Source organism: Python bivittatus, unplaced genomic scaffold (genome assembly GCF_059951505.1).
Source record: "Python bivittatus isolate LINGU-HERP-01145 unplaced genomic scaffold, Pbiv_v1 ctg000700_np1212, whole genome shotgun sequence".
Lineage (NCBI taxonomy): Eukaryota > Metazoa > Chordata > Lepidosauria > Squamata > Pythonidae > Python > Python bivittatus.
In genome coordinates, this window is record NW_028277098.1 from 61,081,183 (window position 1) to 61,192,950 (window position 111,768).

At 39.4% G+C, this 111,768-nt stretch overlaps 1 protein-coding gene across 3 annotated transcripts; it reads right to left on the minus strand.

The window, feature by feature from the left end:
- Positions 1–754: 754 nt before the first annotated feature.
- Positions 755–110,892, minus strand: PIK3C2B (phosphatidylinositol-4-phosphate 3-kinase catalytic subunit type 2 beta). Of its 3 annotated transcripts, none has more exons than XM_007429729.3 (33): positions 110,605–110,892; positions 82,549–83,558; positions 78,503–78,603; positions 76,924–77,078; positions 74,733–74,853; positions 62,991–63,102; positions 60,520–60,599; positions 60,104–60,167; positions 53,320–53,466; positions 51,977–52,010; positions 50,182–50,377; positions 47,385–47,507; positions 41,684–41,851; positions 40,048–40,159; positions 32,007–32,149; positions 27,078–27,266; positions 26,092–26,185; positions 24,683–24,777; positions 21,938–22,118; positions 20,671–20,778; positions 20,104–20,196; positions 18,758–18,887; positions 17,116–17,252; positions 16,318–16,487; positions 11,863–12,019; positions 10,805–10,914; positions 10,427–10,628; positions 10,140–10,264; positions 8,986–9,103; positions 8,264–8,345; positions 5,858–5,964; positions 5,611–5,739; positions 755–2,746 (listed from the first exon to the last, which is right to left on the minus strand). In XM_007429729.3, the coding sequence occupies exons 2-33, from the start codon at positions 83,470–83,472 to the stop codon at positions 2,558–2,560; spliced, it is 4,896 nt and encodes a 1,631-aa protein (XP_007429791.1). In that variant the 5' UTR covers positions 83,473–83,558; positions 110,605–110,892; the 3' UTR covers positions 755–2,557. The 3 variants fall into 3 exon arrangements, with proteins under 3 accessions (XP_007429791.1, XP_025023389.1, XP_025023390.1); XM_025167621.2 differs by having other exon boundaries at positions 8,240–8,345; XM_025167622.2 differs by lacking the exons at positions 82,549–83,558; positions 110,605–110,892 and adding an exon at positions 81,182–81,348 and having other exon boundaries at positions 8,240–8,345.
- Between the last annotated feature and the right edge of the window lie 876 nt (positions 110,893–111,768).

The window sequence follows — 111,768 nt, forward strand, 5'->3', positions numbered from 1 at the left end:
GATATTGAACATGGCATTCATCATAACATGAGGGAGAGTTTGAATGTGAGGTGCTATTAACATCCCTTGAGCATCTCTGTAGAAAAAGCAATATAGGAGGATATGATTCAACTGTTCCATTAATACAGCTTGACAGGGGCAGGTCCTTATATTACATAAGCCTTCTAGGACAGCTAAGGGTAGAATATCAAAATGCAGTGATGTAAAGACATAGCTCTTTCCAAGTGTTGAAATTATGGAAAAATTGAAGTGAAATGACCAAGAAACTCTGTCATTTCTCTAGCCTTCAGTAACCCAAGAATCAAAACCAGAATCACAAAGACTGAAGATACCTGCTCTGAATATTGTTCCCTTTTATATTTATATAAAAAGTGTTTTTTTTTCAAGGAAAATTATAAATTTCTATTTTCATGAAGAAATATTCCAAGAATTTAGCTTCTGTTTTATACAAGAGAATAGTATGAATGAGGAGTGAGATTGATTAGAATGGTTCTTCATGGAATTTTAAAGTATTACAATTTTGTCTAAATATACCAAAACTATCAGGGAAACAATAGCTGGAGTGAGCTAACCATTTTCTGTCCTTACTTTTTTAACAAGTCAGAATGTGCTACAATTCATCCTTTTTTTGTTACTGAGCATTTGAGGAAGTCTTTTAGGAAGATATTTTATTTGCGTTGATGACATGTTTCTTTGAAAAAGCAAATTTATTTTCAACCCTTTAGCTACCAAAATGGATATACCGCAGCCTCTATTGCATTCCATTTCCTTTTATTTATTTCCAATGTCACCATTTTACAATGTAGAAAGACACAGGTATTCATAAGATGCCACCTTTATTTCATTTCCTATAAGATGGAAGATATAACCAAAGGCCATGCCCCAAATTCACTCATGTAATTGTCTCTTTACAATCCAGTTACATCATTACACAAATTAAAAAGAAGCCTTCTTCAGAAAAGCTTCAGCTCAAAAGTGAAAAAAAAAACTATTCTTCCCACACGTCTGCTTTTTTCCTCCAAATGGAACTCAGCACGAATAACTACATTTTTTTTAAAAAAAAACCTTTTGCGTTCACATTTTCATATCCTGAGAAACATACCAGTTTTTGTGAGTTCCCACTGTAAACAAACAACTCAGCAAGGGCTAGAAGATGGTAGGCATTGAGGCAAGGTATCTGCTTGTGGTGTGGAAAAACTCTCTTTTAAAAATATTAATAATAAAAATAAAAAAACAGCAGTGATCTATTCTTAAGAGAAAAAGTTTTCATAACTGATAATTCCCCCCCCCCACACACATAATTTTCAATGAAGTTTTACTTCTCAGAGAAAGGGCAACAAGGCAATTTCCACTGCCAACAGCTTTAAAGGAGTTGTTGCAGTAATGTCATAGACACAAATGCTTTCAGAAGTTTCAGCCACTTTGCCTCCCACTTGCCATCTTGGAAGAAAAGCTTGTCATGCATAAAGGCTTTAAAGACTCATTAATATGTTCTTTATTTCAGTTAAGTAGCTTGGAAATAAATGACTGCACTTTATCAATTGATGGGTAAAGGGATCTTTGCCTAATCCAAAGAATTAGTTCTTTGACACTGGTAATTATGAAAGAGGAAATCAATAACTCCCTTGCTTGTGTCAATGAAAAACTCTGCTTCTAAGATTTAGCACAAATTATCCCATCCAATCTCTTCAGACTGGCTAGAACACCATACATGTAAGAGACAATTTAGAAAAGCTAAAAATGAAAAAATAAGACATTGCTTTTATACATGTGTTAAGATCAAGGCCTTTGTTTCTGCATGGTGGCAATCAAGAACAATACAGTTGCCTTCTGCCTTCCCCAAATGAGTCCAGATGTTTGTCCAGGAGAGCATGCTTTTTAGATTACATCTCATAAGAAATCAAGAATGTAAGTTCTACACTTGTGCAAGTATTATTGCTCTCCTTTGGAAGCAATGTCTCCAAGATGGCTTATGTTGGAGCACACTAGCTCCTGTCCCAGAGATAAGGGTTTAAATCTTTCATTCACACTCAATCCACATATCTCCCAACCCATCACACATACTTATGCAAATGTTCTGTTAAAATAAAAAATACCCTTAAGAAAGTCCAATAAGAACTTAATTTATAACATTCATCACTCTGCAAAGTTTCTTCTCCATCTAGATTTCATCCTACATTCCATCTGGACTCAAATTGTTAAAAATAAAAAATAAAAAAATCTTAGAGGGGAGGGGGAAGCCTTTAATATTTAAACCCTCCCCCTCAGTTAAGTCATTGCTCCCTTGACACAAGGTAAATGTATTCAAAGATAAAAGTCTACAGCAGCCATTTCAAGTCATAGGATTTCCTATCATGACTTAACCCCAACATGTTCACTCTCCACAGGAAATTAACTCTTCATTTGCACAGAAACAATATGTCCATCTTCTTATTTGCAGAAAATTAAATCCTTTGAGATATTATACCAGGATACAACTCCTGGAACATGCACTAGTTCCCAGGGACTTCCATGGGCCAAAGTGGTTCCAAAGACGCTATGGCTGCCTTCCTGCTTCTCACATGATCCCATGGCTCCTAGAGCCCAATTGAAACCAACCCATCTTCTCCTGTGTCAGATCTAAATCCCGTAGTCTGATTATAACCTCGCCAAGGAGGATGTTCTCCCAAAAGCCCTCTTCACTTAGGACACTCAGATGCAGCTCCCGCTGGTGTAGATCTCCTTTAGGAATGCCATCATAGACAAGCTGGAAGATACCAAAAGTTGTAGAATATTAGCCTTCTCACATCTAGCTTTGTCCCAGAACACAGGTAGTCCTCGTTTAGCAACTGCCTTGTTTAACAACTGTTCGCAGTTACGAAGGTGATGAAAAAGTAACTTTACGACCAATCGTAAAGTTGTTAAGCAAATCACAGTCTTCATTAAGCATGACATCATGTGACTGTGACTTGCGACTTCCTGCTGGCTTTCCCATTGACTTTGCTTGCTGGAAGTCAGCTGTGAAGGTCGTAAATGGCGATTACATGACCGTGGGACGTTGTGACCATTGTAAATGCACGCAGGTTACCAAGTACCCAAATTGTAGGTACTTGCAAAGCAAAGGAAAGCTGAAGTAAGATCATAAGCACAGTCGCAGTTTCACTTGGTGACCAGTTTGCTTAATGATGGAGTTGCTGGTCCCAATTGTGGTCACTAAATGAGGAGTACCTGTAATATGAAAAGGTGCAGCAGTCTCATCTCTTCAAAGAGGATATCATTCTGTGAAGTCTTTACTTATGCATAAGTACAGGTAGTCCTTGCTTACTGACTGCTCGTTCAGGTACCATTCAAAGTTACAATGGTGCTGAAAAAGGAGTTTTACGACTGGTCCTTGACACTGTGGCTGTTGTGGCGTCCCTCCAGTTATGTGATCACAATTCAGGTACTTGGCAACCAGCATGCATTTACAATGGTCGCAGCATTTCGTGGTCAAGTGATTTCCATTTACAACCTTCATAGCCAGCTTCCGACAAGAAAAGTCAATGGGGAAGCCAGCAGGAAATCACAAGTCGCAGTCATGTGACATGCTTAATGACTGCTGCAATTTTCTTAACAACTGCAAATGGAACTCACAAACTGATGCTTTATTTTATGACTGTATCACTTAGTGATGGAGTTGTCGGTCCCAATTGCAGTCGGTAAGTGAGGACTACCTGCATATACATATGTAACACAGATATACTTTGATTAGAACAGAGCAAAATAGGTAACATCTATTAGAAAGAACTAAGCATATGACACAAAGAACAGAATATAATTTTTTAAATAACTGCAACTAATTTAGCTATGATAGAAGTCCTAACACAATTTTAAACACATAGTATTTAAGAGGTTATAATTTAACAAATTCTCTATGCTACAACTCCAAAGAAAACATAATATTTCAAGAAAGCTGATAAAAATCATATATGACCTTAAGAAAAAGAGTATTAATTCAAAGTATTATGAATTTTAGTGTTTAATGTTTTCATCACAGTTTTTAAAAACGTGTGTTTTTTGCATCAAAATATGATATAGCTACTAATGAACATGCCAAAGTTTTTCTTTTGCAGTTATCCTCCTTTTTTCCTGAGTCTATTTTGTGCCTTTAATAGAAGCCTAGCATGAATTAAGCAAGTGACATGTTCCTCAACACTCTTTATTTATGTGATAAAGAAGAGCTTAACTTTTTTAAGAAGTCTGGTTGCTATTTGGAACATACAATACTATAAAGCAGGCTACTAACCAAATTAATCAGGTCTCACGCTTCACAAACAATAGGCAAAAATACTAAAAGCAGCTGTTGTCATCAGCATCTCCTTTGGTATCTGCAAGCCTCCCTATACCAAAACCCGTCTATTTTTTAATTGAAAGCTGGCCAAATTCTAACTTCCAGCATTATATTAATTTCTACAAATGAGTTTGAAATATATGACAGAAATGAAAATTGTGGAAAATTATAGTCCAGCATTTCTTTGAAAGAATTCAGATCTGCCTCTCCCACACAACACAGATTAGGATTGCTGAAAATGTCTTGAGAAACCAGAGGGAGCAGTTTGCCCAATGGTAAATGCATTTTTTGAGAATGACCACAAACATCACAATAGTCACATCTGAATGGGCAAACTTCTTAGCATTTTGTAAGTATGGAAGGCCTTATTCTAGAATACTGGAAGAACTTTTATGAGATAGAAGTGTGTTTTCTTGGTCACTTTCCTTTGGCCACTTCCTACTGGAGATATCACTACATCTGCTGAAAAAAATATGGTTGCTTTAGCTCAATATATAAACAATCACAATGCCAGAAGAACACAATATCCTACTTCATATTAAATCAGATTGGTCCAACTGGCTCAGCACCATCTCTTAGATTGCCTGTTGGGTTTCAGATAGATCTTTCCTGTGTTATCCAGGGATGCCAGAACCTTGGATTTTTTTAATGAAAGGCATGCATTTTATCACTGAGTTACTCCCCTAATTTATTGCTTCACTCATCCACTTTATAATCCTTCAGCTACACGCAAATCCACTTTATAATCCTTCACTTACATGCAAATAGAATAAGATAATTTGAATTGGCTGCAAATTCATGGACAAGACAATATTTTGGTGCCTGCAGAATCCTATACAGATCTGGCTACTGCTGACAGATAGGCCGCCTTCTGCATTGCAACTGCATCTCAGTTTTGCAAATATTAGGAGAAACAAATAAAGCTATCAGATTGTATTTCTCTGTAAGAAACTTCATGCTATGTTAATTAGAAGCTTTGTAGGCTGCAGATGTGTAAGGGAGCTGCACTGAAGTATGAGCTTATTTAATGCAATTATTGCCAGGATTTATCGTCTATATTCTAGCCTAAGCAAACTGACAGTTTCAGCAAACATTTTGGAATTGAATCCATTCACTAAATGTTAAATCTATAGAATCAGGCAAGCAGTGAGCTCTAAAAGTAAATTTATCTCTTTTCAGATTCTACAATGCTTTCAGAATTTGCCAGCTCACCACTTTATCTTCTCCAATTCTGCCTGTGCTTGGGATTTCTGAATCTATGCCATGCCTACTCCATTAAAACAAGGTGAACAAGCATATACCATTTCATTGTAAGTTGGATTGCAAGTTTTTCGAGCAACTTTGGTTTTCCTCTTGGTGGTTTTCTGAGGATCGGGCAGAAGATAAGTCTTAACATAAGGATCAGGATCACTGCCATCCTGAATAGGCTGCTAAAAGAGAGAAATTAAGTCAATTAGATTGATCCGTTCTTTGGGCTGTACAAGTGTGCAGAGTTCCCAAAAAAATGGTTAGCAGGCACCATTAGAGTCGCTACTGTTTAGCACCTACCAGGCCACGGATGTGCATCACCATGATAAAGAGCTTGTTATTCTTATAGGAGATTGACAATTTCACCTCTCCACCCACTTTTTCAATAGGTTGGGACCGTACAGCATCTAGGAAGAAATAACATTCAACAGAATTATATTTCTCTTACTGGCAGAGAAAAGAGCAGCTACAAAGAACAGACGTTTTTGTACTTTTTCTGAAAATAATGCTTTGTCATACTTTAGAAAATACCCTTTTTAAAAATCTAAAATATAAAGAACAATATTAGTACAAAATCAATGCAACATAATATCCTCCTATATGTTTTGCCCCATTTTAACTGATACATTTCTCATTTGAATTACTTGAGTAAATTTAAGGAATTTTATGATCTGTCCCATAACAGTTTGTTAGAGCTCTAAAGGGTTCTCTGTAGGATTGAACACCATAAGATCTGGGGTTATGCGTACAGACAGTCCCCTACTTGCAAACTTTCATGTTCAAACTTGTCCATATAAACAAGATGGACCCGGAAGTCAGAACTGGAAGTTGGGAGAAGGTGGGAAAGGGTTAGTTTGCAGTGCACCACAAACTAACCTTTTCCTGCCTTCTCCCGCACTCCATTTGCATTTGAGGTTTGCATTGGAGTTGGAGTTCCCAGAAAGGGTTAGTTTACACGGCACACTCCGTTGCCGGGTGAGGCAGGAGAGGGGGCGGTGGCAGAGGACAGGGGAGACGGGGTGGAAGTCTCCTGCCTCACCTGGCAATGGAGTGTGCCGTGCCCCACTGGCTTGTCCTTCGCCCAAGGAGCCACCGCCGCCTCTCCTGCCTTGCCTGGCAATGGAGCGCACCGCACCCCACTGGCTCGTCCTTTGCTCCCCTCTCCTCCGCTACCACCCCTTCTCCTGGCTCACCTGGTGACACACTGGCAGCAGAAGATAGGGCTCCTCTGCCCACACTGCTGCCCTGCCTCCTCTTTTTTTTTTTAACTTTTTACTCAGTTGGACTTATGAACAAAACGGAAACAGCCTCTTGAAACATAACCTGTTTGTAAGTAGGGGACTGTCTGTATCTGATGAGTTCCAAACACATGAAATTGATTGTGTACTGCCTTTTGGTGGTCAGTAAGTAAAAACACTTCACAGAATATATAGGTGGTCATCGCTTAATGACCATTCATTCAGCAACTGTTCGAACTTACGACAGGGCTGAGCAAGTGGTACTTATGACCAGTGCTCGTCCTTACATTGGTCACAGCATCCATCCCTGCAGTCACATGATCATGATCCAGGCACTCGGCGCCTGGCTCACAATTACGAAGTCATAGCATCCTGTGGTCACATGATTGCCATTTGCAACTTTCTTTGCTGGCTTCCTACAAGCAAAGTCAGTGAGGAAGCTGGCAGGAGATTGCAAATGGCGACTCCATAATGTCACGCTTAACAACAGTGTGGGATTCACTTAACGACAGCAACAGGAAGTGCTGGAATTTCCATTGCAAAGCTGTGCAGTCACATGACGTTACACTTTACGACTGCGTCACTTAGCGATGGAAATTCTGGAACCAATTACTGTTGTTAAGTGAGGACTACCTCACACTGTATTAAAATAGAGAAAGTTCTCCACCCCCACCCAGAGTGGTGATGAAAGTAAAACCTCATAAAATGAGGGCATAACATTACATCTATACCTCTTTGTCTAGCGCTTATAAAAGGAAGCTAGAATGTATATACCATTCTAAATATAGACTCTATATATCAGGACTCAATATATCCCTTCCTGCAATATTGCTGAGCACCAGGACTAGGATAGCTCTCAAAGATAATGACCTGTATATAGTCACCTATATATACAGTCATGTGAAGAAGAAAGTACACCCTCTTTGAGTTCTATGGTTTTACGTATCAGGACATAATAAAAATCATCTGGTCCTTAGCAGTTCTCAAAAGTAGGTAAATACAACCTCAGATGAACAACACATGACATATTACACCATGTCATCATTTACGACTGTATGTGCAAGAGTCCTACGTACAATGAACTGTATATAGTGTAAGGGTCCATGAATTCAATTCCCAGTAGATGGTTTAAACCCCATATTAAGATCTGTGGCTACGTACATGTGATTAGTTCCAAATAGAATAAAACTGCTTGTGTACTGCCTGTTGTTGGTCATTATAAGTATAGCTCAGGTCAGATCCTGAAAAATATGCAACCACCCCTGAATAAGTTCATCTTAGGAAGAAATAGTAAATTCTGTCAAATGACTAATACTCTTTTCTTCCTCAAATGGAGCGTATGATGGACTCTCAAGGTAGGCTGGATGAAAGTGTTCTTATTTTATGTATTCTACTCAGGACTGGGTATCAGTCAAAATGGAATATTGAAGTGGATAACTCTTACCACTTGCATAATACAGATATTTACTTGTAGGCTTTGGAGCTGGATTGGTGCCTGCAGCAATTTCATCCCTTGGAAGAGGGTGGAAAAACGTGTATACCAGGTCACACTGCAAGAAAATCTCAACATTAGAGAGAACACTCTTATTCTGCAAATGGCATGTCAATTATTTCTGTTCCACACTCCAACACTGCCAAGAGTTAGGATTCAGCTGATACTATATTACATGTGGAGAGTTCATAGCCTGCCTACGACCATTAGCTGTTCTCATGGCACCTGAGGTTCTTGACATTTTTCCCATCACCCATCTTATCAACCTGGCTGTGAGGAATAGATCATCGATTCACTACTGCTAACAGTCTTGATATGGACCACAAAGATCAACAGTCTTGATATGGACCACATGAATGAGGTAAGAGATTTCAGTCTTGTCTTTCTCTTCTGCAGTGCAAATAATCTAGTTTGCCTAACCAACTACCTAGCAGAACACAGAATATCAAGCATCAGGGCAATCTTGATGCCCTCCTAGTGCCCAACACTCTTCAGTACTAGTAATCTAAAGTAATTCCAGGAGTTACATCTTGGCAATAAAGAGAAAAGCTATTTAAATTTTCAGAGGAATAATCAGGCAAAGCTGTTTATACAAGAATCCTGGGGACAAACTGAAGAATAACTTAGGTGAAACTGTTATATATTGAAGCCTTTGTCTACAAAGTCTTGCTAGTATGATTTCCTTCCACCCACATTACCTCAGCAACCTCAGGAGCTGCATGAATTAGATGCCAGATGTAGCCATTCAATTCCTCTTTCCTCCTCTCAGCTGTTGCCTCTCCTCGTGACCGTCCAATTATAAACCTGCTAGGGAAGCTGAAAAATTGGAAAGGGGTGGTGGGGAGGAGAGACCTTTAAGCAGTGATCCCAACCTTCAAGAAAACCTCTGAAGCAGAATTCTCAGATATCCTTGCTTCTTAAAGGCCCTGTACATGGAAGGGAATTGCTTCCTTTTAATAATGTGAGAGCGCCAAATTCTGATTTCTCTCTATACATTCAGCCAGCAGGAGTAAAAAAGGTTCAGAAAATGGTGCTTCCACTCAAAAAAGGGATATGGAGGGAAGGGTACTAAATTAGGATTGCTTGCAACATCACCATTTATTAATAAGAAGGAACTGCCCCGGCAAACAGTACACCAATATGCAAGAATCAAACACTTCTTGGCCTGACAAAAAGGCAGGGCAGTTAATGCATGCCTGCAGTTCAGATGCAGCCACCCAGCCACATTTTATATAACCCCAGAACTTGATGGCATTGCTTAAATTATTTTTGACACAGGCTTAAAATAGGTACATATATATAGTAAGACGCATAAACACATCTACTTTATCAATTTCCTGAAACCGAAAAAATCATTCCAGCTCTTCCCAGACCATGACTCCTGTGGATCCCAGAAGATGGGATAATAATAATGATAATTATAATAATAATGATAATATGCACTCCTTGAAAAAGACTGACTGCCCCATCATGAATGTACAGATGAAGATCCAGATTACCCTCTTTATTACTTCATTCCCAGATTTTGATTCCCACCAAAATATGGTAGTTCAGAATTTATCATACAGATTACTCAAACAGGTAAACCAAACCACATGATGGAGGAAACAAAAGTGTACTTGTTCTTTTGTGCTTCATCATCCATTTCATCATTTCATCATTGTTCATCAAAAGTTCTCAAATATAAACAAAATTTGTCTCTCAAGTTTTCCTATTAAAAATGGAATTTCATTTAGGAAAGCAAAAATAGAATTATATGCAGGTACATATTCAGTTTCCCTGGTTGATTCCAGGAGTGTGCTGAGTACAGCATCAAGGAAAAATGAAGATTGTAAGCGAAATGAGGAGTAACCTTGGGAGGTGTGAAGAGGGGAAGATGAGGCGCAGCTTGTTGTGCAGCTCCTGAAACTCTTCAAATGTGCGCTGAATGAATGCAACCTCAGAAGGGTGCTCTCGTTTCACCTTCAAAATGTATATCTGTAAGGCAAGGATGGTTCATATGGTTCGACTGCAGATTCCAACACACTTCTGGATGTGATATAAACTGTCCCTTGCTTTAACCCTTACTTCTAGAACAGTTGCCCTAGCATTGTCTCCACTGTAGTACCCCCTATCAAAATGACCATAAAAAGGACTCACATATCCCTTGCTGGGATTGAAGACCTTTTCATGTCGGCAGAGAAAAATGTCAAGGATACGGCTAGATGTCTTGATTGTGTGCACACGAGGGGCAAATGAGAGTGTTGGCCGGGAGTCTGAGGTTGTGAATTTCATCTGGGCCAGGTTGTGAATGAAGAAGTTGAGCTTCGTGGCTACACTGCCCAGGCTGGACTCTATCAATCTGCATCAAAGGAAGAAACATCTAAGTTGTATAGTGACATGAAGTTGACTGTGCTACCCCATGATTTTGATAAAGATCCCAGAACATTGTTGGTGAAAGAGATTTTGGGGCACAGATGTTTGGGGTCTTCCCTTTTGGCTTTCTAACTATTAGAGTTAAGACTAATATCCTCTCACCTGGTAAAATAGGTAGTAGCATCTGCCTCAGAGTCTTGTGGTCTAAGTGCATCATAGACGTATTTTAGATCTTCAAGGTCAGAGAGTTCAGGAATCCCACAGGAGAGCATCTGCGTGCCAAGAGGTCAAAAATTAGCATTAGAAAATGAAGAGGTGCACATATTGAATATATGAGCTATGGGCAATCCCAGTCTTATAAATAGAACACTCATTCTGATTTCCTGATATCTCTAGCTTTATCATCATCATCATCCTTTGTAGTCTCAAGAATGAAAAGGGATCTTTGGGCAGGGCAATAATTGGAGATGAGATTATGCACTTTCTGTCTTGAACTTTGCTCAACAGCTTGAATGGAGTGTACATGTGCATTATTTTAACTTTTTAAAAAGTACACCAGAATCCAAAAAGTGATTTATTTTGTTTATAGTATCAGCTGAAACCGCAAGGCAGAGATTCATGGTGTAGAATTCTTGAATACTTCAGAGACTCCCATGTTTTATTTGTTATAAGGTGCAGTGCATGAAATGCAGATTGTGCACAATCAGTTGCCATATTTTAATCCAGAGGCTAGTGATGGTCTTTTTCAAAGCTCTTTGGCACTAACAGTATAAAATACTGTACATCCTATTGGCTATAGCAATCAGTCAAAATTATTCTCTTCTTGTCTGTAAAGAGATGGTTTCCTTACAAAGTTAAATGCTTAGCTTATATCTCTTCCTGAGAGGAATGTATTAAGTGTATTAAATGTGATCTTGGAAAGTCACAGTGGTTGTAGATGTTCTTCAGGTTCCCTTTCCTGGTTTAACTAAGAAACTGGTTACATATGGAGTACTTTCTTATAGAAGGATTACAGGTTTCAAAGTTAAGATTACAGTTCTTTCACCAAATCTAATTAATTAATTAAACAAGTCAAGTCTGATTCTCACCATTTTCTCCAAAGCTCACCCTGAATGATCAACTAGAAATGAAGGGTTTAGTAAGAATTCCGATGTGCTGACTGGACAGATGCAATGTTACTGAAGAGCATGAGCAACAGGGAGGGGGATATGTTCTCTCACCAGTCCCAAAAGATTGAGGAAGAGATGAGTATGCTTGCGGATCAGGTTGTAAGCTTGGCAGCAGAGATCCACAAAATCATGGAAGCGACTGGAGGGTTTATCACCACCGTTGATAACATAAGCCATGTCTGATGTGAAGACAAATGGAGCCCGGTCCCTATAGAGAAGGTACATCTATATATCGCAAGATGGCTAATTGTAGTTACTTCAAGAATTACTACTATTTCATTCCTAACGGCACCCATTCTTCATAAATTATATTAATAAAATAACTCATCTCTCTTTCTATACTTAAAGAAGATTTTTATTACCTTTTGAAATATTATTTATATATACATTCATACATTTGATTTTTATTCTCCTCTAGAAAACAGAATACTAGAGTTCAATTTATCTTTTTTTCTATTGTTATGTAAAACCAACTTAAATGTTAATAATGAAACTGCATAACACGACATGAATAGTATTTACTTGTTTTGTTTCTCTATCCATAAAGTACACCCCCAATATGGTTGTGTGTTAGATTCTAGCCAACCAATGAATAAAATGACATTTCAAAGGACCAAGGACAACTTTTCCAAGCAGATGTGTTTTAAGGTTGTTCAAACGTCCTCTTGGCCTCCCCATCTGAATAACAGATTGTTGGATTTTAGCAAAGTAACAGCAGATTTAGCAAAGTAATATTTTTGTTAGGTATGTCTGGCAAATCCTTTTGACAGTTAAGGACCAGAATTTTCTAGAAGTATCCTTTGTTCATGTTAGAGAAAAAGGCATTAATGAAATGGACACTGAACTCTATTAGCGTGTATTTGCAGCTCCTCTAATATGACCTTCTATTCTATGCTTTGCTTTGTTAAGAATTGTTTTCATATACAAGGATATGACAGTATTCTCCCTCTCTTTCAGTACAATATAGTACCTGTCCTTAATTTTTTTCTTTCTCACCTACAGCAAAAAAGAAAAAAGAAAAGGGAACTAAGGCAATATTAGAATCAAAGCTATTTTTGCCCAGATTGAAACAACTTCCTTTTTGGTGGAAAATGGAATGCAGATTTTTTCTGTTGCGTTTTATTGTATTGTGATAACATTTGGTTATGCAAGTCTAGAAGGAGGTGGAAGAGCTTTGGCCTGGTGGATATTATCACATGATGCTTATATCTCAAAAACAAAGAGAAGTATCAAGAAATGTTCACGCTTAATAGGTAGACAGCCTGCAGTTGAAAGGAATGGGCCCATTCCATCTTGCTGAAGGCACCAGAGAAGGCTTTGCATTATTAAAACTCAGGTAAAACACTCCGAAGTCATTAACATGAGCTTTTGCAAGCATTCTCATTCCTGGTGAATTCTCTTAATGCTTCCTATCCTCTGGTTAACGCTAGTAAAACTGCAGGTCTTGCCTAAGGGCAATAGCCATGGAAGTATGAAGTAGTTACAAAAGAAGATCCATGTAGATTGAATCTTTCTTTTTAAACCAAAAGAGGTCTTAAATATGTTTAGTAAGTTCTAGTGTTCATGATTTCAACAGAATTGGCACTATAGTAGGTTCCTGTTTGCAATCAATCACTCTTACACACACACAAGTTCTGTTCAACATAAAGATAGAATGCACACATGTTCACATGCCTAGGTGGGAAAAGCAGGGCTTTGGAAGGGCAGAGGAATCAATTCACCCCAGCACTATTTTGTTAGTATCCATGTAAAACAGACCATATTTTCCATTAAATACAGGTAGTCTTCACTTACCACCCACAATTGGGACCAGCAACTCCGCTAGTAAGTGGCCTGGTCATTAAATGAAATGTCATGTGACTGTGCTGACTTATGACGTCAGTTCCACCTATGGTTGTTATGTGAATCACTGTGGTTGTTAAGTGAGACATCACATGACCACAACTTGTGACTTCCTGCTGGCTTCCCCATTGACTTTGCTTGTTTGGAAGCCAGCTGTGAAGGTCGCAAATGGCGATCACGTGACCGTGGAACGCTGTGACCATTGTAAATATGCGCCATTTGCCAAGCACCCAAATTGCAATCAAGTGACTGTGGGGATGCTGCGACAGCTGCAACTTCAAAGACTGGTCATAAACCTCCTTTTCAGTGCTGTCATAATTTCGAACAGTCGCTGTATGAGTGGTCAGTAAGCAAGGACTACCTGTACTACTGCTGGAAGACATATTGTGGTCTAAATTCAATAAGGGCTTCATGCGAAGAGTTTCCCCTCTTAAAATCACCACTTACATATCAGTTCCACAAAACTATTTCATAAATAGGCAATGAAATAGTCTGGGAATTCTTAATTTGAATTTAATAAGCTGAAATCTTGATGGTGCTATAGTATTTTTCTCCAGAATTTGCACTGAATTTATACTTCAATAATTCCTGCTTCACCTAGTTTTATGATAGTTCAATAGAATATTGTTTTTTTCCCCAACTGTTTTGCTCCTGTTGGGAATTTTCTATTTGCTGGATATTTAGGTTGTATTGTAAAATATATTAAAATGCAGAAAGGAAAAGCAACCAATTATTTCATTGTGCACTTAATTAAAACATAAAATACTGTATTATTTCCTGTGTACCACCAATTCTGCTAAGCTGATTCTAGAATATCAACTAAGGGTGCCAGTGAAAATATTTAGTTTTGTTATTTAGTTTTAATTTCTATAGGAACATTAGCATAATCTTACATTGGGTTTATATTAGTTTTATTTTGTGTAAATTATTTTCATATTAATTTTAGCTTCACTTCTGTTGCGATTTAATGGAGAGACAGCCAAGTGCCAACTATTGTCGTCTTCCATCCAAGTTACATGATATTTCAGGTGTTGCACTACAAATGAATCCCACTTTACAGGAAATGTTTAAAAAGACATGCATGCTAGAAGCTCTTGGCTGATTTAAATGGGAGCTGCATTTCTATGTCAAGCAGCATTTTTCCCCAATGTAACTATGGTGATTTCCATGTTAATGTCATGGTGATCTTAGGCTGTCTGCTGCCATCCCAAGGAATCAGATATGTCAAATTGGTCATTTGTTTGTGAGAACCTCCTTACAGTTTTTGAACTTTTCCTTAATTATTGGTTCCAGATCAGAGAGACTACATAACTCATGAATTCCATAACACTCTCAGTATACCCTTACTTTATTGTATAGAATGTATAAAATAAATATATGCTTAGACTATAAAGAACAGAAATTTCTAGGAATGTATTCATGTGCAGTGTTCTTGCCAGTTCCAGGAATCCATCCAGTTGCAAAGCATTTCTTCTGTGAGAAACTAATGTGCCCACTTTTGTTCCTCATTTTTTGTCAGCTTCACAATGAAGCTGAAGTGGACATTCAGCTTCACATGTAGTTGGCTGTGCACTTTCCATCTTTTATCTTTATCTATTATCTTTAATTGATTTTATTGTAATTTTTTTGTTTGATTGTTGTGAGCCCCCCAGAGTTGTTGAGGGTTGGGTGGCATTTTTTTTTTTTTTAATCTGCACTCAGTCGTTACCGACTCTGCAGTGACTGCTTGGACGAGTCCTTGCAGTTTTCAAGGCAATTGTTTCAGAAGTGGTTTGCCAGAGCCTCCTTCCTAGGGCAGAGCCCAGCTGGCGAGCGCAGGAGGCGGGGTTTCTGTTGCTTCGCGCCCTTTTTGGGTGAGCGCAGTTTTTCGCGCTTACCGGCAACTGCTCCCGACTCCTTTTTGCAAGGCGCCGCCAGCATTTTTCCTCCCACCGGAGTGAGAGTCCCCATTTATCTACTCACGTGAGTTTTCGAACTGTTGGGTTGACAGGAACTGGGGAGGAAACAGGAGCTCACCCTGCTAACGCGAAGGCTGGACTCGAACCGCTGAAGCGTCGACCATTTCTGGCCAGCAACTTTCAGCGTCGTTAAGCCGCTGCGCCACCGCGTCCCCCTTTGGGTGGCATACAAGTATACAATAATAATACATTATTATTATTATTACAATAATACAATAATATACATTATTGTAATGTAAATAATAATAATAATATAATTTTTAGAACTACCTGTTGTAAGCCACTTAGAGTCACTATGTGAGATGGGCAGCTATATACAGTAAATCAAATAAATAAATAAATAAATAAGCAAGCAAGCAAGCAAGTCATACAATGCCTTTGACCGCTGATCCAGCCAAGATGTCTTCTGGGCATGCATATGCATTCTCAGAAAATTTTATGAGGATTTCAAAGCAGTCATGCAGAGTGATGGCTGGTGTGGGTCTTCCGGGCTGTGTGGCCGTGTTCTTGAAGTTTTGTTTCCTAACGTTTCGCCAGCACCTGTGAACCGGCATCTTCAGAGTGCTGGCGAAACGTTAGGAAACAAAACTTCAAGAACACGGCCACACAGCCTGGAAGACCCACACCAGCCATCGTATGCCAGCCGTGAAAGCCTTCGACAAGTCATGCAGTCTTTGAGCAGCTGTTTCAAAAGAAGATCCCTCACCTTTTGATGTTGCCAAACATCTGAGCATGACCCAGAAACCTTCCAAAGTCAATATGGAACATGTGTCCAGTTGTTTTGAGCATGATGTTGTCATTGTGCCGGTCACAGATTCCCAGAACATAAGTGGCTACACAGCAGCCAGCACAGGAGTAAATGAAGTTCTCCACTGCCTGAAAGATGAAGATGTATGTTAGAAGAGCTATGAAAAGAATCAGTGGGAAAGCTAGGTAAGGCATTATGTGGAGAAAGTTTTGAAAGATTTCTAAAATGTGTGAGGAACAATGTGGGGAGGTGGCTTACTGGGCATGCGTGTGTGAAGCAGACAAAAACACATGATATGCCACTTTCTGGAATAAGTTGAGGCCACTTAGCTGTACCTGACATTCTCATTTACAAATCTTTCTGCAAGTAAACTTAACTGATGAATACATATATAAAGATCATGTCTGTGGCTAAGCATTACATCCAGACATTTTAAAATATAATTTGTAAAGGAGAAAAATTATTCTTAATATTGCTTCTCATTTTCAGAGTCTTAAAATACCATTATAATGCCAAATAAAATAAAACCAGCTTCTCCTTGATCCAATACTGTACTAAGGAAACAAACAATTTGGATCCGCAAGTAAAGCCAAATGCACATAAGCAAATCCAAATTACAGTGCCTCTGCTCTGCTTTTGTAATTACTACAATTATGAAACGCAGACAGAACATATTGATGCAATTCCTGCACAGGGTTCTGTGGTTTTGTCTCTCAGGCAAAGGATTTTATTGTTTCTCTTGTCACTTTTCTTTACCTTTTCATATTCATCCTCCTTGGGGTTGTGCTTCTGTAGCCAGTCTGCAAGGGGACGATCCTTGAAGGAACCTGTCACACCATGCTCCACTTGAATTTTTCGCAGAGTTTCTGCATTAGGGATCATTTCTACCATCCCTGTAATGCACAATTGATGGCAATAAGGTTGGTTATAGGAGAGGAAAGATATTATTATTGCCATTCAGTCATCTGGGCTGTACAGCCCAACAGTATCTAGGCTGATATTTTTATGAAATGGAAGGAATGCACAACCGTCTTAGTCCTCAGCCACACGGTTTCCCCTACTGGGGGATAGACTCCCATATAAACACATCTTCCAGGCAGTCTTTAATAGATAATTCAGAGGAAGGGAGCCCCCAAGATCAACCAGGTAGCAGGAAATTGTAATTGAAGCAATTACACTTCACTGGAAGGAGGGCAACAGTTCTCCCCTCTCTCAGCTCTTCTGTCCAAGACGGTTAGGTCCCCACTTCCATTAGCACCGGGAAACCAGCATCTTGAAACAGACTGCAGGAAGGAAAGGGGAAGCAACAAAACTTTCCCTCATAGCTGTGCTATAATGGGAACAGATAACTGCTTTCACATAACTGCTCATCAACCAAAAGAACATGTAGGTAAGCAGTTGTATTTGATTTCTATCCCACCTTTCCTTTAAGAGTTCAAGACAATATATACAGAGCTCCCTTCTCCCATTTGTCCCCACAACAATAACCCTATGAAGTAGGTTGGGCTGAGGAACAGCGACTGGCCCAGAGTCACCTAGTGAGCTTCTGCTGGCTGCACAGGAGGCCATCAAAGGCAGCACATGGCCTAGAGGTTATCAAGCACTGAAGTACTACCTCCTCCTTACATATGAAGCAGAGCCCCAGTTTAGAAGCTGAGAAAAATAACAACACTTTTTGGCTTAGAAAGCAGCTGTTGATTCAGATCCATGGTCCAGCTGAATTACTTAATCATCATAATCCCTCATGCTGCTAAACTGTAGACACACTTGTGCAGGTATCCATAGAAGAACATTGTTGCAGATAAAGAATGTTTCTGCCACAAACACAAGCAGGTGCTCAGCATCATTTACTTAAATAATTTTTTACCGGAGCTGTTGAAATAAACCCTTGTATAGTCTACAGGGGATAAAACAACTAAGAAAAAAACTACCATATTTAGACACATTTCACTCCAATTAACAGATACTGTGTACAAATTATTAGTTCTCTAGGCAGATGATAAATATATTCAAAATATTAAACATTTCTAAAAACATTTTAAAACTTGAAACAAATAAAACAGTGAAAAGAAAAAATAGGAAATAGATAAGGAAATAAGATAAACCCCTTTTTATATATATGGCAGGCAAAGTTTGATTTTGGGTACAAAACAATAGAAAGGCCTTAGGAAGGAAGGATGGACATATTGGAGAACTGATAATCCACTCACAGACTAATTCAGCAAGGCAGTTTCTGTATTCTCAATCTTTGCCCAAAGAGATAATAAATCTCTGTTCTGATTTTGAAGTCACTATTCCATATGGTCCCCCAAGAATCCTATCAGCCTGAAAATAAAGGAGCTGAGGAAGAGAAAGTTAAAGAAAACTGAAAAAGTTTCATACTTGGATCCAGGCTTACCCCGACCACGGCCTGTGGAAAAGCAACGGAATATGACCATGCGCATGTTCAAACCTTCTTGCACCCAAATCTTGTTCATTATGCGAATCATCTGCAGGGTTAGCATGTCTTGGCGAAGATCATCTCCACACTGTGGGGGGAAAAGCACGATGTAAGGCAGGCTATTTCCAGGGCTTTAATAACTGACCATTGGGAGAAAGTTACTAGAGATCCTTCCTCATTTAAAAACATGGAATGCAACCTAAATCACCTACTCACTTTTAAAAAAGGTATCAGCCCCAACTTACTGCAGAATCGCTATCACGTCTCTAAGAGCTGCTCTACGACTAGGGGAGGGAGAAGGTTGAAAAGAGCACCCCATGAACAAGATTTCGAAATGAGTTTTCCCGAATGACAAAAATGAAGGGGAGGGAGAATATACTGCTGGAGCCCATTGTATGAGAATTGTCTGTCTGGTCACTTAGACCATATTGTATTCTGAGTTTATGGGAATAGCTTGAAGACAAGAGGAGACATTCAATGTCAGACAAGTGATATATTTACTCTTGCTTTTTGGGCGTCCAATAGAAAGTCCCAAACAAACTCTAGATCTCTTTATTAGTATGCCATGTGGCATGCATGTGGAATCTGGTATTAGATTTGGCCTGCAGGGCTTGCCAATTTGCAGCCAATTCTCCCCAGTCACCTCACCTTTTCCAAGCAAGCTGCCCATGGAATACTCTGCTTTTCCTTAGGTGGTCCAATGTCCCTTTCTTGATGTACAACCCAGAAGAACAATGATTTCAATTTCCATGATGATTAACCATCCCTATAAAGATAGCCTATCCTCCTGCAATTAGGCTTCCATACAGTGCTCCTTTGACTTCGGTTAGAAGCTTTCTTCCAAATTTACTGTACTTGATGAATGATAGAGGCAAGGATAAGAGAAATTCTGGATATATGCATGATTATAAATGCGTGCACAACATTATAAATGTTGTGAATATACCAACATGTTTGGGTAGCCTTGTTCACTTTCTGCTTTGGCTCCAACCATCACAGGAATGTAGCCCTACAAAGTTAGCAATAGGGAATGTGATCCTTGGGCTAAAAACATTGCTGATCCATGCCATATGGATTCTAGCTTAACAGCAAAGTCTAGATCTAGTTTTTACTATAACAGTTGGAATTAGAGAACAACTTAATTCCCCATCATATCTGCTATTCAGTCTCCAGTACCAACCATAATCAAGTACTGAAGCACCCCGTAGTAGAGACAAAATCTTCCCTGCCTTCCAATCAGAGTGAGGATTATACCCTTACAATGATCTTCCTTAAAAACTAAACTTATCCAGCCTAGTGCTTACCTTAAAAATAACACGGATATTTTCCCCAAGAGGGTCAACATTCTGGAAGGAAAGTTTCAGAGGGACAGCATTGGAATTGAAATAGGAACAATCCTGCAAGCAAGGAGAAATGGGGACCAAAAGTGGGAGACGATCAGAGTAACTAGTGTTACAATCAAGCATCCTAGCAATGATAGATCAATAATCGCTAGCATTGGCAGAATTATTATGCAATGCAGATTTAGGATCAGGTCAAAGGTATCATGTTATTCCCCATGGATTATTACTATGGTCAAAATAAAACAAAGCCGCCAGAAAAATAAGGTAAGTTAAGTAATGGAAGCCAATTATTTTCATATTAAAGAGATAAGATGTTGTATAGCAAATTATTATGTAGTCTGTTATGTGACAGAAAGGAAGCAGCTATATCTAAAGACTGGTTATAGAAATGGTACTCCTGAGCTTGGGTAGTTTCGGCACTTGAAGCATAGAGAGCCCCAGTGAGTAACTCCTAAGCTATTGAAAGAAAAACAAATCCCATTTTCCACAGCGTACAAATAAAAGCATTTCAACCAGCCAACAACATACTCTGGGCACAATTCCCTTCACCAGCAGGCTGGGGCTAAGCGGTAGCCGACAGGAGCCATTGACATTGAAGAACTGCTTGACGTCCTCCAGTCCCTCACGAAGAATGGCCTAAAGGAAAAACAAAACAAAACAGAACACAGTAAGCTCTTACCTACAGCTTATTCCAAGTCCCTTTCCAGAATCTTTTCAACACAGGTCATTTTTCACCACTAAAAAGCATTTCTCCATAAGTTGTCTGCTCTTGTCATTAGGTTTAGGGACTATTGTTAGTAAGATGATGTGAAACTTGGCTGAAACAAGCCGTAACATCATGAAAAGTTCTAAATAATTATTTAATGGATGTATAGAAAACTTTGAAAAAAAAATCTTAAAATAGTTTACAAGTAGTCCTTGTTATTTGTGGCCTCATTAGTTGTACTTTCATGTATCTACAAATGGAAACTACAGACCAGACCTCGTTACTCTTGATGAGTAGTTTCATGTATACACAGCTCTGAGGGTTTTTTTGTATATTTTACACATGCCCAAAATGATGAACTGGCTCTTGTACATGTGAAAAGTAAGGGTTTTTTTTCACAGTCTTGTTATCCACAGTTGTTCAGCTGGAATGGAACCTCTGTGAATAATGAGGCCCATTTGTATATCCGTTTTAAATATATATTTTTAAATTTAAATTTCTATTTAAATAATATGATATAACAACTAAGATAATAGCAAAAGTTAAAATTTTAGTTTAAAGCACTAAAAGTATCCCAAAATAGTAGCAAATTAAAATTTGTATTTAAGTATTCAACTAAGTTTGGTAGATCTGCCCAACACTTTCTGCTTCCAGGAGGTAAGCTTCTAAAATACTTGCATTTCTTTGGAATGTAGTTAAGACAGTGGAAAGAAATTAGGATTGATGTTTTCATGTGGCAGTTAACTAAGACAAAGGCACACTATGCTAGATACTGTACCTACAGACATACAGTAGGTAAAGACATTAAGATGTATCTTAGAACATGGAAGAAACATTATATAGAATATAAATCTTGATCAGCCACTACTCTTACATCATTTACTGCATACTGACTTATGGAAGAAGTTGAAATATTTAACCTATCATAACTTCTTATGAGAAAAGATATATTCTTTAGATAATGATTTCCTTTTTCTTCCATCATCATTTATACTATCTGATAAAGAAGTAGTCGTTCACCATTGCACATTAAGCCTATCATTCTTATTCCCCTCTGCTCTTTCATCCAGTCACCATAAACCCATATACCTGTCGTGATGATGGAGCAGCCTCACGGACCTGCTGAGCTAGCTTAGCCAAGGTGTTAACAAGCCAGCACTGGCGGTCAAACTCCTCTCGCAGGCCCTTTCCACAACAACATAACAGAGCTGCCAGCAGATACTGATAACGAATGCTGAACTGAGAATCCTTCAAACCATCTTTCAGAAGCCTAGGAATACAGAGACTTTGTTACTGGAAATAGCAATGTTTGTGTGGAAAGGACCCATACCTCAAATTATCTACATTAGTAGAAGTGATTAAGCAAAAACTCTCCCACTCTTCTCCTGTGCAGACTAAGTAAACAAGTGAGTAAGCCCTTTCAATGGCTTATTCATAAATATTTTTTTATTTGGTACAAGAAAAATATATAGGGGAAATAAAGGGCTTTCCAAATGTTTGCTTAATAGAACATAAAAATGGGTAATGAGGAAGATTCAAAAAACCATTCAGAGCTTTAAGTATCTTGTGTTCTGGAACTGCTTAGGTATTTTTTCAAATGGTTCTCAAGATGCCAAGGAAGGGAGAAGGAAGATTTTTAGCGATCTGTCAGATTCCATAAAGGCAGAATTCAAGGTGAACAAGAATTCCAATAGAAGAGAATATTTGTAGCTCAGGGTTGAACTGTGGAATTCTTGGTGCTCTCTGAGCTTGTTTTTTTGTTTTTAAGTATATAATTTTTATTAAGGATTTTGATTACAATAGTAAAAACTAATACAAACTATACTTAAAAAAGAATAGTAGGAAAGAATACAAAATGCAAGAAAAATGAAAAATAAAGAAATGATAAAGAAAAGAACAGAAATATATAAAGAAGTGAGTTCCAACCTTCATTACAACATAGTATAGACAAATTTAGTAACTCTTCACCCACTATAAGGTTAAAAAAAAATCCCTTTATCCCCTATCCCATCCCTTATCTATAAGCAAATCCATAAAACATTAACTTTTCAATCCTGGTATCGGCAAAAAGTCCATAAAGAGTTGCCAGAACTTTGCAAATAAATGTCTTATTTTAACCTTGATCAGATAAACCAACGTTATATTACTTCCTTTTACTTCTAACAGTCTTAATATTTAGTTCATTTAAATATTGTAAGATTTGATTTCTCTTCAATTCTTCTCTATCCCATTGCACAGACTTCTTCAAGGGTTTAACAAGCCTCTTTTGTAGCTCCACTAAGAAAACATTTTCCAGGTAATTCTCTTGGTTTGTCATTTGTATTTCCCTTTTAATTTTTAAAACTTCAGCCAGTTTCTTTTGTATATCCAATAATGCATCCTTTTCCAAATCATTCTCTTGGCCTGTCATTTGTAGTTCCACTTTTGGTGCTTTCTCTGTCTTGTTAGATAAAATTTGCTCCACATCTGTCATTCCCTCATTGACATCTTTTGGACATAATCTATCCATAGAAGCAGACATCATTACTGACACTATTGATATTGTAGCTACTAATTTCTGGCTCCATTCTGCAAAGATCTCCTTTAATATTTCCAATGTTATGACATTTTGTGTAATTTTGTAAGTCCCAGTTAACCGACACTAAAAGTCGGCTTGTATTTTTTTCCTTCTACTTAGAATCTTTAGTCCCTTCTAGTGTCCAGTTTCTAAAATCATAAAGTCTGTTATGAACCAAGATAGCCAAAATAACTCTGGTTCCCATGAGAAGCTATTCATTTTTTATCGTTAATTCCAAAATCTTATAGTAAAAGTCAGTATTCCATATTTAACTGGACCCTTAATCTGTTTGTAAATTTCTTAGAGCAATAACTTATTTAGCTTTTTGTTGTTTATTTCAAATTCTTTAAGTTCTTAAGGTTGTGATTAATTTTTCTTTTGTTCAGAGTTGAAGTTAAACCCATTTGGTGACTTTTCAAACTTGTCATTCTGAACGTCTCTAATAGCTTTAAAATGGTTAATAGGAAATTTCCAGAAGTGATTAGAAAGTTAGGCTTGCAAACTTAGTGTCCTTTAAAAGGCTCCACCGTGGTTGCGAGCAAGATGGCTATTCCCATTGTCTCCTGGCACTCAAACCCAAGGAAGGCCACTGTCCTGCAGTCTCCTTGTGACAAGCAGCCATCTGGAGCACACATCCCATCCTCTCCTTATTTGGAGAGGTTCTGAAGAACCAGTCTACTCACCAGTAGACTTTGCTATGGTTGTCGGCTCTGCTTTTGTGAAGACATCTTCAGTTTGTTGTGCCTCCCGCAGAGGTCCTAGAGATCTCTGAGCTTGGATGTTTGCTTGCAGATGCAGATGCTTTATTAGCCAAACAGGTAACATCATCAGTGCTAGTGAGTGTGGGGTTTGCTGCCTGTTTACATGCAATAGCTTGCCCTGCTAGTTTTGGTAATTTAGGGGTGTAGAAACTACCAAAACTAGCAGGGAAAGCTACTGCATACCCCACACTCACTCGCACTGATGATGTTACCTAGTTGGGTAATAAAATGTCTGCAAGCAAACAACCAAGCTCAGAGACTATCAAAAACTCCATGGAACAGGAATTATAGGAAATACCCCTATGTATTATCTATATAGGGAAAAATCAAAGAACTGCTTTAATCCCAAACCTGATTATTAGTGGGCTTTATAAATTATGGGATAAAAAAGTAGTCTGGAACATCTTCTGGCCTCTGCTAGCAAAGCTGAAACTAGATTCTCCTCCTTTCCTACTGGCAGTTACACTCTTACATCTCATTCTTTCTGTATACCGACACTGTGCCCACCAATGTTACCAGAAAAAATAGTGGGTGATCCTCAGATCACAGATGGCTCGCTTCATAAGAAACCGCACCAAGGGACTGTCCAAGTAGCATTCATATTTGAGAGCCTAGAAGAAGAAAACAACTTGTTTTCCCAGCAGAAAGAATGAGACATGGAGAAACTGCCTTTTCTTTAAAAAAAAAAAAATGATCAGAAAATGCAAGCTATAAAACCTGCAGTGAACTACAGAAGCAGGAAAATAGAAAAATGTGAGATACACTCACAACATAAATATATATTTCTCAAGGAAAGATGTGGCAGTAGTGTACAATGCAAGAAAATACAAGTCCCCAATAAACTGCTTGGAAAGTCCCCAAAGAGACATTCATAAACATCCGTTAATGGAACGCTATTACTACTGTACCCTTTACGCTTAAAAAAAAAGAGGGCACTGATGGCAACCAGAGCTGTTACAGCATAGTAAAGAAGTAAAAATAATACAAACAAAAAAATAGCCCTTGCCATTTTAACAAGTGTAGCAAGAATAAATCCAATCTGGATTACAGTTGTGAGAATATGATACATCAATTTGTGCAGAAGACATAACGTTAAAAAAGAACAATTCCTGATTTGTGTAAACTGTTATTATTTAACACAGCTACCCTAGATTGATGAGGGACATCTTCTCTGTAGAAAGAAGCTTCATTTTATTTTAATTTTTAAAATCTGTTTTGGCCTCAGGGGCTGAGAAGGAATGCTCTCATGCTCTTACCAGCTGGGCAGGACTGAACATTTTTTATCTATCTCTGGGAGCCTTGGAGGAGTTCAGAGTAGAAATCAATATGTTTTTATCTTGCAGAGGCATAATACCTCCCCACTCATCTTATTTTGGCCCAAAGAAGAAAAAAAAAAGTGAGATTAAATTTGCTATTTTACTGCTGAACTTTGCCAGAAAGTCAAGGGATGGTCTGGGGCTGCAAAATGAGGGCTACTTGTGACCTACAGGTTCCCTACCCTGTCCTAGCACATGGAAAAAGGAAACTGAAAACTATTAACTGTGAAAGCAAAAACCAAAAACAAATGTATTCTGAATTCAATGTAGAATAGAAAAATATGATGTGAAGGATGTGACCTACTGATAATAATGTCTGTCCTTTATTCAGAGTTGTTTGGTCAAAATAACCTTGTTATAACTAGTTTCTCAGCACAGCAACCATCCTGAAAATTGTGGAAGCTATAGCATTTCTAATTATTTGGAGAAATTCAACCCTAGGAGAACAATTTATCAATTGCCCCCATCACAAAGACTAACATAGCAATTTCCTTGCTGGACATAACCCTGTATTGGGTTACAAGCCATTCACAGGTGTGTTCCCAAATTGACAGCAATAATTTCCCAGCTAAGGCCATGGCACTTCTTTCAATCAGCACACTGACTCACCTGTACCAGCTGGGGCAGATAATCTAATAGCTCAGCATCTGATATGGAATCAATCCACTGTACAGCTGTCCGTCTCACTTCCTGATCTGGGAACCTGCAGCCATGTCAGTAAGAGAGTTTATAACAAATGTCCACTAGACAGAATGTCCAAGGTCCAAACTGAGAATAATTTTTTAACAATCTCTGTAGTCCATTTAACCCCCAACTGATACCATGGATATCTCTTACAGCACTCTGTGCCATCATGGCAACTATTTCATGAAGACCCTCCCCTCATAAAAGTCACTGCAGCCACAACATGCTTTCACAATCTCACACAGCAAGAAGATGGGATTCCTCTGCTATACCCTATAGTACAGGATTTAAAAATAGTAACATATAAACAAGACAAAAAGCAGCTGTCCAAAAATATAATACAGAATTCTCACAAACCAACCATCTACACAAGGAGTCCATCACATATTTTAGCCCAAAGCCTGGGTGATAAGCCAACTTTTAAGGGCTTGTTTAAATAAGGTCAAGGTGCAAGCCGTATCACCATCTGGTGGGGGGGATCATTCAAGACGGCAAACACTACAAAGAGTGTAGTGCACCTTCCTGGGTCCTATCAGATGACACTGTTTAATTGATGGGATCTGGAGCATGCCAATTCCGTCGGATCACATGTTGGGCAGAAACGACAGGAGACAGGCAGTCCCACGGATAACCAGAACCTATACATTTATTTAGCATCCATTCCGTTGAGTTTGGAACATTTTACTGTAGACGAATTAACACAGGATTGAGCCCAAGGAGAAAGACAAATTAATCCAACTACCAGCATTGAGGAGAAGGAGGGAGGGGGGTGGAAAATCAAGGGTGGAAGATCTCATTGGCCAAAATGTAAAGCAGAACAAGGATCACCCTATTTGTTCACTGTGCACTTTGGACCTTTCCAATACTTGCTCTCCTACACATATCCAGAGGTTTCCAGAAAAATTACTTACGCTGCATGTAAGAGCCCAAGGGCATCTTGATGATTCATGTATGTCCATTGTTTCAGCAGGGCATAGATGTCAGGCAAGCAGGCCCACTCCCAGCTTGGGGCGCTAGCAAGCAGCAGAGGCAGCGATCCTGGCTCAGAGTGGCAGTAATAACGCTTCTCCCATAGTCTCTTTTTGTCTGCATCAGTTAGCCTGGAACAAGAGAAAGACACAAAGGATAAAAAGAATCTCCATGTAATAATACTTATGTAAATTTTCCACAATTATGCAATTAGAAACAGAATGATAGACAAAGTGAATATTTGGTCTGCTTTTAGATTTTGTGTGCCTCTGTTTACTTAAAAGCACACAGACTCACCTGTCAAGATGAGACTGCTGGCTCCTATAACTCCAAGAATTGTTTTTGTATTGCTTTGCTATCCTCATTTCATTCCCTTTTCCATCATGTCTACTAGATTATGAATCTCTGAATAGGGATTGGCTTCTTTTTTAGTCTCTGTATCATACTGAGAAAATGTGACATGCATTTTAAGTGATCTTACTACTATATGCTATTAATATATGCAAGACTGTTATAAAACCAGCCTATGGCATTTGATCATACACTTTTTATTTGCAGGAAAAGATCCTGAAACTGGGTTGCATAGGATCACAAAGATGTTGCTATGTGTAACCACCAGAGAGCAGCAAATTCATGGGAAAATATCCTATTCTGTTTTAATTAGCAGCCAAATCATTTTCTCTCCATGAAAAAATATGGGATCAGATGGCTAAAGAGGGACCCTGAAGCAATTCCATCCCCTATCTAATGGGATCAAAAAGGGCAGTTTTCCCAAAGGGCTACAGAAGAAAAAGAAGCTGCAGCCAATTATGACATGTAGAAGCTGTTTCCTAGTAGAAGTAATGGAGTCATTCCATGCAGTGAACAATCTCTGGTCTTGCATATAACTCTGGGTTTTCCTTTCCATGATTCATACTGACAGTTCAACATGCATCTGAATGGAGTAAAAGAGGTTAAACATCCTGTATGAGGCTCAGGATTGCCCAGAAATTGCAGCAGCTTGTGACTTAGAAGATCTGATCACCCTCATTTTAGGTGATTGGCAATGGCTTGTACTTAGTGATGTGGAAAATATGCTTTGCAGATACTCATAGATATTGTTTATATGGTCCAAAACAAACCCTACTGAAAGCAGGATTTGCGGGCTGATGCATTTTATGTATTTTGTAATTAAAATAATGTTTTTTATTTCTGCATCTATACATATCAACTAGTATGTGCACATTTTATTGAAATCAGTGTCCTCCTTTGGGGAAAGGATTGAAGCTTAAATGGCCACTCTGCAGACAGCTTGACCAGTGGCTGTTCAGCAGGGAGGAAAAGGTCATCTTTCTCAACACATTCCAAACTGAAACTCATGGAAACAGCTTCCTGGGGTGGAGAGAGGGAATCAAACTTTCTGTGTTGTACTGCAGGGAAACTGGAGGGAGCTCAAGGTTATGATAGGCTGTGGTTAGGATCCAGGGCCATCTACTTCAACCCAGTTGCATTGTTACTTGAAAAAGAGGGGAAGCGGATTGTAGAGGCTTTGGCAAAGCTAGATAGGAGGGGCAATCACATATAATAATGCTAGCTCTGTTCCCACAAGTGTTCTTTAGCGGTGTCCAGGAAATTAATTCACTGGGGCCAGAACAAAGATGAAGGAGAATGAAATTGTTGCCCACCCATGAGAACCTCCCACCCTAGCAATGACCCAGAGCAGACAGGAAAGCATGTGCTACTGCCTTTTGTACAATATCAGGAAAGGCTTGCCTGCCCATTTTACAGCACTGAGCAATTGCTTCCCCCAAAAACCTTCACTTCAGCCAAACAGATGCCAAGGGTATGGAGAAAAGAGGCAATATAGAGACATTGGAAGCATAGCGGCAAAAATTTATGGGGATAGCCAAAAAAATAATGGAGATAATCATACCCACCCATGGGTAGATAATCATACCTACCCATGGGTATATAATCATATCCATAAATACTACCTTTCCAAAAGCCATTGCAGTTAACAGCTTAAAGAAATAGGGGCTGTAGTTGCTTCCAATCTACACCTTATCTCTGTAATTGTCTCCTCTGTTCACTCAGTTTTTATAGTGCAGACAAACAATACTCCTGTCTACTGAATTTCCACTGTTCCAAGTCTTGTTCCCCCTTCCTCCCCTGACCTGGTTTATGGTAATGGTGATGGTAGAGGAAGTAATAAAAATGTAATTGCAGCACCAGCCTGTCTAACACTAAGAGGCACAGAACTATTAACACTCTGAAGGGTTTGTTGCCTTTAATTACAAAACTCCCTTGTTGCAGGTTCACCCCATTTTAGGAGACAAGTTCCACAGAAGAAGAATAGTGTGTGTGGTAGCAAAAATAATAAAATTTAAAGGAATAATGGAATTTTAAGAAGACAGGTCCTCTAAACATAGTATTAAAACACTACTATATAATAATCCAAACCAATAGAGTACACCACAAGCACAGAACAAAAATTAGAAATGTGTGCAGAAAATATAATTCAAGCATATGATTACAAACTGGCCCAAGGTGGAAAAGTTCTGATATGTTGGAACTGCAATTCCCAGAATTCCCACCCAGCATGGTCAATAGCTGAAAATGCTGGTTGGAAATTCTGGGAGTTGCAATCCCAACACATTTGGAGAGCACTGGATTGAAGAAGGCAAGTTTAGAAGACTGGAGCTATTTTACAGATAGAGAACACCAGTGACATTTGGTTTTCTACACTGCTTTTTTACTATAGCACCAGTAAACAGTTAGCTATGAGCAACACAAAATAACAAACACTATGTAGACAGAATCTACCTTTATAATTAATTAGCAGGACAATGATTTAATGGAAGGTGAAACCAAAGCACAGGTTCATATGTAGGTTTTTCATCTCTTTAACCCTGTTACACTTTTATGCTTTTGAACTCCTACTGTTGACTTTTAGCATAGATGCTTCTCAGGATAGGAACTTCTCTTTTTACCTTATATTACTCTGTAAATCACTGCCTCAATATATACATATATCATAATCTTCCTCCTTCCATGAATGAAAGGGGACAACTGATGGCCCAAGTCTGGATTTCCAGTTAATGGGTGTTTCTTTCCCAAAGTATGCAGCCTGAAAAAAAAATGAATGGGATTAACTCCCTTGCTGCCTGATCCAATTTAATGCACAACATGCTCCTGGGCGAAGTAAAAATGGTAGTCCCATGTGCAGTTCCTATCACCTGATCTTCCCTATCTATAGGGGAAAAAAATGCTGTAAAACTAAGAATGGGTGATCAATTCCCGTAAGAACAAAATAGGCAGGTAGAAGAAATAATTCCTTGGACAAACATTTTGTGGAAAGGAAGCATCCCTAGTCAGTGAGAGAATGGACCCATTCAACTCATTTTCTGCATGCTTCTGAATGCTGGTGTTGCAGATAAACGTCCTTGTTGGCCATGCTTGCTGATACTTGTAGATCAAAATGTATGGAGGTCAGCAGATTGGGAAGGGTGAAACATACAACATTGTGCCCCACTGTTCCCCTAATGTCTGGGGATAACTGGCAGGAGAAATATAGACCATCTGAATGTAATCTAACTCTCCTTGTTTAGCAATTCTATGCAGAAAAAGGAAAAGTGTCAGCAGCAAGATGGACATGTTGCCTTAAGGAGAAGTATGCAACTTCATCTGAGCTATGTTCCAGGAACTGTTTTTTGGGGGAAGGTTTATTGGGGTTTAAGGGGTAAAATGGGGAGCTTAAGACTTTAGCCACAAAAGGAGGAAAGCCATGTTAGTCTATTGAAAGCAAAAAATCTGAATGAGTCTGGTAGTACCTTTTCTGAATACTGTAACTCATTTTATTAAAAGGCATTGGATGCTGCTTTATGCATCTGATGAAGTGAGCTGCAGCTCACAAAAGGTTACACTTTTTAATAAAATTTAGTCAGAAAAGTGTTACCAGACTTTTTTTGAAAAGGAATCTCAGTGAGCCATATCCAGCCTTCCAGACACATGTTTTGCAAACCTGGCTCCAGGGACAGACATATTCAACCAAATGCAACGTCAAGGGATTTCTTTTGGCTAACGTATAGAATGTTCATGAAAAAAAACCTAACCTAGTATGAAAGTATCATTCACATGAAACTATTCATGAAAAATCTGTGGACACTCCTAAGATTTTTAATAAATGAAATAGTTCTTTCATAATGATACAATGGCAAAATGTCACCAATCAGAAGTCTCAGGCAGAATGTTCTTTCCCAGTCTTTCTACCTATGTGAGTAATGATACAAGGAACAGAATCTGGGAACTTATGCATGCAAAGCAGGTGATTAATCACTGAGCTTTGAGAAGACTGTCAACTGTCAAGCAAAAAAGAAAGATTCTCTGAGTACTACTTCTACCCCAAAGGCCCCATCTATAACAAGTACAACATTTGCAAGTGTTCCAGCTGAAGATATAAGGTTCTTCCCTGAAGGAGGAAAATATAGGGCTGCCTCTATCACTAGAACTGCTCTCATGGAAATGTCCCAGGTGGAGTGCCTGCGAAATTGATTCATTCTTGTTTGTCCTACAACTTTCCCAATAGCCAAGATTGGTGTTCCACTTGATACCACTTCCAGGTTTTCCACTCAGCATCCTGTTTTCCTATTGGCAAAAACAAAGGGCACCTGAAGCTACTTCTTGCAGAGCAAGATGGATAGCACTTGCTTCCCACTTCCTTCTGAACAGAGAATGGGTGCTATAAGGAGGTAGGACTTCTGCTGGAGAGGCAGTTTTCCACCCCAAGCTCCCCCCTCCCCCCAACATCATCTGGCTTGCTCAGAAACGTGGACATTTCAGACTTTCCTTCACCAAGGTGGTCATGGATCAGTATGAACCCGTCATCCTCTCACCAATAAAGTGATTCCTTCTGCATAACCTCCTTTAGTTTCCGTTGGTCTCCCTCAAAGAGACTGTTGAAGTTGTACTTGGGACTGAATTCTGCTGCTGGTGGACTTGTAAATTTAATTTCAAATGATGAACTGGGAAAGTCAATCTGCAAGAGAAAGGGAGAGAAGAATAGTCTAAACACAGACTTGACCAGCATCTCAACATGGTACTTTGATATTGGAAATGTATGCACTTGATTTATAAGGCCACCTAATTGCAAGCAATGTTCCCCAGATCACTTCATGAAGCTAGCCTGAAAGCATCTTAGCTTTTCTCAGTTGTATTAGAACATTATATTATTCAACTGACTGAGTGCCAGTTCAGACAGCACATAGATTGTGACATGTCTCACAGAAATGGGAAAAATCAGAAGCTTAAATTATTCATCTTGCTTAATTTACCCCTACATCTATGTAGTGGGAAAATCCACTGAATTTCAAAGAACTTTTTAGAATCAGATTTCTTATAATTGAAGCAATATGTTATTGTCTTTCCATTCCCCCTGGCCTCTTCCTTACCATAACGTGCAAGTCTGGTCATTAATTCTCCACATCAGAGGGTACAATATGCAGGCCAGTATATTGACTTGAGTTACACAATGCATTGTACTTCTGGGCCTAACCTGCCTTTTAGCTGGTCTCTGGCAAAAATGATCAACAAGTACATGGCCCCTCCCACTAATAGGGGTCAAGATATAGCAGTATGTATTGTCACTTAATCCAATTTAGACCAGACCATTACAACTTTTATGCTTTTCCTTTACTCACATCTTATTGATTTTAAAGCAAACTTTTCTTCATAGCAAGAAAGACAAAGGCAAAAGTGATTTGAGTTGGTCAACTTTATAGGAGTGATGTAAAGTCAAGCTATCCCAGTTCCCAGTTTTTGAGAGCTGCTTGATGACTAGGGATACCAAAGAGTAAACCAGAAAGAGAAATCAAAGAAGGGTTTAAGGCCAAACCTCATACCTTTTTAGCCTGACCACACCAATGTTACTTAGGAAACAGCAAGCACTGAATCATCTGACTGCAACCACACACCATGCATTCAAATTGTGATTCACCATATTAGCACAAAAGTAGATGAGTACTGATTTGCCAAGTTTAATCTGGACTCTGGATTTGGCACAACCACTGATCTAGCAACACACATCACACCATATGCAAAAGGAATGTATTATTCAGCACTGAGTATGCCAACAGATCTGCCTCCATACTAAATGCTGATCTAGCTGACCACAAATGCACGGTTGCTCCTTGTGCCCCATCTTCCTGCAGATATGAGGCATAAAAAACTTCAAGACAGACATATCACTCCAGGATTTCTTCTAGACAAATAGTGGAAATATCAGATAGTCTGCTAGACAGGCAAGCAGACTAAATAAATAATTTAGGGTTTAAATATATAGCTTTATTAAGTGGGCCCCAGAGTGGGCAAGTTGATATAGAGGAGGCTAGGAGAATGACTAACCTTTGAATCAGAATCCCTATTTTGAGTCTCTATGACTTCACTAGAAGGTCAAAAGCAAACTTTAACCTTAGTCCTCCCCTTTTCTCCTGCAACTTAACAGGAGAAATTAGTTAATGCTAATTTATAATGTTGAAGAATTACAACCAGATAATAAATATGAAATTCTTTGAATATTTATGCAATCACACACACACCCCACTTCAATCTAACTGGGTTCTAGCAATACATAACACCACATTTAACAGTTGCAGTAACTAGAATCTCACATTCTGTCTTTGGCTCAAGCTATTCGATCTCCAAAGACCTCCCAGAAAAACTACCATTTTATCGGCGTATAACATGCACAGGTGTATAACACGCACCTTAATTTTAAGAAGGAAGTTTGAGTAAAAAAACCTTAAATTTAAAATAAATGACTTGGAAGCAAAATAAAGGGAGCTCTGAATTTTTTTTTATTAATATTTATACCACTTATAAGATAACTACATAATATGAAAGAAAAAGCACCTCTTTTGTATGTTGTAGGCTGGCTATGTGTAGCGTGTATGTACCATTAGTGTTTGTTAGCTGTGGGTAGTGTGTGGTAATGGTAATCTGTTTATTATCATACTGGTACTTATTCCTTCCCTTTCTGCTTACCTGTCTGCAGCAGGCAGGCGGGTAAGATCTCTGGTGGACCAGTAGGGGTTAAAAATCCTGGTGGTCTGAGTGGATTGGGGGGTACACTAATTTATTATTAGGGTATGCCTCCTCTGTTTGCAGTCTTTAGCAACATCACCTGTGTGGTCCCACACTCAGTGTGTCAGAGCAAAGCATTTCTTTTTTGGCAGCCGCCGCAACTCAGCGCTGCCACTCCAGATGGCCACAGAAGGAGGTGCGGTGCCTGCTGAGCGCTGCACAATGCCCCCCTAGCCACCCGCCGAGAGTGGCCCCTGACCCCTCTCGGATCGCCCCGGGACCAGCGAGCGTGAAAGATGCAGCCTCTCCTCCGGCTCCCTGCAGCCTCGCCCGCTCCTCCCTCCTTCCTGTCGGGAGAAACTTTGGCACAGAGGGGCAGCCCCCTCCCCCAAGGGCTGCACCGTGCCGTTGGGAGCATGGGAGAATCCGGAGACGTGAGTTCTCCAGCACTCAGTGTCAGAGCAAAGTGCAAAGAGCAGATCTGCAGCGGCTCCTCGGTTTGCTAAAAGCGGAGGGGGGGGGGCAGGGAGCTGTGCGCCAACCATTCCCCGGGCCTCTGACTTTGCAAACCAGCCGCTGTCCAGAGCATGCTGCACCTGGAGGATGAAAAGTTAAGCGCTGGTGTGTGTGTATGCACCCGCACGCATTTGTGTGGTTTTTATTCCTGTTCCCACCCCACCCCCCAGCGAGGGGATCGGCCCCTGAAGGCTGCACTGCACCGTTGGGAGCACGGGAGAGTATGGGGACCTGAGTTCTCCAGCAACCTCGCTGGGGCAGTGCAGTGCGCAACGTTCACCTCTCAGGACTGTGTGGTCCCTCAGCCCAGGCAAAGTCGGAGGCTTGGTGTGGAGCGAGGCACCCCACTCAGCCCAGGAGCTTTCCTGTTCTAAGCCCGCACTGCTCTCTTAAAATCCACAAGTCTCTCAAAATCACTGAGCGGCAGGGGAGGAATACCGCACAAACATGCAAGTGCGCGCACACACACACACCGGCGCTTAACTCTTCCTCCTCCAGGTGCAGCGCGTTCAGGACAGTGGCTGCTTTGCAAAATCAGAGGCCCGGGGAATGGGTGGGGTGCGGCTCCCTCCCCCCCAGTTTTAGCAAACCGAGGAGCTGCTGCGGATCTGCTCTTTGCGCTTTGCTCTGACATTGAGTGCTGGAGAACTCGTGTCTCCGGACTCTCCCGTGCTCCCAACAGCACGGTGCAGCCTTTGGAGGAGCACCGATCCCCTCGCCAGGGCAGATCTGCACCTCCCTCTGTGGCCATCTGGAGCGGCAACGCTGGGTTGCAGCAGCTGCCAAAAAAGAAATGCTCTCCCAGCTGCCGGTGCTTTGCTCTCCCAGCCCTGCCGCTTGAGGTGAGAAGCCGCAGGGCATATCAGTGTATAACGCACAGCTAGGATTTCAGCCCCAAATTTTAGGGAAAAAAGTGCGTGTTATTCACTGATAAATACAGTATCTTGACAAGTCTCCAGAAGGCCAGTAGAATAGGAGCCACACTCACCTTGTGGGATAGACTCTTCCAGAGGATGAGAATGCCCCCACTGAGAATGCTTACTTCTGTGTCCCAACCCATCATGCTTCCTGTTGGGTTGGCACAGGTACCTGCTGTTTTTTCTGGATTGGATAAACTGAATTTACCTGGGATTGATGATCTCCGAAATGCCCAGGCCCTAGGACACATATAGAAAACACACTTGGAAACTACCTGGTAACTAATCCAGCTCCTGTAGTAATGGCTTTATGTAGCGATATTGAGACTAACCAGTAAGCACATGGGTAACTTCATGTTGCAGCAACTAAAGTTTCTGGGTGATCTTCAAGAAGATCCCCATGTACAGCAAATTACAGTAATCCAAGCAAGAGGTGACAAGGATATGAGTGAACATTCTCAGTTTGTCCTGTTCTAGAAAAGGCTACAACTGGCATACCAAAGTTAGTCAAAAGCCTTCCAGGCTACTGCCTCCATCTGCTCCTCTAGCAGGAGCTTTGAGACCAAGAGGGCCTCTAGATTATGAGCTTGTTCTTTTAAGAGCCAAAGCTGGTATTATCCTAGAGTCAATAGGTTTCCCAATTAACAGCTCCTTTCTTGTTTGGGTTGAGATTTAACACTTTTTTCCCCCTCTTCCAGTACTGGAGCCTCCAAGTACTGGCTCAAGACATCTAGTACATTTCCCATTAAGCCCGAGGTGGAGCTATATAACTAGATATCATATTCTCTCTCTCTCACACACACACTCTTCTAACCTGCCATAATCAACTGACTCTCTGTGGCTTATATAGAATGCAAAATATTGATGATCTTTCACCCCAAATTGACATATTACCTTCCAGTGGCTTCATGTAGATGTTAAAACAACATGAGGAAGACTGAGCCTGGGGCACCCCATCCCGGAGCATCTGAGAGCTCAATGTCTCCCATCCTTATTGGACCTGCCCACTCTGGAAAAAGAACCACCACATTATATACCCTCCACTTCCAACCCTCACAAGTGTCCCAAAAGGATACTGTGATCCACAATATTGAAAGAGGGTGTGAACATAATCTTGCCCTAAGTCATCAATGAGGTTGCTGCCCCATGTCCCATGTCCATGCCTGAATTCTAACTGCCATGGGTCCAGATATCTGCTTCTTCCAAAATCCTTTGTAGTAGTTGCACCACCATTTTCTTCACAATCTTCTCCCCAAAAGGTGGTGGTGATGGATATAGGACTATAATTATCCATTGACCCTGGATTCAAGACAAGCCCTCTTTCAAGACCACTGGGACTTCCCCCTCCTGCGAGGAGGCATCAGCTACAGCTAGGATCTAACTCCTTTCCCCCTCCTTGGCTATTCTAACCAGCCAGGAGGAACAAGTGGTAAGTCCACATCTAGTGGAGTTCACATTAGGGAGAGTCCTATCCACTTCTTCAAAATGCACAGGCTCATAAACCTCCCAAATATCATTGCAAAGCATTACCCTTGCTACCTCATTTGATCCTGTACATCTAGCTTCCAGCTGAGAATAAATATGAGTGATTTTATCTATGAAACAACTGGCCAGATGGTCATGATTTACATTCAATAGATTTTCTGGCCTGTACTTGCCTAATAGGGTTCAGGTTACTCTAAAAAGTGTAGTTGACTGGCATTTTGCAGTTGCAATCAAGGTGAAGTAATTGCCACAGAGTAGGCTCAAATTTGAACTTGCATCCTTGTTCTGTCATATTTGCTCCTTGTCTTCTGTCAGTCTCACTCTAGGTAGCTCTTCGCTCACTTCATCTCTGGAGCTGCTTAGAAAATCAAACTGAAGTTAAATGCCAGTGTTTTAGGATTCCCTCCATCTGCTATTGACCTCAAAATTCTTGTGGAATCTGAGCCTTTTTGCTGTTTTATAGATTAGATTGAGTTTTTCAAGAGGAAAGATGGAAGATGACGTCAAGCTTCTTGTGGGTTAGAAAGTCTCAATCAAATCCAATTCTGGATCAAGATATGATGTCCACACAAATGCAGTCCCTTTGTCAACATATCATTAGTTGCAGCTTAGATTAAAAAATACATTAATTCATGAAGAACCCAATGGATTTGTAAGTAACTGTGGAAAAGTAAAATTAACTGCTTGGTTGCAGGCCAAATAAATCAATACTGAATAAGCAGGTCAGAGAGCTGTAGCAGCAGGGAAGGGAAATAAATAGAGCAAGGCAGGGCTAGGTCAGAGGCTCAGTAATGATTCTCATTTTTACTCCAAGTCGGTGGTGTGTACATGATATGACCCAAGGGAGAAGATTTCTAAAACCAGCCCAGCTGGATTCCCTGTCTGCCAAGTCTTCTTCACTTTAACAGCATCCACCTTGCCTTCCATTCCTTTTGTCCACACCCTAAGCAACAGACTTTGCCACCTCATTTCCTAGCCAAAATGCTATTCACAAATACAGTGGAAAGAATACAGGGGAGAAGAGAGTAGACAAGAAGTTATCCACTGGAGCTGAAAAGGAGGAAGAGACAACAAAGCAATCCAAGAGAAAAAATAGTTGCTGTTTGGTGTGCATGTATGTTGGGACTACATAAGGGATTGCAAGTCACAAGGATTTGGACTTTATTATATGTATTAACACAAGAATCGGAATGATTTAGGGAATCAAGATCCAGAGAAACAGCATTGCCACTCCCCTCATAAAGGAAAAAAAAGTCTATGAAAGAGCAGATAATTATATCAAGCTTCTTATACCCCAGTGTTGTTTTTTTCTCCATGTATTTACAAGAAGGAGTCCTGCATAGCCTTAAAGTGTAACCAAATAATAATGAACTTAGCTTTCTGGAACAAAAGTCCATCAAGAGACAATAGGGTCACTGTGTTCCTAACTGGCAGAGGCCAGCAATTTATCTGAAGCTTATCAGAGTGAAGTCTGCTATTTGAAGGTTCATCTGTTGAAGCTTTGAAATGGCCTACCAAGTTTTAGCTTTAAGGCAGAGCTGGCATCAAGGACTTTAATCATAGACTTTCCAACTATTGTAAGATGCACTTTTTTTGTACTGACGATATAATAATGATTTCTAAATGGCTATCTATGAACACAAATTAATCAAAGAATCATAGAGTTGGAGTGACTGTTGAAGGTCATCTGGTCTAACCCTTGCTCAGGGCAGGATCCCCCAGAGCAGGGTTTTTCAAACTGTTTTGTGAGGACTTCATAAGGAGAAGGAGAAAAAAGTTCACTCAAACACACCCAATTTACTAGAGCTTTGCCTCTTGATCAGAAGATTTTTAAAAAAACTAATAGATTCCGCAGGCTGATCAACTTGAAAACCCCTGCCCTAATGCAACTCTGATAGATGACCATCCTGCTCTTCCTGATGGAGAGGACTCACCACTTCATTTGGCAGCCTGTTCTACTGTTAACCCATTTGTTGTGGTCCTTCCCTCTGGGGCAATATAGAGTAAGTCCACTCCCTCTTCTATGTGACAGCCCCTCAGATATTTAAATTTAAGATATGCAGATCTTTGAAATTAACACATGCAAATCTGCCTGTCCTTTTGGGAAGTAATGCATTCTTTCTTTGTTGGGGTGGGGGGAATTTGGGTAAAACACTGTTAAAGCTATTGTTTCCTCAGAACAAATTCTTGCAACATTTTATTTTTCATTTAAAAACAGCCTCCTTCCCCTGATTCTTTGCCCCATAAAGAAGTGTCTGCTTCCCTCATTCAAAAAGTAAATCCTGAAACCCAGAGAACTAATGAGATGCTATCCCTACATCCTACATCATGGATAGGGAATATATGGGCCTCCAGATGCCACCATAGAATTCCCACCAGTCCCATCCATCATAGACAATGTTGAAGGACGCTAATTGTTGTGGTAGTGGTGATTCTTTGTTAGATTTACATCCTGACTTTTCTCAAGAGTTTAAGGCAGCTTCTATGGGAATCTCCCTTCATTTCTCCCTGCTGCTACTCCCTGTGATGTGGGCTGGCCCAAAGACACCCAGTGAGCTTCCATGGCTGAGGGTTGACTAGAATTTAGGGATTCCCAGTCCTAGTCTGACATCTTAATTGCTACATTGTACTATTGTATAAACAACATATGGAGGACAATAGGTTCTTCATGCTGCTACTTGTGGGCTGCAACTAACATTAATCATAGATATTCTCTTTGGAAAGACCCACGACATATTCCACACTTGACATCAAACTCAGTACAACATTTCCACAAGTCAGCTATTGTATGCCTCTGGAGAGTGGAGCTCTAAATTAAGCCCAGTAGGGGTTCCTATACTTGGGTGCTTTCAGCAGCTGACTGTGAACATAGTCTCATTATAGCTTCCTCTTGTCTGAAATTAGGTCATAGAAAACATAGCTTTAGCAGGAAACTCACCTGTAGAATAACACTATCAGGCTGATTAAAGTTGGGAGCACTTGATCTGGCACTAGAAGGGCCTTGAGTCGCTGGCCATAAACCTAGGAGTTTCCGTCCACAGGTTAGGACCCTGTGGAGAAAAGAAAAAAAACAAGCAAAGTCACTGATAGCAGATTCAGATCCTTTTATTAAGAACAATATTATCCAGGAAGCAATTCCAGCAGAATCTACCAAAACAAACAGTGCATAGGACTCGGACTGTCTTCTGATACTAGCAATATTTATGTCACTGTTTGCAAGGAGTTTCAAAATGCTCATTAAAGGACTACAGGAACAGACCTTTTATTCAAGCTTGTTGAGGATAATTATTATTTGCAGGTGTAGATAATCAATATTTATTTATTTGTTAGGGTCATGGAACTGGAACCCAAATTAAAGTATCCCCAGAAAATCGTGGTCCAGCCTTTCTTGGAACATATTCAGCAAAGAGAAGCTCTCCAACTCCTTGATAATTGGCTCCACTGTTGAACTGCTTTTACTGCTAGAAAGATTTTCCTGACATTTAACAAGATTCTGCAGTCCTGTAAATTGATAAGTATTTTTCTCCTGATTTTGTATTATAACAGGACAAAATCTAAAAGATAATGGCCTCATAATAACCTTGAATTATTTTTGCAACTAAAATCATACAGGGGAAAGTCGGCGCCTGTATTATCTCTCTGGTAATCACACAATCATGTGAGCTATCCTGGCCAGCTTTCTCTGGGCCACTGTCTCTTCCCTGATCCAGATCGGGGGTAGGGAACTAGATGCCTATAGGAACTAATGTGCCCCCAAACATTTCTCTAGAACCCACCAGGCTTCCTGCCACACCTGATTTTGTAAAACATTTTTTAAAAGAAAAATTAACTAGGAAGATGCCATATTTATTTGCAGGAATGCCTCTTGAAGATTATGCTGGGATGATAGAGCATATGGTAGGAGGGGTTAGTCCACTGAACTGTTGTTTTGTGAGTGGCCATCCCAACCATTACAGCCATTTTGTGAATAGGCAAGTCTCTCTTGGCAGTCTTTTCATGGATACATACCTCACATGCTCTCCAACTCCTTATGGTTCCCCATACTCGTGGCCTAGATGTTCAGCAACAAAAGGCTAACAACTTATAGGAACCACTGCGTCATTTACTATCTGAAAGCTTGATTCCATTCACGAAGGATTCAACTGAAATTAAGGTATTAAACCAGTATAACAAGCCTAGGGGAATTGTGTTATCAATAATTACTGGCATAATAATTTGCTTAAGATCTGCCTGAAGATACCAAACTTATGCTTTCATTTCATGGTCCTTCTGACCTTGCAATTTACTTCCCCTTCATACCAATGATCTAGTGAATATATACTGTATGTTTATCTGTATATGCACTTATCTGCCATTCTAAGTGAATGTTTCAGGCAGCTGATGAGTTGGAATCTAATTGATGAGAGTTTTTCAGAGTTTTGCAACCAGATTCCCTTTCTGGGCTTGCTATAATGGAGTAATACAGCTAACCCTCTGGAACTCATCTCAAACAGATGTTTTGAAAAGCTGCACTGTTTATCCCCAGTGGAGTTCCTTATTCCTCCCAGAGAAGTAATAGGAGCAGGCACACGTACTGCCGAAAGTTGAAGAGAGGGGTAGTGACCCAGCCCAATGCTTCTGGGATGCGGCGCTGCTTGTTTGTCTCTGAAGAGCTCCCAGGAGGTGGGACAGGAGTGGCGTAAAGCGTGGCTGTCAGAAGAGTCTCTCGTGGCAGATGATTCATTTGAACTGGGAAGCATATCCTGGAAGAGATTACAATAAATTAGCACAAATTATTACTTCATGCTATTTGTCTTCAAAAAGCAACGCTCTATTGAATTTCTACTATAGAACTTTCATCAATAATTATCTCACTAGCTGCTGACAACAATTCCAGGACTGCAAAACCTATGGCCCTCCATATGCCTCACATTTGGCCATCCTGGCAGGGGTTGCTACAGTTCAGCAACATCTAGATCAGTGATTTTCCAACTTTAAGATACACTGGCTGGGGAATTTGAAGTCCACACATCTTAAAGTTGCCAAGGTTGAGAAACACTGATCTAGAGAACCACGGATTCCATACCCTTGCATATGCTGTGATTTCCATTTTACTGTACTGATATTTAGCTGACATTAAAAGAGAGAGTATGAAAAGCCTCTTGCATGGCAATCAGGGTTGAATCAAAGTATTCAGAACCTTAATCCAACACTTTTATCCATAATTCATCTCTGCTGGGTTTATGTTCCCCTTTGTCCCTTTGTCCATTCCTTTCTGCATTCAATGGCCACTGGAAAAAAATAGGGAGGCACAGACAAAATATATGGCAAATTCATTACTCAGACCTGGATCCTTATAAACATGAGAGAATATGAATAAATGCCATTTTATCTCTCTTGTCTAGGCAAGGTCTAGGCTATTTCCTTAGCTCAATGGCTATAGGAAAGCCAAGCCTCACTTGAACTTGCTAACCTTTACTGTTATTCCCTGGGTTTAAAAGTGTAAGTAGCACCTCAAATAACTGAAATATAATACATCAATTAGTACTGGAGATGAGACAATCATGTAGTGGTGTCAGAACATTAGTATACTAAGTGGCTGGATTTCAGTGCAAGATACTGTATGTCTGGCAAATTAGAATTTGATGGAATATGTTGTGTTCCAATTTTATGATCTCTCTTGAGACTCTGAAGATTATTGTTTGGTGAAGACCTTGAAAATGTTCAGTGTTTCCTAGATAAAGAAAATAGTAAAACCTGTTTCAGTCTGCCATGTGTACAGTATGTATGTTAGCCAGCAGGTCCCCTACACCAAAGAAATGGCAATTTCAAGCAACTGCTAAGGCGATGTTGTCTGTTTTGGTTTCCTTTTAGCTAGCCTTTTAAAATAAGTACTTGTACTTTTCCTCTTAGTTTCTCACAGTATCCCCCAGTTTACCATTGTCCTAGAACATATTCCTCACTGGGTATGCTGGCTAGAGAAATCTGGGAGTCAAGAGTTTCTACATCTTGGGGGCACTCAGGCTGGGGACGGCTGCTCTGGGGCATTGCAATGTATTAAATGGCAGGCTGGATTGGATAAGCAGGTATCACAAAAGACAGGCACTGATGTGTGTGCAGTAACCAGTGGCTCAAATGAAGAGCATTCTCAAACCAGCTTTCTCAAAACTTAAGTCTGTAAGCGCTGACCTACAGACTTAACTTGTGACAAGTAAATTCTTCTGCTAACTATGATTTTTGTGTTAATATATTTAATCTCTTTATCAAAGAATGTAGAAATAAAAAAATAGGACAGCAGTCTGAGACATGCCCACCTAGCCTCCAAAATCGTATTGATTCTTTGCTAAAACAAGAATATTTCTGGAGAAGCTTCAGCCTATAGCTGCTGCCAAAGAAGAAATAGGTCATGCTGAAAGACTATCACTGCTGCAACATCAGTATCTCATCTGAGCTCCTACTGCACAGCGATGGAAGGGGCGGGGGGGAAAGCATGGTAAGACAACATGAATCCTTGGCTGAAGTCACTCTGTTCTGGCAGAAGGAGAAAGTTAATTCTTCATATGGAAAAAGGCAAACAAGAAAAGGAGATTACCAGTGTTTAGGACTTTTCTTCTTGAGGCTCAGAAACAAAAGGCTAAATTACTAGGAAAGAAAAAGATTTGTGCTCCTCCAGAGGCAATAATAAACAGTTCAATGTTTACATGAGAATGGATGAGCTTCTGAATTAGCAGATTTCTAATATGCATACTAGAATTTATCATTGTAGGACACTGTCTATAGAGTCTTATATAAAGAACTTAATAGCTGCCTAGCCACTGAAATAAACATGACAATTATCCTCACACTTCACTAAATACTTGGTTATTCAATATACAGTTTAGCAGGATTAAAGTGCAGAAAGCTTCACTTTGTCTTTTCTCAGTGCTGCTATAGTTTTACATGAACTGAATGTACTGAAGGAAATAATTTGATCACAACCAGCTCCATAGCTGAGCCAGGAGTTAACCTAAGGTCGTGCATGTTAAGCATTCAACATTATAGCTAATGAACAACTGTGGTATTCCATTTTAAAACAAAAAAATATAGGACTGACAGTCTATAAGACGTCAAGCAGAGAATCACCTTCCCAAAACATTTTAAGTGGTGAAAAAAGATGCAGAAAACACCATCTTTTTTTCCTAAAAGTCCCCCCTTCAATACTGACAAGTGGATATTTAATGCTGAGAAAATGACATGTAGCATATGCTTAGAAATACTTCTATTAATACTACCTAGATATCAGGGTTGAGCTCTGCCATATAAAGTAGGCTTTGGAACTAAACTCCACTGAGGCCAAATTCAGATGGGAGGGAATCTCCACTACAAAAAAACCCACATAACTCCCTTCCATGCCAAATTTCCATCTGGAGGTTTCCGGGCTGGATTAGAGAAGGGGAGGGCTCACTAACCTTCTTCAAAACTTTCCATTCCTCCATTCTATACAGCTACTTTAATAAGAAGTTTTCCAACTGAACCCTAGGCTGATCCTGTAGCATTAGCAGGGCTGGAAGGTATGCCTGCTCAGAGAAGCTTCATATCGACACAGAGACAGTCCAAAGGTGCTGTAGAAAACCTTTCATGTCTGTAAACCCTTCTGGCAGCTAGCTAAGGGAGTGCAGAAATAACTACATGGTGGGCGCCTCATTCCAGCTGTTTCGCTCTGGAGCTTAATCCATTTTAGTTGCTTGAATAAAGCACTCCTACCAAGAGAAGTTTAGGCCACACTTTCCATGTTGGTCTCCAGTGTGCCTTCTGGCTTTCTTCTGTGGAAGAGACAACTTCTAAAATTATCTCTTTCGCACTGCCTCTTCTGATGGCCTAGTAAAAATACTAAGTGTTATCTGGAGCTCAGCAGCGGACAGCAGACTTCTTGCTGCCTGAGCTATTTTTGGATCAAGTTCTCTTCTCCCCCACCTTGACAGCTACAAAGTGCACTGTATATCCACAGGCAGCAAGTGTGGGGTTAAGAGAAGAGACCTTCCCTCTCCACTCCTTTGCAATCCAATACCCCTCGGAAGTTATTTTGTCAGATTCTCAAATGTAGACATCTGCCCTTGGGGAGAACTGTCCAAGCATGCAGGGTTTATTTTGTAGAATGACAAAAGCAGTTAGAGACAAATTATACTTTGCATAGCAGACCAGTTTGTCACTTTTGCACCATCTGTTGGGTAAGCCTACCCACCCCCTTTCAACAAAAAAACAAAAACAAAAACAAAAACAAAAAAATACCCAACCCCTGAAGATCAGATTGAAGTTTGCAAACACACCATGGACATGTGCCAAAAAGCCATAGAAAGCCATGCCTGCTGCCTATCTCTTTGTGTTTACTGTCATGCATTCCTCCTCTTCAGATATTGCAAGCTAGTTTCCAACAGATACATGGTGGGAAAGCCACACATTGATTACCCATGTAAAATGTAAGAGACTAACTATAGTACAAAACCCATGGAATAACAACATCATTTACTAGTAATATATGCTACATGCTTTGTATGCTTTTTCAACTTTTATTGATAGGTGATTTAGGTTATTTTATAATTTAGATTATTTTATAATACATTTTATAATACATGGAAGAGCAACCTGCAGTTTGAAGGCCACATGTGGCCCTCTGATTTTGTAACTTTTAGAACAATTTTAGATTATAGCATACGAATATTAGAAATAAAGTCCCACTGTAGAGTCCTTCTTCCCTGGACTTTGTGCCCTCAAAAAGCAAATCTGGAGCACTGTGGAGGTCCTGATGTAGACCAGAAAAATAACAGAAAAGAGATAACCACCATCCCCCCTCCTTCTATATTGTTTCTCTGCTCCTTATTATGCAAAGCAGAATTTCCACTAAAAAAAACAATAGGCAATAACTATCAGTACATGAATTTGGGTTCAATGGATAGTCAGGCACTCTTGTACAGTATCTTATGAAGGCAGGTTGGTTTTGCTACTAAATGACACAATTCTCCTACCCCAAAGTATCAGAAGAACAGATTACAATAGTATGTACAAAAGCACGTGATATTTGTGTCTGCAGAAGGAAGTCACAGCCAAACAGCCAAAAACATATACACATGGCAAAATATATATCTGTATGATTGTCACACATAGGATGTACAGGTGATGCAATACTATTTCTACATGTAAATGATGATACATATATGAAATTTATGAAATATTGTCAGCAGGTGGAAATATATTCCTATGAGAGCTTTCCTCAATGTAGGGTCCTCTAGATGTGTTGGGACAATTAGTCTAGAATCCCTAGTCAGCCTTACTGATGTCCATACTATCCAGGATTTCTAAAAATTATCATTCCAATTAGAGTTGTGCAAAATATTTCAAGGCTGAACTGTCTTGACTTCAGAACAATCAGCTTCATCCAGTGTACTGGACACTGTACAACTTCAATATATACTATTCTGATCTATTATTCTGGGGTTGGACCAGCCCATTCTAAAATCAGATTATTGCCAGGACCCTGAGAACACCACGTGTCCTGATGAAAGAACAAAGGGTTCTGAGGTCAAACTGTTTCTGGATATAGGCTAGAAACAGCACCGGCTCTGGTAGATTACCTTTGTCAGGTCTGGAATATACAACTCTTGGCCCTGTTGGACTTCTCAGCAGGATTTGATACCACCAATCATGCTATTCTTCTGGGAGATTGAGGGTGGGTGACACAGTTTTGCAGGGGTTTAGTTCCTTCATTGCCAGCATGAAACCAGTTTGGTATAGTGGTTAAAGCGCCAGGCTAGAAAACATGAAACTATGAGTTCTATTCCTGCCTGAGCATGAAGCCAGCTGAGTGGCTTTGGGCCAGTCACTCTCTCAGCCCCAGGAAGAAGACAATGGCAAACCACTTTTGAAAATGCTGCCAAGAAAACTGCATGGATTTGTCCAGGCAGTCACCAGGAGTCAAGAATGACTTGAAGGCACACTTGCTGCGTGCACACACACACACACTCAAACATACACACAATTACCAGTATGCTTATGATACTCAGTTATAACCGACTACCCCAGGCTGGTTCAGGGATGTTGTAGGGTTCCTGATACAATGTCTGGAGATTTTAAACACGGGTTGAGCCTTCTTGGGAGATGGTGGGGACTAATACATTTACCATGTGCTCTACCACTGAGCAATAGCCATCTCACAGAAAAGTTGTTTTTTTTTTTAATCCATCTCTCTCACCAGATTAAGAATGTACAAGATCCCTCCCTTTCTTCTAGTCTCAAAGGGAGATTAAAGAGATGATGCCTTACTGTTGGTCCCAGATGATAAGATGAAAGAGGTACTTGTATACGTGAGCTTTTCGGGTTTGCAGAGGGGTGCAAAGCTCCTTTCCCCCATGGCTGAGTGAGCAGGAGAGGTAGAAATCTTCATAGCTGCAAAAAGATGGAAGGCAATAAAGGCCAGATGAGGAAATTCTCATTATCTCATAATGCAAAAGGAAAAAAGGAAAACGGAGGCTGCCTTCAGTAATCCGTAACTGCAATGCAGAACAAACAAGAGGACCACATGAAAAGAAATACCTTGATCTGATTTATTTCTTGTTCAGCAGATGATTCACAGGTGAGAATCTGTTTTATTCCCAAGCCTGGAAAAGCCCTACCCCATTTTCTACCCCCAAAGGGACAATTAATAAAGGAAAATTCCAGATGGTTCATGTCCGGTTTATAACATGCCCAAAGATTATCCATGCAACAAGAGGAATCTCCAATTAGTAGATGCCTGTCAGGTATAATCTCCCTTCCTCACCTGAGTTTCATTAAAGGCCAAGAAACGTTCAGAAGCCTTGAAAGACCTTTTATCTGAACTTGGTTTGAGGTGGGCAGGAGAGTAAGACAGTGTGTTGCCAGGTTAGCATTAGTTCTGCTTTCTGTCTTTCAACAGAATTTCACTACATTTTCTTTTATTTTCAAAAGCTATTATTAGCCACTTTCGCATGTTTGAGATTAAAAGAGCAGTTAATAGAAATACTACACCTACATTTATATTATCACAGGATCTTCCCTGCTTCCTCCATGCCAAAATAATATTGGCCTTGTTTTGTATGGTATGTGACATGCCCATGGAAACACTGGAGGGCAAGGGATAAAATCTTAAAGCTTTTTAGCTCATTGTTTAAAAAACATGCTAGCTTTGTTTGTTGCTTTGTGTGTGTGTGTGTGTGTGTGTGTGTGTATGACTAATATGCTTAAGGAAATGGATTGGATAATAATAATATCCTCTTCCATATCTATGATTTTTAAAGGCAAATTTCCACAGATTCTCAAATTTATCATCTTTGCTGTTATCCAAAGACTCCTGAGACTTTCTCCCTGACACCAAATAAAGGCACAACTTTGGGCATAGAGGTTAAACCCAGCACATTAAATCCAGGTCACAGCCAGGATTGGAATGTCTGAGCCAGACCAGTTTTTAACCTGAGCTGAGCTGAAAGATTTTTTATCTGAGACACTCAAACACTTTTCAGCTCAGACAGTTGAACAAAGGAGGAAGAGGAGGAGGATGGCTAGAAAGGGGCAGTTCTCCCACAGATTTTCACCCCCACCAACAGACCAAACACGGGGTGTTTCCTGAGGTTATCAACTTTTCAGAAATGCCTTTCCTACTTCCTTCTCAGCCAGCTGGAGAAACATACGCCTCTTAGAATGCCATCATAGGGTGCTCTGTCAGAAGGGCCAGCCATGTGACAGGTGCCAAGTGATGGTGCTAGGAGGGCTTAATGGGTAACAAAGGTCAGGACAGGCTTGGATTTCCCAGGCTACTGCCTTTGTTCAGAGTCACTCATTCAGTGGAATACATTAAGGATGGAACAAAAGCAAGAGGTCCCCAGAGGGGTGGCAGCTAACTTCTGCAACCACCCCTCACGTGTTCCTGCTGCTGGGGAGGTGGATTACTCCCAGTCACTGATTCTCTGTCTTTATTGGAATGCAAACACACGAGCAAAGACTGTTTACAAAGAAGTATTCCTGCTCCCCACCCCCCACTTCTTATTGTCTCTAAATCCATTAGGTGAGTCCCCTCCACTAGCAGTCATTGGCTGAAGGGGCAAAAGCCTAGGCTGAGAAGCAACCATCTGTCACTGTCTACAAAGCCAAGCCCAGGACACAGGGTGCCTAGCCAATGACTCTACTGTTGGAGCATCCCAGGGAGTTTCCAGAAACAGCCTTGCAGGAGGACAAGGTATCTAGTATGTAGACCTTAGTTGCTCATCCCTTCAAGGGGAAATTTTTCCAAGTAGTTCAAAATAGATCATCCTTAAAAGTACTTTTAGAAGCTTGTTGTGGGGGAGGGAGAAGAATATGTAATACTAAATATATGCAATTCCCCCACTATTGGGTCTGTAAGGAAAAACACACACATATCTTATGGACGCTGTCTCTGATTTTTGTCCCCCAGTGGCAAATATGAACATCAATGATCTTCTTAAAAAACGGTATTCTACAGTCCTGGTTATTTATTTGATTTATATCTCATACAATACTCAAGGCAGCTTAGAACAATTAAAAATACAAACTATAAAACATAAAAACAAGACAATACAATTCACTTAAAATCAGTACACTATCATTAAAATCAATTTAGTTAACAATTAAAAGCTTGGTAGAAGAGACATGTTTCTGCCATTCTCTTGAATATCAGGAAAGGGGACCAAAGACATCTCCTTGGGTATAGCCTGCAAGCCACAAGAGAAGCCCTTGTGCCAGAAAGGACCTCTCTTGTTGATATAATTAACTGACCAGCTTCAAAGTAGGACTGAGGCCTCCCCATATCCGTCCAGCAACCGTAGACTTGTACATTATTATCCTACTATTCTATTCCACCTCCTTGCCAGACACAGAAGTCCCTTTTCCAGTCCTATCTCCATAATATCCATGTGAGGAAGATGGAGCTAAAAGGGACTGAGTGGCCCAAAGTCACCTAGTGAGCTTCCTCATTTGAAGGTGGACTTAAAACGTGATGTCTCCAGTCCTAGTCCCAAGATCTAGCATAAAATGCTCTTGTCCTTTGCCAAATATTGCAAAGTTATTACAAAAAAATGTTCTTGCTTACCTTGCAGCCCAGGTAATGGGTATGCGATGAGTAGCATAGACTGTGAAGGAGAGAGGACAGGTGAGCATTCGGGCTGCTTGGGAGAATGAATGCTTTCTGTTCCCATGTACCACTGTCTGGAAGTCTGCATTGAAGGTACTGCAGTAGAGTTCCACCAGATCCAAGATAGAGGCTGTCAAAGCTTCCACAATTTTCTCTGTTGGAGAGAGGAATCTACTTAGATATTCCTAGAATTCAGAATGAATTCTGGAATTCATTTCTAAATGCTTGGCAAGAATATGTCCCCATGGAGCTTATATAAATGGCATTCTTTGGCCACAGAGATGTTGCTCTATAGTGGTGCTCATGCATTATGGAATTTCCCAGTTCCAAATTCCCAGCTTCTGCTTCCTGTTCACTGGGAATCCTGCTCTGATCTCCTTTCAGACTTTCTAAATGAAAGTTTAAGGCTTTTTAAAGGACATATTTTAAATGAAAATGCTGTATTTTCCATATAAATGGCTAGAGACCCACTTTAAAAAGCCTTGCTTAGTTTCCATAATTTATGTATGTTACAAAGATCAGCTTTTCTTGCAATAGAATTTAATTTAATACAAAACAGTAGTAATGGGCTATATTTTATAAAGTATTTGAAAGGTAAGATGGTATCTAGACTAAAAAATGAATCTCATACAACATAAGTATGTCCATATATGTACAGAAATAATATAAAAGTCAAGATAATTAGAAAGCAATTACTGCAGTGGTTTGGTTCATCATGTTGTAAACAGAAGATAGTTTGCAAATTTTGCAAAAAAAAAAAATTGAAAAATTGAAAATCTGAAACATTTGGAAATCACAAATATAATCTAGACTTGCTTACTTGCATTGCTTCACATAACATGGTTTGTTTGTTTTTGGTTTAGTATGCAAACTCAGCCCAAGTGTGGGCAAAGCATGATTAAAGAAACCATGTCTTAACAGAGTGTGTGAACTCAATCTAAGAGTAATATATTCTTCTCCAAAGTTACTCATTTTGACTCCTGTTTGAGCTTTTCCCAACTCATGCCTTCCAGATGTATTGAACTACAACATCCTAATAATTTCCAGCCAGTAGGATTTTTCTGCCTAGGGAGTAGGAAATTGTAATCCAATACCTCTGGAAGGCAAAGAATGGGGAAGGCTGCTCTCTTTTCTACCAATATTGTCTGACTAATGCCAGTATTATCATTTGACATCTATATAAAAATCAGCTTTGCTAGGCCACAAAAAAACAAAGCAAGGGCAATGCCAAATTCTTCAGAACTGAACTGGACACAACTGTTATCTTCCTTGGAATGTTCCTTTTCTCCAAAGCTGTGATGTGCCCACCGTACAAAACATGCAGGTATCCATATGGCTTGCCCGATGGGTGAAAACTGAGTCTACTTCAATTGTGTAAATGGGTAGGGGAAGTTTTAATCAATATCACAATATCATTGCTTTTGATTTTTTTAAAAAAACTTCTTATAGGAGTTCCTATTCAAAGAACTTGGATATTATAACTAGCAAACATAAACTCACAAAGTTGAAATTAGTATTTTTTGAAAATCTTCCACTAATGTCCTTTCTTACCAAGATAAATCAGCTGTCTAAAGAGCTTGCTCAAAGGAATTTTCCATTCTATGTACTCATTCTAAAAGAAGAACTCAAAGGACTCAGAGGATTAATATACTCTGTGATTGTTGTTGCTATCATTATTGCTGCCGTTGTTGTTATAGGAAACAACAGAATATTAAAGCCTTCAGAATTCACTAATCAGAGAGGAAATGTTTACCTCTGTTTTCTCTCATGGCCAAAACATTTGGATCCTGTTCAGGAAAGAAAAACAAAATTGAAAATAGTTAATGTCAGTGAGTCAACCATCTTATATATGGTACATAGACATGTTTCAGTTCCCACAACCCACCCAAGTGAGAGATGAGGAATCCTGAGTTTATTCACCATATCCTCATAAGGAATGGATAGCTTCACCCATCCTAGATAAAAGCTATCCTACTGTTTTGCTCCACTATTAGCTACCAACTGATCCTTTTATTCTCAGTGCCAACATTCTCCAACCTAAGGTCCTCCACATGTATGGACCAACTCCCAGAATTCTTAGCAACAGCTAAGTTGACTGGGGAATTTGCATACTGAGGTCTACATATCTGGGGGAAGGTTGCAGAAGGTTGCTCAAATTATTTATCTACAAAGTTGGGCTTGATTCTTCACTCTATCCATATATACAACTGAGGCAGGGTAGCAGCTTGATCCTGTGAATGTTAACTCAGAAGTCAGTTCTGATGTCTTAAGTAAGCACATTTCCAGACACCAATTTTTTTTGGGGGGGGGAACCTCCTGAGCAGCAGGTATTTCCTTTGATCACATCATTGGCCATAAGCTCAGGAAGGCTCAAATTGAAAATGCTACTTTTTAAATAGGTCCTCTCCCAGTACCATCTCAACATGAGAATCTGCCTCAAGTTCCATTCCATCTGCTAATGCTAATGGCTTAAATTATAGTCTTTTTGCCCACACACTATATGTGTCATGCAGATCAAGATGGTGAGGAATGAGGGAATATTCCATTTTTTGTCTTATTCAGCCCATAGTTACCAATCACTTTATCCTAAACTATTTCATTAGCTGGCCTGGGTTCATCCACTGCACTAAGTCATAATGTGATTTATTTGTTTTGGGCTTAGCACTATGCTTGAACCACCCATTATGACTTAGTATTATGTAAAACCAGGCCATTCAGATGTAGAATATGAAAGAGTCCCAAGTGGATTGAGGTTCAGTAACTCAAGCTCCAATTTTTTACACATATTAGTCAGAGTCTTAGTTGCCTGGAGGGGCACAGAAGTCTAAGTAAGTAAATAAGTAAATAAACTCACCTTCTCTGAAAAAGGTAGAAAGAACAATGGCTCTTTTGCAGGGAGCAAAGAATTTCATGAAAGTAAGGGGATAGAATTCAACATAGCATTACTGTAGTCAAAAGGAAAAACAAGTGGCTGTGACCATCTCTTGTCCTTTCTTCACATACTTACCTAATTCCACTATCATTATTTTCATCTCTTTAGTTCTGATGCTCAGATTCAATCTCACTGTTTCTGAATTTCAGAGTCTTAGTTCTTACCTTCTGGATTTTGGGCTGCATGCGAGATGGACAAGGTGGTAGCTGATTCAGGGCTGTAGTGATTTCTTGGGATTCCACAGCAGCCAAAGCATTGCAAATGGCCATGACAGACTGGACTACCCGCTCTGCTTTCAGCTGGAAGTCTCCCTGGACAAATAATTGAAGATGGACTCACATCTCAAGTGCAAATCAAAAATAAGCTATAATGATGTTAGCCATATCTTTGCATTAACACATGGCTTGGGAGCCTGACAATCATCAGGATCTAGCAAACATGGATGTGGGATTCAACTATTTCCTCTCCTTTGGCATCAGTGGGAGATTTCTTCCCAATAGCAAGAACAATTTCAGAGCAGTATTTTTTTTCCATAGAATTGCAGCCTGAGAAGACAGCTTCCCTATCAACTACAGTTCTGTTAACTTCCCAAGTTAAATATCATTTCTTTCCATGTAACCAAAATGCTCTTTGCATTTTAAATCAGTTTTGTCCATTAGACAGAAAATCACATCTAATCACTGAGTTTATACATTACACTAGTCACTCAATTCTGTGCTTTGCTTTAACTGTAGTTTACTAAGCAAGCTATCATAGCATGGCTGACATAAACTGGGGTTCACAAACTAGTAACTAAGTTAATATATCACAATTAGCCAACATCCTGTCCTAACTGCATTATAACTTAGCATAATGAACAAACCAAATCACAGTTTTGCATGTTGTTGAAAGGCACTTGGCATGTAAGCATTTTTAAATGGATATAAATAAATACATATTAATGCCATCATACACTCAGAGATTAAACTCATATTCTGCATTTCACAGGGCATAGAGTTAACATCCCTTATTGCTATCTCAAAACTGTTTCAGTCTGAGAAGTATAGCATTAGGTTAGCACAACATGGGGAGGGTTGTTTTTTAACACTTTAATCGTACTGCCAGCAGTCATAACAATGCTAGCTTAATGAGGGTGTTCCTTCAAAATATAGTTTACTGTACTCTGAGTCCTGGGGGGTGGATTGAGGAGAGAAAAAGAATACAGGTAGTCCTCAACTTACGACCATTCGTTTAGCGACTGTTCAAGTTATGACGATGCTGAAAAAAGTGACTTCACGTGATCAAAATCTGGGCATTTGGCAACCAGCATGTATTTATGATGGTTGCAGCATCCCAGGATCACGTGATCACCATTTGTGACCTTCCCAGCTGGCTTCTGACAAACAAAGTTAATGGGGTACTGCGTGATTCACTTAATGACCACAGCAAAAAAGGTTGTAAAATCAGATGTGGTCACATGACATCTCACTTAAGGCTGCACCGCTTAACAACGAATTTTCTGGTCCCTATTGGGATCGTAAGTCAAGGCCTACCTGTAAATCTTTTTCACCTCCTTTTCAAAATCTTTCTCCTGGAAAAGGGTTAGTGGCATGGAGCTACTCTGAAATGAAACTGCAACTAGTTTTAGGTACAGTATTTTCAGGTCCTTCTGTTCTCTTCTGCATTCTTTTCTCTTTATTGTATTAACTTAAGGTACAGAGAAATCCTATGTGCCATTTGGGCAACTTCAAAGGTGAGCAGCAACAATGTCATTACATACCTATTTCTAAGTCTCTTATTACTTGCATTATTCTTACTATAGGCAACAGTTAGATTTAGATTTTAGATTTTTTTTTATCTCCCCTTTATTATTTTTATAAATAACTCAAGGCGGCAAACATACCTAATATCCCTTCCTCCTCCTATTTTCCCCACAACAACAACCCTGTGAGGTGAGTTGGGCTGAGAGAGAGTGACTGGCCCAAAGTCACCCAGCCAGCTTTCATGCCTGAGGCAAGACTAGAACTCATAGTCTCCTGGTTTCTAGCCTGGTGCCTTAACCACTAGATCAAACTAGCTCACTAGACCAAACTGGCTCTCTTTAACAATTACTGTTAAAAAGATTGTTGAAACTTCATCATAAACTTCTTAAACCTGTTTTATGAAATCAAAAGCTGAGTGATTATTCTGTAGGTAAAATTCTGTGGCAGGATTAAGTTGCCCTGATGACCTCAAGGAAAAAGGTATTTTTCTGTGCACCAAATCAATCAGGCTGCTAAGGTCCCATAGACATCAAGAAGCTTCACACCTGATTAAAACACCTGGATGCAAGCCCTGCTATATTCTTTTGTAAATGTGTGCCTTCAAGTCACTCTCGACTCCTGGTGACTACCTGGACTAGTCCCTGCAGTTTCCTTGGCAAGATTTCAGAAGTGGTTTGCCATTGCCTCCTTCCTAGGGCTGAGACAAAGTGACTGGCCCAAAGTCACCCAGCTGGTTTTGTGCCTAAGGAAGGACTAGAACTCAGGGTCTCCTGGTTTCTAGCCTGGTGCCTAACCAGTACACCAAACTGCCTCTCCTTCTACCTTATAGCTGGACATATATAAAAAACAGAAGTGTTAAGCAATGGAGGAGGAGGAGATTATGGGCATTCCTGGAGTTGTTCTTGTATAGCATGGATTAGAGATACAGTGTGTATCAAGGAACAGGCAAAGGAGGACTCTGCAGTCAAAGGAGGACCCAGCAAGAGCAAGCAGGACCCAAAGAAGAGAACTCCTCAGCAGACTGGCTGGTGCATGGGTAGCACTTTTGGAGGCCAGACCAAACATCAGCAAGGATGGCTTGACAGAGGTGTCAAAATCAAAGTAGCTCAGGGAACTCTTATTCTTCCCTCTTCCTGTTCCCAGAAATGAAAGTACTGAGAGAATCTGCATGAGTCAAGGAGGGCAGGAGGGAGTGAAACAGATAAGACTCTAAAAAGCTGTTTGGAATTTTCTTTGTAGTACTGTCTATGTATAGTTAGTTAAGTCAAGGCCACTGTATCTATTAGAAATATGTATAAATTATCTACCTAAAAGCTTCACAACAATAAACACTGTAATCTAAAGAAGAACTTTCCGTCCCTTTTTCTCACCCTCTAAAAATTCTATTGGGCTTTTGTAAGTTTTAGTACAGAAAATATCAAGAGAAGTATATCAATTTCAACAAATCAAAGACAGCAACTCAATTAAATTTGAGTTGGTCTTTCTTTCTCTTCTCTCCCTCCTGCCCTCCTTGACTCATGCTGATTCTCTCAGTACTTTCATGTGACCAAAAACTAAGCAGCAAGATATGGAGAAATTATTATCACTGTTTCCCTCTTAAATTCAAATATGACTTCAGATATGCTTTTATGTCAAAGCACATTAAATTCCTTCATGTAGAATTTGGAAGCCATGTGATACTACCAACTTCTTCCACCAATATAATTCCACAGTGATTGCTCCAGAAAGCATAGATAGAATTGCCACTAAGGGGCACTGTTGTTCATTGCACCTATTGTCTGCAAAATGCAGATAATTTATTGGATAAGAATCCTGAGAAGAGTCTGTAGTATACAGTTTGTAGGGATCAAAGGTGCAGAAGATGTGGAAGAAAGGTCTACAATTCTCCTCCTTCCCTGGACAGCACTTGAAGAAACAGGTTTCCATAAAGCAAAACAGGAGGAAAGAAGGGAATAGATGTGTATTGAACAGGAAAAATAAGATGTAGAATTTAGAAATTCTGCTCTCTGGAAACTAGAGACTCTTTCACGGACAATTTCTGCAATTTCAATAAGCACATTCATCTATAAAAGCATTATGTTTCCTTTTTACGGAGGATCTAACAGCTCAAACTTTTACAAAATCAAATATGAGATTTTTAGGATTCTATATGTGTTTTGAAATTATGCCCCAGACAACTAGATATTTGTTATGGATAATCTCTAAAACAGAGTAAGAAATAGTTCTTATTCCTTACGTTTCTCTCATCCTCATATATACAAGTTACATGAAAGCTGCATAATACTTGTTCCAAGTAGCTTACCAATTATTTCTTTCTTTTCCACATTAGGACAGCTTGAAGCATACACAGAAGTACATTTCAGCTTTACCTCATTTTGTACTGTATTTCTTTCCCCTTGGATAACATTATTTTTCTTCCTTCTCCGTGCGTACATTTCTTTATAAATCCGCCAGCTCATTATTCTATTTTGTGCAGATTCTGACCCTTAAAATTTTGAGCACAGTGATTGATTCAGTCACCTTTAAGGTGCTACAAATTCTGCCAGTCCAAGCTTATGAAGTAAGTCCCATTAAACTGAGTGGGACTTATTCTACAGGACTGGGCTCTTAAACGATGGATTCTAAAATAGGGAGAGTCAAAGGAAATGCCAGCTGCACTTACAAAAAAACAACAACTGAAGGTTTCAGTAAGCCTCTTCCTCAGAAGGACCTGCCACTCTAAACTCATTTTCTTTGTTCTGTCTCAAGTTCCTTTTTCCACTTTTTTGTATCACGACTATTAGGCTGTGTCCCTACAGACACAGAATATCTTAACTTTCAGTAACTGTATAGCAATAAGAAAATACAAGGTAAAGATAAGGAGAATGTTTCTCTACAGTGCAGGCCATGTAGCTCACCTGCAAGAACTCCAATTTATGGCATTGTAAAGATCTCTTGCTTACCTATCCCTTGCTTCAGTGACTCATATGATCTAGAACAAACATTCTAATCTCTGCATCAAGGGTTGAATAACATAGATTATTCTAAATGGAAAGAAAAAGCCATGTGAAGGCCAAAGTTTCACAAAGAACTGACACTGGCAGCAAAAAAAAAAAAAAATGCATTTATGCATACATATACAACTATCTCTAAAAGGAAGGAAAACTAAAACAAAGAGGAAACTTCGACCTTATGTTGCTCTGTTGACAATGTACAGGATAGAACCTGAGAATCACTTCTCTACACCCAACTTTTTTTTTTTTTCCTGCTTTGACTGATAGTTCACATCGCTATGTAGCTCAGCCTCTTGGCTGCCATCCCAAGTACACTTGTGTCTGGCAGCCCTGGCTTTATGTTGGGAAAACTGACTCTCATAAAGCAGTCAAGATGGAATGAGGAAGATGTGAAGTGAGCAAGAACTATGTTAACCGCCTATGTTTAGAGGCAGACCTAGCCCCATTAAAGAAACACTAAAAAAAAAACCCTTTCTAATCAGTTTCAGAAAGGAAATAAAACAAGCTGTGAGCAATGAGATGTTGAGGGAACGGGCTGGAGGAAACCACAATGGGGAAAATATGTTTACCACTTATTTTCTCCATATTATCGCAAAATATATTTGTGTATTGTCATAATATTGTTTTCAGTATCTTCAAATGAGCAAGCAAAGCACACAGAAACATCTCAAGTATTATACTGCCTTACCACAGAGATGCACAACCCACAGCTAGCATGTACCTGCCCCCCTCACCCCAAAAGGCCTAGATGGAGCTTGTGGGCTCTCCAAATTTGCCACCAATTTAGCAGTAAACCTATGAATCACAGGGGTGAGAAGCAGTCTTTTTATGCTGAAGTGTCTTGCACAGTAATATCAAGCACCATCTTACATCACTTGGTTCCTCAGGCAACTATGTGAAACTGAGGGGGTCTGTCATCATCCTGCACACTGCTCTAGAATGCTGCCACTTTACCTCCCAGTGCTTCCCACATCCATCCTGCCCACCATTACTAAAAAGCAGCTGTGACAGCCTAGTCCCAGCTGCTTTATTCTCATTTTTCATGTCTGATTTTAATTTTTACTGGCACTACCCCAAAGAATGATGCATCTCCTCTGCGAACCCATTCTAGATGCTTCTTCAAGTGTCACCCTTTGGGCTGCCTCATTGTCCATGCATTCTAGACCTATCTACTTTGGGGCAGGCGGCCTGCAGTATATTCCAGAAGACTGAATGTAGCATTCAGTCCTCCAAAAGTTGCATACCCTCATCATATAACCCTCATCATATAATACCAGGAGTTTTACTGTACATCAAAATGGGTGCGAGCAAAGCAGCTGTGGCCTGTGATTATTTCAGCTATGAATTTTATGAATTTTAATGATGTTTTTATATGCTTTTATATTGTTTTTCTTTGCTTTTTAAGTTGTTGTATTGTTCTTTTTTGTTCTTTTTATATTTGTTTTAATTGTTTGTAAGCTGCCCAGAGACATATATATGAGATGGGCGGCTATACAAATTTGAATAGTAAATTAATAAATAAAGCCCAGAAACTTCTTATTCCACTGCCGTTCAAGCAAACCGTGGCAGGAAGCAGAATTTGTGGCTCACGAATATGAAGGCAATAACACAAATTCTGAAAACTGTAAGGCTTGCAGTGAGGTGGGTGGGTGGAATTAGAGCTGAGAGTGGGTTAGAAGAAGGGGTGTAGAGTTGCTAGGCTACCCACTGCAACATTTTGGATGAGTGATTTCATATCCTAGAGATGACTAAGGTATAATACTTACATTTCTAGTAACATTCACTCACATAAATAATACAGCAAAGTACTACATTCCAAATATATGAAAAAGCATCCTCCAGGCAAGACTAGTACCAAATCTGGCAGAGACCCCAGAACCGCCCACCTCAGGTGGGCTCCTTAATGGTGGCAGCGGCAATGAAACTTTACAAAGCTACTCATTTGTGGCAGCCTCTCCACTCCATGCTGTTTACCATAAGGATGATAAATACAGCAGTAGTAGCAGCACCAAACCCAGCCCAACCAGTTGGTCTGAGTAGCTGGTGCTGCTGTTGGGATTCACCACTTTGATTTCAGCACAGGGCCTCTGGGGTCTTGCTGTGGTACTGCTACTGACATGTCCAGCCATGAGAAGGTCCAACGTGATTGTCATCTCCTGAAACTGGGCTTGCCATCAAGATATTGCCCCCTAATCCCAAGACTGCCCTCTTACCTCACTTGCTAGGAATGCATCAACCTCATTGTGGAAGGTATCAAAAAGAAGGGTCAGGGCCTGCCTATAGGAAGAAGCAACAATAAACAGTTCAATATAGAAAACGGAAAAAAATGTTTGTTTCATATGGAAGAATAGATTTATGTCAAGTCAAAGCCTAGATGCACACTTCTAGCTCAGAACTGTTTGTCCTGATTGGCAATTCTTCGGATTTTCAGTCACGAGTTTTTCCCAGCCATATTTGGAGCTGCCAAGGGTTGAACCTGGAATATTTTGCATGCCAACCGTATATCCTACCAGTGAGTAGCAGATCTGTGTCTTTTTGTCATTTAGATTTAGCCTGTATTATCCATAGAAGCTCTACACATGTACAGCTTCCCTGCCAATTACACTGCAATTTCATTCATATGTTTTACCTGGTGATGGTCTGCTTGATTGGCCTCTCCTGGAGATGAACATAGTGGTTGAGTGTAGAAGGACTTTGGTCATCATTCACCTGGATTAAGAAAGGCAGTTACTTAACAATACTCAACATGTCTCTGTCAGACTTGCTAAGGCTGCCTGCTGCAAAGCTGCCTGATAATGAACCAAGTTGTAAATCTCTGCCTTGGGCCAACCAGGTGATGCCATCAAGGTTCTTACCCAGTACCTGAAGGCTGTTGGAGTTTGGATTGAGGCTTCCGTTTAATGTTGGCAAGACAACTGGCTGTGGGTTTTAAAGCCCCCCCCCCAAGGATCCAGAGATTTTCTATCTGCATAGGGGGACACTTCCTTAGTCAGCGTGCAACTTAGGAGTCCTCCTAGACTCATGACTCCTGCTTGAAGAGCCAATGGCAGCCATGTCTAGGAGGACCTTTGTACAGGTTCATCTTATGTACCAACTGCACCCATTCCTGGATCAGGAGGCCTTGCTCACAGTGACTCACACTTAGTCACCTCCCATTTGGATTACTGTAATGTGCTCTACACAGAGTTGCCCTTGAAGAGCATTCAGAAGCTGCAGCTGTTTCAGAATGCAGTGACATGGACATTTTTGGTATTCCTATTTAAGCCTATATAGCACCACTGCTCTGCGAGCTGCACTAGTTCCCAGTGGACTTCCGGGAGGTGCTGGTCATTACCTATAAAGCCTACATGGCATAGGGCCAGGCTATTTGCAGGACAACCTGACTCCCATACTCTCTGCTCACTCCACCAGATCTAGAAGGGAGGGCATGCTTCAGATCCTTTCCACTAAATAATGTCATCTTATTGGACTCCAGGGTCAAGCTTTCTCTGTGGCAGCACCTGCCCAATAAAACAACATGCCTCTGGAGATCCAGATGGGCCCAGCCCTGTTAGCTTTTTGTAAGCTATTAAAGACCTGACTGTTCCCCCAGGTACTTGGGCCAGATGGTTAGGCAAGCTCTGCTGGTTATGAGTTGGGTTGTATTAGTAACCTTGGAAATTATGGTTGCTGCTAAATTGTTGTTTTTAACTCTCATATGCCACCCAGAGCCCTTTTTTGTAAGATGACTGGCCATATAAATCGGATGAATGAATGAACGAATAAATAAATAAATAATCCTTTTAACTACAAATGATATTTAGATGCCTAAATCAGTTTTACAACAGACAGGGCACCGAACCTCTCTCTGACAAAACAATTACTTATTTATTCATTTGCAGGAATAATCTTGTTCCTAGAAAACATAGTTTCTAAATCTGATCTAGATTTCTGAGGCAAGCAGAATAGACCTGCAGGATTTCCCTCTGGAAAAAGGTATCTTAAGATGCTAAGCAGATGATTTTCTGGTCTGTTATACAGAAATATAACAGGATTCAGCTCTGAGCATTGGTGCATAGATCCACTCTTTTATGCATCACTACTGGCTTGCCATCCTTATTCTGTTTATTAAAGCTGTTGCCTTCAAATTACACCACCAGTAATTTCTCTTAAATTGGTGAGTTGCAATTTGTCCTACACAAAATATCATTGTAGCTGTTGCAATGCAACAGATACTTTAATTGCAGCAGTTTTAACCAGGCTACTAGCTTTAACAAATATTCTCCCTAAATTACCCTCCCTCTGCATAAACAGACACCCAGGCATGATTGCGGTTCTCACTTCCCATGTATCAGCACATCTGATCTAAGTCATATTTGGGATCAGAGATGGACTCTACACTGCAGGTGGCATCTGAACAGGAGGCAGATGCTGTACTTTGGAGTCACTACGATGATTAAAACAATGATTGTGATTTGTCTCTGAGGACTTCAGTGGCCATATCAGTGATATCACCAGTGGGGGCCGGGCTGAACTTTGGGGTTTATTTGGGGACGTGTTGGGGAGATATTTTTGCTCAAATATACATCAAGCCTCACAGACAATTAGCACAGCTCTTTTAGGGTATATTTTATTAAAACAGAGGGATTATATTTTGGGTACTGAATGTCAGCAGTGTAATCTCAGATGCCTCCAGGGACCACAAAAATGGGTCTAAGACTGTAGAGGGAATGTTGCTCCCCTCTTGCATTAGACACATGCTGACTCTTGCTGTTCCTCATTAAGAATGAATAAGGCTACACTCCTGAATCAAAGGTTTACAGCTAGACAAGCAACGGGGGCAAATGCTGCTCCACTGTTAAGAATTAAAAACATTAAAACAAATGTTAATATTAAAAAAATGATATGAAGAGTTTAAGTTAAGATCTTGTCCTATCCCCCAACATATAAGAACTGTTTTTCTACTGTCCATACGCTTATATCTTAATTCTTAGTTCCTCTATTCCTTAGAGAAAGTACAGCATGTGTTTCATCTGAATTAGAATGGGCAGAGAAAAAATATGGCTAAAAAGCAACAATTTTGTCTAAGCCTGTTTTCATGTTTACTATCCAGGCATTTACCGTCCTAGCCAGGTCATTGCGAACAGCCTTCCTCTTCATCAGCTGCAACCGGATATCTATGTCAAACTTCCTGCAGTGTTGAATATATTCATGACTTCCTAGTGGATGTTTGCTGGAATGATACAAACAAATACAGAAAATGTAACTGAAGTTTTTTTTTTTCTTTCCTGTATATTACTGAAACTATTCCAGTAGCAAAGACTTCTAAAATCCCTGTTAAATGGATAGATAGTGGCCTACACTTAGGCATCGGGTACAAACCATGATATCATTGTGCAAATGACATGAATTATGTAATTTATGACAGCAGTGGGGCACAAGTGACACAAATTACATAATTCATGTTGTTTCTGCAATGATGTCATGATGCATCTTGCCTCATCTCCCCACCCCCTGGATACCCATGATTCTATGTATAGTGCAAAACAAGGATACTCCGCCTCTGCAACTGCTTGGCTTGGAAACAATGAGCGAATCAGGCAATTAGTTATACAGTATGCCTCGGTTCTCCTCCTCAAGAGAGCTATTTGCAAATTCAGTCATTGTTTTTATGTATGTGTAATATACACACATATTTATGGTTTTCCATTGCCCAGTGGAAAACAAATGTTAAAGCTTGCGACTCTTAAGAATTAAAGGTAGACTCATTTAATTTTTGTGGTATCTGATTTAAAATAAAGAAAAAATAATAACCTGACTGACAGAAAAAGGAACACAAAACCAAAGATGACTATACCACAATTTCCCTGAAGCTCACATCTACCAAAACAATTTGAGATTCAGATACTCCTCCTAAAATCAAATTTTATGAAGTCCTGGAAACAAAATTTGGGCTGCTGCTTGCAATCATAATGAAGCCATACCAATAGAGGACTCCATGTAATGTTCAAGGTCAGACCAAGTCATTTTGCTGTCTAAGAGAAAGGACAAGAACAGGAAGAAGATAACTTTTATGTGCAGAAGACAACAGAATTTGCAAGTAATAAAGCAGTTCCTCTACTCGGCATATCAAAGACAGCAGGTTAATTTAGAGTGCCCAGGACAGACTATGTGGCCTGTGCAGTCTCCCGTCCAATAAACGGAACGATTGGAGGGGGTGGTCACCTCATAGTAGTCGCAACAGGAAGTCTGGTCCTTTTACCTGCTAGCCTAAAAGGAAAAGTTAGTACTTATCTCTCTCCACCCCACATCCTGGCCTGCCCTAAACAGCACAGCTGTCATTACAAAAAAGCGATTCTCAAGGGCTGGAGAGAAAGAAAGAGAGGGTGTGCTGCTTTTAAAGGGAAGAAAGAAAAGCAGAGTAAAACAAAACCTCAAAGGCTGAGAAAAGAAAATTTTTAAAAAGTCAGAAGTGCTACCAGAATAGTCTTTTCTTTTAAGGAAGTGCTACAAACTCTTACAGACTTGCAAGAAATATTCATTTGACATGTAGGCAATTTGCAACACTTAATTCAGATACCACACTAATTATTTTAAAAGGTGAATTTTAATTTTAATGGTATTATGTGCTCCTATGTTTTTGGATACAATGAATTAGGACTCAACCAAATATTAAGTGTATAATTCTGGGCTGGCCATTTATCATCCAATGGGTGGGCAGGGAGGCACCAGGGCTTCTGGTGCTGCTCTCCTTGGCTTGCTACTCTGCCCCACAATCATTTTGCATCCTACAGAAGCAAGGAGACAGTCTGTTGTAAGAGGTGAGCATCCACAGATGTTCTCCCCAGATGTTTCTTGATCATTTTGGGAAGTGAGAAAGAATTGCTACAGCTTGCTGACGGCTAAAAGACAATAGTGTTTCAGCATATACTGTTCATGCAGAAGATGATGGGTTTACTTCCTGGGTTATTTATTTATTTATCCAATTTCAAGGCCGCCCAACTCCCTGACAACTGTGGGTGGCTTACAAATAATTTTTAAAAAATACACACAAAAAGAACACAACTGACTGGAAGAACAAAACTGCACCTACAGACCAACCATAACAAAAAGGGCTCTGCAGTTACCCTGCCCCAAAGGCCAGGGTGGAAGCATCAACTATAACAGGTGATGGGAAAGACTCCCTGCTAGAGATTCAAGATAACTGTTGCTAGTCAGAACAGGCCAAATGACAAGATGGCCAAGGAACCATATCTGCTATTAGGCAGATTTCTACATTCCAGATTCTCTCCCAATTATCCAAAAAATTAGCAGCAAATCCATTTCAAATCTAGTTTTAGCCTCATGAATTCGCTTTTCAGCAATAATGGGGAAATGATGGGGTCTAGCATATGATAGGAAGCATTAGTGTATATTACAGAGTCTTTTCCTTACATGTACTACAGTCCATTCTGTCTGAAGACGCCCTTGCCTTTATTACAAAAATGGGAACATGTAAGACAAAAATGAACACTTACAAGCCAACTGTATTATTATTAGCTTTCCTCTATACGGACACAATGTTAACAAGAAAGAGAAAGATGCAAGATGTTGACATTTGAAACACCACACTTTATGTATTGTAGGGAAGAAGCTTAGCTAAGGACAGCATCAAAGAAATACTGTGATAAATCTAGGCTTCCAACTGAATCAAGATCAGGAAGAAGCATTTGTCTTATTTCCAGGAAGAGCAAGATGTGCAGATTGACTAGCGTTTCTGAGAAACCTCACTCTTTCTACATGTCAGGCTATGTAGAATGCTTACTGGGTAGTTCTTATGGGAAAAAAAAATCACGTTAGATTTAACCAGCATTACAAGGTTGTGAACTATGACAGTTACATAGATTTATGGAAATGGGCATGATGTCTGAGTTATGATGTCTTTCATTTCTATCCCCTTCTTGATATTAACAAAGTATTTGCTTAAAAGCTGGTGAAGAAAGTTGTCAGTTTCCCAGTGTTCTCCTCAATGTTTCAAAAAACATTTTATAAAACTAAAACTCAAAAACATTTTGCTACTTAAGAAAATGAACAGATTGTCATTTGCTTAGATTATATCTTCAGAACAATATCCTACCTCCTCACTTTACCTTCCAATATTGCCATAATGGATTTTGTAAAATGATGGTAACATTTTGAACATGCACAAGAGCACATACTTAAATACATAAAAATAACAAGAATTCTTCCCTTTTGTCTGTGTTTGTCATCGACATACTCAAAAGCAGTGTATGCCACAGCATTTCTGCTTTGAGAATAAAAGCAATTTATTGCTAATTGCTGAGTCAGCAAGAGAAGCTACAAAATTGTTGCAAAGCATTAAGCCAAAACTGCAGCAAAGTTACCCTGGGGATAGCTGTCTGAAAGGAGAGATCAGCAGTTCAGAATATTAGTCTGTAGACAAAGCCTTGAATCCCTCCATATACCTGGCATGTATTACTGAGATCTGGTTTGGCCCAGGAGGTAGGGGGGTGCCCCTTTCCAGGGCTGGGATGGGGATAGGAGGGTTGCTTTTGCTTTTGGGGAGACTGAGGGTTGTTGAGGGTGCTGCCCCACAAATAGCCAGGTGTGAGACCCTACTTGTGAGGCTGGGCCTTCGGGATCAGTTGGAATTGCTGTTACTGTACCAGCCTTGCTGCTGCATAGCAGTTCTCCTGTCCATGCTGCTTGATGCAGTGAGCTCCCAGGCTTACTGTTCTGGGGGACTTCAACCTGCCTTCCCTGAAGGCAGACTCAGAGGCAGCCCAGGAGTTTATGGCCATCACAGCAGCCATGGACCTGACCCAGCTTATTATGGCCCAACCAATGATGTGTGTGCGTGTGTGTGACATGTTAGATCTGTCTCAAAGCGGATGCAATGTGATCTAGTATTGGGGATATTACTATCTGGCCATGACAAGGGATATTATGTACAGGGCAGAGGAATGGCCCCGAGGGACAGGAGGAAGAGCTGCTACCAAGGCAAAGGTCAGATAAAAGGAGCCTGAGTGCAAGGCAAGAATGTAATGTGAGTAAAGAATGTAATGTCTCAGGCAAGCCCCTCCCTAGTTCACACAAAGATAAAAGAAGGGAAAAGGAAAGCACATTCGGACTTGCAAAATTCTATTATAGCTTTACAATCAAAACAGTACTGACCTACCTGGTGTTGGTTTCCTAGTCTGATCTACCTTGAAGGGCTGACATATTACTATTTCTTGTCATGGCCAAGACACTCCCTGTTGACCCTGGAATTTAATCAACCTGCCCCAGGAGCCTAATGGATCCAGCTGGGTTTCAGAGGGAGCTTGGGGTTGTTCTCGAGGCTTTAATACATGGTTTGGCTGAGGCATTGGTCACTGGTCGCAATGAGGCAGCAGTGGCCTTAGATCGGATCATGCCTGAGTGGCCTCTCCTTGCATGCAGACCCTGATGTACCCCCTGGTTTACAGAGGACCCCTGAGAATGACACATCAAAAGAGACACCTGTAGGAAAACTAGAAGTGAATCCAACTAAGCACAAAACCTTTATTAAGGCCTACCTAATGGCAAAACATGCTTATTTCTCAGCTCTTATTGTGTCTTATGAGGGTTGCCTGGCAGCCAAATTTAGGGCAACACAATCTCTACTGGGTGAGGAGGGGCTGGGGGAGTACTTGCAGAATTGCTGTGAAGACTATTCTCAAAACCTGGTGGATAAAATCACTTGGATTCACTCCAAGCTGGATTCCAGCTGGGTAAGACCTATGGAGTTAACTAAGCCTCAGCCTTGTGATGTTATCTGGGATGAACTTGAGCGTATTAATCCTGAGGAAATGGATAGTAGCTGGGAGTCTTGGGCCAATGGATCTGAGAACAGGAGAACTTTTAGTCTTGAGTCTGAGTGGAGCTACACTACCCTGTTTAGACTCAGTGTGCAATTTGGGGGTCCTCCTGGACTCACAGATCTTGCTGGTAGAGCAAGTAGCAGCTGTGGCCAGGAAGGTCTTTGCACAACTTTGTCTTGTGCACCAATTGCACCCATTCCTAGACTGGGCGGTGGCGGGGAACTTCAAATGGTCCAGATTGTAGCAGCAGAGGTAGTCACGTGTGTTCCTCATTATGCCCATGTGGCACCTCTTCTTCACAAACTGAACTGGCTTGCAATAGACTTCTCGGTACAATTCAAGGTGCTAGTTATCACCAATAAAGCATATACAGCACAGGACCAGGATATTTGTAGGACTGCTCATCTCACTCACTCCAGTAAGATGGCACATTCCAGGTTCCTCACTACCACCTAATAGGACCTCAGAGGCATGCCTTCTGGGTGGGGGCCCCTAACTTTCGGAACAATCTGCCCACTGAGATATGGCTGGGCCCAAACCTGCAGGCCTTTAGAAAAGCACTTAAGGCTTTTTCTCCAGGTCTTTGGGTCCAGATGAGCGGAGTCCCAATTGGCTGGGTTGTAGTATATTTTAGTCACCACCTCATTGTTTTTTCAGTTGGTTTTTAATGTGTTCCATTTTGTTGCTGAACTTTTGTACATTGCCCAGAGTCACTTTGTTTGAGTTGGCGGCCACATAAATGTTGTAAATAAAATGAATATTTTATATGCAACCACTGGGCAAGTTGCAGAGCTTCTCTGAATCAAATGCACCAGTATTTAGATTGTCATGTGCCAGAACAACAAAATAATCAGACCATCTATTTGTACTGAAACTTGATAGCTGTAGAAAGCCTATGCTGTTCTTCTTTGTGCTATAGCTTGCCTTTGATCTCAGTGTTGCCATCAACACCATACATTAAAAAAAATCTAACTACTATACAGGCTAAAATGCAAGACGGGCAGTAGCACAGAACCATTTAGAGTAGAGATGGGTAGCTTTTCGCTAGCCAGGCGCCAGTCTTTTAAAATTATTACTTTATTGCTATTGTCAGCATCTGAGAGGGACTGTTCAAAGCAGATGTAATTTTGGGTCCTTCTCTCCCTCCTATTTTTGGGTGGCATTTGTACATTTCAAGCCACCTCCCTTTCTTGTTATGTTAAATTTACTTGACGTTTAGCATAACATTTTACCATTGTTTTATATTATTTCCTGCCAAAAATCAGCAGGAAGTTGTGCCTCTGATAGTTTCCAATGAATTTGCAGCAGCAGGATCTACCAGGATGCAGGAACTATAGTTCAGGGGTCACATGACAGTGAAGACTTCTTTCCTTCACTCTTTCCTATATATTTCTGTGCCAATGACAGAGATGCTATGTGGGATTACCCTGGTTAAAGAAAATGAGTTAAAATGTACTTCTCCAATGAATGCAAATGATCACCATAATACTTGCTCATCCTGCCCTGCGGCAAGAAGAAAAAAAGAAAAGAAGTGTCATTCTCCTTGATCATTTTGATATCTCAAAAGCTTTTGATACTACCAACCATGATATTTTACTGGATCAGCTTATGGGGTTGGGAATTGGAGGTGCTATCTTGCAGAGGGCAGGTTCAGACAGTAGTAATGAGTGAGGAGAAGTTGGCTCAGTGGTCCCTGCTTTGCAGAATTCACAGGAATCCATCCTCTCCCCACTACTGTTTAACACCTATACCAATCTGCTGGGTGAAGTTATCCAGCAATTTGGGATGTATTATCGTCAATATGCTAATCATAAATAACTTTATATTGCCCCATGGACTATAGGGGAAAGGCTGTTGAAGTCTTTTCTTGGCCCTTGGAGGCTCTCAGGATCTGGATAGGACAGACTTGGCTGAAGCTGAATCCCCAAACAAGATAAGAGGCACTGTTTCTCCACTGAGGTCCTCCATCAACACCAGTGTTAACTCAGAGCAGGCAGGAACTACCCTTGGTAGAGCCGATTCATGACTTCAGGGTCTTTCATGGCTCTAGTGCAGCAGGTGGAAACTGTGGCTTTCAGCTGGTGCATCAGTTGCAGCCTTACAAGGTGCCAGAGAATCTTCTAACAATACTCATGCCCTTATTACCATCCAGTTAGACTAATGCAGTGCATTTTGGGGACAACTTTAAAATCCATCTGGGAGCTGTAGTTTGTATGGAATGCAGTGGCCTGTGTGTTAACTGGAACCAGCCTCTGGAAGTCCCTTTGCTAGAGGCTGTGAACTGGCTACCAGTTAGCTTCTAGGTGTAATTTAATGTGCTGGTTTTGACTTATAAGCCCCTTTATGGCTTGGGCCCTGGGTACCCACATGACCACCTGGTCCAACCAGAGTCAACCCAAGCTCTCAGGGAGAAATTGCTCCTAATGTCCCACTTTTAGGAGGTAAAGGGAGTTGGGCCAGGAACCACTCCTTCTTGGTAGCAGTGCTGGTTCTATGGAACAGCCTCCCTGTGGAAATCAAGATGGCTCCCTCCCTGACTGCACTGAGAAAGATGCTGAAAACAGAACTGTTCTGGAGAGCATTCTAATTAGACTGGACCATTTCAGTGGTATTTTTTGAACTGTTTTATTATTAAGTTGCTATGTTCTTTTGATTTTATGCTGATTTTATTCCTACTGTGGATGTTTTAAATGTTTTTTTTCCATAGTCTGTTAACCCCCAAGAGTCATTTGACTGTGGCAAGATAGAAATGTAATACATAAATAAATAATGGGCTGCCCCACATCATAGGGATGATTATCACTACAGTCACAACCCTCATCTGACAAGGTCAAAACAGCATTAGGGTGGAAGGCATGTGGACCATTGCTATTATCTATTGCCAGCCTTGCTAATCCTTCTCCAGTTTATATTAGGTGGTGAGAACAAAATTAAAGCTAAGCAAAACATTCTAGAAGGGAGGAACAGTTTAGAAAAAAAGGTTTTCTAAGGATCATTTGGGGCATTGTTAATAGAGCAGGGCATTTGCACACCAGCTCATTAGAGCTATTTCCATGTGGATGGAGGGGCAACAAGGAGCACTTCTGCTCTCTTCATCCGGCACTCAGTGTCCTGCCAAGGAGGCGGATGTACGGCAGGACAGAGAAGGGGCAGGACAACTCATTTCAATCTGCACACCCCCACCCCCACACACAAAAAGCTGTGGAGCAATTTTTACAGGATATACACATATTTGAGCTTTGACTGATTGTTTATTCCCCCTAAAAACCACTGAGCATTTGTACATTTATTAGTATTCAAGGAACACCTACAAAGCACAGATTATTGTGCTTGACCTTCAAAACAGGGACAATAAATGACAGTCTGTAGCCTACATGGCTTGGTTTTCAAAAGCAAAAGCTGCTGCTTTTCTCTCTTTTGACAGAGGCATAAGGCAACACATATGGGAAGGACTCTGCAAGGCTGTGTTTAAGGAGAAAAGAAAGACGGAACGGTGCCTTCCTGCACGCTAACAAAGCTGTCCTTGTATACAAGCGCGATAGACAGCAATTTCCCTTGCATTAAACACAGCAGAAAATATCAACCTTCTTATAAGAAAACCGCAATTTAGCAAGTGAGGAACGGGTTGCACTTTGCCATTTGTAAAATAAGATCTCTGAGCCATTTGCTGCTCAAATGACCACTGGTAATGGCTGTATCTCAACATCACTTGCATACCTGAGCAAGACAAAGAGCTTCAGCTAGATGGGACTAAAAAAGTGTCCTGTAAACCACTTCTCCCTAATCTAGTACTCTGCTCCATTGAAGTGCATTCTCCATCATTCTAAGCAGCGTGATTATTGGCCATGCTGACTGGACTGGGTTCGTAGTCCAGCATAGCACAAAACACCAAATTGGAAAAGGCCAGTCTAGGCAGAATGAATTAGAATCCCAAATATGCAGAAAGGGAAGGAATAAAATAAATATCTGAGTAAGGACAGTAAGAGAGCATGCTAGGGTTAGACAGGCATTATGTGTAGGATCCAAGAACCATTTTAAACAGAGACTGAACTTAAGCTGACGCCTTTAGTCCCAGCCTAACTCATAAATCTTCTAATTGCTTCTGCAACAGCAAGAAGGTGGGCACACATCAGTACACTTTAAAGCAGTTTTCCCCAATTATTGCCTTCCAGAAATGTTGGGAGCACAAATCCTAGCATTCTCAGCCAGTAAAACTGATGCTGACTGGGAATTCTGGGAAGTGTAGTTTCAACACATCTGGAAAGCACATGTTGGTGAAAGCAGCTTTGCTTCCTCCCCTCTTTTATGATATATATTCCAATAATAAAACAGGACCTTTCCTTTCCATATATACGGTGCCAGATTTCTCTGGAAGGAAAATCAAAACAAAACAAGAGGCGCCTGTGGGTTCTAGGTTGGTGGTGTAGTTTTCTTCTTCTTCTGATGCAAATTTCTTGCATCTGTTTTTCATCAAGTCATATTACATAAATGGAAGAGATTTTTTTTTCCTTATAGCAACTTCTCTACCATGTAATAATAATATTTTAAAACCTCAGTAAGAAATAATTGGAAGAGTTTCTACTAATCCTTTGGCTTAAAGTCCAGGACACTCTCCTTCAATTTCTCTGCAGTGGCTCACTCAGTTTATTCTACATCACAGCCACAAGAGATTTCCAATACTCAAAATACATACTGAAAGGTATTAATACATTAAGTGATTCCAAAAGTGATATATTCAAATCTCTGAGCCGTTTAGGCACACATATGTGCATGTATCCACTTATTGCCTTTCACTGATGAAGTGAAAGCCAGGCTGTAGTTTGAGTCACACTGGCATTTGCAGACCTCCATAAAGATACAGTATATATTAAAAAATTCTCACAGTTACTCATAATCACAGAATCTGGGAGGTTTGTTCCTTTTCAGTGTACACGCTCTCCATCTCTTTGTCTCTCAAACACATTAAATGGTTCTCTGCTGAGAGCTCTGTGGTTTTAAAGACCATTCCTTAACAAGCTGGTCCCAGTAATAATCAGTTTGCACTTGCCAGGTTGCATACTCAGTCACTGTAACTGGACCACAAGCTCTTAAGTTTAAAACTACAAAGCTACTCTCAATGCCTCAGTACATAAATGAGTAATTTGTCTGGTTGGAAATACAGTACACCGTGGTCAAGAAGGACAGAAGGAGCGGTTTGAATGGTCTACTAAATGTTTGGAATACTAGCTCCTGGTTGGTTGACTGACAGTTCACTAAGAGGGAAGTTTATTGACTTTCCCTTGAAAGCATACAGTATTTTCATTATTCCTCCAAGGGAGATTTCATCTACTCTAAAAATGACATAATTCCAATGAAAAAGAAAAAAGAAGCGGTTTTGTTGTTGTTGTTCAAAAACAAAACATAAAAGGAGATATTCATGTCACTAATTTATCAATCAAAATTTGCTAGAAACAAAACCATTTGCAGTAGTTCTCAGCAGCACACACCAGAATCATTTAACTATCCCTTGACTATCCTTGCCAATGTACATGTAGAATCATGGTAGAAAAGCAGTCAGGATAGCACAAATCAGGTTTCAGGTATAATTATTCAACTTCAACAAGTAATGTATAGATCTCCCACATATTCTGCTTGAGGATGTCTCTGCATCTCCTCTCCCATTATAGTTGCTCAGATTTTATAGTATAAACTGAAGGCGGTTTTTAAGCAATTTATTTGACTCATGTATTAATTTGTTTAAGCATTAGTATCATCACAGGATCTCTTGAAATAGCTCTTCTACTAAGCCTCCATTTCATATTCAGAACATTATTCATATTTTTCCAAAGCCAACCAACATCTCTTGCAGAGCAAATCATTTTAGAAATTGCAAACTTCTAAAACCAACTCTAGCAGATGCTAAAATAATTTCAGAGTATTCCAGAAGTATTTAACATGGAAGCTGTGTAATGTGGATTAATATCATGAAAACATGGCAAAAAACGTTGATTTATTTATTTAACAAATTCAAATCCTATCTTTTCTACAATGTGTGGCAAACTTTCATTCTTCAGAAGTCTAACACAAGATTTTATATAATTATTCTAAGAAATTTAAGGAAATATGTAAGCACATGCAGACTAAAGTGATATAAAAGCTGTTGTCGTTACTGTTATTTTGGCATAGTTATAGTTGGATGATTTTAAGAGATACTAGACAGTCCTCGCTTAACAACCTTTCATTTAATGTTGGTTTGAAGTTATGACAGCCTTGGAAAAAGTGCTTTACAACCTGTACTGACACTTATGACCATCAAAAACTGCCGCACCACCCCCTGCGTGATCGTGATTTGTGACCTTTTTTACAATGGTCGTTAAGCAAATCACTGCAGTTATTAAGCAAATTAGCGTGGTCATTAAATGAATCACGTGGTCATTAAGCAAATTCCAGCAAAAAATGTCCATTGGAGAAGCTGGATTCATTTAACAACCATGTGATTCACTTAATGACCATGTGATTCACTTAATGACTGTGATTCACTTAACATAAAAAAGGTTGCATATTGTGATCATGTGGTTGTAAAGCAATTTTTCTGAGGCTGTCATAACTTCAAACCATCGTTAAACAAACGGTTGTTAAGTGAGGGCTACCTGTATTGGCTTGACTTCCTTCTGAAAACAATCTCTCTCTTAGACTTTGCTTAACAACGTGACCACTTAACGACCATCATAAAAATGGTTGTAAAATCAGATCCGGTCATGTGGTAATGTGCTTAATGACTATCCTGCTTAATGACCAATTTTCCAGTTCCTATTGTGGTCGTTAAGTGAGGACTACTTGTAAGTAATTAGTATGGAAATGAGAGTTACTAAGATAGTTAAAATAGCAAACTTGGTTATGTATTTCTTCACTGTTTACAAGATGAAAATGCACAATGAGGACAAAACAAAAACAAAAACAGACAGGCTGATGGCAATCTTTTATATGTCTATTCAAAAACAAATTCCACAGATTGCAATCTAAGCTTTACCCACTCACTCACTTTTGGAGGAATTCCTCTAAACCACATAGTTTGAGAACAAAATCATCCACATCAATGTCGCACAATTCATCATGAGTGTAACACAAGGTCTGGTATATGAGTAAATCCACTGTAGAAGAACCTGAAAGGATAGGTGGGAGGGAGGGAAGGAGAGAATAGTCAGCATAATGATTTCCAAGACAAAATCCCATGGAGTTCCTCATACCTATCAGCTCCTTTTAGACCTAACTAGTCCAGTAGATTCTTTCTTTTGGCATCAATGAAGAAGTCATGCCATGCCCATCACAGGAATGCAAACTGATGCCAATAAACCATATAAAAGGTAAAGCTAAATATGTCCTTGAGTCATCCATGGTTACTTCATCCATGCTTTCTTGGCAATATTATGGAAGTAGTTTTCTATTCTTCTGGGTTTTCCTAGTCTAACCAATAGCCTGGAATTTCCAGGTGGCTCCCCATCCTAATACTAATCAGGACTAATCTTAGATCAACCAAGATCAGCTAGGTGCTACTACTTACCAGGACAAGAAAGCATTTGTTCCTTCCAACTGATGTTTTAAAGATACTACCTACATTTTTTCAGATTCTTTTTAGTAGTCATGAATGTAGTCAAAAGACCAGAGTATCCAAGTGACAATAAAAAAAAATTCATAAATTTTAAAAGGTAAAATAAATAAAAAATAATCTGTATGTGGTTTACTATAGAGATAATTATTCTAGTATCTTTCAGACATTTTGGACTTTAGTTCCCATTATTTGTGGCTGTTCTGCTGGATGGTAATTACAAAAGTTATAATCATAGATGTCCATGGTGTGGGCAACAGGAAATATGTGATGAAATGTGTGCCACGATATTGTGACACTACACACATATGAAAGGATGGAACTTGCGTGGTGACATCATGATGGACATTTTATCATTTTGGTGTCATCCTGGTTAGGAACACACACCTATGGTTATAATTCATTACATCAAGATGGTGGCAGGTTGGGAGAGCCTAGCATAAATCTTCAAAGTATAAATCAGGAACTATAAAAGGTCACAGACTTAAAAAACAGACTTCACCAATTAGATGACATTTCTTTTTTGTTTTCGGGAGGGGAGGGGAGGGGAGGGGAGGGGAGGGGAGGGGAGGGGAGGGGAGAGGAGAGGAGAAGAAAAAGGAAGGAGAGGTAGTTTGATGGGGCAAGAGACGCTGAATATTCAAATCTGCCCTATTTATAAGCATTTATAAGTGTTCTGTGTTAGTTTAAGTTTTGCACTTCTTATCTTGAATGCTGGAAATTTTAATTTGACATGGGTCCTAAGAACCATTTCCCTCTGGCCAAAAAAAAAAAAAAAAAAGCCAGGGTTCCCAGGAGATAAGGCATGAATCATAAACTAACATGTCTGCAGGATAAAAATATCCTGAGAAATTCAGAAAGAGAAAAAAAGACATTTACATTAAGAAATAGATCCCATTTCATCAGATGCAATTCAGTTAATATTCTTGCCTTAAAAAAAGACTGAAATTACTGCCCTAGAAAAGTCTGTAATGTATGGACCACCAAAGAACAACAAAGCAGCCCCTGTCAAAAGGGGGGGGGGGGACCCACCTAGACTGATTTTGTTGAAAAACATGGCTCTTAATATTCAGAGAATGGCTAATTCAGTTTATTGGGTTAAAAGGTGAAAAGAATTTTAGTTCAGGACCAAGCTAGAGAACCATCCAACCACATATTCTCCCAACCAAACCATACAGTCTGCTACCCAGCATGCCGGAATCAGAGTAAGCACCTAGCCACACCAGCCCAATAATGTTATCAGGCCAAAAACTCCAAATGACTAAAGTAAGGAAGCCAAGTAACAAAAACGTTAGATAGACTTTGGGAAATTGAAAAGGAAAAACTGTCTGTAAAAATCCATCATACTTCTCAATTTCAAATGAATTAATCAGTAAGTGAAATACAGTTTCATGAGCAGAGATTTTGTAATTAAGAAAAAAATCTGACTTTGATGAATCAGATTGATTCACCTGCTTAGCCAGATCAAGCTAAAGTAATTGTACAAGTCTTGGCTTCATTAAACAAATGAATTATATAAATAAATGTCTGTTGAAGCACAGTAAAGGTTACGATTCATGATACATAAATGGCATATTCACTTCTGGCATAGACTGAAGAGAATTCCTAGTACAAGCTGACAACTTACAATCACAAGTGAACGTGAGAGGTTCTTGGAGGCTATCATAAACTACGGTCACCTTCAAGCTAACCCCATGGCCGAGATGTTCAGGGCCGAGATTGACAGTGCTCCAGACATAACCAGTGAGGGAGTAATCCTTGGTACTGTAGCCAGATCTCAATCTGTGGACAAGACAAAATGGGTACAATTAGTACACGCACTATTACAATTAGTATAATTACATGCCATGCTGATAGGCTTTTGTATTTTCTTCTTTTTTTCCCCTTCTCTTCATTTGAAGATATTTGCATTTAATTTCCTCATTTGTTCCACATTTTTCATTCAAACCTTTTATTAAGACTTTGTGATGCTAAATTGAGTTTTCATATTTGCTCATTTTATCTTTTCTAAGATACTATACTTGTGTTAATATCCAGTTTAGATTCCCATATAAATGCACCATGCATTTCCAATGCACCATGCAATAACTTGAAGGAATCTATATGGCCTGCAAATGACTGAATTATTAAATACTGAGATTATAGTTTGGCTCAAAATATTGAGACAATATTCCTATTTCCACAAATCTTCAGTTGCTTCAGTTGTGTCCCAGACAGCACCGCCACTGGTTAGTGGTAAACTACACTTGGTGTAACCCTAAAGATGCTGAAAAAAAATGAGAAACACCATGGAAAGAGAAATGGATTTCATTTGCAAAGCAGAGACATTCTCATGGGGATGGAACAAACATCTATCAAAGATACAGGTAGTCCTCACTTAAAGACCACAATAGGAACCAGAAAATTGGTTGTTAAGCAGGGCAGTTGTTAAGTGAGTCACATGACCAGGCCCGATTTTATGACCATTTTTATGGCAGTCATTAAGTGAATCATATGGTCATTAAACGAATCCAGCTTCTCCAATGGATGGTTTTTTCCCAGAATTCACTTAACGACCACATGGTTCACTTATCAACCACAGTGATTCGCTTGACTGTGATGATTCTCTTAACGTAAAAAAGGTTGCAAATCGCAATCACATGACCGCAGGGGGTGGTGCGACAGTCGTAAGTGCAAGTACAGGTTGTAAAGCACTTTTTCCAAGGCCATCGTAACTTCGAACCATTGTTAAACAAACAGTCGTTAAGCAAGGACCACCTGTATTGGCGTGACTTCCTTCTGAAAACAATATCTCTCTTAGACTAAGCCACAGAATGAAACTGCACTGAACTGAACTATTATATTAATTTACTGAATTTTTCTTGTGACATGCCTAGTTCCTTGATTTAAAAAGCATGGAGGAATGCCTTCTCTACTCTATCACTCCTACTTTACTGAGAACTATGATAGGAATCATAATCTTCCCTAAGTTAAGATACTGCTCACTGAAATTGTTGCTCAAATACAATGTAACATAATGTCTAGACCAAGAGCACTTTTTCTCTAAGCATCAAGGAATAAGCAATAAATTGGTCCAAGCAGTTAGGTCACTGATTACACAGAGAGACACACACATACACAATTTGATTGCAGGAGAAATTTTAGACAGTGAAAAGCCATGGAAAGGCACTATGAGGGGTTATTTTCCATCCTAGACTGGTACTCACACATCCAGCATATGGCAGAATGCAGCAACCTCTTCATCCTTCTCCTCAGAAACCTCAAACAGTTCATAACCGTTGGCCACAGGATAATGCCGAGAAGTGCCCTGATACCGGGGGGGGGGGGGGGGGGCAAGGAGAAACAATTGAAACACCACAGTCAGTGAATTAATATTTTGAGTATGTATCACCCATCCCATCTGGCTAACAAGGAATGGCAGTCTGTACTCAATTAAACAAACAACCTAAAGAGCAACAGAATAAGATATGTAGGAATAATCAAATTACCGTATTGAGTACTGAGAAGCTGGAATTTTGAAATATTGTTTATAGATTTTTTTTAAAGATTACCTGTGGATTTCTATTATTTTGTACATAGATATTCTAAGGCATTTCTTTTATATAGCAGTTGAAGGTAGGGCAAGGGATGTGGCAGAATTATGCAACAGGAATACCTCTTGGCTTGGTTTTCTATTCCATATATAATATAAACAATTATTTCTCTTTAAGTCAACAAAGGCCTTATTATGGCTACAGAAGGTTTTGCCATTTTTTTTTTTTTTGGCTTACAGATATTGAGGACCAGAGAACTATTATGAACTGCTACAGTGTCTAGTCAGTATATCACTTGGCCTTAGGGTTCATCATATTAGAGTTATATTTGTAGCAAAACTGAAGATGTAGATTCTGTAGTCCAAGGCCTATATTTGTAATGATTTGCAAATGTATTGTTCTCTTTTCTTCAATAATTATTATTGTGGAAATAAGATTTTACTGTTTACTCCACATGGTATTGCATTTCAGCCCATAATTCTCTTTCAGATACGTTGGCTGAGAATTATAGTAGATACAATCCACCTCATCTAAAAATCAATTCTTGTTTCTCGATTTCCACTTTAACGTACAAGTGATGTACTTTAGAGAGTAGAAGGGTATTTTCAAAGTTTTGTTGAATTGTACAATTTTTCTTTACTGTAAGAAAACTAGTTTTCCTTTAATAACAGTCTATATTGCAGCTTTACTGATGTAAATGTATTTGGAGGTAATTGTTACTTGGCCTCATTTCTTAATGTTAATGAGGCAGGAAAAAAATAATCTTTCTCTTTGTCCTCTCCATACTGACAATTAAAGAGAGAGAACCCTAGCTTTTATAACTGTGGTGGCAAAATACCTTCAGATGAACCTAAAGAAATATTAACTAACACCAGGAAAACTGGGTTTTATTGGAACCAATGATTCACTGTCATATGCTAACAGAAAAGGACACTGGAATATACCAATATAAAGGTGGATAAAAGTATGTACCTGAAATTAATCAGTATGGCTAACAAGGAATGGCAGTCTGTACTCAATTAAACAAACAACCTAAAGAGCAACAGAATAAGATATGTAGGAATAATCAAATTACCGTATTGAGTACTGAGAAGCTGGAATTTTGAAATATTGTTTATAGATTTTTTTTAAAGATTACCTGTGGATTTCTATTATTTTATGGGAAACCCATAAATGTAGTAAACATTTGGGGGATATAACTTTTAAAAAATTGCAACATAATCACTTCACAACCTGGTAGATACCAAAAGTAAAGACTGGATAGTTATTTATTCCGCTGTCTTTTGTTGTTGTTGTTCTTCCAAATCTTATCAAGATTAATCACTCAATATAATACTGGGAAAAACCATTTCCTCAAATGATACCATTCTATGAGAATTTCTAAAAAGGAATAGCAGATATTACAGATATTAACATAGACAGTGCTGGTGGAACTGCCACAAACTCCTTCATTTAATCCCCTTATGGGCAGATCATCATTAAAATGGAAATTTAAAGGTCTGCTAGGGTACCCAATTATAGGAGTCCTAAGTAATAGTTATTGGCTCTTACTGCCTCATATAAGAATTGTGTTCTTCAGTCTGCAAGATATAAATTGGCAGTTGTTGCTATTGTCCAATTGCTTTATGCTAGAGCTTTCTATGCAAAAGTAGCTGAAGCCCCAGTTCAGAACCTTTCTGAGACAATATCTGAAAAAAAAATATTTGGATTGGGGGACAATAATTAACTACTTAATTCTACTCAGTTCCATATGATGCAAACAGAAAGAAGTTTCATTGAGTTGTCAGAAATTCACTTTCAGCTCAGTTCTAAATAAACACAGGCAGATGGGGATTACTTCTGAATAAACATATCACGTGATTATTTTTAATAGATTAAATAACGATTGCATATGATATTCAGCATATGTATTTATATTCTTGCATTTTCAGGTTCCTGCTGAATATGGAGGTTGTGGGGCAGAGTACATAATTTTTTTAATTAAAAAAAAAACCCAACCATGATGCTGTCATTAAAGGCCCAGCCAAGCAGAAAAATGGTTAAAGAAAAATTCTGAAAATGTTTCATTTTGTTCCTACTTCCCAAATGTCACTGTTGGATGAGGCGGAAGTAGGGACAGAAACACTTTGAATGCCAAGCTCAGCCAAATGGAGTGCGCACATGGACCCAATACTTCAATTCACTTCTTCAAAGCAAACAAAAGTCCCACTGTCAGAGCAATTAACCCACTAAATAGTTAGAGAAATGTGCGGAGGTGGGGGAGATGGACACAGATCACAACAGACACTCACGGCAGTTTTAATATTCTTTTGTAATTACTTTCCGACACATCAAAATTAGAGAATGACTTACGTGCTCTTTGCCAGCAGCTTCTGCCATTTCTAGAGGCACAGAAAGTTAATCCCCAAAAGTTTAGAGAAGTTGTTTGTATTTATATTCTTTATGTTTCAGAGGTATTTCTCATGTACTCTTATATTCAAAAATATGACATTGTCCATTCACAATCCCAGATAAACTGGTAAAAATACTCCCCATGACTCATGCCTAAAGAATTATTTTTTCTATTCCTCAGAATGCTACTTATTAAAAGAACTGAAAAGGAAAGGCTAGCGTACCTTGTACACAATATTCCTGACACTTGTGTGCTAATAGCAATTTAAATACATAGTATTTCTAAAATATCAGGCTTTTTTAACATGTATTTTCTGTAGTTTGTGCAACATTTTAGAAACCTCCTGGAAATAGTAGCTCTAACAGCCAGGACAGACTCATATTTTGACAGAGTTTTAACTGGACACTGCCTTTCCCTCAGACTGCCACTGTGTGGATCATATAAATAGCTTCACTGACATATGTAGTTCTTCCCTTCCAAGGCAAACAGTTAAGGCAGCTGACATATATCATCAAGCTTTGGTGCAGCCAACACACAAATGGGAAGTGAATTCCAGAGCCAACATTTAGACCGGAATAAGGAAGTGGAACTGTTATTCCAGGAGGGTCCTGGTGAACTGTCTTGCATGGATCTACATGACAGTTTTGTCTGCTTTCAATTGTATATTATAGATTGCCAAATGCTGAGACTCTCTTAAAGTTTACATTAATAACTAGGTGGTAGAATTGCAGTTGGCTTGGATGATTTATTGGAATATTTTGCTCATACCCTAAGAACTGTGCAGATATACTGTAAATCTATGAGCCATACATGATACAACTCTGTAGACTGATTTATGAGACTTGAAATGCAAAGAGGCCAAGCAATACATTATATTCAGTGCCCATCATGTTCACCATGGAAAGTTTTCATTTGCTATGAATCAGAGAACAAAAAAAGAACAGTGGCACTGAAGGAAGAGGTTAACTGTTTCTCCCTGAATACAAATGCTCACTATCTTAAATGTGCTAATGGTACATAGAAGGCAGCCCATGAAATGATTAAACTATGTTTTCTGAAGCAAATGACTGGACTTTTAAAAAATAGTTTTAAAACTGTTACTTTGATTACTTCAGAAAGAGAGAGGGAAGAATTGAACTGAATTTATGGAGTTCTTGGCTCCTTAATTGTTGGTTGGTGAAGGTTAGGAATCTTCTGACTCCCGGAATATCCATACTGAATTTGAAAGCATGAATATTAAGAAGGTTATGAGACTCTCTCAGCCATGTTCTGGCAGAAGGACTTAGGCTCCTTAAATACACATCTTGTTTACATAAAATAGTCTTACTGGATCTGCTGATATCCTCCGGTTCTTGTTGAGGGCAGCATTCTTCCATCCACCAGATCTGGAGACATAAGTCCTGGGAGGGACTTGAGGAGGCATGGTCTTGCTGCGAGCAACTGGCTTCCCACTGCTTTCTTTCTCAAAAATGCTTCTGCCTTCCTTCCAGCTCCAAGTGGCTTCTCTCAGAAGATCAGTGTCATAAGTGGACTTGAGGTTGAGTCGGGTGATGGCATCATTTATGCCATCATAGTCTACTGTGCTATATGGGTCTTCCTCTGAGATTCTATGACCCAGCAATTTTCCATCAGCTCTCTCATGGGATGAGGAGAACATGTTGATATTATTGGATTGGGGTCCTTTGAGGGAAGCTTGATTTGCTTCAGAGGTGTTCCAGATGGTGATGCGAGGGGGCAGTGGGGGAGGAGAAAGCTTCTTGGGTGACCTACCACCACTGCTGTGCTGGCAGGGTGTAGTATTGAGGGGCTCATTGAGGAAGTCTCTCCCTGTGCTATCAAAGATGTACAAATAGTCACTAGACAGAGGATTCTTCAACCAAGGATGACTTTCTGCTTCAGGCACCATTCTGGATGAGGTAGTGTTGTTGGTCTCCAAAGCTCTTGAAACTTCTTGGCCAGAGAGCGCATTGTAGTTGAGAGTTGGGTCTGAGCCAGAGAGGCCTCGCATGACTTTGATATTATGGCAGTCATTCCTTACAGCAGGTATGTTGTAATCCAGAATGGGATCATCCCAAGAAATGAGAGGTTGGTCGGTGTTTTGCTTTGCCTGATTCTCCTCCTTGTCTTGTCTCAGGCGGGACAGAGCATCATATTCCATCTGCAGGGCTTCTGCAAGAGCCAGCTCCTTACGGCTAATCCCCACAGACTCCAAAGATTGCCAGTGCTCTCCATTTCCTCTGGTTGCAGACATCTCTTGGAAAACAAATGTTGAAACCAGTGACTACTGGATGCTCAATTCAGGTTTTAGGAACAAAGGCATGCTGTGCCACCAGCCACCTACAAGAGAAGAGACCAGAAGAACACAGTAGTAAGAGTGAGTCTCATTAATATCTATCTGCTTTATTGAGAGATTTTCAAGTGTTTGATCAGCACTTGAGAAAACAAGCTGCTACTACTGCTATCACCACCACCACCACTACCTCAGCTGAAAACTAGAACAGTCAGCAATTATTTGTCCCCTAGGAAACCAACCCTGAAGTATTATGTTCATGTTCAATAATTCACCAAATAACTCAAGTTTATGTGTTTTTTCTGCAGAAAATGGCAAGGTATGTGATCCCAAGACAAAGCAGACATTTAGCTGCTAACTATCAAGACTAAGGAAGCTCAGAAATATCTCTGTTGATTCATCCATAGATGAATTTAATAATATATGAAGTAGTTTGTTTGTTCAGAATAAATGGCCATCAACATTCTCTCCCATAGGAGACAAGCAAGGGACCCATTAAAAACCTTTCAGCAGGACATGACTGCAGTGGCCCCTTCTCCTCATATTTCCAGAGTTCAGAGACATACCATTTCTGATATAGTGCATAATAATATTAATCACAACGTATACTTCAATCTCAATGACTTTGTTTAATCTCCTCTTAAAAGCTATTCAGGTTTCTATCATCATATCCTGAGGAACTGAATTCCATAATTTAACTCTATATTGTTTGAATAAATACTGTATGCCTTTTGTCTATCTGAAATCTCCCACTATTAAGTATCTTTTTGTCATATCATTTCCATGGGGCTTCCCAATAATTGACTTCAAATGGTTGCGGATAGTTCATCCTGCCACCTAATATACACCAGGTTTTCCCATCTGGAACCTTGTAGTTCCATTGACCATGATGGCTTGGGATAATGGAGTTCTCATCGAAACAAATCTGGAGAACACCAAATTAGGGATGGCTGACCTATACTTTATTTGTAACTCAAAATTCTCCAACATATTATCTAACATAGAGGCAAGCTAAAAGTTTAGTCCTATGCATAATTCTTAGAAATAATCTGTAAACCACTGCTTCCAAAGAAGTATGCACTGGAAAGGGTTGTTTACCAAAGGTCAAAGCAGTTTGCTATTGAAATTCATAAGCAAAATTGTTCTCATCATGATTTAGGGGTATATATATATATAATTGTTGTTGTTTCTGTTCTCTTCCATTCATATCAAATATGAAAAAAGAAGAAAAATTAAGTGTATTCTGCTATTCTGATTGGCTCCAGCCCAAAATATGCAAACCACGGTTACCACAGAATTCTCAGTGGCAACCAGATGCTATCTAGTAGCCAATGCACTGATTCTGGAATCCCATTTGAATAATCAAGTGAAGCATAGACCATAAAATCTGCGCCAGGTAGTTCTCTATCTCACAATTAGTAAAATAGATAAAACAAATGTGTGGGAAGAAGGATCTTGGAAAGAGACCTTCTCAACAGTATTGCAATGCATTTGGGCAGTAGATTAGGGAATTCAAGAATAGACCACTAACAGGTCTCTCCAAAACTAGTGTGTTCTCTTCAACAATTTTTTATATAATTTTTATTAGACATTTTAACATAAGTAAAAAATAAACATGAAAATCTGTAAAGAGAAATTAAGAAAAAGATAAAAGAAAAAGTGCAGAAAACAGTACAGATAGAAAAAAGAAAAAGATATATAAAGAAGCAACTTCCTATCTTCTTTACAGCAGTTACAAACAAACTTATTATCTCTCCTCCCTTTTTAAGATTACATTACATGGTTTCCTTCTTTCCATATTCAACCCTTTTTAATCAGCAAATCCATAAATCACCAATTCATATTTTTTTTTCCATTTTCACCAAAAAGTCCGTAAGAGGTTTCCAGTCTTTTATGAAAGTACTTACTGCTTTATCCCTGATCAAACGGGTCAATTTTGCCATTTCTGTCCATTCTGCCATCTTCACAATCCACTCCTCCATTGTGGATATTTTAGTGTTTTTTCATCTTTGTGCATATAATAGTCTTGCTGCAGTTACCATATACAAAATCAATCTCCCCTAAGTCTTTTCTAATTGACTATCCATAAGTCCCAATAAAAAAAGTTCTGGTTTCATCTGAATATTAATCTTTAAAATTCTTTGCATCATGATGTGCATTTATATCCTTTTTTGTTTGTTTGTTTGCTTTTTTGCAAGTCCACCATGTATGGTAAAATGTCCCTTCATGTTTTACACATTTCCAACATTGATTAGAAGTACCTTTATACATCTTATATAATTTCTCTGGTGTCATATACCATCAATACATCATTTTATAAAAGTTCTCTCTTAAATTATAACACAATGTGAATTTCAGTCCTTTTAGCCACATTCTCTCCTATTGGTCTATTCATTATAACCAAAATTCTTAGCCCATTTTATCATGCACTCTTTAACTTCTTCTTCTTCTATTTCAAAACTCAACAGAAGTTTATACATTTTAGCAATCACATGTTAATTATTTGTACATAATTCAATTTCAAATTCCATCTTATGTTGTTTAATTCCAGTTACCTTTTTATCTATATTAAATCTCTCCAACAATTTCAAGGAAAAATAGAAAATTATAAACTATAAAAAAATGAAATTCCCTTGCAAAACTTCAGATCTGCTGTGAGGATTAGCAGGAGCATGTAGTCTCAATCAGTATTCTCAAGCCTCAGTTCCAGACATATCCTAAGCATATTATAAGGCAAGTATAAAACACCCTCATTTGTAATTGATATAGTAATAGCATGAAGGTTGCAACCTAGGAAGAACAGGGTATAAATCATCAGCTCACAGAATGATCACAGAGCAGTTTCTCTTTTTGTTTTCTGCTTTCTCTCTGTCATGCCCATACATTCACACACATGTATACTCAGCTTCACATTCACTCACATATATACTTTACTGGATTGTCGTGAGGATAAAGGAGTGGGGAACAGGTGTGCACTTTCAACTTTTTTGCAGAAGGTAAGATAAAACTATAATAAATAGCAGATAAATAAGTCCATCTGGAAATGCAGGTAATCCTTGCTTAATGACTGTTCGTTTGACAACAGTTTGAAGTTACGATGGCCTAATAAAAAGTGCTTTATGACCTGTACTCACATTTACAACTGTCGCAAACCATTGCCACACCTCCCACAGTCACGTGATTGCGATTTGCGCCTTTTTTTACAATGGCCTTAAAGCGAACCACCATGGTCATTAAACAAATCACATGGTCGTTAAGCGAATTCTGGCAAAAAAAATCAGTTGGGGAAGCTGGATTCACTTAATGACCATGTGATTTGCTTAGCACCATGGTGATTCTTTTCACAGCCATCATAAAACTGGTTGTAAAATCAGCTCCGGTCACGTGTTGACTTGCTTAATGACTGCCCTGTTTAACAACCTATTTGCCAGTCCCTATTATGGTCGTTAAATGAGGACCACCTGCATAGGAAATGTATTTGTGTTTTCCTCAATTTACACTAATGGAAAATGAGATGACGTTGTTAAAGCATGTGTTGAAAACACTTTATGAGAAGCCTGGCAAGGATTTAAAGAATTGGCCTCTTTTGTAGGTGTCAGTGAAAGTGCAACTCCTTAGTCTTCTCAAGGTATTCCATCAATCTACATTCTAGGCACTTAATTAATAATCGTACTTGCTATGATTAACATATAAATAGGGACCCACTGAACATTCTGTTAACACTATTCTTAGGCAGTAACACTGCAACACATTAACAGCTCATGATTTAGAGCAAAAAAACAGCAGGGCAAATGACAGCAACAAATGCTAAAACATGTACAAAATATGGCAAAGCTAGAGGAGAAGAGCTGTGATGTTCTCTAGAATCCACATGGTTGGGACACTAAGGCAAAGTGAAGTCAGGTGTTAGCTCTGCCCAGGGCAGAAAGACTAAAGCTTATGCCTTAGGTTTAGCCACAGTATGATCTGTGTGGCTTGGACTTAAAGGGTTATATGAACCCAGACACTGTAGCTTATAAACCACAGTTTATGGCTTAGCATGCTATGTAAATCCAGATTTTTGGGGTTTAATCAAACCATGATTAAAACAAGTCATGGGTTAGAACAATGTGTGAAGCCAGCATCTAGAACTCATAGGGCTACAGGAGTTGGAAAGCTTTCCTACAGAATATTTAATACCAACCTCACTCATCCTAATGAATCAGAGGGTATTAAATGGGTAACTCTGATGCAATAGGCTTCAGCTGATGAATCAGGAGCCAGTACTAAATTGCAGCTGAGCTAAGGTGGGCTATATCAACATTACTATCCTAAAAACACGGGATGCAAAATTTAGAATTTGGTCCCCAAATGCAAGCCCTTGATTTAAAAAATTATATAGTGAAGAATTTTCTTGGTTGTTGAGAGCAGAGGAAAGAAGAAATGCTCCATTGTTCAGTACAGATAAAATATTTCAGATTCCATCCTTGGCATTTCCAGTTGAAGTAATCACTCTGTCTCAAATGTTTCAGAATTACAACATAAAACAGCTAAAAATGCTAAAAAATAAACAACTGCTAGATAATAAAAACTAAAAAGTAAGTCTATGAATGAGTATAAAAGTCCATGGCAGCCTACATACAGAGTTAAAAATCAAAAGGCATAATAGAATAAAAATACATTTGCTGGCAGTGAAATGACCATAAAATAGACTGGAATAGACTCTAGGAAGGGAATTCCATCATGAGAAGGTCCATTCCTGAATGACCACATTAGGCTGGAAAGATAAATGGAGCAGGGGCTCTGTTTATGATTTTAGATCAAAGAAAGAAATATACCATAAAAGGGCATTCTTTCAAAAACTGAGATTCTAAGCCTGTGGTAGGCAATCTGTGGCCCCAGGGCAGCAGAAAGAACTTCAGTCCCCTTTCTGTGGCCCTTAGCCTCTTCATAGCATGCTGTCCAATAGACTAATAATAAAGTGGCCATACTTTCATTTTATTAAACAACAGACACCATAATTGTATTCATAATACCTTTTCACATTTGTGGCTTTGTACCACAAAAATTTTTTTTCTTAACTTTTTATTTAAACGTGCCACCCATGTCACAACTCTTGGTGGCATACATGAATTAAAGGACTCTTGGTGGCATACATGAATTAAAACCCACAGTTATGAACAATAACCCATGACACCCAAGGTAAACAGTACCTCCCAATCATAAAGCCACACCAACAGTAGAGCTCACCTAACCTCCAGGCCTGAGCCAGGTCTTCAGAGCCTTGCAAAAGACTAACAAGGGCCAGGGGCATCTGGATCTCAAAGGGGACGGGGTTCAAAGTGCTGCAATATTCACAGAGTATCCTAGCAAAAGTGTTCAGTCTGATCCCTATTACAAATCAAGAAAACCAGTGTGTTTTTCAATATGCTGAACCATTAACCACAAAACAGTAGAGAACAGCAACTAACATACAAGTGAAAAGTGTGTGATATGATGGTACAGCTGTAACAGAGGCTGATATTATCCTGACTCTACTTTCTTCCCAAAGGTGACAACTCCTATGAGATTATTTCCACTCCTAGAGACAGCCTTTCTAATTTTACATGCCAGAGAAGCAGGAAGAGATTTCAATAAGAGCATATCCTGTCCAATATTCATCCCTGTTCTGGATGTTTGAAAAGGAAGTCTTCCTTATGAAGTCTATTCGCTTGTTTCCCCTTTTTCTCAGTTCAAATTACATCAATCCCCCTCTATATGAAAGTATTAATATACTAAACTACTAGCAATTATAAATATACTACTAATAATAAATTAACCTAGCTACACAATCATTCACAGGTCTGTTGAAAGAGGAACAATTTGCATACTCTGTACTAAGTCTTCCTGAAACCTATTAGCAAAGTTTAAGACCTGTTTCAGATGTAATAGTGTCCGATAAATCAGTTATCAGATCCAGAACAATCACTGTAGAGAAAACTTTGAAACTCCTCTTCTCCCATTCCTTGATCATCCACTTTTTAAGCAGGAGAATAAATTTGCCTTGTACAAGGAATAGGAGATTTCTTGGAGATTTATAAAATTGAAGATTTAATTATAGATGGCAATCCTGCTACTTCTGCATACATTTTATAATATGGACACAACTACCAATTTGGATTCAAATGAGTCAACTTCAATCCTTCTTTCTTAAAATAATCAGTCATTAACGATGTTTAAAGAATAGTATATATCATTTAATAGCAAGAGAATCTTATCAATAGCATTTTTATACTAAATCTGATGGGATCTCTTGAAAGTCCTAAAAAAAGGGGTGTGTGTGATGATTTGGATTCCTAAACTGTTTAATCTCACTGGAATTCTTTATGGCATAGAATTTCTTTTAAATCTATTTCAGCAAATCATCATGAAGTGGCCATGAAGGTAATCCATAGGTGGCAGAAAAATAAACTTTCTAGACTGATAATTGTTGATAGCAATGCCCAATTAGTCAGTGTTTTTTGTTGAAAGTTTTTGAATAAATTGAGAAAATATCCAAAAAAACTTCACAATGAGTTCTGTCGTTGGTTTTCTACATCCCTAGGGCATAAGAACACTGATTCAGTTATTAGTATGAACTGCTAGCTATATTACTCCAAATCACTGGAAAACCAAAACACAGATGGACCTTGTTAGTTGCAGAAGTCTGCACCAGAGATAATAAAACTGTACCAGAGATCTATGAATCTATACTCCTACAGGAACTGCCTACAAACTGCTCTTGGTTTATTCCAATGCCTGCCTCAGCTTCAAAGAAAAAAGGACTATTCCAACCACCAGCATGATGTGGTCATTGGAGTAAGCCACAAGCAGTCTACAAACAGCACTAGCATCTAGCAGCACAACCAAGAAGTATCTCCAGTAAGATGGTGAAAGTGCCACCAATCAGATGAGTCACTCTGAAACCACATGGAACCTCATAACCAGATTGACCAGGCAAGATCCACCATGACCAAGCAAGGGAAAATGGGAACAAATACAGTGCACAGATGACCTGACTCTTAAAAAATGTATTAATCATATAAGCAAAGCCTATCCACCACTGTGCACCTATGTAAAGTAATGAAAAACAAGGTCAAAACTGTTCAACTGTACTTACTCCTAAGAAGTTTCTCTTAACGTTTATTTATTTATCACTCACTCACATTTATATGGCCACCCATCTCACAAAAAGCAACTCTGGGTGGTGTACAACAATCAATAAAAAAACAATCATTATAAAAATATAAAAAGTCATTAAAAATGAAAATCACTATAAAAAATGTAAAATATGCAAACCACACAGAGAGAGTAAAAAGTTCAACCACAGTGGAACCATCTAAGAGTATCTCCAGTTCCCTGGGACCCCCAGGCCTGGTGACATAACCAAGTCTTGAGGGAATTCCGAAATGATAGCAGGGATGGAGTTAACCTGACTTCGGGGGGCAGAATGTTTCATAGGATGGGCACCACAACAGACAAGGCCTTCCTTCTGGGACTCACCAAATGTAGGCCCCTAACAGATGGTACTCACAGCATGCCTTCTCTGCCAGACCTGATGTAATGGCCTGATGTAATTGGGGAGAGTCAGTCCCTCAGATAACCCAGTCCCATGCCACGAAGGGCTTTAATGTTCAATTGGAACCTGCCTTCCTGCCACATACGACTATTAACAGTATTCTGTAGCCCACACTCTGGGATGATAGAGTAGAGGTGGCCTTGTTTCCTGTTTTCTGCTTTAGATATCCATAATATCCCTGCTCAGTCTTCTCTTTTGAAAGATTCCCAGTTCCCTCAATTTCTCTTTAGAATTATTTGCTTGGTTATTGTCACTGCTGTTCTCTGTACTAGGCCTGGTTTGACTGAATCCTTCAGCTAAGGATGAAGGACACAGTACTCAAGACAGGGAATGACCAATGCAGAATAAAGTGGAATTATTGTTCTCTGTGATTTAGAAGCTATATTCTGCAGAGGCATCTAAAATTCCTACTTTTTTTTTTTTTTTTTTTGCAGCCACATCACATTGCTCACTTATATTCAGTTCATAATTAATTACTATTTCAAAACTTTTTCCATTTCCATTACTGCCAAATATTCCCCATTCTAAACCTCTGTGCTTGATTTATATTTCCTAAGTGTATTACTTAGCATTTATCTGTATTTAATTCTATTCTATTCTATTCTATTCTATTCTATTCTATTCTATTCTATTCTATTCTATTCTATTCTATTCAGCCAGTTTCTTTAACCTATCAATATAGTCTTCAATTTTATCTCTGTCTTCTAGACTATTTAATGTTCCCCCCTTTTTTTACAAATTTGATAAGCATTCCCTCCCTCTCCTCATAGAAATAATCAATAAAAATGTTGAAGAGTGGAGGGCCTAATATTGAACCTTGTGGCACCCCGCCTGATGCCTCCCTCTAGTTTGATGAAGAACCACTGATGAACACACTGTTAATTTTCAAGCCAGCGAAGTATTCAGTTAATAATCTTATTTAATGTATTCACAATTATCATTCAGCATACATTTAATTGGATTGCTAATCAGAATATTATACAGTATTTTGTTAAGTGCTTTGCTGAATCAAAATATACTATACCCACAGTATTCCCAACAGTATACTAAGAAAGTTACCCAGTCAAAAATGAAACAGGGTTTCTTAGGCAAGATTTGCTTCTGACAAATCCATGTTGACTTCTGGCAATTATTTTGAAGATGCTTTATAGATCAATCCTTTAATCATTTGCCCTAGAATCCTTCCATTTAACAATGATCTACAGTTCTCAAGATTTTTTTAGCTCCTTTTTAAATCTAAGGACATTTGGCCTATTCCAATCTGTAGGGTTTCTTAAATACCAGCAAATTCCTTTATTAAACCAGGATATAATTCATTTCGCCTCAAAGATTGAAATCCATTGAAAGTAAACAAGCATTCTCAGACCATGTTTATATCAACTACAAGCTTCAAACCTTTATCATGTTTTTCACAATTGTTAGACTGAATACATACCCTCTTTTTGGAGGGCTGAGTAAAATTAGGAACTTCCCTTGTTACATTTACTGTCTTCACTTAGCAGCTGCTCTAGTTATTCTTTTCTCCTTTTGTTTCAGCAAAGCTGAAGAAGCCCTCTTGTTGCTTTTAGCATCCTTAACCAACTTCACATTTTGGCATCATCACTACACCTTTGGGCTGATCATTTTTGTTGTCCTGTCCCTATTATCACCTCTTTTTTGTCCTTTTTTGTGTCCTCCTCCTGCCCAGATATTCTTTAAAATTTCGTACAGCCACACTGTCTTCTGCTATCTTCTATTCCCCCCACCTCCGGAATTATTTGTTATTATCATCTTAGTGTCGCCTCCTTTTTTTTTAGACTCAACCATGTTGAGCTTCTTTTCTCACTAATTTCTCAAAATGCATGGGAATTCCATTTAAGAACACAAGTTTCTTACATTCTTAAATTCCACTTTAAGTCCAAGCCAAACTTTTGATTATTTTCAACTTTAGTGTCAAGTGCTCTAAAATGAGAAGTCTATTTTCTCAATATTCCTGCTGCAGCGGTTTCATATAAATCTACCCTATTGGTTAGTATCAAGTCCAGGATGGTGAATCTTGATGTGCCTTACTCTAATTTGTGAAGGAGAAAGCTACCAACTCAGGAAGGACTACAGCTGGCAGAGTTTGTCTCTCAATATATACTAGAATAATACTAACCATTATTGCTACTTCCTAACTCTTTAAGAGAGTGGAAACTATGACCTTCTCTTTGTTAGGGTGAACACTAGGGATATGTACAATTAAGTGTTTCAGGAACAAAATATTCTGTTCCTCCTTTGAACCACACCATTGCAGAGGTCTAGTCTATCCCCAGAATGCATAGTTTTGCATATCTGCATCAAGTGCTAAGACTGCATTCACTGTACACTTATTTTACCCCAAATATAAATATTCCTTATTGTATCACCAAGTTAGCTCAGCTGGATTTCTCAGCCGGCTGTGGATATTTTAATATATGGTGCAATTCCACTTCTCTTTCTATTGCTTCTGCTTCTTTTGAACAAATCACTTCCTTACATTGTTAAAGATTGTTATTTCATTTCCTTAGACTGCTATATTCCAGTTGACTCCTCCCACTAAGTCTCAGTTATACCTGTTAATTACATTTGCTTTCTTGTACTAAGAGTTTAAGTTCATTTTGTTTATTTTGCATACTTGGAGCATCAATATATCAGCAACAAAGGTCATGAACTTCAGCAGTGATTGAATGGTTTATCATCACTGATTGTTAATTGTAAATAACTTATTTAATAAACGCTTAATACAGTACCTTTGAATGTGTCTGGGGGATTGGATTTTGTGGGAGAGAATTTAAAATTTTACCTTTGTCTTTGATCCTACCTGTTTTGGAAGACTGACCTTCAGCAGGCTGTCCACAATCCAGGTTTGCCTTTGTACCAAAACAGGTTAGCAACCCCTGACTTCTTCAAACAAAAGCTCTGCCTCTGAAACATGCATTACAGCTGTTTTGTTCTTAAACAACTTATATCAAACCAATATATCCCTATTAGCAGAGCTGCTGGGTATCCTATTTGAAATGAGCAGTCAGAGCTCTTTAAAGGTGAGAACTGGGTTATGATTCAGTTATTGGTATTATCCCAGTAGTTTGTCTGTATTTAGTTATTATATTTATTTCCTGCCATACTCCCAGGTTCACAAAAATGCAGATATAAAAATATCCCAATCAATAAAATCAAAGAACTGAAAGACACCAATGATCAATCGGATAATTCAAAAAATGTGCCAAGCTCAAAAACACCTTCCAGAAAAGCTTCCACTGTTTTCAGAAGGCAGCAAAGATCGGAGCTAATCTAATATCCAGTGGGAGGCCTTTCCACAGAACTGGCGACATGCCTTGGCCCTCTGCATCTCCCCAAAGTGGGGAACCATCAGTTGCTTATCTTGGCAAGATCAAATAGCTCAGACTGATTCTAGCAGACAAGGTTACAGCCAACATCGGGAGAGACATTTATGTGGGATTTGTTGCCTTTGCTATCAAAATAAGTTGAGTGGGCTTGGATAATGTGTACTTTGACTTAGCAGAGCAAGGGAGGGCAGCATTTGTTGCTTGGTCTCAGGCAGAAAAATGTATTAGAGTGATAGAAATTTTAATTACCCTGGTCTGATATGACACAGCAGTGCCTCCTAAAGCATCTGATAAACTTACCCTATTGGGACAGATCTGAATACATAGATTTCAGCTGTCCCATGTAATCCCCTTTAAACAAAGGCAAAACTAGTACAAACCTGTCTGTAATTTTTTAAAATTCCACCAAGGATCCTTAAGAAGATGAATTTATCCCCTAGAAGATAATTGATTATTTACTTGCTAGAACTTGGACATCATAAGTGGAACACTTTCCTCAACTAGTCAAAGCAACAGTCAGCCTTCTCAAAGAAGTTGGCTTTCACTTCTCTTTTCTCTCCTCCATCCCAATAATTCTCTTAACCAACAATTCTATTAATTGCCAACAATTCTATTAATGTGTGATGGGGGGAATACTCAGAAAGGAGGCAAGAGACAAGGAGAACAAAGAACAAGAAGGACCTGCCTACTAATACCTAAGCAGTAGGCTCCAAAAATCTCTCTCCAGCCAATGAACATGTGATGAAACCTAATACTTTATTCAAGAAGGTAAACAGTAACTAATTTAGCTAGGCTGAATTTATTGTGTTCATTTGGAATCATCTCTGTATGATTGCTTTGCCTTGTTTTCCCTATATTTCCTTTTGATATCTAGATATTTGGCCTTATTGGGGTTTTTTTTGTTTTTTGTTTAGTTTTAAAAAGGAATTTCTCATTAAAATCTACACCACATGTGAGAATCCATGCATACACAGCTACTCCCTGTGTTTCAGGATTGGCATAACATTTGTTTAGTTTGGTACTTCTGGGCTTTACACAGTAAAGTCTAAAATACCCTTCTTTCTATTTTCCTAAAGCTGGGCTGAACAGAGAGGTCCCAGATAGGAGGACTAAGATCTCCCCAGTTCGAATGACTTGTAAGATTGATATCAGCCCCACTAGGTAGACTAGACCACGAAATCAACTCCACAAGAAGACTAGAACTACCTTTACTGAGATTGGCCATCGTAACAGAATCTTGCAAGTCTGATGTACCTCCCCCTTCCCCCTTTCTTATGCCCCAGTGAATTAGAGAGGGTTTCTTGTTTCTCAGATGGGGCTTAAAAAATGTTTCAGCCCCATCTGCCAAGGTAATGGCTCTAGCATATTTTTGTCAAGTTCCTCTTCCTTACTCTCTACAGTGACATACCACTAGGGACAAATGTGGACTTATGGCAACACTTGCCATAGCAGAGTGTTAGAGAATATGCTTTGCATGCAGCCAATTCACAGTTCAATCTAGCCATCTCCATTTAAAGTGATTAGATAACAGGTGATGGAAAGACTTCTACCAGATACCCTAGGGTAGAGAATCCCAGTCAAGGTAAATAAATGTAAGGCAGCTTTTATTTACTCCAGTGCTGGGATTTATTGATTGGGTAAGGCCATCCAGTGTGACTTAGTAGAAATCTGAACAATCCCAATCATTTATCATTAATCAATTGGACTGCAGGTTAAACACAGAAAACCTCAGTAAGTTTAAAAAAGGGGGGGGGCAGATAAAATGTTAAACTAGCCTTTTCTTGCTTCCACCTCAATCAGTGAGTCTACAATCCTTTCTTCTAGAAACAACTGGATGTCAGTACAGTGGCAGAAAGAGCTTAATCAAAGTCATGGCAGTAATGGCTGGAAAGGAAGGTAAGAGCTGAAATACTACAAACGTACATGGGAGTGTATCCTGCAAAAGGCAATACAAAAGCAGCAAGAGACACTACATTTCATACTTACAGACTTTATTCCTGACCTTATGGCCTTCCTGTTTTTAATTAGTATACTCTAATAAAATTCTAATATAATTCTATAATTTAATTAGTATATTCTCTTGGGGAGATCTGCCTGCTCCACACTTAACAAATCCATCACACATTACCACTTCGGTCTTGGTTCCATCTGCAAAACAGCATGTGAAAAGGCACCATGGTGAGTGTGGTTTTTGAAGAGATGTGAATATTTATCTTATTAACAAAACAGTTATTTCATTGGCTAGGGGATATAATTCAATGGTAGAGCATGTGCTCTACTTAGAAAAGGTCCATCTTCAAGGCCCAGTATGTCCAGTAGGGCTGAAAAAGATTGTTCTCTGAAAGTCACAGCTAGTCGGTATAGGCTACACAGAACAATATGGACCATTTTTCGGACTTCATAAAAGACAATTGCCTTGCTTGTCTGCTTTCAGTCAGTCATCTTGTATAGTTTAACCCCAGTTTTTCTTATGGAAAAGCTACTGAAATAGGGAACTGCAAAGTTGAAAATAAGCTATAGGTAATCCTTTTCACTTTCCAATATATTCTCCCAATACAATAGTTGGGACAATACAAAGGTGGGAAGGCAAGAACCTACCTTCTTTCACTCTATACCACTGAAAATTCATCTATCAGGTCAAAATTTTCATATGAGTGAGAACTTTCTCTATGGCTGTGAAGATTTATATTCTAGTCATTTTCAGAAACACATGAGTCAGTGATAATTACCTTTTATTTTAGCAAGTATGATATTAGCAGCAATTTTCAGATTTCATCTGTAGCATTGCTAAGTGCTCTTTTAGGATGGTAATGATTCTCCACTTCTTGCTGAAAGCCAATGTAAAGAATCTGATAAAAGTCCAGGAGACAAATACTTAAAATAATAAATTATGGTAATGCATAAAAGGTGGAATTTTGCACATAATAATATTCTTCAGGTTGAAGTGCAAATTCATAACAATTAAAGATAAAGTTCCCTTCAGGTTGAACTCAGCTCTCAATACGTTCATGGATGCATTCATGTGGTTTTCTGGGCAGCCATATGAAATGGTTCATTTCAGGATGGTTTTCTGACTTCTGATCTAGCCTACAGCCCTGGGATTTCCTGATGACCTCCCATTCATGACCGCCCAAGTCTGATCCTGCCTGTCTTTTTCAAATCAGTCAAGGTTAGCCAGATTCTGTTACCTCATTAGAAGGCCTCATAAAGCCATTCCCTTCTTATGGATTCTGAATTGTATGTATTAGTCTTAGCCACTGGCAACACCTGGCTGAGCTTGTCTGGGCTCAGAATCTAGGCAAGGCAAATCCATAGTACTTGATTATTAAAGAAGCATCAGTCATTAAAATAGAAAAATCATAGTGACCAAATGAATGAGGATGCTTATACAACACTTGGAAGATAATGAAAAGTCCTATTTGGCCTATAACAGGGTTTAAACTAGGGCAAGAGCTTCATACCAAAGGTCTGTCCCTTCATCACCAGTTATACCTATACACACTGAAGAGATGGCAGCAATTTCAAAGAAACAAACCATGACTTGACGTTTTGGTATCCTTATCACCTTAAGTCCCAAATAAATGTAAATGGGAACAATAATCATGCTCAGCTAGGATCTTTTTTTACAAAACCATTCAGAAAATACACCCAAGATATTTTAAAGATACTGGCACTGAATTTGCTCTACACAATATGGGAAAGATGAAAATTATGGGAAGGAGAGAGAGGGAGATAGAATCATTCAATACTGCATAATGGCTGAAGGGAATGAGAAAAGATTTGCTCTGCTGCTGCACCGTGCTTCGTGGTTGTGATCTTGTTATTTTTTAAATATTTTATTTTGGGGTCTTGCTGACATCGTCAGAAGAGTCACAGCGCACCCCATTCACTACTATGGGAGATGTTTTATATTTGATACAGATATTCTTTCCTTAAAACAAATACATATATAAAGGATAGAACACCCAATCTATTTCAGAAGCATGAAAGGCACCTCAGCCCTCCAAATGTACTGAATTCTCTCCTTTGATAAACTTTTCTGATCTGCTGTGGGTTTAGGGCTATTGTCCAGAGAGCAGGGAGTTCAGCAACATTAATTACTGCGTGTTTTTTTTTAAAGATAGCTGACCATCTATGCTTGCTGCAGGCATGAAACGTCTTATCTCAGGATGCTAAGAGGATGCAGAAAAATGGATCCTCTACAGAAAGAGCAGCAAAGTCAGAATACTGGCCTTTGCAGCTCTCTGCCTGACCCTCCTCCAATTTTGGCTTACAACTGCAGGAAACCACATGAAAAGAAACCCTTTAAAAGCAAGTTGCAGGGGGGAGGGTAACCCATCTGGTAGGAGGGACATGTGTCTGCACACTTGTGGGCTATAGCAGCCCAAATGTGAACAGCCTGAGGCTTGAGCTCTTGTATTTGTAGCAGCTGAGCACCACCTGCTCAACTCAGGAGACAGACATGGGAAGTCAAGCAGAAAGATTGTGCTGAAGTCTGTGGGAATTCACAGCCAAGCCTGCACCCATCCTCCACTCCCCCTCTCCCCGCTGGCAGCACGAACTGCCAAGCATGAAGATCACTGGCAGCCGCTGAGCTGGGGAAGAGGGCGTAGCACAGGTCCACCCTCCTGGAGAGGGAGGACGGAGGGGTACAAGACCACCTGACCCCCAAGACCATGAAATCAGAGCAGCACTAAGGCAAGGCAGTCTTCTCTGATTAGCCATACAAGCCTGTATCCCAAAAAGAAAATACCCAAGTGTTTTGATTTTGTTAAGGTTTTTTGTTTAATAATTTTAATTGCAATTTTTAAAAGGGAAATACAAAACAAACAAAAAAAGGATGCAAAAACAAGTTAAAAGAAAAACAGTAATATCCAAAAAATCAATTATGAAATTGTAACACCAAAACAAACAAAAAGAAAAAATAGAAAATTAAACAAAAAAAATAATAAAAACCTGAACACAATAAATTAATATAAATTACTTAAATTTATCACATATTTATTTAATCATGTAATACCAATGTATCAAACTGTGCATGTAATTTGTCTATTCTTGTAAAATATAACATTTTTGCCAGAAGGAAAGGTATTGCAGCATTTTTTTATTAATAGAAAAAAAAGTCTTTTCAATAATGGATAAATTGCACATTTCTTGAATCCAATCTTTGTTATTTGGGGTAACAGTACATCTCCAATCTCTCAACATAATTCTCTTGGTTATTCCCCACACCTTATATAAGCAACGCTCCTCAAAAATGGTGAGATTCCACAATTTTGGAATATAATTCAAAATAACATTATCTTTAAATTCAAAACATATACCTAGATATCTGCTTATATATGTTACAATATTTTTTCAAGGAGAAACCAAAACCCAAACTGCCAATGTCCTGTCCTTATGCCTGAAACTCTACATGCCAAGATGGGGAGGAATCATCTCCAACTCAATCCTACCAAGACCAGTTGAAGCTTCTACAACCCTCTACATAGGGTCATCCTTGAAGACCACTCAGAAGCTTCAACTGGTCCACAATGCAGTGGCTTGGGCAGGGATGGGCATGTCTTATTATGCCCATGAAATACCTCTATTTCACAAGTTGCACTGGTTACCAGTATGCTTCTAGGTGTAATTCAAGGTGCTGATTATTACCTATAAAGCCCTACATGGTGTAGGGTCTGGTTACTTGAGAGACCACCTATCTCCCATAGTATTTGCCCAGCCAATTTGACCTGACAGGTTTGGTGTGTTGTGGGTTCCTTCAATTAAACAATGCCATCAATCAATCAATCAATCAAATAAACTGAACATGACCAAATCATATGAGTTAAATGTACCTTCACATTTCTTACATGTCCAATAAAGAAAATCTACTGTCCATCCTTTCTGGTACATCTCCTCCTCCTTTAAGGAGTCCAGTAGTCTTGGAATAAAATCTGTGGGTATTAGGACCACCTGGTTCCAGAGATATCCCATCTTTAACCTTGGATGGGGTTGCACTTTTCTATTCAGGGTGGTGCACAATCTGAAGGTCTTCTTGGACTCACAGTTCCTGCTCAATTATCATATGGCAGCTATGGACAGGAAGACCTTTGTATAGATCCATCTGGTATGCTAGTTATGCCCCTTCCTGGATCAGGAGGACCTTCAAACAGCCACTCATGCCCTAATCGCTTCACAGGTTGCAATGCACTCTACATAGGGTCATCCTTGAAGACCACTCAGAAGCTTCAACTGGTCCACAATGCAGTGGCTTGGGCAGGGGTGGGCATGTCTTATTATGCCCATGGAATACCTCTATTTCACAAGTTGCATTGGTTACCAGTATGCTTCTAGGTGTAATTCAAGGTGCTGATTATTACCTATAAAGCCCTAGATGGTGTAGGGTCTGGTTACTTGAGAGACCACCTATCTCCCATAGTATTTGCCCAGCCAATTTGATCTGACAGGGTTGGCGTGTTGTGGGTTCCTTCAATTAAACAATGCCATCAATCAATCAATCAATCAATCAATCAATCAATCAATCAAATAAACTGGACATGACCAAATCATATGAGTTAAATGTACCTTCAAATTTCTTACATGTCCAGTAAAGAAAATCTATTGTTCATCCTTTCTGGTACATCTCCTCCTTCTTTGAGGAGTCCAGTAGTCTTGGAATAAAATATTTTGATGAATTAATTTCAACTTCAAGTTCAAGTTCAAAGAAGCAAACTTGGATCCACTGATATTCCATTAGCAGGTATTCTAATTCTTTATTTCATAAGTGATAAATATCAGTAATTTCAATTTTAAAGATATTTTTCAATGTCTGATATAATTTCGAAGTCAGTTTATTTTCAGCAACTCCGACTTCTTTGAGGCACTTAAAGTATCTGGTCCATACTGAGAAATCCAAACATGCTTAAATTGATTATATTGCCACTGAAGAAAACATTACAAAGAAATTGATTTAAAGGAACTATTCCAGACTCTGCCCATCCTTTCTAACAGAAGATCTTCCCGGCTATTTTTAAAATACAGTTTTTTTTCTACAAAGCTAAATATTCATGAGACTTATGAGACCCAGTCTACCTTCCAGTAAAGCCCAAATATGTCCAACTGCATGTAAGCTGGGAAATGAAAAATCTTTTTTGCTACATGTTGACCCAAGTAATCGCTAGAATATTAACAAAGAGTAACTTCCTATAAAGTCCATAGAAGTTCATACTCACTTTATTTCTCTATATTTTCCACATAAATATAGATGATATAATGAATGCCCAATTATATTTTTATAAGTTTGGAAAATTAAAACCTCCTTCAAGAGATAGTCTCAACTTAGCCAATAAAATCCTTGGTTGCCTGTCTTGCCATATAAATTTCCTTAGAAGTCCATCAATCTAAATAATATACCTGTTTGGAATTAACATTGGGATACCTCTTTTAATACCTATCAATCAGGGAGTAATATTCATTTTAATAACATTAATCTCATCCCACCAATTTAGTGGATTTTAATTCATCTCGTAATATCCAGAGAAATCTGACATATTAATTTCCATATTTTTGGAAATATTTTGGTATATGCATTCCTAAATTTTTAATATATTTTGTGCATATGACAAAACCCAATATCTTACATGGATCTATTGATACATCAGATCCCAAAGGAATATTTGAATATTCTCCAGCTGTAGAGCTTCTCTTAAAATACCATCCTATCCATTTCACAGTTGCCTTGCAGACATACAGTAAGCGACCAAACTCTTTTCCATCCTTTTGGCACCTGGAAAACCTTGGTATACTACATTTCTCCAAGGAAGACAACTAAAGGCATAGATTGGCAATCTTATTTCCCCAGAGATGGAGATAAAACTCCCAGAAAGTGAGGTGAAAGAATTTAGCAGTCCTGATGAACTTCACCAATTCATTTTCACCTTGGCCACTGTTTCCTGCAGAGAATCCATCTGTTGGGAAGATTTGGTGCATATCTGCACTACACCCTTAAGCTGCTTCTGACCTGTACTCATGCCAGCTTAACTGTAAACTGGTTTTTTAAAAAATCCTGAGACTGAGTCACTTTGGCAACAGTTTGCAAGTATTCAGTCTGAACTGCAGGCTGCCACATCTCCCACTGAATAATTCCACTGTTACTGGGCCCTCCCCACTTTTCTGATTCAGGAAAGCAACTGTCAAATGCTTTTCTTCCTGTAGGCAGATCTTATTGGACATATGATACTTTTATATGTTTATATGTATATGTAATTATACATGTGGGTACTGTATATACAAAGTCAAATTGAATTTATAGTGAAAGCATCAAAATGCACATACAGTAGATGTAGACAAAACCACCAATTTTAAAAGAAACATTCTGTTCTTACTATATTGTTGGTCTCTAATATTTTCTAGAGCTGCCTTTACCAGGAATGTTATAATAGTACAATGATTGTAACACTTGCACTGTAAAGAGAAAATTGCTGTCTTAAAACCTGACAGAAACCCTTTAAAAAAATTATTATTTTTCTTTCCCTGAGCTGCCTTCTTTTCCCTGGGCTTTTTTTTAACATAAGACCACTAGTGCACCCAGTATTTTGCTACAGATTAAGACTAAACCATTTCATATTAACGCACATTCCTACTGTTTCCCATGGGTGAAACAAAGATAAGACCAAATGAACTGGTTTGAATACTGGACTAAGCCCCATTTTACTTAATCATGGTAGACTGAATAAACTAAAATTGGTTAGATACACAAAACACACTAAGAAATAAGGAACATCTACAATGGCTGAGGGTTCACATATCAAACTGAGCCAAAATCAAAGAAACTGTATTATGGCTTGGGTCAATGTAAAGTCTGCCATTAAGAAAATAAGCCTCAGGCACAAAATTATATATTTTATAATTTGAACTAATGCAACTAATTTGAACAATTCCACTTCTCCAATCCATATTTACAGTATTGTTTAATTTTGCTCTTTTTTATCATATACCCCCATGAAGAATGACTCTCCAATCCTGTATAAAATGATACATGTTCATGCATCTGATGTAGGTGACTGTCCCCAAAACCTACTCATGTCACAGTATATCAGTTTGATTCCACACGTCATGGGACAATGTGTTGCTCCTCTAAATAAGTGGAAAACTTGTTTACTGCCTTCACTTGAACCAGAACAGCAGCAACCAGAGGCTGTGTAGGTGTTATGACTATTTCCAGTGATGTTTGTGCATGGGGTAATCTGCTACCAAAAGAAAAGCTGTGCACTGAAGAAATACAATGAAATTCTGAATTAGAGTATGTCCAACAGCAGCCTTCTTCAAAAAAAAGGTGATGAAATCCAACTCACCTGCAAGGTACAGTATCAAGTTGGAGATAGATATGTAATAGTATGAATTATGGTTTATTATTTGTAATACTTTATTTTGTGGAGGGTATGTGTATTCAGCATACTTACACATGTGCAGACATATAGAAAGATTATCTGAATATCTAAGTGTCCCAGAATCAACTGGTCAACTGTATGGTTATTTTATTATTTTAAAAGGTTCATATAATTCTAATCTTTGTCCTGTGTTTCTTGAAAAGAATTAAATCAAAACACATCCCTGACTACTTCCAGGCAAAGCAACTATAGTTCACTGTTCTTCCTCATCATTGAACAGAATGGCAAATTCTGAAAGAAGCCATCTTCTCTCTGATCCTTTACTAGTCAGTTCATTTACACAAATAAGTAACTGAATTGAAGGAAGCACGAGCCTCAGTGGAAAATGAAGACATCATTAATCTTGTGCAAATAATAATTAAAAAAGGATGTGGGTAGATATCTTCAATTAACACCCAAATTAACATTGAATGCAATTATATTTGGGGGAAGGGATTTATACTACAATGCTTGACTCTAGATTCAATTAAAGGTAAAGGATGTCATCCAAACTCAAAATCAGCACCAAGAATCTCCAAGCAGTTGTGGAGGTCCCTGTATCCTGCAGGGTTTACCCTGATCCTCTTTCCACCAACATTTTCTTGCATATTGGATTTTCTTTTTCAACATCTGTCATTACAAATAATGCTGGCCTACGTTAAGCTTTTAACTTGTGGGAGTGGTACATTAAGAGGTATCAGAAAACTGTACCCACCATTTTCTTTTTTCTCTGGAGTGCAAGATGTGTGTGGGTGTGTGCGTGTTTTGTGTATACAGCAAAATGACAGGCAGAAACCATCAGTACCTCTCTTTGTGCTGCTCTGATCAAAGGGAGCATGAAATTAATAGTCTTGGTAGGATACATTTATAGAAATACTCAGAAACCAATAATGCTTATACAACTGAATAATAGCAGTATCCAAGTATTGTTTTTAAAATGTTATAGGACTGCAATGGAGACAAAAGAGACATAATTGGGGTTACCTTCAGCATCTTCTCCATGCTGCTCTAGTATTTCAGGCACTCTGCTGCAGGACACCCCCCCCCCCCCAAACCTGGAGTTTGTCTTGGTCGCTTTCAGTTCTTTCCTTGAAAACTCAACTACTCATCCTACAATTTCAATACATGGGAAGGTAAATCCAGCAAAAGGAAACAGGAACAGGTGTGTTCACAGATGGATGGAGAAGACAGGGCAGGGAAGAATGGTTCTGATCCTACATTAATGAGCTGTCCTTACACACCATCAGAATGATGCCATACTCTAGGGCTAAACAGGCAGCATATTAAGCTCAATTAGCAGTTCTCTAAAGTTGCCCATTCTTTTTTGTACATTGTATTCTTTCAATCTTATAAAAAATATTTTAAAAGTTGGATTGGATCAGATGGCAATGTAAAGCCCATACAAAGGATTCAAGTACAATTGTAACCTCATGCTCATAACCTCAGCAGCTGGTTTAGAGAAGCTTGCAAGTGGAAGAATTATATAGCCACTGTAATATCTACTGGCTGCCTTACCTCCCATGAATTTGCTTCTTCTCCCCTTAAGGGAGTCCATGTTGGGGACCATTGCTATATATTGTGGCAGTGAATTCAACAGATTAACTATGTGTAAATAAGAAATCCCTTTCATTTGTTCTGATTCATTCACCATTTACATTGATTGTTTGACCCCAGATTCTGGTATTTTCTATTTTCTGAAAATAAATACAATACTTTTTAGAGGGCACATTTTTAGCATCTCCTGCAGCATTTCCCATCTATTGCAATAATAATTTTAAAAATTCTTGGTTCCATGCATACAACTACCTGAAAGATTTGGGGTGTGCCAAAGTCAACTCATTTATATGAGCTGCACTCCTAAGCTAAACAAATGTAATTGCAAGCTTCACAGCTGGGTTACTCTATTACTTGTCATGGCATATTCTAAAGAATTGTCAGAATTAAATTCTACACAGCTTTCATTTTCTATGCAGAAGTTTCGGGCCAGATCAGCCACGCATGACAATTTGCGTTGCAGACACAGTCAGCTGCATCTCTCAGGCAAAGGCACAAAGGGAACCAGATTTGCACAGGAGTGTAAGATCAGACACCCAACTGTTCTGCAATGAAAATCACAGCCAAATCGTGATTATTCTACAGAGTCTAAGCATCAAAATAATTGGCATTTCTTTCCAGTTGAACATAGCATGCTTCACCTGCTAAGAAATTCTGAAAATCTGGTTGATTACTATCAGGAGCCAAAGGAACAAGTGTATTTGCATACATATAAATGTAATATAGCATATTAGTACAATTTACAGGAGCAGTTGAGACTGCAGTGGTGCAGAAATATATCCTAGGCATTAAAAATAGAGAAATGTGTCTTCAAAATTAATTATAAATACAAATACTTTTAATTAACTAAAATTAATTGCCTATCTATAAAATTAAGTAATTGTATCTGGCTTTATGGCTGTAATAAACCATTTGTTTTGAAATTAATTTTTATGCTTCTTGATATGGCTCCCATCCCCAACTGTCTTTTTCACGGGCCAGATTTTTGCACATGACTAGTGGCCATTTCACCTAAGCAAATTATCTCCAGTTCACCTAACACAATTGTCCTCACCAAGCCTTCTTATAATGACTTGCAGCTGTTTTGTCAGTTTGTAGGAAAGCTGTGGAGAAAGTGATTAACCTCCTTCACAGTACCTATGGAACAGATCACATGAACAAACAGCACTTGCAGTCTCTATCATCGCTTGCCAGATGAGGAAAGCCTAGCAATTTAGGTGGACTCTGTAGCTTGGGAGCAGGAAAAGAAATACAAATACAAAATTATGCCCTGTTGAGCATGCATAAACAGCTGCTTTCCACAAAGCAATTTTAATAGCCTTTCAAATGTTTGAGTTACATTTCCCATAATCCTAGATCATTTGCCATGTTGCCTGAAGCTGATGTGTATTTCATATCCAAATATTCTAGAGAGCATCAAGTTGGAAAAAGCTGTGCTACAGCTTTCCTTGATTTTTTTTATACACAAGCACAAAAGCTCTCCTTTCTTTGAGTTAGTTCCAAGTCTAAGTAGCCAGTATCTAACTTGGAATGCTCTGCTTTTCTTGACTATATCAGCACAAAGCAAAACTAAGATATCAGCCCCTTTGCAAGGTGTCTCTTCCCTATATCTCAGCATACATGAAAGCAAAGTGTTCCTCTTTATAAGTGCAGCATTATTCAAACAGTGCCTCCAAGAGCAACCTTCTGTCCAACAATGGAATCATTCATTCATAAATATTTTTGGGTGGCACTAGACCACCACCCTTTGGATAATTAACAGGGCCCTCCACCTCTGTTCAGGGATAACTACTGAATAAATATACTACATCAAAGTGATGCAGTACAATTCTGCCTAGTACAGTGTTATCCATTTAAACACTCCTACCAACAGAAACCCTTCTTCAAGGGCAGAATCCAGGCTATTATTCCCATACTCTATATACAAAAATTCTTCTTTGGATATTTTTAGAGTAGGCAACTATGAGCAACTATTCATTACCACACCTGCTCCTAGTTATGCTTTTAATGTCTAGAAAGCAGATCGACTAGCAAGCTCATGGAATCAGCTCCACACTGGTGGTTGTGACTCTCCAGGTTTCTGGCTTTCCCAGCCATTTCTGCAGAAGCCCCAAACCTGGAATTTTTGGCATGCAAAGCAGCTGCTAAGTTACATGCAAAGAATGGACAAAATATCATGTTATAGAGTAACCAACACTGAAATATGGTCTATCATGTTGATTCCTACTGTAGATCTTATATATCCAACAATATACTACCTTTACCCAAAAGGAAGGTAATCCTGAAATTAAAAGAACCCCCTCTCTCCCCCCCCCCAAGGAAGAGTAAGCAGAAATATCGAATTATACATTCCTATAGAAATTTTGTACAATGCCAGATTTCCCTCCTTGTGAACCCGGGTGTTGCCAGATGCAGCTGAAATCAATCCTTAAGATTCCCCTTCACCAATAAATCTATATATGTGGATACGTATGTGGGAATGGGCATACACACACACACCCCTACCTATCTCCCAAAAAGGGAGATCCAGGGTAAAATAAATAAATATTGATTAAATTAATAATGATTAAATAAAATTCACTGCCTGCAAAAAAGGTATCCCATTTATTAAACAGATCCCCCACCTGTATACATGAACCAGTCTTTCCCTCACACACAGAAGCACACATATACACAGTCCACTCCCACTGTCTGGCAGAAACTGCAAAAAAGAAGGAAAAAACAGGACACAGATGGGATAAGGAGAAGGGAAGGAAAGAGCAAATCTGGATGGAAATAAAACAGAGGAAGAGATAACTAGACAGAAGGGAGAAAAGAAACAGAGAAGCCCTGTTTAGGTATAACAAAAAGGGCAAACAGTACAGCAATGAGCCCCACCCCACCCCCAAGGGAAGGCTAATTTTTTAAGGCATCCTCAGCATTGCTATGTACTATCATTTGCATTTCCTTCAAGTTAGTAGATTCACCTCTACTTCCCCAAATCACAGCTGTTTAATTGGAGGGGGGGGGAAATCATCTTCCTATCTGATAGGGCTGCCACATCTTGGTTGCAAAAATCCAGAGGACCTCTAGATGACAGCAAATAGCCCAGTGTACCGGCTGGTAAATATGGCATTTTCCGTCTACTCAACAGTCGCATATACCCATGCTGACTGGACCAGTTGGAGTTGGTCCAAGACACTGAAGAATATCAGATTGGAGAAAGGCTGACATGAAGTTTTAGGGGTAGCTATCGTGGACTTAAAATCCACCACTGCTCTAAGCTAAAAGCCTGCCACTTTTCCTTGAAATAAGTGGAACTGTTCAGCCTGACCCAGTCATGTTATGGGTTTTGTCTGCTAAAAATCCATGGCAGTGTAGCCAATGAGCCCTGACCTGCACAGCTCTACCGGGGGGGGGGGGGGGCGGTTCTCTCTTGCTAGTCAGATTTCACTGCAGATAAAGCTTTTCTGGTTGACCTTAAAACTGGGGAAAAATGTGGAATAATAAAGGGACTGGCCTCTTCTGAAGACTGCTGGAAATCAATAGCAAAACTTCCCAGACTCTTCCCTTTCCCCTTCCATCCCGCTTTGCCGCCAATTAGTCTGTCAGAGAGATCCTAGAATTGTCTTTGTTGTAGTACTATTCATTATGTTTTTATTTACATTGCTTGGAGGATTGTATTTTGCCTTTTGAGATAACAAATATGTTTATGACATGTGATAGGATTATTTGTATGCTTAAAGGAAAAACAGCAATAAAGGCTTAGGAAGTGGGAATGCATTGTAAGGTATAAATTGAGCTTAACAATTGTTGGCTTTTAAGCCAATAGGAAAAAAAAATTAAAAACCTAAAGCGACTGTTTGTACTATGATGGATCACACACCCTTTCTGTGGCCACTAAAATGAGGAACGGTAAGACATCAGTAGATACTGCTTCAATCTTACATTGTAGTGACATAATGCAGTACCAGAATACAAGGCTGCTAACATTACAGGAGAGATGGTACAGTTACGGAGAAATGCTTCTGCAGGACACAAGGTCTGTGGACTTAAATTAAGGTTACAGCTTTTTCCATCTACCTGTTAAATGCATAGCCTTGCATTTAGGAAGCTCCAAATCCAGTTTCACATTTCCTTTTTATTTATTTTAATTTTTACAATGCTGGGCTGCATAGCACAAAGAAAATGAGTTACAAACAACCTGTATCTGAACCAAAGCAGTATATTTTTCTTAGTAGGTCAAGACCTCCTGTTTCCCTTCCGCAAAGAAAATCAGAGATCTCCCTGTAACTGAGGATTTTATCCCACTGTTCATCATTTTAACTAGGACTATTGTAAAATCCCAACAAATTTCACTAGCCTTTATCTTCATTAATGCAAGAGCAAGGCTTTAAAAATAGATGCTCATAATGCAGATAGCAGATGTATAGAACTCCTGGAACAGTTATGAAAGAATCTCTTTATTCAGGAATTTGGTGAGAAATAAAACCCTGCCCCAGTCCAACAATATAGTCACAGCTCTGTGAACAGAACCTGACCTTGCATTCTCCCTCAAATATAAGGGATATTTGTTAATTCCCTTTTAGCCTCACTCCCTCTGATGCCCAATTGTGGATGATGGGGGCTGTAGTCCAGCCTATCATGAGAACACCAGAATACTGGCTGGAGAAAGCTACTTCAGATACTTCTTTAAGGAAAGGAGGAGGGTGAATTGTATTAGGACTTTCAGCCAGCTTGGAAAAGTTCAGCAGAAGAGTAATACTGCTGTCCACGTCCAAAGTATTAGGTTTTTTACTCCCCTAATTCCACCACACCCCTTTTGTGATCTTATCTCCCCCTTCACTCCCAGCCACTAGCTTTGGGATAGGATACGATGCAAGCATGCTCAAAAGGATCTTACTTCTAAGCACCTACTGTTAAAACCATCTAAAAAAACCATCTACCTCTGCAGCTAGGCGAGCTTATTCCAGGAACTGAGCAGGACCCGCCTCTCTACCATTCACTGGGGAGCTGGGATCATGCCTACAACCTGCTCGTCAAGGTTTAAACGACTCTCCAAAGGCTGGGCTGCAGCAGCTCCCTCTCCGCCCTTGTTTCCACGTTGGTGCTAGGGCGAATTTCACTCTCCCCCATCAGCTGCGAGGTCTGTCTTCCTGCCCAGTCCCTTTCACAAAGGCATCCAGCGGGTCCATTTCCTGCCCTCAGCAGCCAGTCAGTTGCTTACCTGATTTCCTGGTCTCCGGCAGCAGTTTCCGAACGAGATTATTCCGCTTGCCTTTCGCTGCCACAACGCGTCCCTCGTTCCTCGCTTCGGTCTCCCCCGCCTCCTCGGGTGATAATTCCGGGATAGCCCTCAGGATGATCCGCTAATCCTCCAGCATCTGGCATTAAAATCCAAGCAGGAAACGATCTCTTTCGGAAGGTAGCTGCTGCTGAATGAACCCACCGGGCTGCAAACGCGTAGCTGAGCACGGCCAGCGAGGCGGGGAGAAAGGCGATGCAAACGAACGAGACAATAGAGGGAAGAAGGGACGGAGCGGGGACGCGCCCCCTTCTGGGGACCTCGTGCGCAGCCTCGATGAACTCTTGCCTTCGAGAGCCAACTTCGGGCGCTCCGCGGCGTTCCTGGAACGGAAAAGTCGGCCCAGTTTTCTGTCCCTAAGCCTCGCGGAGCCGGCCCCCACGCCCTTCCAGCCCCGCGGCGATGGAGCTTGATTTCACGATCTGGGCACCCACTGCGGTTACCCGGCAAAACCCTCCGCTTTATTCCCCCGGGAAGATTGCGAGCGCCGCAGCAAGTTTTGTTTTCCCGGCCGTTCTCAGACGCACGGAAAATTAAGGGAGAAAGACGTCTTGCAACTTGTTTTCTTTGCCGTCGTCTGTTTTCTGAGGCATCTCGTTTAAGCTTCTCATATAACCCAGAAAACGATCGCAGATTTGGGGCATAAGCCACATCATTCTGTGCAAAACCCCTTGGAAATAAATGGATGCTCAGTTGTGCAAGAACGCTTTAAACTTTTACTTTTTTAAAAAACGGGGAATAAAACAAATGATGTAATGATGCCTATTGTTATCAAGCTCATGTCAGTCCTTTTGCATTAACTGCCAGCTCCAACTATCTTCCTGTAAGCTGGCAGCTTCTCTTGTATCATATGAAATTGGTTAGGCATCATATTTTTGGTTTCCAAAACAGTAAGACGTTCTTAGTTTCCAGAAAACAACCTTCTAATGGACAGTATATTAGATCCAGATGTGGTCACATTTAGAATAGATCCAGTCTAATAAGTGAGAGTAAAACTATGGAAAGGCAGCTGTGCTAGCCTACAAAGCAAGAATGAATACTTTGGTACCTTAAACTTTTATTGTGATGGAAAGTCATTTCATCAGA

Excerpts from the sequence above, each read along its gene's own strand:
- PIK3C2B (XM_025167621.2), bottom strand. The coding sequence starts at position 83,472 with ATGTCTGCAACCAGAGGAAATGGAGAGCACTGGCAATCTTTGGAGTCT. Across the intron at positions 60,600-62,990 it reads GCAATGACCTGGCTAGGACG|GTGAATGATGACCAAAGTCC; the intron begins GTAAATGCCTGG and ends TTCTTAATCCAG. Across the intron at positions 60,168-60,519 it reads ATCAAGCAGACCATCACCAG|GCAGGCCCTGACCCTTCTTT; the intron begins GTAAAACATATG and ends TTCTTCCTATAG.